The sequence below is a fragment of the Leptodactylus fuscus genome, chromosome 6 (assembly GCF_031893055.1).
Source record: "Leptodactylus fuscus isolate aLepFus1 chromosome 6, aLepFus1.hap2, whole genome shotgun sequence".
NCBI classification, from domain to species: Eukaryota; Metazoa; Chordata; class Amphibia; order Anura; family Leptodactylidae; genus Leptodactylus; species Leptodactylus fuscus.
Genome location: NC_134270.1, coordinates 157,307,772 through 157,451,950, shown reverse-complemented (window position 1 = coordinate 157,451,950; position 144,179 = coordinate 157,307,772). Strand labels below are relative to the sequence as shown.

The following is a 144,179-nucleotide window of genomic DNA, read 5'->3' as shown; positions in this document are numbered from 1 at the left end:
GAATCAGTCTGAGAGATCAGAGCCAGAATCAGTATGAAAGGTCAGAGCCAGAAACGGTCTGAGAGATCAGAGCCAGAATTAGTATGAGAGATCAGAGTCAGAATCAGTCAGAGATCAGAGCCAGAAGCAGTATAAAAGGTCAGAGCCAGAATCGGTCTGAGAGGTCAGAGCCAGAATCGGTCTGAGAGATCAGAGCCAGAATCAGTCTGAGAGATTAGAGTCAGAATCAGTCTGAGAGATCAGAGCCAGAATCAGTATGAAAGGTCAGAGCCAGAATCGGTCTGAGAGGTCAGAGACAGAATCGGTCTGAGAGATCAGAGCCAGAATCGGTCTGAGAGATCAGAGTCAGAATCAGTCTGAGAGATCAGAGTCAGAATCAGTCCGAGAGATCAGAGCCAGAATCAGTCTGAGAGATTAGAGTCAGAATCAGTCTGAGAGATCAGAGCCAGAATCAGTATGAAAGGTCAGAGCCAGAATCGGTCTGAGAGGTCAGAGACAGAATCGGTCTGAGAGATCAGAGCCAGAATCGGTCTGAGAGATCAGAGTCAGAATCAGTCTGAGAGATCAGAGCCAGAATCGGTCTGAGAGATCAGAGTCAGAATCAGTCTGAGAGATCAGAGTCAGAATCAGTCCGAGAGATCAGAGCCAGAATCATTCTGAGAGATCAGAGTCAGAATCAGTCTGAGAGATCAGAGCCAGAATCAGTATGAAAGGTCAGAGCCAGAAACGGTCTGAGAGATCAGAGCCAGAATTAGTATGAGAGATCAGAGTCAGAATCAGTCAGAGATCAGAGCCAGAAGCAGTATTAAAGGTCAGAGCCAGAATCGGTCTGAGAGGTCAGAGCCAGAATCGGTCTGAGAGATCAGAGCCAGAATCAGTCTGAGAGATTAGAGTCAGAATCAGTCTGAGAGATCAGAGCCAGAATCAGTATGAAAGGTCAGAGCCAGAATCGGTCTGAGAGGTCAGAGCCAGAATCGGTCTGAGAGATCAGAGCCAGAATCGGTCTGAGAGATCAGAGTCAGAATCAGTCTGAGAGATCAGAGTCAGAATCAGTCCGAGAGATCAGAGCCAGAATCATTCTGAGAGATCAGAGTCAGAATCAGTCTGAGAGATCAGAGCCAGAATCAGTATGAAAGGTCAGAGCCAGAAACGGTCTGAGAGATCAGAGCCAGAATTAGTATGAGAGATCAGAGTCAGAATCAGTCAGAGATCAGAGCCAGAAGCAGTATTAAAGGTCAGAGCCAGAATCGGTCTGAGAGGTCAGAGCCAGAATCGGTCTGAGAGATCAGAGCCAGAATCAGTCTGAGAGATTAGAGTCAGAATCAGTCTGAGAGATCAGAGCCAGAATCAGTATGAAAGGTCAGAGCCAGAATCGGTCTGAGAGGTCAGAGCCAGAATCGGTCTGAGAGATCAAAGCCAGAATCGGTCTGAGAGATCAGAGCCAGAATCTGTATGAGAGATCAGAGTCAGAATCAGTCTGAGAGATCAGAGCCAGAATCAGTATGAAAGGTCAGAGCCAGAATCGGTCTGAGAGGTCAGAGCCAGAATCGGTCTGAGAGATCAGAGCCAGAATCGGTCTGAGAGATCAGAGCCAGAATCGGTCTGAGAGATCAGAGCCAGAATCGGTCTGAGAGATCAGAGCCAGAATCGGTCTGAGAGGTCAGAGCCAGAATCGGTCTGAGAGATCAAAGCCAGAATCGGTCTGAGAGATCAGAGCCAGAATCTGTATGAGAGATCAGAGTCAGAATCAGTCTGAGAGATCAGAGCCAGAATCAGTATGAAAGGTCAGAGCCAGAATCGGTCTGAGAGGTCAGAGCCAGAATCGGTCTGAGAGATCAGAGCCAGAATCGGTCTGAGAGATCAGAGCCAGAATCGGTCTGAGAGATCAGAGCCAGAATCGGTCTGAGAGATCAGAGCCAGAATCGGTCTGAGAGGTCAGAGCCAGAATCGGTCTGAGAGATCAAAGCCAGAATCGGTCTGAGAGATCAGAGCCAGAATCTGTATGAGAGATCAGAGTCAGAATCAGTCTGAGAGATCAGAGCCAGAATCAGTATGAAAGGTCAGAGCCAGAATCGGTCTGAGAGGTCAGAGCCAGAATCGGTCTGAGAGATCAGAGCCAGAATCGGTCTGAGAGATCAGAGCCAGAATCGGTCTGAGAGATCAAAGCCAGAATCGGTCTGAGAGATCAGAGCCAGAATCTGTATGAGAGATCAGAGTCAGAATCAGTCTGAGAGATCAGAGCCAGAATCAGTATGAAAGGTCAGAGCCAGAATCGGTCTGAGAGGTCAGAGCCAGAATCGGTCTGAGAGATCAGAGCCAGAATCGGTCTGAGAGATCAGAGCCAGAATCGGTCTGAGAGATCAGAGCCAGAATCGGTCTGAGAGATCAGAGCCAGAATCGGTCTGAGAGGTCAGAGCCAGAATCGGTCTGAGAGATCAAAGCCAGAATCGGTCTGAGAGATCAGAGCCAGAATCTGTATGAGAGATCAGAGTCAGAATCAGTCTGAGAGATCAGAGCCAGAATCAGTATGAAAGGTCAGAGCCAGAATCGGTCTGAGAGATCAGAGCCAGAATCGGTCTGAGAGATCAGAGCCAGAATCGGTCTGAGAGATCAGAGCCAGAATCGGTCTGAGAGATCAGAGCCAGACTCAGTATGAGAGATCAGAGTCAGAATCAGTCTGAGAGATCAGAGCCAGAATCAGTATGAAAGGTCAGAGCCAGAATCGGTCTGAGAGATCAGAGCCAGAATCGGTCTGAGAGATCAGAGCCAGAATCGGTCTGAGAGATCAGAGCCAGAATCGGTCTGAGAGATCAGAGCCAGAATCGGTCTGAGAGTTCAGAGCCAAAATCGGTCTGAGAGATCAGAGCCAGAATCAGACTGAGAGATCAGAGCCAGAATCAGTATGAGAGATCAGAGCCAGAATCAGTATGAAAGGTCAGAGCCAGAATCAGTATGAAAGGTCAGAGCCAGAATCAGTCTGACAAATCAGAGCCAGAATCGGTCTGAGAGGTCAGAGCCAGAAGAAGTATGAGATGTCAGAGCCAGAAGCAGTCTGAGAGGTCAGAGCCAGAAACAGTATGAGAGGTCAGAGCCAGAATCAGTCTGAGAGGACAGAACTAGAAGCAGTATGAAAGATCAGAGCCAGAATCGGTCTGAGAGGTCAGAGCCAGAATCGGTCTGAGAGGACAGAACCAGAAGCAGTATGAAAGATCAGAGCCAGAATCGGTCTTAGAGGTCAGAGCCAGAAGCAGTATGAGAGGTCAGAGCCAGAAGCAGTATGAGAGGTCAGAGGCAGAATCAGTCTGAGAGGACAGAACCAGAAGCAGTATGAAAGGTCAGAGCCAGAATCGGTCTGAGAGGTCAGAGCCAGAATCGGTCTGAGAGATCAGAGCCAGAATCAGTACGAGAGGTCAGAGCCAGAATCTGTCTGAGAGGTCAGAGCCAGATTCGGTTTGAGAGATCAGAGCCAGAATCGGTCTGAGAGATCAGATTCAGAATCAGTCTGAGAGATCAGAGCCAGAATCAGTATGACAGGTCAGAGCCGGAATCAGTCTGAGAGGTCAAAGCCAGGATCAGTCTGAGAGGTCAGAGCCAGAATCAGTCTGAGAGGTCAGAGCCAGAATCGGTCTGAGAGGTCAGAGCCAGAATCGGTCTGAGAGATCAGAGCCAGAATCGGTCTGAGAGATCAGAGCCAGAATCGGTCTGAGAGATCAGAGCCAGTATCGGTCTGAGAGATCAGAGCCAGAATCTGTATGAGAGATCAGAGTAAAAATCAGTCCGAGAGATCAGAGCCAGAATCAGTATGAAAGGTCAGAGCCAGAATCGGTCTGAGAGGTCAGAGCCAGAATCGGTCTGACAGATCAGAGCCAGAATCGGTCTGAGAGATCAGAGCCAGAATCGGTCTGAGAGATCAGAGCCAGAATCGGTCTGAGAGATCAGAGCCAGAATCGGTCTGAGAGATCAGAGCCAGAATCAGTATGAGAGATCAGAGCCAGAATCAGTATGAAAGGTCAGAGCCAGAATCAGTATGAAAGGTCAGAGCCAGAATCAGTCTGACAAATCAGAGCCAGAATCGGTCTGAGAGGTCAGAGCCAGAATCGGTCTGAGAGATCAGAGTCAGAATCAGTCTGAGAGATCAGAGCCAGAATCAGTATGAAAGGTCAGAGCCAGAATCGGTCTGAGAGATCAGAGCCAGAATCGGTCTGAGAGATCAGAGCCAGAATCAGTATGAGAGGTCAGAGCCAGAATCGGTCTGAGAGGACAGAGCCAGAATCGGTCTGAGAGATCAAAGCCAGAATCGGTCTGAGAGATCAGAGACAGAATCGGTCTGAGAGATCAGAGTCAGAATCAGTCTGAGAGATCAGAGTCAGAATCAGTCTGAGAGATCAGAGCCAGAATCAGTCTGAGAGATCAGAGTCAGAATCAGTCTGAGAGATCAGAGCCAGAATCAGTATGAAAGGTCAGAGCCAGAAACGGTCTAAGAGATCAGAGCCAGAATTAGTATGAGAGATCAGAGTCAGAATTAGTCAGAGATCAGAGCCAGAAGCAGTATGAGACGTCAGAGCCAGAATCAGTCTGAGAGGTTAGAGCCAGAAGCAGTATGAGAGGTCAGAGGCAGAATCAGTCTGAGAGGACAGAACCAGAAGCAGTATGAAAGGTCAGAGCCAGAATCGGTCTGAGAGGTCAGAGCCATAATCGGTCTGAGAGATCAGAGCCAGAATCTGTATGAGAGATCAGAGTCAGAATCAGTCTGAGAGATCAGAGCCAGAATCAGTATGAAAGGTCAAAGCCAGAATCGGTCTGAGAGGTCAGAGCCAGAATCGGTCTGAGAGATCAGAGCCAGAATCGGTCTGAGAGTTCAGAGCCAGAATCGGTCTGAGAGATCAGAGCCAGAATCGGTCTGAGAGATCAGAGCCAGAATCGGTCTGAGAGATCAGAGCCAGAATCGGTCTGAGAGATCAGAGCCAGAATCAGTATGAGAGATCAGAGCCAGAATCAGTATGAAAGGTCAGAGCCAGAATCAGTATGAAAGGTCAGAGCCAGAATCAGTCTGACAAATCAGAGCCAGAATCGGTCTGAGAGGTCAGAGCCAGAATCGGTCTGAGAGGTCAGAGCCAGAATCGGTCTGAGAGGTCAGAGCCAGAATCGGTCTGAGAGATCAGAGCCAGAATCGGTCTGAGAGATCAGAGCCAGAATCGGTCTGAGAGATCAGAGCCAGAATCGGTCTGAGAGATCAGAGCCAGAATCGGTCTGAGAGATCAGAGCCAGAATCGGTCTGAGAGATCAGAGCCAGAATCAGTATGAGAGATCAGAGCCAGAATCAGTATGAAAGGTCAGAGCCAGAATCAGTATGAGAGGTCAGAGCCAGAATCAGTATGAGAGGTCAGAGCCAGAATCGGTCTGAGAGGTCAGAGCCAGACTCAGTATGAGAGATCAGAGTCAGAATCGGTCTGAGAGATCAGAGCCAGAATCAGTATGAAAGGTCAGAGCCAGAATCGGTCTGAGAGATCAGAGCCAGAATCGGTCTGAGAGATCAGAGCCAGAATCGGTCTGAGAGATCAGAGCCAGAATCGGTCTGAGAGATCAGAGACAGAATCGGTCTGAGAGATCAGAGCCAGAATCGGTCTGAGAGATCAGAGCCAGAATCGGTCTGAGAGATCAGAGCCAGAATCGGTCTGAGAGATCAGAGCCAGAATCGGTCTGAGAGATCAGAGCCAGAATCGGTCTGAGAGATCAGAGCCAGAATCAGTATGAGAGATCAGAGCCAGAATCAGTATGAAAGGTCAGAGCCAGAATCAGTATGAAAGGTCAGAGCCAGAATCAGTCTGACAAATCAGAGCCAGAATCGGTCTGAGAGGTCAGAGCCAGAATTAGTATGAGAGGACAGAGCAAGAATCAGTCTGAGAGATCAGAGCCAGAATCGGTAGGAGAGGTCAGAGCCAGAACCGGTATGTGAGGTCAGAGCCAGAAGCAGTATGAAAGGTCAGAACTGGAATCAGTACGATAGGTCAGAGCCAGAATCAGTATGAGAGATCAGAATCAGTATGAGAGATCAGAGCCAGAATCAGTCTGAAAGGTCAGAGCCAGAATCAATATGAGAGGTCAGAGCTGGAATCACTATGAGAGGTCAGAGCCAGAATCAGTCTGAAAGGTCAGAGCCAAAATCAGTCTGAAAGGTCAGAGCCAGAATCAATATGAGACGTCAGAGCTGGAATCAGTATGAGAGGTTAGAGCCGGAATCAGTCTGAAAGGTCAGAGCCAGAAGCAGTATGAGACGTCAGAGCCAGAATCAGTCTGAGAGGTCAGAGCCAGAATCAGTATGAAAGGTCAGAGCCAGAATCAGACTGGGAGGTCAGAGCCAGAATCAGTATGAGAGGTCAGAGCCGGAATCAGACTGAGAGGTCAGAGCCAGAATCAGTCTGAGAGGTCAGAGCCAAAATCAGTCTGAGAGGTCAGAGCCAGAAGAAGTATGAGATGTCAGAGCCAGAAGCAGTCTGAGAGGTCAGAGCCAGAAACAGTATGAGAGGTCAGAGCCAGAATCAGTCTGAGAGGACAGAACCAGAAGCAGTATGAAAGATCAGAGCCAGAATCGGTCTGAGAGGTCAGAGCCAGAATCGGTCTGAGAGGACAGAACCAGAAGCAGTATGAAAGGTCAGAGCCAGAATCGGTCTAAGAGGTCAGAGCCAGAAGCAGTATGAAAGGTCAGAGCCAGAAGCAGTATGAGAGGTCAGAGGCAGAATCATTCTGAGAGGACAGAACCAGAAGCAGTATGAAAGGTCAGAGCCAGAATCGGTCTGAGAGGTCAGAGCCAGAATCGGTCTGAGAGATCAGAGCCAGAATCAGTATGAGAGGTCAGAGCCAGAATCGGTCTGAGAGGTCAGAGCCAGTATCGGTTTGAGAGATCAGAGCCAGAATCGGTCTGAGAGATCAGAGTCAGAATCAGTCTGAGAGATCAGAGCCAAAATCAGTATGAGAGGTCAGAGCCGGAATCATACTGAGAGGTCAGATCCAGAAGCAGTATGAGAGGTCAGAGCCAGAATCAGTCTGAGAGGTCAAAGCCAGGATCAGTCTGAGAGGTCAGAGCCAGAATCAGTCTGAGAGGTCAGAGCCAGAATCGGTCTGAGAGGTCAGAGCCAGAATCGGTCTGAGAGATCAGAGCCAGAATCAGTATGAGAGATCAGAGTCAGAATCAGTCTGAGAGATCAGAGCCAGAATCAGTATGAAAGGTCAGAGCCAGAATCGGTCTGAGAGGTCAGAGCCAGAATCGGTCTGAGAGATCAGAGCCAGAATCGGTCTGAGAGATCAGAGTCAGAATCGGTCTGAGAGATCAGAGTCAGAATCAGTCTGAGAGATCAGTGCCAGAATCAGTCTGAGAGATCAGAGCCAGAATCAGTATGAGAGGTCAGAGCCAGAATCGGTCTGAGAGATCAGAGCCAGAATCAGTATGAAAGGTCAGAGCCAGAATCGGTCTGCGAGGTCAGAGACAGAATCTGTCTGAGAGATCAGAGCCAGAATCGGTCTGAGAGATCAGAGTCAGAATCAGTCTGAGAGATCAGAGTCAGAATCAGTCCGAGAGATCAGAGCCAGAATCATTCTGAGAGATCAGAGTCAGAATCAGTCTGAGAGATCAGAGCCAGAATCAGTATGAAAGGTCAGAGCCAGAAACGGTCTGAGAGATCAGAGCCAGAATTAGTATGAGAAATCAGAGTCAGAATCAGTCAGAGATCAGAGCCAGAAGCAGTATTAAAGGTCAGAGCCAGAATCGGTCTGAGAGGTCAGAGCCAGAATCGGTCTGAGAGATCAGAGCCAGAATCAGTCTGAGAGATTAGAGTCAGAATCAGTCTGAGAGGTCAGAGCCAGAATCGGTCTGAGAGATCAGAGCCAGAATCGGTCTGAGAGATCAGAGCCAGAATCGATCTGAGAGATCAGAGCCAAAATCGGTCTGAGAGATCAGAGCCAGAATCAGACTGAGAGATCAGAGCCAGAATCAGTATGAGAGATCAGAGCCAGAATCAGTATGAAAGGTCAGAGCCAGAATCAGTATGAAAGGTCAGAGCCAGAATCAGTCTGACAAATCAGAGCCAGAATCGGTCTGAGAGGTCAGAGCCAGAAGAAGTATGAGATGTCAGAGCCAGAAGCAGTCTGAGAGGTCAGAGCCAGAAACAGTATGAGAGGTCAGAGCCAGAATCAGTCTGAGAGGACAGAACCAGAAGCAGTATGAAAGATCAGAGCCAGAATCGGTCTGAGAGGTCAGAGCCAGAATCGGTCTGAGAGGACAGAACCAGAAGCAGTATGAAAGATCAGAGCCAGAATCGGTCTTAGAGGTCAGAGCCAGAAGCAGTATGAGAGGTCAGAGCCAGAAGCAGTATGAGAGGTCAGAGGCAGAATCAGTCTGAGAGGACAGAACCAGAAGCAGTATGAAAGGTCAGAGCCAGAATCGGTCTGAGAGGTCAGAGCCAGAATCGGTCTGAGAGATCAGAGCCAGAATCAGTACGAGAGGTCAGAGCCAGAATCTGTCTGAGAGGTCAGAGCCAGATTCGGTTTGAGAGATCAGAGCCAGAATCGGTCTGAGAGATCAGATTCAGAATCAGTCTGAGAGATCAGAGCCAGAATCAGTATGACAGGTCAGAGCCGGAATCAGTCTGAGAGGTCAAAGCCAGGATCAGTCTGAGAGGTCAGAGCCAGAATCAGTCTGAGAGGTCAGAGCCAGAATCGGTCTGAGAGGTCAGAGCCAGAATCGGTCTGAGAGATCAGAGCCAGAATCGGTCTGAGAGATCAGAGCCAGAATCGGTCTGAGAGATCAGAGCCAGTATCGGTCTGAGAGATCAGAGCCAGAATCTGTATGAGAGATCAGAGTAAAAATCAGTCCGAGAGATCAGAGCCAGAATCAGTATGAAAGGTCAGAGCCAGAATCGGTCTGAGAGGTCAGAGCCAGAATCGGTCTGACAGATCAGAGCCAGAATCGGTCTGAGAGATCAGAGCCAGAATCGGTCTGAGAGATCAGAGCCAGAATCGGTCTGAGAGATCAGAGCCAGAATCGGTCTGAGAGATCAGAGCCAGAATCAGTATGAGAGATCAGAGCCAGAATCAGTATGAAAGGTCAGAGCCAGAATCAGTATGAAAGGTCAGAGCCAGAATCAGTCTGACAAATCAGAGCCAGAATCGGTCTGAGAGGTCAGAGCCAGAATCGGTCTGAGAGATCAGAGTCAGAATCAGTCTGAGAGATCAGAGCCAGAATCAGTATGAAAGGTCAGAGCCAGAATCGGTCTGAGAGATCAGAGCCAGAATCGGTCTGAGAGATCAGAGCCAGAATCAGTATGAGAGGTCAGAGCCAGAATCGGTCTGAGAGGTCAGAGCCAGAATCGGTCTGAGAGATCAAAGCTAGAATCGGTCTGAGAGATCAGAGACAGAATCGGTCTGAGAGATCAGAGTCAGAATCAGTCTGAGAGATCAGAGTCAGAATCAGTCTGAGAGATCAGAGCCAGAATCAGTCTGAGAGATCAGAGTCAGAATCAGTCTGAGAGATCAGAGCCAGAATCAGTATGAAAGGTCAGAGCCAGAAACGGTCTAAGAGATCAGAGCCAGAATTAGTATGAGAGATCAGAGTCAGAATCAGTCAGAGATCAGAGCCAGAAGCAGTATGAGACGTCAGAACCAGAATCAGTCTGAGAGGTTAGAGCCAGAAGCAGTATGAGAGGTCAGAGGCAGAATCAGTCTGAGAGGACAGAACCAGAAGCAGTATGAAAGGTCAGAGCCAGAATCGGTCTGAGAGGTCAGAGCCATAATCGGTCTGAGAGATCAGAGCCAGAATCTGTATGAGAGATCAGAGTCAGAATCAGTCTGAGAGATCAGAGCCAGAATCAGTATGAAAGGTCAAAGCCAGAATCGGTCTGAGAGGTCAGAGCCAGAATCGGTCTGAGAGATCAGAGCCAGAATCGGTCTGAGAGTTCAGAGCCAGAATCGGTCTGAGAGATCAGAGCCAGAATCGGTCTGAGAGATCAGAGCCAGAATCGGTCTGTGAGATCAGAGCCAGAATCGGTCTGAGAGATCAGAGCCAGAATCAGTATGAGAGATCAGAGCCAGAATCAGTATGAAAGGTCAGAGCCAGAATCAGTATGAAAGGTCAGAGCCAGAATCAGTCTGACAAATCAGAGCCAGAATCGGTCTGAGAGGTCAGAGCCAGAATCGGTCTGAGAGGTCAGAGCCAGAATCGGTCTGAGAGGTCAGAGCCAGAATCGGTCTGAGAGGTCAGAGCCAGAATCGGTCTGAGAGATCAGAGCCAGAATCGGTCTGAGAGATCAGAGCCAGAATCGGTCTGAGAGATCAGAGCCAGAATCGGTCTGAGAGATCAGAGCCAGAATCGGTCTGAGAGATCAGAGCCAGAATCAGTATGAGAGATCAGAGCCAGAATCAGTATGAAAGGTCAGAGCCAGAATCAGTATGAGAGGTCAGAGCCAGAATCGGTCTGAGAGGTCAGAGCCAGACTCAGTATGAGAGATCAGAGTCAGAATCGGTCTGAGAGATCAGAGCCAGAATCAGTATGAAAGGTCAGAGCCAGAATCGGTCTGAGAGATCAGAGCCAGAATCGGTCTGAGAGATCAATGCCAGAATCGGTCTGAGAGATCAGAGCCAGAATCGGTCTGAGAGATCAGAGACAGAATCGGTCTGAGAGATCAGAGCCAGAATCGGTCTGAGAGATCAGAGCCAGAATCGGTCTGAGAGATCAGAGCCAGAATCGGTCTGAGAGATCAGAGCCAGAATCGGTCTGAGAGATCAGAGCCAGAATCAGTATGAAAGGTCAGAGCCAGAATCAGTATGAAAGGTCAGAGCCAGAATCAGTCTGACAAATCAGAGCCAGAATCGGTCTGAGAGGTCAGAGCCAGAATTAGTATGAGAGGACAGAGCAAGAATCAGTCTGAGAGATCAGAGCCAGAATCGGTAGGAGAGGTCAGAGCCAGAACCGGTATGTGAGGTCAGAGCCAGAAGCAGTATGAAAGGTCAGAACTGGAATCAGTACGATAGGTCAGAGCCAGAATCAGTATGAGAGATCAGAATCAGTATGAGAGATCAGAGCCAGAATCAGTCTGAAAGGTCAGAGCCAGAATCAATATGAGAGGTCAGAGCTGGAATCACTATGAGAGGTCAGAGCCAGAATCAGTCTGAAAGGTCAGAGCCAGAATCAGTCTGAAAGGTCAGAGCCAGAATCAATATGAGACGTCAGAGCTGGAATCAGTATGAGAGGTTAGAGCCGGAATCAGTCTGAAAGGTCAGAGCCAGAAGCAGTATGAGACGTCAGAGCCAGAATCAGTCTGAGAGGTCAGAGCCAGAATCAGTATGAAAGGTCAGAGCCAGAATCAGACTGGGAGGTCAGAGCCAGAATCAGTATGAGAGGTCAGAGCCGGAATCAGACTGAGAGGTCAGAGCCAGAATCAGTCTGAGAGGTCAGAGCCAAAATCAGTCTGAGAGGTCAGAGCCAGAAGAAGTATGAGATGTCAGAGCCAGAAGCAGTCTGAGAGGTCAGAGCCAGAAACAGTATGAGAGGTCAGAGCCAGAATCAGTCTGAGAGGACAGAACCAGAAGCAGTATGAAAGATCAGAGCCAGAATCGGTCTGAGAGGTCAGAGCCAGAATCGGTCTGAGAGGACAGAACCAGAAGCAGTATGAAAGGTCAGAGCCAGAATCGGTCTAAGAGGTCAGAGCCAGAAGCAGTATGAAAGGTCAGAGCCAGAAGCAGTATGAGAGGTCAGAGGCAGAATCATTCTGAGAGGACAGAACCAGAAGCAGTATGAAAGGTCAGAGCCAGAATCGGTCTGAGAGGTCAGAGCCAGAATCGGTCTGAGAGATCAGAGCCAGAATCAGTATGAGAGGTCAGAGCCAGAATCGGTCTGAGAGGTCAGAGCCAGAATCGGTCTGAGAGATCAGAGCCAGAATCAGTATGAGAGGTCAGAGCCAGAATCGGTCTGAGAGGTCAGAGCCAGTATCGGTCTGAGAGATCAGAGTCAGAATCAGTCTGAGAGATCAGAGCCAAAATCAGTATGAGAGGTCAGAGCCGGAATCATACTGAGAGGTCAGAGCCAGAAGCAGTATGAGAGGTCAGAGCCAGAATCAGTCTGAGAGGTCAAAGCCAGGATCAGTCTGAGAGGTCAGAGCCAGAATCAGTATGAGAGGTCAGAGCCAGAATCGGTCTGAGAGGTCTGAGCCAGAATCGGTCTGAGAGATCAGAGCCAGAATCGGTCTGAGAGATCAGAGCCAAAATCAGTATGAGAGATCAGAGTCAGAATCAGTCTGAGAGATCAGAGCCAGAATGAGTATGAAAGGTCAGAGCCAGAATCGGTCTGAGAGGTCAGAGCCAGAATCGGTCTGAGAGATCAGAGCCAGAATCGGTCTGAGAGATCAGAGCCAGAATCAGTATGAGAGATCAGAGTCAGAATCAGTCTGAGAGATCAGAGCCAGAATCAGTATGAAAGGTCAGAGCCAGAATCGGTCTGAGAGGTCAGAGCCAGAATCGGTCTGAGAGGTCAGAGCCAGAATCGGTCTGAGAGATCAGAGCCAGAATCAGTATGAGAGGTCAGAGCCAGAATCGGTCTGAGAGGTCAGAGCCAGAATCGGTCTGAGAGATCAGAGCCAGAATCGGTCTGAGAGATCAGAGCCAGAATCGGTCTGAGAGATCAGAGCCAGAATCGGTCTGAGAGATCAGAGTCAGAATCGGTCTGAGAGATCAGAGTCAGAATCAGTCTGAGAGATCAGTGCCAGAATCAGTCTGAGAAATCAGAGTCAGAATCAGTCTGAGAGATCAGAGCCAGAATCAGTATGAGAGGTCAGAGCCAGAATCGGTCTGAGAGATCAGAGCCAGAATCAGTATGAGAGATCAGAGTCAGAATCGGTCAGAGATCAGAGTCAGAATCAGTATGAGAGGTCAGAGCCAGAATCGGTCTGAGAGGTCAGAGCCAGAATTAGTATGAGAGGACAGAGCAAGAATCAGTCTGAGAGATCAGAGCCAGAATCGGTATGAGAGGTCAGAGCCAGAACCGGTATGTGAGGTCAGAGCCAGAAGCAGTATGAAAGGTCAGAACTGGAATCAGTACGATAGGTCAGAGCCAGAATCAGTATGAGAGATCAGAATCAGTATGAGAGTTCAGAGCCAGAATCAGTCTGAAAGGTCAGAGCCAGAATCAATATGAGAGGTCAGAGCTGGAATCAGTATGAGAGGTCAGAGCCAGAATCAGTCTGAAAGGTCAGAGCCAGAATCAATATGAGACGTCAGAGCTGGAATCAGTATGAGAGGTTAGAGCCGGAATCAGTCTGAAAGGTCAGAGCCAGAAGCAGTATGAGACGTCAGAGCCAGAATCAGTCTGAGAGGTAAGAGCCAGAATCAGTATGAAAGGTCAGAGCCAGAATCAGACTGGGAGGTCAGAGCCAGAATCAGTCTGAGAGGTCAGAGCCGGAATCAGACTGAGAGGTTAGAGCTGGAATCAGTCTGAGAGATCAGAGGCAGAATTAGTATGAGGTCAGAGCCAGAATCAGTATGAGAGGTCAGAGCCGGAATCAATATGAGAGGTCAGAGCCGGAATCAGACTGAGAGGTCAGATCCGGAATCAGTATGAGACGTCAGAGCCAGAATCAGTCTGAGAGGTCAGAGCCAGAATCAGTCTGAGAGGTCAGAGCCAGAATCAGTCTGAGAGGTCAGAGCCAAAATCAGTCTGAGAGGTCAGAGCCAGAAGAAGTATGAGATGTCAGAGTCAGAAGCAGTCTGAGAGGTCAGAGCCGGAATCAGTCTGAGAGTTCAGAGCCAGAATCAATCTGAGAGGTCAGAGCCAGAAGCAGTCTGAGAGGTCAGAGCCAGAAGAAGTATGAGAGGTCAGAGCCAGAAGCAGTATGAGAGGTCAGAGCCGGAATCAGACTGAGAGGTCAGAGCCGGAATCAGACTGAGAGGTAAGAGCCAGAATCAGTCTGAGAGGTCAGAGCCAGAATCAGTCTGAGAGGTCAGAGCCAGAATTAGTATGAGAGGTTAGAGCCAGGATCAGTCTGAGTGGTCAGAGCCAGAATCAATATGAGAGGTCAGAGCCAGAATCAATATGAGAGGTCAGAGCCGGAATCAGTATGAGACGTCAGAGACAGAAGCAGTATGAGATGTCAGAACCAGAAGCAGTCTGAGAGGTCAGAGCCAAAATCAGTCTGAGAGGTCAGAGCCAGAATAAGACTGAGAGGTCAGAGCCGGAATCAGTCTGAGAGGTCAGAGCCAGAATCAATCTGAGAGGTCAGAGCCAGAATCAATATGAGAGGTCAGAGCCAGAATCAATATGAGAGGTCAGAGCCGGAATCAGTATGAGACGTCAGAGCCAGAAGCAGTATGAGATGTCAGAACCAGAAGCAGTCTGAGAGGTCAGAGCCAGAATCAGTATGAGAGGTCAGAGCCAGAATCAGTATGAGAGGTCAGAGCCAGAATAAGACTGAGAGGTCAGAGCCGGAATCAGTCTGAGAGGTCAGAGCCAGAATCAATCTGAGAGGTCAGAGCCAGAAGCAGTCTGAGAGGTCAGAGCCAGAAGAAGTATAAGAGGTCAGAGCCAGAAGCAGTATGAGAGGTCAGAGCCGGAATCAGACTGAGAGGTCAGAGCCAGAATCAGTCTGAGAGGTCAGAGCCAGAATCAGTCTGAGAGGTCAGAGCCAGAATTAGTATGAGAGGTTAGAGCCAGGATTAGTCTGAGAGGTCAGAGCCAGAATCAATATGAGAGGTCAGAGCAAGAATCAGTCTGAGAGGTCAGAGCCAGAATCTGTCTGAGAGGTCAGAGCCAGAATCAGTCTGAGAGGTCAGAGCCAGAATCAGTATGAGAGGTCAGAGCCAGAATCAGTATGAGAGGTCAGATCTAGAATCAGTATGAGAGGTCAGAACCAGAATCTATATGAGAGATCAGAGCCAGAATCAATATGAGAGGTCAGAGCCGGAATCAATATGAGAGGTCAGAGCCGGAATCAGTATGAGACGTCAGAGCCAGAAGCAGTATGAGATGTCAGAACCAGAAGCAGTCTGAGAGGTCAGAGCCAGAATCAGTCTGAGAGGTCAGAGCCAAAATCAGTCTGAGAGGTCAGAGCCAGAAGAAGTATGAGATGTCAGAACCAGAAGCAGTCTGAGAGGTCAGAGCCAGAATCAGTATGAGAGGTCAGAGCCAGAATCAGTATGAGAGGTCAGAGCCAGAATAAGACTGAGAGGTCAGAGCCGGAATCAGTCTGAGAGGTCAGAGCCAGAATCAATCTGAGAGGTCAGAGCCAGAAGCAGTCTGAGAGGTCAGAGCCAGAAGAAGTATAAGAGGTCAGAGCCAGAAGCAGTATGAGAGGTCAGAGCCGGAATCAGACTGAGAGGTCAGAGCCAGAATCAGTCTGAGAGGTCAGAGCCAAAATCAGTCTGAGAGGTCAGAGCAAGAATTAGTATGAGAGATTAGAGCCAGGATTAGTCTGAGAGGTCAGAGCCAGAATCAATATGAGAGGTCAGAGCAAGAATCAGTCTGAGAGGTCAGAGCCAGAATCTGTCTGAGAGGTCAGAGCCAGAATCAGTCTGAGAGGTCAGAACCAGAATCAGTATGAGAGGTCAGAGCCAGAATCAGTATGAGAGGTCAGATCCAGAATCAGTATGAGAGGTCAGAGCCAGAATCAGACTGAGAGGTCAGAACCAGAATCTATATGAGAGATCAGAGCCAGAATCAATATGAGAGGTCAGAGCCAGAATCAGACTGAGAGGTCAGAGCCGGAATCAGACTGAGAGGTCAGAGCCGGAATCAGACTGAGAGGTCAGAGCCGGAATCAGACTGAGAGGTCAGAGCCAGAATCAGTATTAGTGGTCAGAGCAAGAATCAGTCTGAGAGGTCAGAGCCAGAATTTGTATGAGAGGTCAGAGCCACAATCTGTCTGAGAGGTCAGAGCCAGAATCAGTTTGAGAGGTCAGAGCCGGAATCAGTCTGAGAGGTCAGAGCCAGAAGCAGTATGAGATGTCAGAGCCAGAATTAGTATGAGAGGTCAGAGCCAGAATCAGTGTGAGAGATCAGAGCAAGAATCAGTCTGAGAGGTCAGAACCAGAATCTATATGAGAGATCAGAGCCAGAATCAATATCAGAGATCAGAGCCAGAATCAGTATGAGAGGTCAGAGCCAGAATCAGACTGAGAGGTCAGAGCCGGAATCAGACTGAGAGGTCAGAGCCAGAATCAGTATTAGTGGTCAGAGCAAGAATCAGTCTGAGAGGTCAGAACCAGAATCTATATGAGAGTTCAGAGCCAGAATCAATATCAGAGATCAGAGCCAAAATCAGTCTGAGAGGTCAGAGCCGGAATCAGACTGAGAGGTCAGAACCAGAATCAGTATGAGAGGTCAGAGCCAGAATCAGTATGAGAGGTCAGATCCAGAATCAGTATGAGAGGTCAGAGCCAGAATCAGACTGAGAGGTCAGAACCAGAATCTATATGAGAGATCAGAGCCAGAATCAATATCAGAGATCAGAGCCAAAATCAGTCTGAGAGGTCAGAGCCGGAATCAGACTGAGAGGTCAGAACCAGAATCAGTATGAGAGGTCAGAGCCAGAATCAGTCTGAGAGGTCAAAGCCAGGATCAGTCTGAGAGGTCAGAGCCAGAATCAGTCTGAGAGGTCAGAGCCAGAATCGGTCTGAGAGGTCTGAGCCAGAATCGGTCTGAGAGATCAGAGCCAGAATCGGTCTGAGAGATCAGAGCCAAAATCAGTATGAGAGATCAGAGTCAGAATCAGTCTGAGAGATCAGAGCCAGAATGAGTATGAAAGGTCAGAGCCAGAATCGGTCTGAGAGGTCAGAGCCAGAATCGGTCTGAGAGATCAGAGCCAGAATCGGTCTGAGAGATCAGAGCCAGAATCAGTATGAGAGATCAGAGTCAGAATCAGTCTGAGAGATCAGAGCCAGAATCAGTATGAAAGGTCAGAGCCAGAATCGGTCTGAGAGGTCAGAGCCAGAATCGGTCTGAGAGGTCAGAGCCAGAATCGGTCTGAGAGATCAGAGCCAGAATCAGTATGAGAGGTCAGAGCCAGAATCGGTCTGAGAGGTCAGAGCCAGAATCGGTCTGAGAGATCAGAGCCAGAATCGGTCTGAGAGATCAGAGCCAGAATCGGTCTGAGAGATCAGAGCCAGAATCGGTCTGAGAGATCAGAGTCAGAATCGGTCTGAGAGATCAGAGTCAGAATCAGTCTGAGAGATCAGTGCCAGAATCAGTCTGAGAGATCAGAGTCAGAATCAGTCTGAGAGATCAGAGCCAGAATCAGTATGAGAGGTCAGAGCCAGAATCGGTCTGAGAGATCAGAGCCAGAATCAGTATGAGAGATCAGAGTCAGAATCGGTCAGAGATCAGAGTCAGAATCAGTATGAGAGGTCAGAGCCAGAATCGGTCTGAGAGGTCAGAGCCAGAATTAGTATGAGAGGACAGAGCAAGAATCAGTCTGAGAGATCAGAGCCAGAATCGGTATGAGAGGTCAGAGCCAGAACCGGTATGTGAGGTCAGAGCCAGAAGCAGTATGAAAGGTCAGAACTGGAATCAGTACGATAGGTCAGAGCCAGAATCAGTATGAGAGATCAGAATCAGTATGAGAGTTCAGAGCCAGAATCAGTCTGAAAGGTCAGAGCCAGAATCAATATGAGAGGTCAGAGCTGGAATCAGTATGAGAGGTCAGAGCCAGAATCAGTCTGAAAGGTCAGAGCCAGAATCAATATGAGACGTCAGAGCTGGAATCAGTATGAGAGGTTAGAGCCGGAATCAGTCTGAAAGGTCAGAGCCAGAAGCAGTATGAGACGTCAGAGCCAGAATCAGTCTGAGAGGTAAGAGCCAGAATCAGTATGAAAGGTCAGAGCCAGAATCAGACTGGGAGGTCAGAGCCAGAATCAGTCTGAGAGGTCAGAGCCGGAATCAGACTGAGAGGTTAGAGCTGGAATCAGTCTGAGAGATCAGAGGCAGAATTAGTATGAGGTCAGAGCCAGAATCAGTATGAGAGGTCAGAGCCGGAATCAATATGAGAGGTCAGAGCCGGAATCAGACTGAGAGGACAGAGCCGGAATCAGACTGAGAGGTCAGATCCGGAATCAGTATGAGACGTCAGAGCCAGAATCAGTCTGAGAGGTCAGAGCCAGAATCAGTCTGAGAGGTCAGAGCCAGAATCAGTCTGAGAGGTCAGAGCCAAAATCAGTCTGAGAGGTCAGAGCCAGAAGAAGTATGAGATGTCAGAGTCAGAAGCAGTCTGAGAGGTCAGAGCCGGAATCAGTCTGAGAGTTCAGAGCCAGAATCAATCTGAGAGGTCAGAGCCAGAAGCAGTCTGAGAGGTCAGAGCCAGAAGAAGTATGAGAGGTCAGAGCCAGAAGCAGTATGAGAGGTCAGAGCCGGAATCAGACTGAGAGGTCAGAGCCGGAATCAGACTGAGAGGTAAGAGCCAGAATCAGTCTGAGAGGTCAGAGCCAGAATCAGTCTGAGAGGTCAGAGCCAGAATTAGTATGAGAGGTTAGAGCCAGGATCAGTCTGAGTGGTCAGAGCCAGAATCAATATGAGAGGTCAGAGCCAGAATCAATATGAGAGGTCAGAGCCGGAATCAGTATGAGACGTCAGAGACAGAAGCAGTATGAGATGTCAGAACCAGAAGCAGTCTGAGAGGTCAGAGCCAAAATCAGTCTGAGAGGTCAGAGCCAGAATAAGACTGAGAGGTCAGAGCCAGAATAAGACTGAGAGGTCAGAGCCGGAATCAGTCTGAGAGGTCAGAGCCAGAATCAATCTGAGAGGTCAGAGCCAGAATCAATATGAGAGGTCAGAGCCAGAATCAATATGAGAGGTCAGAGCCGGAATCAGTATGAGACGTCAGAGCCAGAAGCAGTATGAGATGTCAGAACCAGAAGCAGTCTGAGAGGTCAGAGCCAGAATCAGTATGAGAGGTCAGAGCCAGAATCAGTATGAGAGGTCAGAGCCAGAATAAGACTGAGAGGTCAGAGCCGGAATCAGTCTGAGAGGTCAGAGCCAGAATCAATCTGAGAGGTCAGAGCCAGAAGCAGTCTGAGAGGTCAGAGCCAGAAGAAGTATAAGAGGTCAGAGCCAGAATCAGTCTGAGAGGTCAGAGCCAGAATCAGTCTGAGAGGTCAGAGCCAGAATTAGTATGAGAGGTTAGAGCCAGGATCAGTCTGAGTGGTCAGAGCCAGAATCAATATGAGAGGTCAGAGCCAGAATCAATATGAGAGGTCAGAGCCGGAATCAGTATGAGACGTCAGAGACAGAAGCAGTATGAGATGTCAGAACCAGAAGCAGTCTGAGAGGTCAGAGCCAAAATCAGTCTGAGAGGTCAGAGCCAGAATAAGACTGAGAGGTCAGAGCCAGAATAAGACTGAGAGGTCAGAGCCGGAATCAGTCTGAGAGGTCAGAGCCAGAATCAATCTGAGAGGTCAGAGCCAGAATCAATATGAGAGGTCAGAGCCAGAATCAATATGAGAGGTCAGAGCCGGAATCAGTATGAGACGTCAGAGCCAGAAGCAGTATGAGATGTCAGAACCAGAAGCAGTCTGAGAGGTCAGAGCCAGAATCAGTATGAGAGGTCAGAGCCAGAATCAGTATGAGAGGTCAGAGCCAGAATAAGACTGAGAGGTCAGAGCCGGAATCAGTCTGAGAGGTCAGAGCCAGAATCAATCTGAGAGGTCAGAGCCAGAAGCAGTCTGAGAGGTCAGAGCCAGAAGAAGTATAAGAGGTCAGAGCCAGAATCAGTCTGAGAGGTCAGAGCCAGAATCAGTCTGAGAGGTCAGAGCCAGAATTAGTATGAGAGGTTAGAGCCAGGATCAGTCTGAGTGGTCAGAGCCAGAATCAATATGAGAGGTCAGAGCCAGAATCAATATGAGAGGTCAGAGCCGGAATCAGTATGAGACGTCAGAGACAGAAGCAGTATGAGATGTCAGAACCAGAAGCAGTCTGAGAGGTCAGAGCCAAAATCAGTCTGAGAGGTCAGAGCCAGAATAAGACTGAGAGGTCAGAGCCAGAATAAGACTGAGAGGTCAGAGCCGGAATCAGTCTGAGAGGTCAGAGCCAGAATCAATCTGAGAGGTCAGAGCCAGAATCAATATGAGAGGTCAGAGCCAGAATCAATATGAGAGGTCAGAGCCGGAATCAGTATGAGACGTCAGAGCCAGAAGCAGTATGAGATGTCAGAACCAGAAGCAGTCTGAGAGGTCAGAGCCAGAATCAGTATGAGAGGTCAGAGCCAGAATCAGTATGAGAGGTCAGAGCCAGAATAAGACTGAGAGGTCAGAGCCGGAATCAGTCTGAGAGGTCAGAGCCAGAATCAATCTGAGAGGTCAGAGCCAGAAGCAGTCTGAGAGGTCAGAGCCAGAAGAAGTATAAGAGGTCAGAGCCAGAAGCAGTATGAGAGGTCAGAGCCGGAATCAGACTGAGAGGTCAGAGCCAGAATCAGTCTGAGAGGTCAGAGCCAGAATCAGTCTGAGAGGTCAGAGCCAGAATTAGTATGAGAGGTTAGAGCCAGGATTAGTCTGAGAGGTCAGAGCCAGAATCAATATGAGAGGTCAGAGCAAGAATCAGTCTGAGAGGTCAGAGCCAGAATCTGTCTGAGAGGTCAGAGCCAGAATCAGTCTGAGAGGTCAGAGCCAGAATCAGTATGAGAGGTCAGAGCCAGAATCAGTATGAGAGGTCAGATCTAGAATCAGTATGAGAGGTCAGAACCAGAATCTATATGAGAGATCAGAGCCAGAATCAATATGAGAGGTCAGAGCCGGAATCAATATGAGAGGTCAGAGCCGGAATCAGTATGAGACGTCAGAGCCAGAAGCAGTATGAGATGTCAGAACCAGAAGCAGTCTGAGAGGTCAGAGCCAGAATCAGTCTGAGAGGTCAGAGCCAAAATCAGTCTGAGAGGTCAGAGCCAGAAGAAGTATGAGATGTCAGAACCAGAAGCAGTCTGAGAGGTCAGAGCCAGAATCAGTATGAGAGGTCAGAGCCAGAATCAGTATGAGAGGTCAGAGCCAGAATAAGACTGAGAGGTCAGAGCCGGAATCAGTCTGAGAGGTCAGAGCCAGAATCAATCTGAGAGGTCAGAGCCAGAAGCAGTCTGAGAGGTCAGAGCCAGAAGAAGTATAAGAGGTCAGAGCCAGAAGCAGTATGAGAGGTCAGAGCCGGAATCAGACTGAGAGGTCAGAGCCAGAATCAGTCTGAGAGGTCAGAGCCAAAATCAGTCTGAGAGGTCAGAGCAAGAATTAGTATGAGAGATTAGAGCCAGGATTAGTCTGAGAGGTCAGAGCCAGAATCAATATGAGAGGTCAGAGCAAGAATCAGTCTGAGAGGTCAGAGCCAGAATCTGTCTGAGAGGTCAGAGCCAGAATCAGTCTGAGAGGTCAGAACCAGAATCAGTATGAGAGGTCAGAGCCAGAATCAGTATGAGAGGTCAGATCCAGAATCAGTATGAGAGGTCAGAGCCAGAATCAGACTGAGAGGTCAGAACCAGAATCTATATGAGAGATCAGAGCCAGAATCAATATGAGAGGTCAGAGCCAGAATCAGACTGAGAGGTCAGAGCCGGAATCAGACTGAGAGGTCAGAGCCGGAATCAGACTGAGAGGTCAGAGCCGGAATCAGACTGAGAGGTCAGAGCCAGAATCAGTATTAGTGGTCAGAGCAAGAATCAGTCTGAGAGGTCAGAGCCAGAATTTGTATGAGAGGTCAGAGCCACAATCTGTCTGAGAGGTCAGAGCCAGAATCAGTTTGAGAGGTCAGAGCCGGAATCAGTCTGAGAGGTCAGAGCCAGAAGCAGTATGAGATGTCAGAGCCAGAATTAGTATGAGAGGTCAGAGCCAGAATCAGTGTGAGAGATCAGAGCAAGAATCAGTCTGAGAGGTCAGAACCAGAATCTATATGAGAGATCAGAGCCAGAATCAATATCAGAGATCAGAGCCAGAATCAGTATGAGAGGTCAGAGCCAGAATCAGACTGAGAGGTCAGAGCCGGAATCAGACTGAGAGGTCAGAGCCAGAATCAGTATTAGTGGTCAGAGCAAGAATCAGTCTGAGAGGTCAGAACCAGAATCTATATGAGAGTTCAGAGCCAGAATCAATATCAGAGATCAGAGCCAAAATCAGTCTGAGAGGTCAGAGCCGGAATCAGACTGAGAGGTCAGAACCAGAATCAGTATGAGAGGTCAGAGCCAGAATCAGTATGAGAGGTCAGATCCAGAATCAGTATGAGAGGTCAGAGCCAGAATCAGACTGAGAGGTCAGAACCAGAATCTATATGAGAGATCAGAGCAAGAATCAATATCAGAGATCAGAACCAAAATCTATATGAGAGATCAGAGCCAGAATCAATATGAGAGGTCAGAGCCGGAATCAATATGAGAGGTCAGAGCCGGAATCAGTATGAGACGTCAGAGCCAGAAGCAGTATGAGATGTAAGAACCAGAAGCAGTCTGAGAGGTCAGAGCCAAAATCAGTCTGAGAGGTCAGAGCCAGAATCAATATCAGAGATCAGAGCCAGAATCAGTCTGAGAGGTCAGAGCCGGAATCAGACTGAAAGATCAGAGCCAGAATCAGTCTGAGAGATCAGAGGCAGAATTAGTATGAGGTCAGAGCCAGAATCAGTATGAGAGGTCAGAGCCAGAATCAGTATGAGAGATCAGAGCAAGAATCAGTCTGAGAGGTCAGAACCAGAATCTATATGAGAGATCAGAGCCAGAATCAGTATGAGAGGTCAGAGCCAGAATCAGTATGAGAGGTCAGAGCCGGAATCAATATGAGATGTCAGAGCCGGAATCAGACTGAGAGGTCAGAGCCAGAATTAGTATGAGAGGTCAGAGCCAGAATCTGTCTGAGAGGTCAGAGCCAGAATAAGTCTGAGAGGTCAGAGCCAGAATCAGTCTGAGAGGTCAGAGCCAGAAGAAGTATGAGATGTCAGAGCCAGAAGCAGTCTGAGAGGTCAGAGCGAGAATCAGTATGAGAGGTCAGAGCCAGAATCAGTCTGAGAGGTCAGAACTAGAATCAGTCTGAGAGGTCAGATCCAGAATCAGTCTGAGAGGTCAGAGCCAGAAGTAGTATGAAAGGTCAGAACTGGATTCAGTATGAGAGGTCAGAGCCAGAAATAGTCTGAGAGGTCAGAGCCAGAAATAGTCTGAGAGGTCAGAGCCAGAAGCAGTCTGAGAAGTCAGAGCCAAAATCAGTCTGAGAGGTCAGAGCCAGAAGAAGTATGAGATGTCAGAGCCAGAAGCAGTCTGAGAGGTCAGAGCGAGAATCAGTATGAGAGGTCAGAGCCAGAATCAGTCTGAGAGATCAGAGCCAGAATCAGTCTGAGAGGTCAGAGCCAGAATCAGTATGAGAGATCAGTGCCAGAATCAGTATGAGAGGTCAGAGTCAGAAGCAGTATGAAAGGTCAGAGCTGGAATCAGTATGAGAGGTCAGAGCCGGAAGCAGTATGAGACATCAGAGCCAGACGCAGTATGAGAGGTCAGAACCAGAATCAGTCTGATTAGTCAGAGCCAGAATCAGTCTGAGAGGTCAGAGCCAGAATCAGTATGAGAGGTCAGAGCCAGAATCAGTCTGAGAGGTCAGAGCCAGAATAAGTCTGAGAGGTCAGAGCCAGAATCAGTCTGAGAGGTCCAAGCCAGAAGTAGTATGAAAGGTCAGAACTGGAATTAGTATGAGAGGTCAGAGCCAGAATCAGTATGAGAGATCAGAGCCAAAATCAGTATGAGAGATCAATGCCAGTATCAGTATGAGAGGTCAGAGCCAGAAGCAGTATGAAAGGTCAGAGCCGGAATCAGTATGAGAGGTCAGAGCCAGACGCAGTATGAGACATCAGAGCCAGAAGCAGTCTGAGAGGTCAGAGCCAGAATCATTCTGAGAGGTCAGAGCCAGAATCAGTATGAGAGGTCAGAGCCAGAATCAGTCTGAGAGGTCAGAGCCAAAATCAGTCTGAGAGGTCAGAGCCAGAATCAGTCTGAGAGGTCAGAGCCAGAAGCAGTATGAAAGGTCAGAACCGGAATCAGTATGAGAGGTCAGAGCAAGAATTAGTATGAGACGTCAAAGCTAGAAGCAGTCTGAGAGGTCAGAGCCAGAAGCAATATAAGAGGTCAGAGCCAGAATCAGTATGAGAGATCAGAGCCAGAATCAGTCTGAGAGGTCAGAGCCAGAATCAGTCTGAGAGGTCAGAGCCAGAATCAGTCTGAGAGGTCAGAGCCAGAATCAGTCTGAGAGGTCAGAGCCAGAAGCAGTATGAAAGGTCAGAACCGGAATCAGTATGAGAGGTCAGAGCCAGAATCGGTATGAGAGGTCAGAGCCAGAATCGGTATGAGAGGTCAGAGCCAGATTCAGTCTGAGATATATATGCGAGCGCATATATATGCGCTCGCAAATACAGGGTGTCCAAAAAAAACGCGTGCGCACATGGGCGCGGGTGTCCCATATATATGCGCGCGCATATACAGGGTGTCCCAAAAAAATTTATACACATTTTAGCAGCTGATAACTCAATTATTTATTCTTTCTTTACAGACTGAACCCATTACGAGCGCTCCCATTGAAGTTAAAGGGAAGTGTTCGGCAGCCTGCCGTAGCGCTGGCGTGTACGGCTGTGATACACGCTCGGCGTTACTCTGTGTGAATGTTCCCTTACACGTGGTTGTGCACGTCAGTTTCACAACCTGAACAGGTGAGAGGCCATCGGGTCTAAATAGATATTACTTTTTATACTTTTTTTGTACCAACCATATTTTTAAAATTACTACACTATCATCGGTTTTTGCTTGGTGCTGTTTTGTTTTGTGTTCTCTTTGAGGTTTAATATGATGCAAGTTCTTGGTTGTCCTGATCTGGTCCTAGTCTTCGCTGAAGTCCTCGCCTGTCTTGGATTGTGTTCAGTCCTGGTCTTGGGTTGTGTCTGGCCTTGTCCTGGATTGTGTCTATTCCTGTCCTTGGGCTGTATCTAGTCCTGTATTGGGCTGTGTGTAGCCTGGTCTTGGGCTGTGTCTAGACCTATTCTTGGGCTGTGTCTGACCCTGTCCTGGATCGGGTCTAGTCCTGTCTTGGACTGTATCTAGTCCTGGTCTTGGGCTGTGTCTGACCTTGTCCTGGATTGAGTCTAGTCCTGTCCTTGGACTGTATCTAGTCCTGTCTTGGGCTGTATCTAGTCCTGTATTGGGCCGTGTCTAGACCTATTCTGGGGCTGTCTCTGACCCTGTCCTAGATTGTGTCTAGTCCTGTCTTGGACTGTATCTAGTCCTGTATTGGCCTGGTGTAGCCTGCTTTTGGGCTGTGTCTGGCCTTGTCCTGTATTGTGTCTAGTCCTGTCTTGGGCTGTATCTAGTTCTGACCTAGGGCTCTGTTTAGCCTGGTCTTTGGATGCTTCTTAGTCTTGTCTTGAGCTCCGTATACTCCTGATCTAATATTATCTATAGTCAGGGTGTTTTGAGCATGCATTATCCCTAGCCTCACACAGCGGGGACTCAGTAGTCAGCACTGCTACATCTGTCATACCCCATAGGAATGTTATTATCCATATTCTGCACCGATTCTATGCTGACGGCTTAAAGTGACAGAGCAGACTTTCATATAACCTTCATGGAGTGCATCTGTCAGGGGTTTGTGTGATGCTGCGGTGCCGCACGTGTCCCATTCAGTCCATTCTTTTTGCATTGTTTGTTACACACACATGTATATATATATATATATATATATATACACATACTGTACATATCATGGAGGCTTCAGACCCGGGAGGTCAATTATTACCATCTCCCAGTACATGCTCGGCGTTCTACCTCCCAGAGGACACAATCCGCAGCAGAACCATCACCCAATTATATTGACAACCCAGCAGGAGCCACAATTATTATTATTTATTTCTAGTCACGTCCAATGTAAGCATTATAAAAAAAGTATTTGCCCCCTTCCAGAATCATTATTTATGAGTGTAAATGTACTTCAGTACTTTCCTCCTGTATTTGTAGTGCAGAAGTCTCGCCCCTGGCCATTGGGGGTAGCTGGTTCCATAGATCCAAAAAGCCCCAAGATGTCTCTGTAGGACAGAGGCAGGGTCTTCAGTATGGCACCTGTGAACCGAGTAGGGTCCAGTACGTAGACAATGGGGCTGAGCCACAGAACTACTATTGGAGAGGCTAGACAATGTTGCAGACAGAAAAATGGAAGAGTCCATGTTGCTAGTTGGGATGGGAACAGCACAGATCAAGTTGTGAACCCTCAACAACATGGAAGACGTCATCTTATCAAGAGACTGAGTTGGCCTGGAACCTGGAGGACAAACCTGGGTTTGTCCTTGTAACGTAAGAGACCAGCTTGTAGGCCGTGGGTTGAAGACCAGAGGCAAAGACAGCAGAGACACTGCACTTATTTGGAGATCCCTGGATGGAAGTGGTGATCCTGACACCGCCAAAAACGGCCTATAGAGTCATCTGTAGGGGTGGGATGAAGCCGCTTCTCCCCAGTTCTGTTGATCTACTTGTTAAATATTTGGCAGGTTTGCAAAGACAGTGATAAAAGGTTCCACCGATGTGATTCTGAGCCTCCGGTAGAGCAGGAAGCCATAGGCCTCCTGCCCTACCACTCTGATATATAGGTTAAAAGTACCCTGCGGTCTACAAAGTGCGAGGAAAACAGACAAGTTACGTGTCCTGGTGCAGGTGGTGGAATAATCACTGCCTTGTGTCCCCCGTGTCGGGTCACTCATGTCCTCTCAGAACTCCCGGTACCTTGTATGTGGCTCACAATCTGGAAGAAGCAGCGTCACCGCGGGATGGCGGAGGTGAGTATAATATTCACACATCGGGGGGGTTATAATAAGGGGACATTGTGGGGGATTATATTATTGGGGGAATCAGGTTACATTACAGGAGGGTATAAAAACATGGTGGCAGCAGGTGACATTGATGGTCTTAGAGCACATTGGGGGGATTGGTTATATCATGAGGGTATCAGGGGATATTGGGGGAATATTAATACAAAGAGACACCATTTATATCAGGCTATAGTCAGACTACCTTCTTTCTATCTTGAAACACTATGCTAAAAAAGCGCAATGCCACAAAAAATGTTTAACAAAAATATATCAGACTTTATTTAAATACATGTTAAAACATATATAAGAAAAGAGATAATGAGGTGGTACAACCATACAAAAAATGGAGGCCCAATTGAGATAATACTATATATTAGTAAGTAAATGACACTCTCATTGCATTATCCATCATTTTTAGAGTGCAAATACAACATAGAATTATCATAGTACAAAAATATTAATTATCTATGGGAAGACCTCCATATAGTAAACGCACCCCAGGGACCTCCAAACAAGGACACAGGTCGCAGCATGGGCATGTTATACTGTATGGGGGAGCACTGCTGGGCTTGCTATACTGTGGGGGGACACACTGCTGGGCATATAATACTGTGGGGGGACACTGCTGGGCATATAATACTGTGGGGGGACACTGCTGGGCATATAATACTGTGGGGGGACACTGCTGGGCATATAATACTGTGGGGGGGCACTGCTGGGCATGTAATACTGTGGGGGGGCACTGCTGAGCATGAAATACTGTGCACGCCACTGCCCTCCCCCTTAGATACAGCAGTACCCCCAAAGATCTCCTGCTCCCCCTTAAATGCCAGGAACACCCAAAGAACCCCGTCTCCCTCCATGCCAACGACTCCTATACCACCCTAAACATCAATCCAATCCCCCAGACCCTCCGGGATACAGTCCCATATAAAACATCACTCTCTTTTCAGCCTCATCCAACATGCAGTCCCATGTAACTACATAACTCACCCCCCCCAGCCTTACCCAACGTGCAGCCCCATGTAACTAACTCACTCCCCCCTCAGCCTCATCCAATGTGCAGTCCCATGTAACTACATCACTCCCCTCTCAGCCTCATCTAACATGCATCCCCATGTAACTACATCACTCCCCTCTCAGCCTCATCCAACATGCAGCCCCATGTAACTACATCACTCCACCCTCAGCCTCATCCAACATGCAGCCCCATGTAACTACATCACTCCCCTCTCAGCCTCATCCAACATGCAGCCCCATGTAACTACATCACTCCCCTCTCAGCCTCATCCAACATGCAGCCCCATGTAACTACATCACTCCCCTCTCAGCCTCATCCAACATGCAGCCCCACGTAACTACATCACTCCACCCTCAGCCTCATCCAACGTGCAGTCCCATGTAACTACATCACTCCTCTCTCAGCCTCATCCAACATGCAGCCCCATGTAACTACATCACTCCCCTCTCAGCCTCATCCAACATGCAGCCCCATGTAACTACATCACTCCACCCTCAGCCTCATCCAACATGCAGTCCCATGTAACTACATCACTCCACCCTCAGCCTCATCCAACGTGCAGTCCCGTGTAACTACATCACTCTCCCCTCAGCCTCATCCAACGTGTAATCCCATGTAACTACATCACTCCACCCTCAGCCTCATCCAACATGCAGTCCCATGTAACTACATCACTCTCCCCTCAGCCTCATCCAATGTGCAGTCCCATGTAACTACATCACTCTCTCCCCTCAGCCTAATCTAACGTGCAGTCCCAAGTAACTACATCAATCCTTCCCTCAGCCTCATCCAACACGCAGTCCCATGTAACTACATCACTCCTTACCTCAGCCTCATCCAACGTGCAGGCCCATGTAACTACATCACTCTCTTCCCCCTCAGCCTAATCTAACGTGCAGTCCCAAGTAACTACATCAATCCTTCCCTCAGCCTCATCCAACATGCAGTCCCATGTAACTACATCACTCTCTCCCCTCAGCCTAATCTAATGTGCAGTCCCAAGTAACTACATCAATCCTTCCCTCAGCCTCATCCAACGTGCAGTCCTATGTAACTACATCACTCTCTCCCCTCAGCCTCATCCAACGTGCAGTCCCATGTAACTACATCATTCTCTCCCCTCAGCCTCATCCAACGTGCAGTCCCATGTAACTACATCAATCCTTCCTCAGCCTCATCCAACGTGCAGTCCCATGTAACTACATCACTCTCTCCCCTCAGCCTCATCCAACATGCCGTCTCATGTAAAACAATCCTCTCTCTCCCCTTCCAGCCTCCATTACCACACTACAATCCCCTCTGCTTTCTGTTCTCCAGCTCCATGTCCTCGGCTCCGGCTTCCTCTACACAGCACAGAGCAGTGATGGCCGAAGCCCCGCCCTCCTCTGAGAGGCCACGCCCCTTCCTGTGACATCATACCTACCAGGAGCAGCTCCACTCTAGTCACGCCCATATCTCCTCAGCTATACAGGGAGGGCAGTATAGGGAATAGTATTGTACAGTGAGGCAGCTTCTTCTACTACCTCCATGTTGTGTCTGAGGGGCTGACATGACAGGAGCTGAGGGAGTGACACAGTTTTCTTAGGTATGGGTTAGGTTTATGTCTATGGTGTTATTTTAGTTTTAAAAAAAAAATACCCAACACCGCCAGATTTAACGCGAGGCTCCAAAGGATTGCGCTAAAGTCTCGAAGATCGCCGCCCGTCTTCAAGAGTTATGACTGAAAGCTTGTATATATGTTCCCGATAAGCACGATGTAATGGGGACGATTTATTCGAGGGTCGTTTTCCGTATATTGTCTGCAGATCGTATAGAGGGCGATTCGTTTCTATCGCAGTATACATACAGATTGGTGTCCAGGCTGTAGAAATATCTGCAAATTATGGATCGGGGCCTATTCCTGTCTGCATTTGGGGCACACGTTTACAGATACAGGTGTAGGGGATCAGACAAGTCTTTTTACAGATCAGATGACATGCGGACATGTTTTTTGCAGATTGCATATCAGTATTTGCGGACAGTAATAACCACTACAGCCGTGTGCATGTGGCCCAAACAACCGATACACTGTAACTACCTGCTACTGAAAGTTAATGCAAAAAAAACAAATTCTAAAAGGTCATATTAGAAACTTTAGATCCTGGAGATTGTACCAAAGACTGGATTTCCACTGGTGTAATACAAGCCGTATTATGGACACAAATCCTGGGGTGTCATGACCTAAAATAACTGTATATGTTGCCTCTAATAGTGGATGATAACAGAGAACAACAGTGATGGCACTGTATATCAGTGACGGGAATTTTGGCTCTTTTCAATGAGGTGGACCCCATGGCTCCGTTTGCAGAAAAGAGTCAATAGTCTGTGCTCTGCAGGCAGCAACCATAGGGTTAAAATGGACAGGGCTAAATGTCTAAGGCTAAGTTCAGATGGAGTATTTTGGACCAGAATCTGAGACGAAGGCCAAAATACGGGGTAGCCGCGACTGGGTGCCGGTACAGTGCATCGGCATCCAGTTGCGGCACTGCGATCTGGATTAGGCCCAAATGAATGGGCCTAATCGGGAGTGTCTTCAGGCGGATTCGCGAGGCACAATCTGCCTGACGAATGAGCATGTCCATTATTTTTTCCGGGAGACGGAACAACGGCTTCCGGAAAAAAAGACCTGACCGGCTCCCATTGATTTCAATGGGAGCCGTCTTTTTGATCAGGATTTTGAGGCGAATGCGGCCTCAAAATCCTGACCAAAATACTCCGTGTGAACTCAGCCTAAGGGGTAGTTGTCAGCAGAGCTGGCTCGTTTGTGAACAGCACATCACTACTGTATGTATACTGTACAGTCCTTTGATAATATCTGATAACTGAGACAGGTGAGTAGGACTAAACTGTGAACTCACACATAGGTGAGACAATTAGGAAGGCAGAAGATGGAGGCATTGTACCAGATAAACTAACGCTAGGCTCACACTAGCATTACATCATCTGTTCCGTGTGAGGACCAAAAACAACGGAGAGGCATACCGCTAAAATAGAAGTAACCGAACGGAGTGGGGCAGATGGTATATGTCGGGTGACCATCATTTTACAAGGGAAGCAAATGGAGAAAAAAGTTCTCTGTGCAGGACTTTTTCCTCTGCTGATTTTCAGACTGACACTGCAACAGAATCAACAACACATACTCTGGCGCTATTGTGAAGATAACCTAATACTGTCTTTTACACAAAGCAAAGTTAGACTAGACAGTCTTGAGCTGTGTAATGCTGTTTGGTAATCTGACATAGTTTGTGGGTATGTTCACACGACAAGAAATGGAAGATGAATTTGAGGCAGATTCTCTCCTCAAATTTCTCCATTTCTACCTCTCTGGTGTCCTGAGTAGGAAAGCTTAAAGGGATTCTACCATTAAACTGCGGAGAGCTATTTTGCATACCGGTTAAAACCGGTATTTCTACAGAACGGCGCGTCGGAGACCACGTCTAAAGTTAGGAGACGAATAGCCTTTCTTAAGGCTATTCCGACGTGTTCATTAGAAACAAAGGTAGTTTAATGGTAGAATCCCTTTAATTAGAATTTCTTTCCACAACAGTTTTCTCCTGCCAATTAGGCTCTGATAAATGAGTGGCTGAGTTAGCTGCAGGGCAAGATTGAGCAAAATGTCTATTTTTTCAGCATCCTTCTTCGATCCTTGACTTGGAGTTGGAATAGGCCCTTAAACTGTATCTTACTTTATACCACTTATTAGTTGGCTTAGTTTCTGGAAAAATATTGGTGCATTGTCCAGAATTTGATATTTGAAGCTGCTGGTGCAGAGCCTCCAGAGGCTTGCAGTAGTGCGTAAACCTACTATTCGTCCACCCTTAAACAGTGTTCACAAACAGAAATGGTTGCAGTGGGCCCAGACAAATATGAAGACTAGTTTGGAAACAGTCTTGCTAACTGATGAATGTTGTGCAACCCTGGATGGTACAAATGGATAGTCAGTGGATGGCCGCCATGTCCCAACAAGGCTGCAACGTCAACAAGGAGTTGGTGGAGTCATGTTTTGGGCCAAAATCATGGAGAGAGCTGATACGCCCCTTTAGGGACCCCTGAAGGTGTGAAAATGACCTCTGCAAAATTGAAAGAGTTTCTGACTGGCCACTTTCTTCAATGGCACAAAAGATGAACCCTGCCTTCTGAAGCAAAATCATCTTCATGCATGACAATATACCATCTCAGACAGTAAAGAATACCTCTGAGTCATTGGCTACTATGGGCATTCTCCCCTGACCTTAAGGAAAAGACCTATGAGGGTGGGAGGCAGGGGATTTGATTTTTCAATTTGTGAATAAATGTTATCATGGAAGGTTTTTCAAAATAAAATTTATACTCTTACCAGTTGAAGATTTGAACATTGTACAGACTGTTATTTGGATCGACTATATCAGAAAATCAGAGACGAATATTATTTGCAAAATAATTTGGAACGTGGTGTAGATAGACGAGTAGATTGATTCAAAGATAGGTGGATACATAGGTAGATAAATAAAGATGCACTGGAGTTCTAGGTCCGAATCCAACCAAGGACAACATCTGCATGGAGTTTATATGTTCTCTCCTTGTGTAACATACTTGCCCGTCCGGGTTTTGGCACCATCCTCCGGCTACATTCTGAGGCACAGGAGACGTGTCCGGCTGTGATTTCTTCTTTTGGGTTTTTCTTGTTTTTTTTTCTGATAACTGTCCTATTCCCTTGTTTCGGTAAGTGATTTTCCTTTGTTCATCTAATAGTTCATTTTAGCCTTACTTGTGTGATTGACAGCCTATCTTTCTATCAAGACCGGGGCGGGTTCTTCCTCCCTATTTATTCTTGGCTCGCATTCACATTTGTGCTTGCTATTGCCTTGTACTTTCTGGCTATTCACTCTTACTGTTTTGTTACCTGTATTCTTATTGACCTCTGGCTTTACCTTTGATGATCCTCTTGGATTACGATTTTGTACTGTGCTGCTCGACTGATATCGAACCCTTGGCTAACTGACCTCCATTTGTTGTGATTTGTTTTGTCTACATTCTGTGTCATCACCTATATCTAGGAAGAGCTTGTCGACCAGGATAGGACGAGCAAGCAGGAAGGGATAGAGGCCGGTTTAGCTTAGGGCCCACTGTCTTGTCGTGCCCATCTCCCCAGGGTTCACCAGCAGTTACTAGGTAATTGCTCCTCTAGCAATTCCCTTACACCTTGTTTACATGGGTTTTCTCCCACACTCCAAAAGATTGATACTGATAGGGAGCTTAGATTGTGGGAACTACAGTGCCTTGTGAAAGTATTCGGCCCCCTTGAACTTTTCAATATTTTGCCACATTACAGGCTTCAAACATAAAGATATCAAATTGTAATATTTTGGGAAAGAATCAACATCAAATGTGAAGTGGAAAGAAATATATTGGATATATAAAACTTTTTTAGCAACTAAAAAACTGAAAAGTGGAGCGTGCAAAATTATTTGGCCCCTTTACTTTCAGTGCGGCAAACTCACTCGGTTCAGTTCAGTGTGGATCTCTGAATGATCCATTGTTCTCCTAAATGACTGATGATAAATAGAATCCACCTGTGTGTAACTAAGTCTCCGTATAAATGCACCTGCTCTGTGATAGGCTCAGGGGTCTGTTTAAAGCACAGAGAGCATCATGAAGACCAAGGAACACACCAGGCAGGTCCAAGATGCTGTTGTGGAGAAGTTTAAAGCCGGATTTGGATACAAAAAGATTTCCCAAGCCTTAAACATCCCAAGGAGCTCTGTGCAAGCAATCGTATTGAGATAGAAGGAGTATCAGGCCACTGCAAATCTACCAAGACCCGGCCGTCCCTCTAATCTTTCATCTCAAACAAGGAGAAGACTGATCAGAGATGCAGCCAAGAGGCCCATGATCTCTCTGGATGACCTGCAGAGATCTACAGCTGAGGTGGGAGAGTCTGTCCATAGGACAACAATCAGTCGTACACTGCACAAATCTGGCCTTTATGGAAGAGTGGCAAGAAGAAAGCCATTTCTCAAAGATATCCATAAAAAGTCTTGTGTAATGTTTGCCACAAGCCACCTGGTAGGCACCAAACATGTGGAAGAAGGTGCTCTGCTCAGATGAAACCAAAATCCAACTTTTTGGCCACAATGCAAAACGATATGTTTGGCGTAAAAGCAACACAGCTCATCCCCCTGAACACACCATCCCCACTGTCAAATACGGTGGTGGCAGTGTCATGGTTTGCGTCTACTTTTCTTCAGCAGGGACAGGGAAGATGGTTAGAATTGATGGGAAGATGGATGGAGCCAAATACAGGACCATTCTGGAAGAAAACCTGTTGGAGTCTGCAAAAGACCTGAGACTGGGACGCAGATTTATCTTCCAACAAGACAATGATCCAAAACATAAAGCAAAATCTACAATGGAATGGTCCACAAATAAACGTATCCAGGTGTTAGAATGGCCAAGTCACAGTCCAGAGCTGAATCCAATGGAGAATCTGTGGAAAGAGCTGAAAACTGCTGTTCCCAAACATCTCCATCCAACCTCACTGAGCTCCAGCTGTTCTGCATGGAAGAATGGGCAAGAACTTCAGTCTCTCGATGTGCAAAACTGATAGTGACATACCCCAAGAGACTTGTAATCACAGCAAAAGGTGGCGCTACAAAGTATTAACGCAAGGGGGCCGAATAATTTTGCACGCCCCACTTTTCAGTTTTTTATTTGTTAAAAAAGTTTAAAATATCCAATAAATTTCGTTCCACCTCACAATTGTGTCCCACTTGTTGCTGATTCTTCCCCCAAAAATTTTAATTTTAGATCTTTGTTTGAAGCCTAAAATGTGCAAAAGGTTGAAAAGTTCAAGGGGGCTGAATACTTTCGCAAGGCACTGTATATGGGACAGTGTCTGATAATGTCTGTTAACACCAAGAAGGAGAAGCCATGAAGTTATGGAAATTAAGGAAGTAGCAGGTGTTGCAAAGATCTATTAAATTATGAAATTTTCAAGCCCTTAGCACCAATCCTTGCCATGGAGGGACATAAAATTCAGATTTAAAGAAAAGATTTTTAGTCACACGACTAAAATGGATGAAGTGCTATGGGATGATGTCTCCTGTTCATCAACATGTCAGTTATCACCACTTGTCACAGACTGAGAGGGGCAGAATCCTTGAACTGACGGACCTTGGTTTATTACTCCAGCAGATCGCTAAATGCCTAGGCCGAGATGTCAGTACTGTTCACTGTTGTATGTCGCTGTGATTGGGAGAATGGTGCGTAGTGACCCATTCTGTACTGTAACTGAAATTGGACATCATATGAAGCCTAGGGTGGTAAATATTGTCAACATAAACAATCAGGATCTGTTCCATTAACCTAATGTTACTGCTTTTAAAGGCTATCATGATCAACAGCAAGATGGCAGTGGAGGTCTATTCTCTTCAGTGATGAGTCCTGCTTTTATCTCATATGCAATGATAGTTGGGAATTGGTCTGCAGACCATGTGGGCAACGCCTTGAAGAAGTTTTTACGTAAGAACACTAGATATGACGAGAACAGTTCCCTTGTGTGCTTCCATGAATATTGAGTGGTGGTGCATATGCATAGCCACCACTTCATTTACTTCTGCGAGACAGCGATCTCCAACAGGCTCATTAAAGTGACTTGTGGGCCTCAGTTCTTCTAATCATTGGGGGTCCTACGGTAGTAGTCAGATCCACAGAAATCAGACACTTATCCCCGATTCTGTGCAGGGAAATTAACTACAAGAAGTAACATCCTTCCCAATTCTTTAGTAGTGAACTGTTGACATACAGTTACAGGGCGATTTTTTATTTTTACGGTACAGATGGGTATAGGGAGAAATATAGAGGTGATGTGTCCTAATGATCGATCTGCTAGTTTACACAATGCCCAGCAATAGCGCGTAGTGTACAGAATCTTGCCGCTGAACACATTGTGGTCGCCATCAACCCGACACACATAGTGCAGCAAAATACAGTATGATATTGGGTGATGGTCTGATGGACAGAATCATGCGGCTAGCACCGCTCAGACACTATTCACACGGATTGGACAGTGATAAAGCTGCTTAGGTTCACGCCATAGAGACAATGGGTGGTGGAGACTGCCCACTTGTCAATTTAGCAATTCATTAGCATATAGGACACAAAAACTGAAAGTGGCAATTGCAGGAGATGTGATGCTGGAGAGCAGGTAATTACATATCAGTCACTCTTTTTTTTTTGTTAATTGCGCCATTTTCCGTCCAGAAGAATTGACAATCACGGTGTAATTATACCCCGATCGGTTGTCATGACAGCTGGGAACGTATTGAAGGTCATCAGTGAACTTCTATGATATAATGGCACAGCAGCCTGTATAATAGAACAGCAGTAATATTAGTGTATTCTGCAATACAGAAGGATTGCAGTACATGGTATGAGCAATAAAAGGGTCGAATATACAAACCCCCTAGAGAGACTAATAAAAAAAAGTTTTAAAAAATATAAAAAAAGAAAAATATGGAAAATTCACTCCCTTTCTACAATATACATAAAAAAATAAACACATTACGTATCACTGCATCCAAAAATCACAATGGCTGAACAGACCCAAGCAAAGCTCGGCTGGTAGGCATAGCAATGCTAAAGCGATGGGCAAGTGACAAATGCGCCTGCCGAACAGAATCACCCCCCAGCAGGGAACACTGACTGCTGGGTGGGGAACCAGGAAAACTGCTTAGATTCCTAACAGTCTGTGTATCTACAGATATTGTGAAATTGAGTTCACATAGTTTTATCCCACAGTATTGTTCACAAGGATACAGGCATCCATATTATTGGAGTGGTGGCCACTAATAGTTAATGGTGAACTATTCCAGCTTTAGAATGCAAAAATAGTTAATTTTTACTATTATACTTCTATATGCCACTCACTACAGACCAATAGAGGAGAGAAACTACAGATACTGAAAGTACATACATATACATACATACATATACATACATACATGTACATACACTAAGGCAAATCCCTAAGCAGAGACGTAACGTGAAGCTCCTGGGCCCAAGTGCAAAATATGTAATGGAATCCCCAGTTACCATGCCGTACCTATAATACTGGTGTCTTGTAATATAGAGAGGTCTTTGGGCCTTCTGCAGCTCCAGGGCCTAAAAGTGATTGCAGCTGCTGCATCCCTTAAAGGGATTCTATCATTAAAAATCTATTTTTTCTCGTTAAGACGTCGGAATAGCCTTAGGAAAGGCTATTCGTCTCATACCTTTAGAAGTCATCTCCGGCCCGCCGTTCAGTAGAAATACCAGTTTTTACCGGTATGCAAAGGAGTTACCTCGCAGCACTGGGGGCGGACCCCAGCGCTCAAGCAGCACTGGGGGCGTCCCCAATGCTGCCAGAGAACTCTCCAGCCTCTATCTTCAACAGCAACTGCCTCTTCTGTCGTGTTCTTCCGGCTGGGGTCACAGTCCGATGCCTGCGCAGTTGGCTCTGCCATCGAGACGCAAGCAGTAGTACTAGTAACTAGCAACTACAGGAGTGTACTGCGCATGCGCACAAGAGTGGCTTGGGGAGTCCCCAATGCTGCCAGAGAACTCTCTCCAGCGACACCTCCATCTTCGTCTTCTTCCGGCTGGGGTCTCACACCGACGCCTGCGCAGTTGGCTCTGCCATCAAGACGCAAGCAGAGCCAAGTGCGCATGCAGGCCGGTGGCCATTTTATGGAAGTCACTCTTGTGCACATGCGCAGTACACTCCTGTAGTTGATAGTTACTAGTACTACTGCTTGCGTCTTGATGGCAGAGCCAACTGCGCAGGTGTCGGTGTGAGACCCCAGCCGAAAGAAGACGAAGATGGAGGTGTCGCTGGAGAGAGTTCTCTGGCAGCATTGGGGACTCCCCCAGTGCTGTTTGAGCGCTGGGGTCTGTCCTCAGTGCTGTGAGAGAACTAATTTGCATACCGGTAAAAACTGGTATTTCTACCGAACGGAGGGCCGGAGACGACTTCTAAAGGTAGGAGGCGAATAGCCTTTCTTAACCCTTTCACTGCCAAGGACGTAGCTCAACGTCCTCCCAGGGTGTCACTTGCCTAGCTGAGGATGTAACTGTACGTCCTTAATTCTAATGCCCATATCCCTGGTCTCGTTTGGGCTATGAAGATAATTTTAGATTCGTTTTAAAGATGAGAATCTCATCTTTAAAATGATACCAAGTTCTTCATGTTAACCCTTACTGTGCCAAAGCGATTCACTGTTGAATACGCTATTGGGGATTGAAGATCTCAATTCCCGACAGCGTTTTTAACAGCAATTCGCTAAAAATCTGTAAGGGCTATTATGAAGATCTTGGTATCATTTCAAAGATGAGACTCTCGTCTTTAAAACGAATCTAAAATTATCTTCATAGGCCAAACGAGTCCTGAGATACAGGACTTTAAATTGTCCCCCTCTTGTCTCAGGAAGCATTAGTGAAACAGGAAGGGGGGAGGAGGAGCAGCTGCAGCGTGCAGAGAGACCCCAGGAGGGAGGGAGAAGGGATACAGTCCATATTTCCCTCCTCCTGTCAATCAGAGAGCATACTGTACTTTTGCTGTCTGATTGTCACATACAGGTATCATATAATTCCCCCCTGAGCTTTACTAGTGGGGTATTATTATGTTATACCCCCTGAACATAACCAGGAAGTTAATTGGTGCAAAAAAGTTGCAGTGCAAACACTTACACAACATATACACAAAGTCGTGAATAAAGTTTCACCCAATCCCTCCTGTCTATACCTGAGATTTCTACTGTAAAATACGTCTCTAGTGATGTCCGTTACACACTAAAATAATAGTAATAACGATTATCACTAGAGATAAACGTATATATTGCTAAAATTTTTATAGAGGGATGGAAAATAATATTTTTATGTAAAGTCCTATTTAATTTGCATGCATAAAATGGGATGGCGCATTTCTGTGATTTTGGCGTTTCTTTAACACCCGCCCCTGTAAATATATACATGTGTGGTATGTATGAACTCCTCACATATTGCAGTTTTTTGGAAAATACATTTTGTTTGCAGAAAGGGATTGCTTGAGCCGCACGTTAGTGGCAAATTTGAATTTTTGTGCAATTTTTGCTAGCAATCTCTGTTTGAAGCAACATTGCATGAATGTGGTTGTATATATGAACTACTAGCTATAACCCGCAACTTCGTCCGCTGTCCCTTCACCCTTGCACGAACCACCTACATCGCCGCCCGTGGCCCCCACGGCCCTTTCCTTGCGGCCGGCGCAGGCCCCTCCCACAGCATCGTGGGCCGGGACCCCACGGCCCTGCTGCTGCCCTCCGGCCCTCCGTTTTCCCCCCACCCGCGCCCCGGGCTCTCCCCTTACCCCCCACCCGTGTCCCTGGCCCCCTCCCCCCCCCCCTTTAGAGATTGCAGTCACCTCCTACATGTACCCCTCCCGCCCTTACCACATGTGCAATCTGGCCCCCTCCCCCCTACTTACCTTCTGCCCTTTGTTGCCAACCTGGCACCCCCCGGCCCCCTCCATAACCCATAGCACCAGCACACCCCCTCCCCTCCCTTAAAGGGGCTCTATCACTAGGAAAAGTCATTTTTAACTAATCACATCTTTGCATATCCTTTAGAAAGTCTATTTCACACCTACCTTTAGTATGTAAATTGCCTCAGTGGTTTCTGAATAAGTCAGTTTTTATTTATATGCTAATTAGACTTGCACGATACATCGTGCACTCCTCTCCTGTTGTTTCCTATGGGAGGCTGCTGATAATGATGATGATTTAGCTTCCTGTTTGCACACACACATAGGAGATAATAGCAGAGACGAGTGCTGCTGGGAACTTCCTGTGCTGGCTGGAAGCTCATTAGCATATGAATAAAAACTGACTTATTCAGAAACCACTGAGGCAATTTACATACTAAAGGTAGGTGTGAAGTAGCATTTCTAAACCCTATGCAAGCATGTGATTAGTTAAAAATGACTTTTTCCAGTGATAGAGCCCCTTTAAGCATCCCGCTGATCCCTGTTCCCGCAGAACTCACCATTTGCATGCTGGGGAGGTGTGTGTCTTGTGGCCGCAGCTTCAGCGAGCATGTGTGGTCCTTCCCATGGCATGTGTTTGTCCCCGCCGCACAGTTCACTGGTAGGTTTGGCTGGGCTTCTTCGGCCTGGATGCACTGCTGCATGCTGAGGCAATGTGTGGCCGGCCAGCATGTCAGCGGCGTTTGGAGCGATGCGGACAGCCGCCATGTTGAGCGTCGGGTTCCCATGCGCTGGCCACACCCACAATTCGGCAGCAACCTATGGGCCGCTGTGCTGGCTCCCTATTCCGCCCACACAACGGCATGCACCAATAGCAGCTGTGTGTAAGTTTCTGCGGTGACGTCATGCCCAGGCCGACAGCGGAGCTGGAGACAACTTTTAGGTGCAAATATGTGTTTTAGAGCATTTTTTCAAAAAAAAGTTTTGTGTTTGTCACAAAGTTGCATGAAGGTGGGTGTGGCTATTGATGACCCATTGAGACATATGTAATCTTCAGGTTGTCTACTTTCAAAAAATATATAGGGTTTAGGGGTTCACTTACTTTTCATGGTGTGTAATCCCTACATTTTATAGGATGATACTTTTTTAACATTTCCAGCGTCAAAGCAGATTTTTGTTCCTTCCAGTTCTGGTGATTTTCTGAAGACATGTGCATGCGGGTTCAGGCCATAGTGATATGTATGAACTCTGCACATGTTGAACTCTTATTTTTAGGAGATTTGGTGCATATAATTTTTTGTTTGGTTTCCACTTTTAACAACTAATATACATTTATTTGCATTTTTTTCATAAAACATTCACTTTAAAACAAAATTGCATGAAGGTGCCTGTTCGTATACAGTACCAAGTGTCTTTGAGACAATGCTGCAGGTGTCTACTTTAAGAAAATATATAGGTATGGAGGGGTTGGATGCTTTTTTAATGTTGCAATTTAGGTTTGATTTGTCCATCTCAAAACTGTGAAATTTATCATGCCTTCCATTTTATGGACAAGTCCTCTGTGCACCAGAGCAGAGGTGCACCCAATTTATTAAGCGACATAGGCTTCTAATAAATTAGGTGCACAACTAGTCGCTGGCTTAGTGGCCACAAGCGGCAAGTAGTCTCTCAATGAGACTACAAGCTTAGAAGTCACATGTCTACACACTTGTCTTTCCCTGGTGCTTCCCTTGAATGGAATGGTGACTTCTCCTTAAGAAATGCCAGGGGAGTAAAACACCTCCATTCCCAGGATCAGTGTAGTCTCAGCAGTCAGACCTTCGCTTATCAGCAATAATAATTCTTGCGCTATAGCCCCTTTAAATAATCTGCATTGATACAGAATAGAATTAATTTTCCATCCCCGTCACAGAACTACATTCATGTAGACAATTACAGTGTGCAGTGTGTTGGCACGAATTGGTCATGACAATTGGCACTAAGACAGCAGCACATCGATATGAGTGGAGGTTGAATGGCAGCCTGCAGAGCCCATGTCGGATAGAAGAAAAGACCCCTAGGCCTGTGGGAACTGCCCACTGGAGTAGCATCAAGCGTTAACATGCTCTGTCCAATTATCAGTGTCCTTGTACGTGACCGAATCAATGTCCATATCAGTTCTCAGTTCAGTGAAACCACCGCCAATATGATTTACTGTATCTAGGAACAGCTTTGTCCCGTTATTGTTTCGGTTATTCGACACAAAGCGAGTAAGTTGTGAGAAGATTTTGAAGACGAATCGAGTTGCTGAAGGTTAAACCAAGAGGAAAGAAAAAGAACTGATAAGCTTATATAGCCATAAACAGATCCGAAACATGCAATGCTGGCTTGTGTCGTGTGTGGTCCTCATGCTATGGAGATACAGCGTCTGCTTTCAGCTGCATGATATTCTCAGGGACCTGCAGACGGAGAATGCATATTTACACAGCAAGGTGGAGAACATGACCGAGATTCTGATGGAGCTGAAATTCTACATATGGAACAATTCAAGAGGTAAAGTAAGGAGTAAGGAGTTCATAGGTCTAGAGTAAACCCTATGATGTAAGTAGTGGCATACAATACTTATAGTAATAAATACTATTGAGGTATGTGATTCTAAAGGTATTCAAAGGTATGTGACTAAATCTTCAAGTGTCTATATTGATATGCAAAAAATGTGATCTTGTGTTTGGGCCGATAGAAATGCATTATTTCTCTTTTGTGACTGAAATAGTGGCTAAGTGACACTTTTGTTCTGCCCTATCTGCCGTACTTTTCCAAAAGTGGGTGGGGGTGGATCATTGATCAACCTACACCTGCGTCAGGCATGGATGGGCCTGCTACCTGCACCGTATTCATTATGATTTACACAACAAAATTGTCATAAATGATGGCAGAATATATATCAGCCCTAGGGCTACTGTACATTTACACTGTCTACCAATAAGTATTTGGACCCCCATGCAAATGAAGATATCTGTGGTTCTGATGCACGTCACGCTTTCCGCTATTAAATAGAAAACAGCATTAGTCGCATGCAAGATGCCACGAATTGCAGAGTTGTCCGATTTTGAGAAAGGGGTAATTGTCAGGTACCACAGAACTGGTCGATCTTTAAGGGACATAGCAAGTGAACTGAATTACCCCAAATCGACATTGGCCTATGTGATTACGAAGTGGAAGGTGAACAGTGATTGTCGGAATGTGCCCCGAGTCTGCAGACCCCCGAAACTGGGAGATAGAGATCGACGGGTGCTGGCCAGAGAAACCGCACCCAACCGATGGCTCACATACACCAGGAGTTTCACCAGGCACCCGGGAGTATTGTGTCACTCAATACCATCCGTAAGGAAGCATCTGCTGGAGTCTACCAACTATTGGATAGGAAGAAATGTTGTCTTTCTATTCTACCGCAGGGGTCCAAATACTTATTGGTAGACAGTGTATGAAGAATTTCTGTAGCTGAATTATTCAGCTAGAAAAAAACGTTTAAAAATACATTTACACTATTCGATTATTTATTATAAAGGCAGCAGCACTCTGTACAATGGAAGTTGACAGCACAGGACCAGAGATGGGCAAATCTCTTAGGATTAGTTTCGGGTGGTCCAGGTCCAAGATGCATTTTTGGGCAAATAGGTTTCAGTACAAACTACATGTTAAGATGGCTTAAAACATAGTGTAGAATACTGTCAGGGCTCCTAGGAACCTATCTATAATACATAGTGTATAACACTGCCAGGGCTCCTAGGAACCTATCTATAAAACAGTGTAGAACACTGTCAGGGCTCCTAGGAACCTAAATATAAAACATAGTGTAGAACACTGTCAGGACTCCTAGGAACCTATCTATAATACATAGTGTAGAACACTGTCAGGGCTCATAGGAACCTAACTATAAAACATAGTGTAGAACACTGTCAGGACTCCTAGGAACCTATCTATAATACATAGTGTAGAATACTGTCAGGGCTCCTAGGAACCTATCTATAATACATAGTGTAGGACACTGTCAGGGCTCCTAGGAACCTATCTATAAAACATAGTGTATGACACTGTCAGGACTCCTAGAAACCTATCTATAATACATAGTGTAGAACACTGTCAGGGCTCCTAGGAACCTAAATATAAAACATAGTGTAGAACACTGTCAGGGCTTCTAGGAACCTATCTATAATACATAGTGTAGAATACTGTCAGGGCTCCTAGGAACCTATCTATAATACATAGTGTATAACACTGCCAGGGCTCCTAGGAACCTATCTATAAAACATAGTGTAGAACACTGTCAGGGCTCCTAGGAACCTAAATATAAAACATAGTGCATGACACTGTCAGGACTCCTAGAAACCTATCTATAATACATAGTGTAAAATACTGTCAGGGCTCCTAGGAACCTATCTATAATACATAGTGTAGAATACTGTCAGGGCTCCTAGGAACCTAAATATAAAACATAGTGTAGAATACTGTCAAGGCTCCTAGGAACCTATCTATAAAACATAGTGTATAACACTGTCAGGACTCCTAGGAACCTATCTATAATACATAGTGTATAACACTGTCAGGGCTCCTAGGAACCTATCTATAAAACATAGTGTAGAACACTGTCAGGGCTCCTAGGAGCCTATCTATAAAACATAGTGTATAACACTGTCAGGACTCCTAGGAACCTATCTATAAAACATAGTGTAGAACACTGTCAGGGCTCCCAGGAACCTATCTATAAAACATAGTGTAGGACACTGTCAGGGCTCCTAGGAACCTATCTATAAAACACAGTGTAGAACACTGTCAGGGCACTTAGGAACCTATCTATCCTATTTCTAGCTCTCTAAGGCAAACATAGCTGAAGTTACGTCAAAGTGAACATGACATTATAATACTCTGGGGTCCCTTCATACACCAGAGTAATAGGTGGAGGCCCAGAGGAAGTGACAAAAAACAAAAACATTTGTTCATACTCACCTTCCATTATCTTTTTTGGGCCCCCTGTTATGTTCTCACCCATTCGAACTCCTGCACCATCCTCTGGCCTCATTGTACGGAGCAAGAGGCATGTCAGCTCATGATTACCTGCTCCGGACTCTTGTCATTATGTGTTGGTACTGTTAGGATTACCCTTTGTGTGCTTGGGATTGACAGTTTATCTGCCAAACAAGCCCAGGACAGGTTCTGGAGCTCCTTAAACTGGCCATCAGCCTACAAATGTTTGCTGGTTATTGTGTCTCTGACCTTGATAAGTGTTTCTTCTTGCTCTTGTATTGTATTTATTAATCTCTCATTTTTGGCTTTTTGACCACTCTTTTGGATTGCGATTTAGTACTGTTTTGTTTCTCTGGTTTGACCCTTGGCTTGCCTCTTTTGTGTTGTGTTGTCTCTTACTGTTCTGTGTATCACATATCTATAGTAGGGTTTGTCATCCAGTTGTCCCTGTCATTAGGACAGTTGCGGCAATTAGATTGGGAGATAGGGTGGGCCTAGTGAGTTTTAGGGCTCACTCTCACTGCTTTCCCTTTCCCTAGCAGCTGTTATTGGGAATTACCTTTGGGCAATTCTAACACCTGCATTATCTGGTGCTCTGTCTCCACCTTCTCAATGACATGTGGCACTCTCCTGTGACATCATGTGTCTGGGGACACCACTGAGGTTTGTGTTTAGGCCTGTATTGGCGTCACGACTCTTAGTGTGCCCATGTGACCACTGGTGGCCCAATCACAGGCCTCACCGGTAACCTTGAGCGCATGATGTCACAGGAGAGTGCCAAAAAGAGGTGGTGATTTTGAATTTCGTTTCAATTTTTGTCACCTGACTCGTTTTAGTTTATTTGTTTTTTTTTTCATGCTGCTTAAATTTTGTCTTCTGTACAGGTCAAGCTACGGCCCCCGAACACCTTCAAGAAAGTCCTTTCTGCAGGGAAGACACAATCTGGTCTGGATCTTCCAATGTAAATTATCCTGTTCGCTTCCTAATATTAGTCACACAGGCATTCCTCAACTTACTGAGTAACTAAGATGACTCCTATGTATATATATTCTCTATGTATACGCTTTGTATGGTTTATATGTCATGTATTATATAATATGTAGACATTTACACCTTCACGTGGAAGTAAGAAGAACTTGTGATGTGGAAACATTTGCTGTATAAAACCTTAAACTCCATAATCTGATTCCATATAGAATAAATCTGTATTTTATGTTTTCGTTGTGTTGTATATTATGACATTTATAGGAAACCTTAGTTTTTTTTCAGTTCTTTCAATCACTTGAGCAATAGGAAAAAGAGCATTGGCAGCATGGTGGCTCAGTGGTTAGCACTGCAGTGCTGGAGTCCTTGGTTCGAATCCTGCCAAGGTCAACATCTGCAAGGAGTTTGTATGTTCTCCCCATGTTTGAGTGGGTTTCCTCCCACACTCCAAAGACATACTGATGGGGGGTGGGAAAGAGCACCAAGAGTTGCCACGTATGGTAGATGAGATACCAATATACCCACACCATGAACAAAAAGGTAACAAGAACAGGTGATACAGTGTTGGCCAAAAGTATTGGCACCCCTGCAATTCTGTCAGATAATACTCGTGTTCTTCCAGAAAATGATTGCAATCACAAATTCTTTGGTATTATTATCTTCATTTAATTTGTCTTCAATGGAAAACCACAAAAAGAATTGTCAAAAAGCCAAATTGGATATAATTCCACAGCAAACATAAAAAAGGGGGTGGACAAAAGTATTGGCACTGTTTGAAAAATCATGTGATGTTTCTCTAATATGTGTAATTAACAGCACCTGTTACTTACCTGAGGCACCTAACAGGTGGTGGCAATAACTAAATCACACTTGCAACCAGTTGAAATGGATTAAAGTTGACTCAACCTCTGTCCTATGTCCTTGTGTGTACCACATTGAGCATAGAGAAAAGAAAGAAGACCAAAGAACTGTCTGAGCACTTGAGAAGCAAAATTGTGAGGAAGCATGAGCAATCTCAAGGCTACAAGTCCATCTCCAAAGACCTGAAAGTTCCTGTGTCTACCGTGTGCAGTGTCATCAAGAAGTGTAAAGCCCATGGCACTGTGGCTAACCTCCCTAGATGTGGACGGAAAAGAAAAATTGACGAGAGATTTCAACGCAAGATTGTGCCGATGGTGGATAAAGAACCTCGACTAACATCCAAACAAGTTCAAGCTGCCCTGCAGTCTGAGGGTACAACAGTGTCATCCCGTACTATCCGTCAGCGCCTGAATGAGAAGGGACTGTATGGTAGGAGACCCAGGAAGACCCCACTTCTTACCCAGAGACAGAAAAAAGCCAGGCTGGAGTTTGCCAAAACTTACCCGAGAAAGCCAAAAACATTTTGGAAGAATGTTCTCTGGTCAGATGAGACAAAAGTAGGAAAAGGCATCAACATAGAGTTTACAGGAAAAAAAAGAGGCTTTCAAAGAAAAGAACACAGTCCCTACAGTCAGACATGGCGGAGGTTCCCTGATGTTTTGGGGTTGCTTTGCTGCCTCTGGCACTGGACTGCTTGACTGTGTGCATGGCATTATGAAGTCTGAAGACGACCAACACATTGTGCAGCATAATGTAGGGCCCAGTGTGAGAAAGCCGGGTCTCCCTCAGAGGCAGTGGCGTAACTACCACCATAGCAGCGGTAGCAGCTGCCACAGGGCCCGGGACATTAGGGGCCCGGTGACAGCTGCTACCGCTGCTATCATTATTCTCGGAGGTCTTTTCGGACCCCCGAGTATAATGATCGGGGCCCCCTGTTGGTGGAATACTTTCCACCAACAGGGGGCCCCGAAGCTGCAGCAACGGCTGAGACACAGGAGCTGCAGCTCTGGCTCCTGTCAGCGCCGCAGGACGCTCCCCCTCTCTCCCCCCCTCCCTTTCTCTGCTGTCCTCTGCCCACCAATGAGAGGAGGAGGCGGGACTTATCCCTGCCGAGCTCCTGCCGTCTGCACTGGAGGAAGAAAGGAAGAAGGAAAATGAAACTGAAGCTACACAGGTACGTACTGGGGTTACTTATTAATGTCAGGCATTTGGGGGGATTACTTGTGTTTTAGTAACTCCATGTGCCTCATATTAATAGCAGTTAACCCCATCATCTCCCTCACATTAACCCCTGTTTGCCTCACCATAAGAGTTACTGATATGTGAGACATATGGGGGTAATAATAATGAAGATACTTTATTATTACCTCCATGTCTCTCACATATCAGTAACTCTTATGGTGAGGCAAACAGGGGTTAATGTGAGGGAGATGATGGGGTTAACTGCTATTAATATGAGGCACATGGAGTTACTAAATTGTAATGCACAGGGCCAGATTTTTTATCCACAATTTGTCCTGGTATAGCGGTCAGCGGTGACAGTATTTAGTCCTGTAGGGGCCACTAAGGGACATAATACTGTGTGCAGGGGCCACTATTGGGTATAATACTGTGTGCAGGGGCCACTATGGGACATAATACTGTGTGCAGGGGCCACTATTGGGTATAATACTGTGTGCAGGGGCCACTATGGGACATAATACTGTGTGCAGGGGCCACTATTGGGTATAATACTGTGTGCAGGGGCCACTATGGGACATAATACTGTGTGCAGGGGCCACTATTGGGTATAATACTGTGTGCAGGGGCCACTATTGGGTATAATACTGTGTGCAGGGGCCACTATTGGGTATAATACTGTGTGCAGGGGCCACTATGGGACATAATACTGTGTGCAGGGGCCACTATTGGGTATAATACTGTGTGCAGGGGCCACTATGGAACATAATAGAGCGCGCAGGAATGCGTAGGAGGGACTCGGTCGAGATCTTCGGTGTCAGGGGGGCCCCATGTCAAAAGTTCGCCATGGGGCCCCGCCATTCCTAGTTACGCCACTGCTCAGAGGTCAGGGGTCTTCCAGCAGGACAATGACCCAAAACACACTTCAGGTCAGCACTAGAAAATGGTGGTGAGAGAAAGCCCTGGAGACTTGTAAAGTGGCAGCAATGAGTCCAGCCCTGAATCCCATAGAACACCTGTGGGGGAGGGGGAGAGATCTCTTGGTGGCAGTTTGGAGAAGGCCCCCTTCACATCTCAGGGGGGACCTGGAGCAGTTTGCCAAAGAAGAATGGTCTAAAATTCCAGCAGAGCCTTGTAAGAAACTCATTGCTGGTTACCGGAAGCGGTTGTGCGCAGTTATTGTGTCTAAAGGTTGTGCTACCAAGTATTAGGCTGAGGGGGCCAATACTTTTGTCCGGACCATTTTTGGAGTTTTGTGTAAAATGATCAATGATTTGACTTTTTTTTTCATTCTCTTTTGTGTTTTTTAATTGCAAGCAAAATAAATGAAGATATTACCAAAGAGTTTGTGCTTGTGATCATTTTCTGGAAGAACACGAGTATTATCTGACAAAATTGCAGGGGGGCCAATACTTTTGGCCAACACTGTATTTATAGAGGACCTTTCATATTGGTGGCATTAAATACTGATGGAAAGCTGTATTCGGCACATTGTCAACTTTGCCAGTATGTGTCCCGGTTGTAGAGATATCACTGCATTGTTAGAGGGGCCGGCTTTACAGATCAGCATCCTCGCTGGGTCGTGAGGATCTGCCCCCCTGACGGTATATTTCCATAGCCTTTTATTAACAGCACAGATATCTCCGCAACCAGGGCACATACTGGTATAAGTGACAGTGCGCTGAATTCATTGCCAGCCCAAGGATTCAGGCTACACTCCCAATTAATATTCCAAATATTTAAAGGGGTTTTCCGGGCAAAAACTTTAAATAAATAAATAAAAAATTGTATTTTAGTGCTATTAATGGGTTAATAATTTTACCAAAATACCTTTAGCAGTGTTTTGAGTGATGTCTGGCTTTCTCTGGGAGCTCCTGACATCCTCTGCATTTGTTTACATGCTTCCCCCTAGCTTCCTGCTGTCTCAGCCTACAATTCCCATGATCCCCCTCTCACACACCCCTGCCTGTTTCCCTAGCTAGCCCGCAGACTACTAGCCCTATATATCTGCCTACCTAAGTCACTCAGCCCAGCTCATACTTACCTGTCTCCTGTGTCCTGGAGATCAGTGTCTTCGGTCCCATCGGCATTGTCTTTTGTGAACTTCTTGCACATGCGTGGTAGGTAGAGATGAGCGAACACTGTTCGGATCAGCCGATCCGAACAGCACGTTCCCATAGAAATGAATGGAAGCACCTGTGACGCTGACTTTGCCGGCAGCCGGCCGTCATCACAGGTTCACTCATCTCTAGTGGTAGGCAATCTTCACTTCTGCCGGAGGCTGTACAATAAAGCTCTACTGTGCAGGTGCCGGCCGGGAGAAGCAGAAGAAGTGACGCTTCATGCCAGAAATCTGAAGATAGGTGAGTATGAGGGGGATGGGGAGGTGTTGCTTTGTTTCTGGAAATGCGGAACCGCCCCAGGTATATAGGTAAAAAAAAATGTATTTATTTTTTAAATAAAGTTAATTATAAGTTCGGCAAGACAGCATGGTGGCTCAGTGGTTAGCACTACAGCACTGGAGTCCTGGGTTCGAATCCTGCCAAGGACAACATCTGCAAGGAGGTTGTATGATGTCTTAATTTTTTTGGAAAATATATATATGTGTTTGTGTGAATAGATAGACAGATAGATAGATAGATAGATAGATAGATAGATAGGAGATAGATAGATAGATAGATAGATAGATAGATAGATAGATAGACAGACAGACATATTGATAACGACTTTGCATTTTAAATTTTTTATTAGGATTCGGCTTTTCTCCCTACAAAAAAAAGTGTCTCTCCTGTTGTTCCCACAGTGGCCACATGATGGTAGTATTTCCCCACACTGGCACCATCACATCATCCACTGAGCCTTGCATTCATCATACTGTTCTGCAGTGCACCACCAGCTGAGTGGTAACTGGATAAAAAATGGCCAGATTCTCTCCTTTTTTTTATATAGGGAAATCTTAAAACCCTGACATGGACATTGAAAGAACAGGTGCATTGAATATCATGCTGAATTCAGAGGTCCTGTCAGCGCCACAAGGTTACGTATTATGTAAGTATGCTTTTTGGCATTAGTGTAACAGGCAGGAATATAAAGGCACGTGATGTTTGGGGTTGGTATATTGCACTTCAGCATAGGTTTGTAAAGTTATACTGCCCCTAAGTGGATAACAGGCGTAAAGGCCTTGTGCTTGCAGTCAGCAAGGTTACCTGTGTAAAAGTGAGCTGCTGACTGATCAGGGGATGGTTTTTTTGCATAGCCTGTTGCTTTGCTGGTAATTTCCTTTTGTTCATCGGTATTAGCGTTAGTCTTCAAACTTCTATAGAACTGCAGTCATTTACCATCCAGTGAGTGTAATAGATGGTGCGATGTATACGGACGTGTTACTGCAGATGTAATAAATAGCTTCTATGTCTATCCACTAATGCTGCAAATCTGTATTGGGTGGTGACGAGTGCTGAAGACAGGCTCGCTTATTCCATGATTCATTTACAGTAACGACAAGTGTCCATAGAGATAATGCAGATATGTATCTAATCCGTAGGCATGTGTATAGGTGCGTGAGCTGACATGTGCCTACCTAATGCTGCACTTTGGTATTGTCATGTAAGACTCATGCAATAATACATGAAAGTCTTAATAAAAGAGACAAACAAGATATAAGAAATCTAAAAAATATAGAATGAAAATATAAAAATGTAGAAACTTTAATTTTTTCCCCATAAATGTATAGTGCAGGCGAAGCTAACAAACTTTGTAATATACTTTATATAAGAAAAGTGCCTGTTTCTTCACTTATTTGCTTCCCTCTGATCAAATCTGTACAATGGAAGTCTATGGAGAGGGGAGGGGAGCTCCTCAAAGCAAAGACATCTGCACTATAAAGAGACAGTTCTCTTTCACAATGCAGATGGGTTCCTGAGGAATTACTATCCGGCCTTCTCCTGATAGAAACAACTCATTTAATGCTGTTGATGGCCTCATCTCCTCCTCTCCCCTCCCCTCTCTATAGACTGCATTGTAAACTTATCTGCTTGTGTGTTGAGTTCTGAACTTTAGTGAAGTATATTGTAAAGTTTGTCCCTTTCATCTGCAATTTACTTACACGTTAAAAAAACTTCTGAAAACTGCGCTGTTGTCCCAGCGTTTTTTTTCCCAGTGGTCCTGGAAGCTTCCATTTTTTTTACTGATATAGGTAGACATCTTCCTTCCCGATTCTTTGCTGGTGATATGCTGGTGACTAAGTCAGCCCCCTACTTTGTCTCTATTTCAGCCATGATGGAGAAGTGGGCTGATTTAGATAATGAACTGAACCAAACAGCGGTCTCCTATGAAGACAGAAATGGAAAGGGGGCAGTCACTTAAGAGGTATCACATTACAGCTGCCCATTGAAGTCTATGGAGAGGGAGGAGTAAGCAGAAGTGAGTGCATACAAAGGAGAAACACATAAAGAGGCTGCAGCAGCTAATAGGAAGTTTCTATCTCATTATAAGTGCTTTATTCACATCAATACTGTTTAGTACTTTATTATAGATGTCCTCAATGATCCTTATGCTGCTAAGTCACATAACCATTAGGGCTACAAAGCCCCTGTCATAGAGGACAAAAAGGTGGAGAACACCGAGCGTGCTTATAGTGTAGATGAGTTGGCAATGGATGGTGGAAATAAAAATGTACAGAGAAATGGACCAGTTGGTCCCTCACTCTGGTGATGTGAATGAATCACAACACCAATGGAAGCAAAGAGGTTGAGGTGGCTGCAGAATCCACAGACTGGTCACCGAGGATCAGACGGTAATGGAAGGAAGGAGGCCAGCGGCTAGAGATGGACAAGTAACTGTGCACCTGAAGAAGAGTTTGTGGAGCTCGAAACGCGTTGTGCAGTACGTTTTTGTACAATAAAGATTTTATTTTATTCACCTTGTCGACACTCCAATCTGTGGACCAGAGAGCGCAGACGTCCATCTCTAGCCGCTGGCCTCCTTCCTTCCTGTCATAGAGGAGTCACTAGGACTTATTGACCACAGACGAGATGGGGGAGCCATTAGACTATTCACTCATTTCTAAATTACTCAGTCTCTAGGCCCATGACCTCCTAAACTACAGTGTCTCCGTACACAAGGGACTCGATTTCTCGACTCGATTTGAGTACATAACATGCCAGTACCCCAACAGTGTTCCCGTGTGTGTCCTTAAGTGGCACAAGAAGTATCCATCAGTAGACTATTAAGCTCCCCACCAGGTGGACATAAGATGAATTGCCCTCAGTTATATTCGATGTCAGGGGCACCCATCAATCCCAAAGACCCATCTCATAGTTTCAACGCGTTTTCCCTAATTTTGGTAGTAAGATGTGCAGTTACAACTGCAGTTTCCGGAGTGTTGATGGTGAGCTCCGGTACTAGAATACTCTGTCGTTGTACCTTGAGGTCAAATCAAAAAGTTACACAACAATGTATAGTAATAGACAATCTTAGATTCTACAAGTCTCTTTAGATAGTCATATATACCACGATCAGTTGTATCATCAAGGCGGTTACCCGCAACGTACGGGCATGCATATACTGAGGCATTTTAGTAAAAGAGAATATTATATAAGATTTTTCTCCTGCCTCATACTCAGTTTCTAGGCTCTGTTCCTGTAGTGTGGGCAGGATACAGCACCGCGCCATGTGACTCTGCCGTTTTCTCATCTCTTAGCCCAGTACTGTACTCCTCATCCCACACCACAAAAGCCACATATACACATATGGTGCCGAAAAAATGATGTTTCCACCTGCAAGAGTGAATACAGCTGAAAATACAATAACTCGGAGAACACCTATGTAGTATTTTCTCTGCTTGTCAGAGGACACTGCCGTTACGTTTTCTTTGGCATCTGACAAGCAGAGAAGACGCTAAAACTTCAGAGACAACTTTAGAGGCAAACATTGACACTGTAGTCGTAGTCCAATGGTGGCAATTTACAGTGTTGTAGCAGTACGGTGGCCATATTAGGACATCCTTAACAGAACCCCACTTACCCCTGTCCCACAGGCCCGATGCCTTGGGGTAACCCTGGACTCCGACCTATCCTTCAAGTCACATATTCAAACCCTCAACACCTCCTGTCGCCTTCAGCTCAAGAACATCCATCAAATCCGCTCCTTCCTCACCCCGGAAACTACCAAGATGCTCGTCCAGGCCCTCATAATCTCCCGCTTAGACTACTGCAACACCCTTCTCCATGGACTCCCAGCAAACACCCTCGCCCCCCTCCAGTCCACCTTAAACTGCGCTGCTTGCTTAATCCACCTCACCCCCCGATCTTCATCGGCTGCTCCCCTCTGCCAGTCCCTCCACTGGCTACCTATAGCCCAGCGAATTGAGTTCAAGCTACTAACGCTAACATACAAAGCCATCCACAACCTGTCCCCTCCATATATCTCTGAGCTCATCTCCCGCTACCTGCCCACACGTAACCTCAGATCCTCCAATGACCTCCTACTCCGCTCTGCTCTCATCCGCTCCTCACACAACCGCCTCCAAGATTTCTCTCATGCATCCCCCATACTCTGGAACTCCTTACCAAGACACATAAGACTGACCCCCACAATCACAGGCTTCAAGAAGGCCCTGAAGACTCCCCTATTCAGGAAGGCCTACACCCTCCAATAACACTATCACCGCACCACCATCTGTACAGTCTCCCCCCCTCTCCTTCTGTCTCTACCCCCTTCCCTCATAGATTGTAAGCCCTTGCGGGCAGGGCCCTCTACCCCACACTTGACCCTTAGGCCTCATGCACACAAGTAGTAAAAAATGAATTGGAATGAAATGGACTATTCGTAACAACCATTTTCCACCAGTCTTATTAAATGTCCCAACAGGCACAAGGCGCCATTGAATTATCAAGAGACTCCGGCCTCATAATAAGTTAGGCACATACCCATGTCCCAGGATCAGAGTCTGCACCAGTCAGGAACTGACTTAGAACCCCTGTATGGCTCAAATCAGAAAACTGGCACAAGTTCTAATAAATATGTCGGGCCAAGGTGTTCCCGCTATGCTCTCCACAGATTGGGAGATATTCTACATCTTTGGCGCAAGATGTATAATATCAAGATGGCGGTTTTCTACGTTAGAAAACCGGAGCAGATGCATTCAGGGCTATTTTATCACATTGGTGGGCCTGGTCCAAATGTTTCATAAGTAGCCCTCCCATGACCACCACTTAGACATAACTCCCATGACCACCCCTATGTAATTCTTCCCTTATTTATCACTTTATTTTTTATTTATTATGGGGCAATTTCCCTTTATCTGTACAGAATAAAAGTTTAGAAAATACCATATTTTTGGAATTATTTAATTTTCTACTCCCACTACTATTATGCCGCAGTGTGTCATGCGTAATCGCGAACATTCCCTCTGTTTGATAACAAACACCATATGTGAGGGGTGAAATATATCAGGGTGACTCAGCGATGTCAGATAACCATGACTCTGACTCAGCGCTCTTCCAATCTATAACATGCTTAGAATATTTTTCAGTGGAGAAACAGCAGTTTTGCCAATTTTGATTAAACAATACAGGAACAGGAATTTATTTATTTTTTTTAAATTATTATATTTTAAAAACAATGTTCTAGAATTCTATAGTTCGATTGAGATTGTACCTAAAGTTAAAATTTTTATTGGGCGTTCCGTTTGAATTGCACACAACAAGGAGATCAGAATTGTGGGAACCATGTGCATTTTGGGAGTGATTTTTTTTTTTAAACACGGCTGCAAAAAATTCAATATAGGTGAATGGGGACTGTCAAAAAATAGGTCATGTTCTGTTTTTACCCATTGCATGACCAATGATCCAACATTCTGAATGCAGGTAGAAACCAGTCAGTGACCCTCCTACAATTGTGTACAATTTCAATGATTAAAATCAGATGCAATGAAAAAATTTGCCACTGTTTAGACCAAATTATTAAAGGGGTTGTCCCATCACAAGGATCCTATCTATACTGCTTGTTAATGTGGATGTAAGACTTTTCCTAAATACACTGCTTCAGCAAAACTGCTTTGTTTGTCCACTATCTTACTTTATTTAATTCTTTGTGGCCACAGCCCTGACTTAGCTGCTCATGAGTCAAGTGATGTATCTGCTGCTCTCAGGGGGGAGGGAGGAGGGGCTAAGTGCACGGGAACGAGCCTGTGTATCTAGCTATTCCTGTGTCTACACCATGTGACTTTCCTGCTTTCAGATAGGGGAGAGGAGCTGCTTTCATTTCTGAACTCGTCTTCTGTTCTCCCAGTTATCAGGCTAGCTAATTCAATTGTATTCATTATGGCAGAGACAGGCAGTCTCTGTATGTAACACAGAATGGAGTTGCTCCTGCCTGTACTTCATAGTCCAATATTGTGCATATAGTGTTTTTTGAGGACCTTTGATGACATCACAGGCCCTTCAGCCGCCCCATAGGATTGTGCTATGTGGTGGGCGGAGCTACACACTAATTTAGGGGCGGAGCTAAACGGGAGGTTGCATGTGAAGCCCCGCCCACCAAATGATGCTAGAAACCAGGAAGAAAGAAGATTTTACAGCAGTGAAGACTGGTGAGTATGCAACGTGGGAATACCCCTTTAAATGCTTTATAAGGACACAACTATAGGACCCCCAACTGCCATTATGAAGAATATGGTGAGTGAGCAGTGCCCGGCATGTAAACAATACTGGAAACAGCCGGTCTATGGGGGTCCTAAAGCCCCCTACCAATCTCAATGATCAATTTTCAGAAGGTGTATAACCTCTTTAATGGGGTATTCCAGTTCCTTTTTATTGATGATCTATCATAGACATGATTTTCAAAAAGTTTATGGTTCGTGCTAAGTCCAAAACTTTTGAGGTTCGCTACCCACAAACCACTATTCTCACATTCCAGAGTATAATAAGTGGAGGCCCAGGGAAGGTGAGGGAAACTAACAATTATACTCACCTCTCCTGGTTGTCCGTCGGTCTCCCGTTGTCCTCTTCAGGTCTCTTCCGGTCTATGGCTGATGTTACCCACCCTCATTGGGTTTCAGCAGTCACGTGGAATACACCGACATCATGATGCTGGTGAAAAGCGACATTATGTCACCACACCCCACATGACCACTGAGGCCTGAAGAGTCGGGAGCAGTGTGGTAAGGTGAGTATTACTGGTTGTTATTCTCACCCACCTTCCGTGGGCTCCACTGCAGTCTGAGGAGACCCCAGATTATAACAAATGCACCCCCGTCACCTCTAGCTGGGCCTCCTACTCCTCTAGGATGGTAGTAGTCGCACCCCCTTTGACGGCGATCATTACACCCCTGGTCTTGGGCCATAAAAGACATACGAGACTGAGTCAAAAAATATCTGCTTTCTGGATGTAGAATTTATTTTAATCGACATTCAGAAAAGACAAATACATCATTCGCCATAATCTCTGCTTTTCAGTACACTTTGTCCGTCCATCAACCTGCTTTCGTATTCCCTCATTAGAACATGTTTTATTCTGAGATCTGAGCCACAAATGCGCCGCTGTCTTCACCTTTTTATCAGACGTGAACCTTCGTCCTCATAGGGCTTCATTCCGATAATCCACTGTCACTCATTTATCCTAAAGAACCAGTTCACGTGCACATCAATGTTGTCAGCAGTCGTGGATGGGCGTCCGCCTACTTCTTCATGGCTGACACTTTTATGACCTTGTTTGAACTTCTCTATTCATTCATATACACTTCTTCGTGACAAAATATTTCTTCGTACTATGCATAAAGTATTGGCACCCGGCACATCCTCAGAACACTATAAAGCACTTGGATAGATATGATATAGATAAATATGATAGGAACTAGATGATTTGACAGGAACTAGAACCAGGAATACACAAACCATAAAATAATGGGAACAGACCTTGGATGCAGGAACAATGAGCAAGAGTGGGCAGGGCCGCCGATAGGGCAGTACTACTGGTACTGGCGTCAGGGGCCCGGCCAAATTGAAAAATGGGGGGGGCCCGGTTTTGGCCCGCCACCGTGTGCCGGCTCCCTGGCGCCCGTAGCAGTCATTGTGTATGTCCTATACACAGAGGACGCAGATCTGAGTTGAAGACATACGCGGCTGAAGCAAGGAGCTGACACAGGTCAGCTTCTCGCTTCGCCGCTGCGCGCCTCTCTCCCTGACACATATGCAGCTGAAGCGAGGAGCTGACATGTGTCAGCTCCTCGCTTCGCAGCCGCCGCCACTGCTACTGGCTTGTAGACGCGATGTGATCACATCACGTCTAAAAGCCAGTAGCCGGCGGCAGCGGTGAAGCGAGGAGCTGACACAGGTCAGCTCCTCGCTTCAGCCATCGCGTCTACAAGCCAGTAGCCGGCGGCGAAGCGAGGAGCTGACACAGGTCAGCTTCGCCGCTGCGCGCCTCTCTCGCTGTCACATATGCGGCTGAAGCGAGGAGCTGACCTGTGTCAGCTCCTCGCTTCGCCGCCTCCGCTACTGGCTTGTAGACGCGATGTGATGACGTCACATCGCGTCTATAACTGTGCGCCAGTGAGAGAGAGGCGCGCAGAGAGCTGCGAGGGAACGAAGGAGAAGGTAAGTCAGTCAGTGTAATGTGGAACGTGAAACTGGGGGCAGAGAGAGGACGGCATGACACTGGGGGCAGAGATGGAGAGGACATGAATATGGGGGCAGAGATGGAGAGGACGGCATGACACTGGGGGCAGAGATGGAGAGGACATGAATATGGGGCAGAGATGGAGAGCACGACATGACAATGGGGGCAGAGATGGAGGGGACATGAATATGGGGCAGAGATGGAGAGGACGGCATGACAATGGGGGCAGAGATGGAGGGACATGAATATGGGGGCAGAGATGGAGGGGACATGAATATGGGGGCAGAGATGGAGGGGACATGAATATGGGGGCAGAGATGGAGGGGACATGAATATGGGGGCAGAGATGGAGAGGACGACATGACAATGGGGGCAGAGATGGAGGGACATGAATATGGGGCAGAGATGGAGGGGACATGAATATGGGGGCAGAGATGGGGAGGACGGCATGACAATGGGGGCAGAGATGGAGGGACATGAATATGGGGGCAGAGATGGAGGGGACATGAATATGGGGGCAGAGATGGAGGGGACATGAATATGGGGGCAGAGATGGAGGGGACATGAATATGGGGGCAGAGATGGAGGGGACATGAATATGGGGGCAGAGATGGAGGGGACATGAATATGGGGGCAGAGATGGAGGGGACATGAATATGGGGGCAGAGATGGAGGGGACATGAATATGGGGGCAGAGATGGAGGGGACATGAATATGGGGGCAGAGATGGAGGGGACATGAATATGGGGACAGAGATGGAGGGGACATGAATATGGGGGCAGAGATGGAGGGCATGAATCTTGGGGTAGAGATGGACGGGACATGAAACTGGGGGCAGAGATGGAGGGGGGGACATGAAACTGGGGGCAGAAATGGATGGGCGGACATGAATCTGGGGGCAGAGATTGGGTGGGAGACATGAAACTGGGTGCAGATGAAGGGTGTATATGAAGCTGGGGGAGAGATAGAGGGGGGACATATAATGTACGGGTGACTGTAGGAGGATTATACTGTGTGCGGGCACATGAAAAATTACTGAGAATGGGTGGAGTCAACATAACGGTGGGTGGGGCTAAATTTGCCGCACATTTTGTCCCTCTTTTGGTTCTTCAAAAGTTGGGAGGTATGGGTACAGGGGGCAGTGGAAAGATGTTAGAAGGTGGATGGGGGGGGAAGGGGGATTGTTGGGGCATCGGGTGTGCGGCACTGCGGAGAGGGAACTGGGGCAATAATATATAATATATAAGTTTTTAGCTGGAGAACTACAAAGCACACAAGACCTCCAAAGGTATGTGTGCTTTGTATTAATAATGATGTAGGCTGCTATGCTACTAGCATAGCAGCCTGTTTGGGGGTGGGACTTTCACTTTAAAGGAGTATTCACATTGCGTTTTTGGCCTCCCTTGCCGGGATACGTTGGTAACCAGTCACAATCAGCTCCCCACTTATCCCTGCACGGAGAACTGAAGGCCCCCCCCTTTTTTTTTAATGGCCAGTTCTTTGTGCAGGGATAAGTTGACAGCTGATTCTGACTGGTTACCAACGTATCCCGGCAAGGGAGGCCAAAAACGTAATGTGAATAAGCCCTGAGGATTTATTAGGAGGGCTCTTATAGATGGTGTTGGCTCTCTATAGGCACTGTCACACGTAGCAGATTGTACCTGCAAATAGAATCTGATGAAGCCTTGTAATGTAATGTAATGTAAATAAAGGGAAAATTAATACAGAATTGGTATGTCGCAAAATAAAGTAGTTTTAAAATGGCGGCAGCCGGGGGGGGGGGCAGACACTTAGGCTGTATGGGGCCCCAAAATTCCTGATGGCGGCCCTGCCTGGAGCAACATTCAGTAGCCGGTCAGGGCATTTTTATAATACGGTATAGGCAAGTTCACATTAGTAAGATAGCAAAGATCAGATATGGAACACAAGGCACATACAGGAATTGGAACCAGGAACACAAAACTCATTGAATATCTTAAAGGGATCCTATCATTAGATACCCTTTTTTCTGACTATCACGTAGGAATCACCTTAAGAAAGACTATTCTTCTCCTACCTTTAGATATCTTCTCCGCGCCGCCGTTCGGTATGGTATGCAAATGAGTTTTCTTGCAGCACTGGGGTCGGTCCCCAGCGCTCAAACAGCATCGGGGGCGTCCCCAATGCTGCAAGAGAAATCTCCAGCGACACCTCCTTCTTCTTCCGGAATGGGTTTCAAACTTCAAGGCATGCGCAGTCGGCTCTGCCATCGGGCCTCGGGCAGAGCTGACTGCGCAGGCCCGCAGCCACAAGAAAATGGCCGCTTACACAGTAAGTACACAATAAGCTGTGTAAGTGGCCATTTTCTTGTGGCTGCGGCCATGCGCAATCCGCTCTGCCCGAGGCCTGGAAGATTGAAGCCCAGGACAGAAGAAGACACAGGGAGAGGGCGTTCTAGAAGAAGATGGAGGTGGCACTGGAGATTTCTCTCTCAGCATTGGGGATGCCCCTAGTGCTGTTTGAACGCTAGGAACCAACCCCAGTGCTGCGAGACAACTCATTTGTATACCTAAGAAAACCCGGATTTCTACCGAATGGCGGTGCGCAGAAGAATAGCGTTTCTTAAGGCTAATCCTACATGTTAGTCTGAAAAAAAGGATTCCAATGATAGGATCCCTTTAAGCAGACATTGAATGCAACCAGGAACAGGAGGAGGCCAGGTCATATCTCTGGATGGAGATCATAGCACATATAACTACCGTAGTAAGACTGTAACATAGTAAGAATGGCGCCAAGGGTTGATACAAGGAAAACAAATCAGGAATCAAAGATCAATCTGGAGCATAGTCAGGGATTGCCAGGAATGACTTGGAACAGACCTGAAACAGACTGACTTGACAAGTTGGCAGGAGTAAGACTGAGCTGGTATCAGGGACCACCACAATGTACATTTTTCCTTAGGCCATGACTGCCTGGGGAGACAGAATTTAAGCAACAGAATCCATCACAAATGGCCAGTGTAATGATAGGATACTGTATATGTATAGTGACAGTCCAGACCCAAGAAAGATTTCACTATTGTCTTAGCTGCTGTAGCAGGTTGTGACTGAGCAATTCAGACAAAACCAAAGAACATAGCAGAAGATTAGAATGTGTAGAAGAGACTATGAGTAGCCTTGAATAGGCCACCAGGATCAAATGGCATCCTACCAGTGCAAAAGCCCAGCAGACAATATATATGATCAATTACAGACCTATTGTAGCTCTACTATATAATAACTAAAAAAAAAAAAAACGTATCCTTATAACACCTTGCTAAACCCAGAGGCCCAGGTGCCCTTGCAAACTTAATTCACACCCACTGAAAAACCAAACACTAAAGAGAGAGAGATGAAAAACAATTCCATATCTTGAAAGGCTACAAAAACTTGCAAAGAAACAACATCCAAGTCTAGAGCTTAAATCCAGGTGGCTCAGACAAGCAGAAACTTTCCCAGAAGTGTGATGGGGGGCCCTGGTGGATGGTGCCTAAGTTTTTTGCTCAGTAGCGACCACCTTTCTCTCCTCTTGCCTGCTTCTCACACAAATGTATCCAATATTTCTCCTTTGCATCCCCTGTACCATGGAACTTGTTACCTCAACTGTCAGACTCTCTCCACCTTCTAAACCTGAAAAGCAACCTAAAAACCAAGCAAAGCCTACATCATACAGTAGGGGACGCCGACCTTTTTTGTAGATTGTGCCAATTTCACTGGTGCAGCATGAAGCGCCATAACGTGCGGCACGTGCCCTGTAGTCCCCCCATAACACAGGCTATGGCCCCATGCATTTCAGTTCTGCAGAAAAATAAATAAAACTTTGCATTCTGCAGGAAGCAGCAGTGTAGATTATGGCTGACATTATGTACAGCGGTCTCAGTGGTGGTGGCAGCTGGAGAGATTTATTAGGCGGTCCATGCTTCTGCATTAATAAATGATGAAATATATGTCTGCCATGAATTCTCCTACCTAGTCATCACTTATGTGACATTTTAGTGGGACGTTTACGCCAAGACCTGCTTAATAAATGTGGACCACAGTGTTATACCATGCCAGGATATGTTCTCTACAGTCATCACCCATTCACTTCGCAGTTCCCCACCAGCCTGGCAAGGAAAACTGTATTTTATCCTGCCAATAAATCACAGCTATCCCAGATAGATAGATAGATAGATAGATAGATAGATAGATAGATAGGAGATAGATAGATAGATAGATAGATAGATAGATAGATAGATGATACATAGAAAGATAGATAGATAGATAGATAGATAGATAGATAGATAGGAGATAGATAGATAGATAGATAGATAGATAGATAGATAGGAGATAGATAGATAGATAGATAGATAGATAGATAGATAGATAGGAGATAGATAGATAGATAGATAGATAGATAGATAGATAGATAGGAGATAGATAGATAGATAGATAGATAGATAGATAGATAGATAGATAGATAGGAGATAGATAGGATAGATAGATAGATAGATAGATAGATAGATAGATAGATAGATAGATAGATAGATAGATAGGATAGATAGATGATAGATAGATAGATAGATAGATAGATAGATAGATAGATAGATAGATGATAGATAGATAGATAGATAGATAGATAGATAGATAGGAGATAGATAGATAGATAGATAGATAGATAGATAGATAACAGATCATGTGATGGATGATTCATAGATAGATAGCTATGATATGATACATATATGAGACAGATAGATGATAGATATGATAGATAGCTAGAGGGATATTTAGATAGATAGATAGATAGATAGATAGATAGATAGATAGATAGGAGATAGATAGATAGATAGATAGATAGATAGATAGATAGGAGATAGATAGATAGATAGATAGATAGATAGATAGATAGGAGATAGATAGATAGATAGATAGATAGATAGATAGATAGATAGGAGATAGATAGATAGATAGATAGATAGATAGATGTAGGTAGATAGAAAGATAGATAAGTAGATAAATATAGATAGATAGATAGATAGATAGATAGATAGATAGATAGATAGATAAGTAGATAGATAGATAAATCAATAAGAGATAGATAGATAGATGGATAAATAGACAGATAGATATGAGATAGATAGGAGATAGATAGATAGATAGATAGATAGATAGATAGATAGATAGGAGATAGATAGATAGATAGATAGATAGATAGGAGATAGATAGATAGATAGATAGATAGATAGATAGATAAGGAGATAGATAGATAGATAGATAGATAGATAGATAGATAGATGTAGGTAGATAGAAAGATAGATAAGTAGATAAATATAGATAGATAGATAGATAGATAGATAGATAGATAGATAGATAGATAAGTAGATAGATAGATAAATCAAAAAGAGATAGATAGATAGATGGATAAATAGACAGATAGATATGAGATAGATAGATAGATAGACAGATAGATATAGATATGAGATGGATAGCCCTGTGTCTAATATGTAGAGGTCTCCTTATCTACTCTATTACATCTTGATAGCCCACAGGCTTGAGGATATCTTAGCCAGATCTATAATGAAGTCAGCTGTTTGTGACCGATAAGACCATACCCAGATAGCTGCTAATGTCTCTAAAATCCTGTTAATCTCCCATAAAACTGATGTTGGGTTATCCGAGCAGATAATAAGGCATTGTAATCAGCTTTACTCATTCTCACATCATAATAAAAAGCCTGGCGGCTGGTGCGGAGCAGACATCATCCTCCAGCTCAGCTTTAGTCAGATGATGTAGCTCTCACATCTCAGATCATCTGTTGCCTCCATGGAGCGCTGTGGCTACCTATGACCCCTCTCACTTCTTCTACATGGATCTGACTCTCCAGAGCCCGGCGTGTAAGTATCTTTTCAATGAGGTGTTGGATATTTATTCTTTAGTATGTTATTAATCATCAGCAATTCTGCTTTTCTATGGTTCCCCTTGGCTTGTGGCTTTGTGTTATGTTACATGCATTGTCCAGGGTTCAAGAATTCCTCTCTTTTTTATTTCGTTTTGCAAGGTCCAGTTTACGATACCAAAGTTCTATCAAATGTAACCGAGCGAAGTTTTTGTTTTACATAGATGTAGACAGATCTGCTATGGTTGGCTCTGTATACTATACAGAACAAACACATATCTGCATCAAGGAGGGCTGATATATAAGACATTTATATGCCATTCTTCAAGTATCTTGTAGATTTTTACAAATGTTTTTTACTTTCTTTTATGTGATCACTCTGATAAAATTTTAGATGTTCCTTTTTTTCAATTGTGGATTTGTATTGCAGTCACTTTGCTCATTTCTTCTAAAATTTCAATAAGGCAACATTAGGAAATTCACCAAGACTGAGTGGTTTCTCCTCTCCAGTACTACTAGGGGGGTGTCATGGTCCAGGGGCACATCAGAGACCCATCCTCTATCTCTATATTGTTGTGGTGAGAGTAGGGCACACTAGACTTGGTAAACCACCATCTCTTAAAGAGGTCATCCCAGAAAATACATTTTTTTCACAGGATAGGTGATAAGTGTCTGGTCACTGGGGAACAATATTGGGGGTGGACCTTCTCACTCGAGGGGAGAACAGAAGAACCGCGCTCGCCCGGGTAAAACAACAAACTTTATTTGCACAACGCGTTTCAAGCCTATCTTGCTCTTTCTCAAGTGCATACAGATAACCTTCCCACAGTGGATGATGTGTGGTGATCACTGGGGGTCTCACTGTTGTAAGCCCCAGAATCAGAGTCCCAAGCCCCCCATTTCTCCTCTATACAGTCATGAGCACCTTGAATGGACATTGGTCACACATAACCACAGAACAACCACAGAAACAGACCAAAGCATATTCGATGTAACGTGCAGCAGATGTGGACCCACTATGTCGCCTAAATTCTTGACTTTGGGCTAATTCTGAGGGTGTTGTCTAAGTGATCCCCTGGTTTTTACCCTCTAACTCCTACACAGGGTGCGGCCTTTGCTGTCAAGAACCACCAGGTCGCTACCTATACGAGTAGTATCGATGTAGGCGATGACTGAACCAGGTGGGTTGAAAGACAACAGTGTGTAGCGCCAAGGCATCAGGAAAGAACGTAGACAAGCTACTATCTGAGGTCAGGGCAGGGGGCACAGAATCAGATATGAGAAATAAATCCGAAGTCGGGAAGACCTGCACGCTAGGAAACTTTTGCTGGATCAGGTTTATTCATGGACAGACTGCCTTAAATACATCACAGGTACAGGAGCGCAGCAGGAAGAAAACAGTAAAGTTTAGAGTTTTCAAAGGACGACTGGACCCTACAGGCAAGGACTAGGGGAGATGGCGGGAAACATGGCCACAGGGTGCAGCTTGACTATGTCTGTTGATAGTATATCCACAGGAGAGATAAGTGTCTGATGGATGTAGATCCTACCACTGGTCTACTGGTGAAATGCTCCAGAGATGGGGCGACCTCTATCAGACATGTGTAATACATCCTAAATGTCTAAGGCCACGTTCACGTGGTAAAAGTTGTCCATGTGCCGGCTGTATTTCCTGGCTGTATGAATTGAACTCACTGTATTGTAGTGAGTTATGATGCCGAAGCACTACTATACCGTTCTGACTAAAACTGACCGGTTGTGGGAAAATGGACTAAACTGAGAAGACCCTTTATTAAGTAACATTTATGGTGATCTACTGCCATGGGTGCCTGGTAAGGATAGAACAACATTGTCTATCGATGAGGTCAGTGTATAGACGGTCAGGGACCATTTGGTTCTATTAATTTTTGTCGACTTATTGGTTAATATCTGGGCCTCTAGGTGTAGACATTTGCTGATGTACGTAGTGTATGTAGTAGTATTATCTCCCATAGACACGTATGTATTGGCATCTCTGCCTTCACATATTTCTTTAGTTTGAAGGTAAGCCATTTGGTCCCAAGGTAAAGAAAATGCAGCATGGTAGCGTAAGACTGTCTACGACTGACCTCTGCTTCCGCCATCACTGTTCATTTACTTGTGAACCACTAAAAAATCTAGTTGCCAAAGGGAAAGGTACATCCATTAGCAAGCATCAAGTCGTGCCGTAAAGCTTAAGACTGTGCTTATACATACTAAGTCCACCAGTAGGAGTGACTCACCATCTAAGGCTTTCTTCACGTCCACTGCAGGTGTCCGTCTGGTGCAGAGTCTGTCAAAAATCCCATCCAAAAAAGTCCTGTAAGTCAGGGAAAAAATACTATTGGACCCCATTATAGTCAACCCATTGTTTTCCATTCTTCTGGTCCTGCAATGGTCCAAAAGATCAGACAGAATGACAGAGGTGAATGAGTCCTAATGGATATGGGGGTGCCTGACAGATGATATCAGGGTGCACAAATTTTGCACATGTTGAATTTTAACATCTCTTTGGCGATAAGCCTCCACCGGGGTGTCTGGCAGTAGTTTGCTCCTCCCCATTAAGAACACATATATGTTTGGCTGAATCACACAAGTAAGTCTATAGGGGGTCAGGAGGGGTAGCTGCTGGCCAAACAAGGGTTCAGTCTGAGAGCTATTGAAGGTTTATGGCCATTTTGTCTCCTGTTGCCACATTGACAGCAATCTGCAGAGGCGTAACTAAAGTCTTGAGGGCCCAGTGCAATCTTTTGTCCGGGGCCCCCGACCTCATCCCTACAGTGAATTCTTGATAGTGATGGTTACGGGTGCTAAGGAGTTTAATCCACTTTAGTGTGGTTAGGGCAATCTGTGGGTCTCCTTGGCTTATGGATCAGATGGAAGTTGCAATCTCAAACCTGATACCAGAGCTTATTGGCCCCTTAAGGCTCCTGGGCCCCATAGCGAGCGCACCCTCTGCACCCCCCTCAAGTTACTCCCCTGGTGATCTGAGTTTGTGACATGTCGGACACCAGCAGTGGATGATGGACCCCACTAAGCTCCACACGGAGCTTCCAATCCAGATCTGAACTCAGTCTTACTAAGTACCCTGGCCATTGTTCAGGAGAATGTGTTGGATGCTCCCCTTATGAGTCTCTTGAGTCCTAAGGATATTGGCCCGCACCTTAGTCAGGTCCCACTGCTGAGCATAAAGGCGTCCATATGGGCGTGGCGATATTTCTTGTTGCATACCTCCCTAGAAGATCCGAGCTCCCTAGCGAAGGGACTTCGTAAAATCTCCTATTTATATGACTGCTTTAAATCCTTCTCTGCGTTGCGAGAGGAATATGACCTTCCTCACGAGGATCTTTTTAAGTACTTGCAACTTAGGCACCTCCTTCAAACTCACGGTGACTCATTTTTCCCAGGCTGGCACGGAGGCTGTGGAGACAGGCTGCTCCTTCTAAGGGCGGCATTTCAACTTTTTACTTTTTTCTCTCTACCCCCTCTGAGCGAGTCAAACCTCTATGCCTCACGAGTTGGGAAGCGGACCTTGCTAAATTCATCTCTCTGCCTGAATGGTACAAGGCCTGTGGGTTTACTAATCGGCCTTCCCCTCACTAAACTCTCCCCTCTACAATCCATTCTGAATGCAGCGGCCAGGCTCATCTATCAGTCTAGATGCTACAGCGATGCCTCCGGTCTGTGCCAGTCGCTACATTGGCTGCCTATTCATTATAGAATAAAATATACAGTTATCCCAGTTATTTCCTCCCTCATCTCTGTCTACCGCCCAACCCGTGTTCTCCGCTCACTCAATGACCTAACACTTACCTCCTCTATTATCAGAACCTCCCACGCTCGTATACAAGACTTCTCCCGAGCTGCACCACTTCTCTGGAATGCTCTACCCCGGACAATCAGATTAACTCCCAATTTCTACAGCTTCAAGCGCAAACTAAAGACACATCTTATCAGACAGGCTTATCACAATGTCTAACATAAACCCTTAACCCTCCTCTGTCCCTGCTCCCACATTTCCCCACATGATATGATGCTATTTCAGGCTAACTTTATATGTCCAAGCTCCATCCACATGTTACAGGACACGACTGGTGACGGATCATAAAGTTTTATGTTTGTGTAATGACAGTCAACTCTATTACAAAAGTGTCTGACCTCTGTATAAGCAATGCCGCCCCTGCTACCTCTTGTGTCACCCCTTCTACTTCATAGATTGTAAGCTCTTGCGAGCAGGGCCCTCAGTCCCATTGTGTGAAATGACGTTCTTTGTTATGTATCTGTCTGTATTTGAACCCTACAAATTGTACAGCGCTGCGGAATATGTTGGCGCTATATAAACAACATTTTTTTATTATTATTATTAAACGGGTGTCGAAGGGTGCGGCACACTGGGAGACGGCTCAGAAGATCCTATTACACTGGTATAGATCTCCTAGACAGTTAGCGCATATTGATGCTTCCTTCTGGAAACTCTGCTGGAGGGGATGCAGTTGCGAAGGAACCCTCCTACATATGTGGTGGGAATGTCCCCTGGTCCGTACCTTTTGGACCGCTGTTTTGCATTTTATGTCCTCTGTAGCTGGTCTCTCTATTTCTCCCTCCCCGGGGTTGGCGCTCTGCTTTTTGGACTCTGGGTATTTTCCTACAGGCATGCATGTGGTGTTGGGCCAAATCCTGCTAGCAGCTAGATCTATGATAGTGAGGCAGTGGAAGTTTACTCCTTGCTTGACAATCAGTGAGCTTACTCGTCATGTGGACCTGGCTTTCACCCTGGCGTGGACGCTGGCCACCAAATACCACACTTTCTCCAGCTTTCGCTCCAGGTGTGCCCTCTAGTTTTCCTTTACGGAGTAGAGGAGAGATCCCCCTGCCCAGTCCTCACTCTCTCCTCCTAGTGCATCCCAGTGGTGCGCTCCACAAGCTGGCTCATGCTACTACTACTATTGTCCCTGTTCTTTTCCCTCCATGGACCGCGTACGTTTGCGTATTTATCTGTACACCGCCCTCCTTACCACACTTATTAGCAATGCACCATCTTGCTCTGAGCATGCGGTATTCTCTGATATCAGATGGTCACTGATTTCGATTAGCCAAATTTGTTTTCTATTTATGTTTTTCCATTGTTTTATGCTCCCTGACCTTTTTGGCCCCCCTTCCCCCCCATCCCCCTTATTTTGCCCTGGGGTCTACTTGGACTATCATCAGTTGTCGCTTTAATTAGTTATATTAGTTTGAGGACTCGTATTGTACAACCCGCACAGACCGCTGTCTTATGTACATTTGCTATTTTGGAGCCGTTGCTGGTTTGTTCTTTTGTTGCATGCATTTAAAAACTTTCTTTAATAAAAACTAAATTTCCATAAGTACCCTGGCCATTGTGCTCAGGTTCACAACTAACAGACCCTTACCAATGTAATATTTGCTAAAGTACAGATAAGAGAGATCAGAAGCGTTTGGAATTGGTGATATATGACAAGCCGTCTTCTTAAAGGGGTTTCCAGACAAAATTTTTTGATGACCTATCCTAAGGATAGGTGTCAAGTTCAGATCCATAAAGGGGACAAAACCCAGCACCCCCACTTATCTGCGGTTCTCAGGAGCTGATACATAAAGAATTGAGCAAGAAACAGTGTAGTCACTGCAGCTTAGGTGTCATTCAAGTGAATAGGAACTGATCTGCAGTAACCTGTTCTGACCACTACACCAAGAATGTTGCTGTCCACTAGTGTTGAGTGAGTAGTATTCGATCGAATACCTCGCTGCCATAGGAATGCATGTAAGCGGCCGATCCCCAAGGGGTTAAGCACAGTGAATATTTGATGCGCTTAACCCCTTGGTGATCAGCCGCTTACACGCATCCCTGTGGCAGCGAGGTATTCGATCGAATACTACGCGCTCATCTCTACTGTCCACTTTCTGTGCCATTTTTGTGTATCAGCTACTGAGAATATCTAATCTCTATGGGTCGAGGTTATTGGATCCCCGTGATCTGATATTGATGACCTGTCCTTTAGCCCAGAAACCCCCTTTAAACCATGACCTGTACTGTTCTTTAGGTTATTGTACATTATCTAGAAAAATAATAAGAGAAATAGTTTATTACTTTCTCCATGTATGTGTCTGTTTCAGAAAGCACCAAGACCGGTCAAAAACAATCCTTAAAAATGTATGATGAAAGCCTTGACCGATCCTCCGCACCCTTGATAGTGAATGGACAGTAAAGCTTATATGTACATATGTAATAAAGACCGGAGAAGGAACACTTAAGAACCAAAATTTTCTTAGCCTATCAATTGGTCATGGCTCGCAAGAAAGATACATTCCCCGCAAACACGTATGAAGAAATGGCGTCAAAGTCAAGGGGATATTAGATGTGACCGGTCATGGATGTGTAGCTCCTGTACCCAGTATGGAATTAAGCAGGAAGAACAGGTCGCTCCTCTCCGTGGTCCTCAACCTAATGGCTTTGAGCTTCTCCGTGGCCGCTTTCTTTACAAGCTACTGGTGTGAAGGAACCCACAAAGTGGTGAAGCCCCCGTGTCTGTCAGCGGTGAAAAGTAAGAACTGCCAAGTGCTAAGTCTGAACAGCACCGCCACCAACAGCGACCTCACGGACATCAATGGCACCCTGGACCAGAATGTGGTTCACTATAACTGGGAGACCGGGGATGAGAAATATGCCTTCAAGTATTTTCACACCGGCTTCTGGTTCTCCTGTGAAAAACACCAAGGAGGTAAGTAAGTCGAAGGGTGTCGGTAGATGTAGATACATGCTGTAGGTGACCACAAATGGTCTGCTCACCAGGATACAGATCTGGGATAAGGTATCAACCCACAAGGAACAAACCGGCACCAAAAAGGAGTCACCTGGTTTTTGCCATTGCTACAAGGGGGTTACTGAATATCTCAGCGGGTTAGCCACTGGCTAAGATTACATTAAGACAAAAAGCTTTATATTGTGGAACCCTAGACCATGCCCACTTTCTGATAAGCCGCACACCCTTTTTGCCGACAACCATTATTCACATGGCAGTGACTAATAGACATGCGTGGCCATTATAGACCCCTAGAGTTTCAATGGGTCTATTCAGATGCCACTATCTATGTCTATTTTTACAATAATAGAGCCCATCATAAGCCCTAAATGTCTACAACACTTGGTAAATAAGGAGTAAGACATGTTTGGGTGCATCTTAGACCTAGCACCTATAAAAAGAGCAATGCTCATTGTACTACTTCCCTCTTGCTCCAATGTCCACACTTCCCCACTTTCCTATCGGGTCTCTGTCCTTCCTGCTGCAGCCCATCTCTGGCCATATTGGAGACCTCAGTAGTAGGGTTGAGCCGATCTTGAGATTTCAGGATCGATTTTAAAATCCGATTTCCGATCATTTTCCAGCCGATCACGATCCTGATCATGAAATTTGCTCGCTCACCGATCGGGATCCGATCTTTCTCGATCCCGATCACTCAACCCTAGTCAATGCTTCTTTATAGGAAAAGTCACTTTTAGGGTTGAGCCGATCTTGAGATTTCAAAATCCAATTTCCTATAATTTTCCAGCAGATACCGATCGTGAAATTTGCTTGATCGCTGATCGGGATCCGATCTGTTCCAAACCTGATCGCTCAACCCTACTCAGTAGTGTATATAAATGACCACTAGAGCCAGTGTATGGCAATGATAGTCACATGTTGTGTCGGCTTATCGTCAGTGGAGTAGGGGCGACTGAGTTGGGAGACCTGGGAAGTGTCAGTAAGGGAGTTCCTTTTCGTTAAACATATATAGTAGGCTTTAAATGATGTTCCAATTACATGAGCTGCTAGGTTATGACTATGTTCACACTACTATCAAGGCTTCTGTTCGAATGGAATATTACAGTCCATGCACAAGCACATGACATTCACCAACAGCACCAGATGGAGACCACTGACTGATAAGGATCTGTTATCATGATGTCCTTCATTGTGATGGGAAGAATAGCTGCACGCTGGATTATTAAAGAGAACCTCACACCACCTCCAACTAGTCCATCTAATTATATGATTTAAGAGCGGCCACTCCACTGATTCTGGCACAGTTGGAATTTTCTCTCTAGCCCCCACCATTCCTGAGCAATCAATGCTGTTTTGGTGCCTGATGTGCTGTTTAGGCTCTGTACTGTTAGGAGGGCGGTGTTAGGCAGGAGCAGACAAGGGGTGTGACTGAGCTCTGATACTGGCTGCCTCTGATTGGAGCTCAGAATCACACCCCCTTACCTGACCCCGCCCACCTGGCAGTAGAGAGACAAAGTAACACATCAGGCACCAAGAGCAGTAAATGCCAGAGAATGGTGGGGGCTAGAGGGAAAATTCAGCTGTGCCAGAAACATTCACATATGTAGTAGTTTAAGTAAATACATATTATTGTTTGTATAATAAAAAGCTGTACAATTTCCCAGTATACTTTCTGTATCAATTCCGCACAGCTTTCTAGATCTCTGCTTGCTGTCATTTTTAGTTTAATTCCAAGGAATAATGTCCATGGTCATGTGATGTACAGTCTATGGTCATGTTATATACAGTCGATGATCATGTGATATATAGTCCATGGTCATGTGATCTACAGTTCATGGTCATGTGATGTACACACAGGTGCACAGCTCGTTACAGTCACAACCACAGCACAGTAATCAGACATTTCCCTGGTAATGAGCTGTGCACCTGTGTCAATCACATGACCATGGACTATATGTCATATGACCACGAACTGTAGATCACATGACCATGAACTGTACATCACATGACCATGGACTGTAGATCACATGACCATGGACTGTAGATTACATGACCATGGACTGTACATCACATGACTATGGACTCTCCATCACATGACCATGGACTGTATATCACATGACCATGGACTGTAGATTACATGACCATAGACTGTACATCACATGACCATGGACTCTCCGTCACATGACCATGGACTGTACATCACATGACCATGGATTGTAGATCACATGACTATGGACTCTCCATCACATGACCATGGACTGTAGATTACATGACCATAGACTGTACATCACATGACCATGGGCTATAGATCACATGACCATGGACTCTCCATCACATGACTCTGGACTGTAGATCACATGACCATGCACTGATTTGTATCCACTCGGAGTAATTAGAATGAATGACAGCAAGCAGAGATCTAGAAAACCAGGAGAAATTGATCCAGAAAGTGTATTGGAAAATTGTAGAACTTCTCATTATGTGAACAATAATATTTATTTGCGGAAACTGGACAAGCCCTTTAATTCCGTCAAATCAGATGAAATTGTCAACACAGGCTGTGAACTGAGTCTCTGATGATAGTGTGAACATAGCTTTAGGGTAAATTAACATCTGCACTGCGGTCTCCATTGTTCAGGTCCGCCAGGGGACGCAAATGACAGAGAGCCGGACCGCTGACACAGAGGTTACACACTTTGATCATAGTGGGGACTGCCGGATCTGGGATGTAAAGTGGCAGAGAAAAAAGTCCTCCAGAAATGCCGGAGCAGATGTGAACTGAGCCTTACTTCTGCCTTGCATTCAGAGAAATGAATAGGTTGTCACCACGTTTCATTTTTGTTATATATTTGTTTTCAGAGGAAGCGTGCCGCAGCTTTATCGAGTTATCTCCAGAATCTGAAAAAGGTATCTATATGTGACATGGTATAATAGTGTAGTATGTGTGTACCTGTATGTGATACAGAACCCAATATACCACCCCAGCCCTGCAGATAGATAGGTTAGTGTCACCAGAACCAGCATATCACCCCAGGGATGCAGATAGATAGGTTAGTGTCACCAGAACCAGTATATCTCCCAAGCCCTGCAGGTTCTGGTGACACTCTCTTTAAGAGGCCAGAAGTCCACACATGCCTCAAACCCACATCGGAGTGGAACAATACAGAAGGTAGACAGTGGCGGATCCAGCATTTGCGGGGCCCTGGGCAATTGACTTTGGTGGGGCCCTACTTACTGGGGGGTCTCGCACTTCTAACCTGTACTTCCCAACTGTTGAAGACTAGAAAGAGGGAACAAAACATGCAGCGCGCACAGCGCGCCGCAGCAAATTAGGCCCCGCCCACTTTTATGTTGACTCCACCCATTCTCATTCAATTTTCATGTGATTCCACACAGTATAATCCTCCTACAGTCACCCGTAAATTATATGTCCCCCCCCTCCATCTCTCCCCCATTTTCATATACACCCTTCATCTACCCCTAGTTTCATGTCCCCCCCTCTATCTCTGTCCCCAGTTTCATGCCATTCTCCCCCTTTATCTGCCCACAGTTTCATTTCCCCCCTCCATCTGCCCCAGTGTCATGCCGTTCTCCCCCTCCATCTGCCCCAGTGTCATGCCGTTCTCTCCCCTCCATCTGCCCCAGTGTCATGCCATTCTCTCCCCTCCATCTGCCCCAGTGTCATGCCATTCTCCCCCCTCAATCTGCCCCAGTGTCATGCTGTTCTCCCCCCTCCATCTGCCCCAGTGTCATGCCATTCTCCCCCCTCCATCTGCCCCAGTGTCATGCCGTTCTCCCCCCTCCATCTGTCCCAGTGTCATGCTGTTCTCTCCCCCTCTATCTGCCCCAGTGTCATGCCATTCTCCCCCCTCCATCTGCCCCAGTGTCATGCTGTTCTCTCCCCCTCTATCTGTCCCAGTGCCATGCCGTTCTCCCCCCTCCATCTGCCCCAGTGTCATGCCATTCTCCCCCCTCCATCTGCCCCAGTGTCAAGCTGTTCTCTCCCCCTCTATCTGTCCCAGTGCCATGCCGTTCTCCCCCCTCTATCTGTCCCAGTGCCATGCCGTTCACCCCCCTCCATCTGCCCCAGTGTCATGCCGTTCTCCCCCTCCATCTGCCCCAGTGCCATGCCGTTCTCACGTTCTCTCACACACACACACACACACTCACCATTTCTCGTTCCCCCGCAGCTCTCTCCTCTCTCTCTCTCATACACATATTGTAGGCGCGATGTGATGTCATCACATCGCGGCTACAAATGCCGGAGCTCAGCGTTAAAGCAGGAGCTGAGCTGTCACAGCTCCTGCTTTAAACGCCTATGTATTCAGCTCATCGGCGTCCTACCGCCAATGAGCTGAATACATAGGCGTTTAAAGCAGGAGCTGTCAGCTCCTGCTTTAACGCTAAGCTCAGTTGGAATCGGGACATGCCGACCGGGACCATTTTGTTAAGTTCTGGCCGCGCCGCGGGGCCCCGCTGAGCACGGGGCCCTGGGCGGTTGCCCGGCTCGCCTGGCCCTGGATCCGCCCCTGAAGGTGGACATTGTATACCAGAGGGGGCGCCATGCCACACGCTACAATACAGTTTTATGAGAAGCATTCCTAATAAATATCACTCGGAGGATCCATGTAGCAGTGAAGCTTCGAAGATATCACTGTCTGGATGATTATGCGGAGTCATGTATGATTCCTTTCTGATTTCTTCAGTTTCTGCCAAAACAGTTGTCTTGTATCTTCAAACAAATTTGAATACATGACAGCAAGATTGTGACCAAATGTAAAATACTGATTTTATCTATTAAAGCTACAAGTTAGTGATATTAGGGGCCACACGGTGGCTCAGTGGTTAGCACTGCAGCGCTGGAGTCCTGGTGCTCAAATCCCACCAGGGGCAAAAAACCATCTGCAAGGAGTTTGTATGTTCTCCACGTGTTTGCATGGATTTCCATCCCATGTTCCAACAAAGACATACTGATGGGGAAAAAAATGTACATTGTGAGCCCTATGTGGGGTTCACAATCTACATTTAACAAAAAAAGTTAGTGATATTGAACCCAAATATCAACCAGATTTGGTTAATTCCCGCATTGACTGTTCATACACATAGATGTATTGTAAGGTGCAGCCATGATCGGCCTTGTACTGAAGGAAATTTAACAAGGCCTGAGTTTATATAGTTGGCCTGTAATATGAGTGACTATAATGGACGTCCAATGTTCTACGCATCTAAGTACATATGATAGGCTGTATGTTATATCCAACACACCTGTACTATATCGATGCCTGCTTCCGGCTTTGTACACTGTATAGTACTCGGATCCAATGCAGCCCCGAAGAGCTGATCCATTCAGTTGCCGGGTGTTCAGGCATCAAGAGCTGACGTTTTACGTTTCATGTCAGAAGGTTTGATGGTGTAGGCCCAGTATCTCAGACCACAACACTAACCCGGGGCAGAAGTGTTGCGCCCTGAAAGTTCATGAACGAGACCTGGCGCTCAGCTACATCTCTATTTCCTCTTTGTTTTAGCGATAGTTATGGATCTGCCATCAATCAAAACTTATCACATCTCGATTTGAGAAGTCAAACGTTTGCTTTTTAAATTCACCTTTAAAAGTGCCCTTTAAGTGCAAAAAAAGTACCCTTTAAGTGCAATAAATATGAAAATCAAGCAAAATCAGAAAACGGGCTAATGCATTGTATCGTCCCCCCATTCCACCAAATACTTATTATCATGCACAGCCACACACCAAATTCTACATAGAGAGCTATAGATTTGAGGCCAGTTTCAGGCCAGCCCGGGGCTGAATAGAAGCTTCCTGATGGTGCCATGTATACTGCTTCCATTTTGTGAGCCTTCTCTCTGTCTATTCCAGGTGTCCTCTGGTTGTCGGTGATCTCGGAGTTTCTCTACATTATATTGCTCAGCCTCGGCTTTCTGCTTATGTGCTTGGAATTGTTCACTTCCAGTAACTTCATCGATGGCTTGAAAATCAATGCGTTTGCTGCTATTATTACAGTGTTGTCAGGTAGGTGATATTACATATATATTATATTAAAAAGTATTATTCCAATGACGTTTCATTGTCTTTAATAAGATATCGCACTGCAGCAGTTTATCCAATTGCAAAAGTTCGGGTTAACTCTGCTGCATTTGTATGTCTCAATCCATATTGGTAGCCTTTTGGTTGGCCATGACAGATTCTATTTAAGACAATGGAGTCCATCAGGATTTATGGGTATCGGTTTGATCTGACATGGAGCTGTCATAGAGGCCATGACTCTAATGGATTGACCATACCTTTCTCTATATATGGTTGTCTTTGCCATACGATATTCATGCCGATTCTATATTTCCTAGGACTTCTTGGCATGGTAGCCCATATGATGTACATGACGGTATTTCAGGTGACTGTAAACCTGGGACCTAAAGACTGGAGACCACAGACATGGTATTACGGTTGGTCTTTTGGGTGAGTTGGCACTAGGAAAATGGTTTCTAGACTATAAAATCACAATATACTGTGAGCTCTTCAGATACATAGGTTACAGTCACATCAATCATACAATGTTTCCCCTTTGTGAATTGCTTTTTCCGCTGCCACTGTTTTTGTCCATGTGTAAATGAGCTATTTTGAGCAATGACAATGCCCACATTGCTCCAAAAAGCTTAATGGTATATTGACAAAAACAGTGATATCCCAGCAATGGGTAAACCAATTCTCAAGGGGAAACCACTCTTTGATTCATGTGACTCTAACCTATCTATCTGTGGCACTGGGGTGATATCCTGACTATGGTCACCTTAAACTATCTATCTATCTGCCGGGCTGGGGTGATATACTGGTTCTGGTGACTCTAACCTATCTATTTGTAGGGCTGGGGTGATATGCTGGTTCTGGTAACCCTAACCTATCTATCTGCAGGGCTGGGGTAATATTCTAGCTCTGGTCGCCCTATGCTCGGGTCTACTGATAGACATTTATCTATAATACCTGGCTGAGTCTTCTCTAACTTCTCCATAAATTCACACTATAAAATAAAACACCTTTCTTAAAATTTTCACACATTTCTTACCCCAACATCCTTGCTAAAAAGCTGGGAGAAGCAGACAATTAGCATATGGGGGTGTGCCGACCCTATCCCAACACATGATGCCTGGGGAAAGAAGAAATGGGTATACTGAATTTCTGAAGATAAGTTACTGTCAGAGGCAGCCGCATACCCCCCCTCTCCCCACAAGGAATAAAAATGTCATAACAATGTGCACAAGGGTTTTGTGGCTTTAGTACATTAGGTAAAATAACATGCCATAATTTTTGGGGGTTTTTTAAAGTTATTGAAATTTATAATAATCTGTTTTTATTTTCTAATTGTAATTTTTATTCTATTTTCTGTACATGATTATGGGGCGGCCATCTTGCCTGGGCTCCTCTTCTGCTCTGTTAACACCATTCATTACTTTAGAGCATTGCAATAGATTGGAGACAACTCACTGAGGTGTATGGGAAATTATCTGTCCTTGGAGAGGGCCTAGATACTTGCTTCGTGGCTAAGACATAGCTGGCTATGGATGGTCCACAGTTAATAGGAGTTGCCTTCTTGAGAGGTCTTGCTTCCTGATGCTTTCTTCGTACCCCACCAATCTTGGTTATTCCTGCTCCAGTGATGACAAGTGACCACTGCAGAAGGGTACAGGCTCAATGGTGACCGTTCACCACCATGACCAGTTATTGGAGGCAATGGTCATGTGTCAGGTCCACACGTCATCACTGGAGTAGTAAGGATGGAGGCTGTTGGGTTACTGGTGAGTGACAGAGGATTGGTAAGGTTTTCTCCTTGGGTTTGCACAAGTATCCATTTTTAGCAATATTTTTTGTTTTTCTTCCCAGTCTAGCTTGGCTGTCCTTCACACTATGCATGTCAGCCTCCGTCCTCACACTCAACACTTACACTAAGACAATTCTGGAATTTAAGTACAGAAGAAGGATATTTGAGAAGAATGTACGAGAATGTAACCCTTTCCTGGACTCTGAGATGGTGCGCTTCCTCTGGGAGAAGTACATCTTCTCCGTTAGCGGTTCACTCGAAGACCCATTGAACTGGCACAAGGGATTTGGCAGCCCGATCTTTGTGGACATTGGCAGCATTACTGATCTACCAGGCGCGGCAAAGGAGGAGGAACGGAGGATAGAAGTAGAGGACGACGGAGAACCGTGCTGACAGAACCGCTAGATGACGTTGTACAACATATACAAGCATAGTCCAATGTAACCTACGATGCTTATCTGCCTCAGTGAATTACATAGTCGTATTGTGATATTGATAACTATAACTAATGTCGATCTACGCAAAATGCACTGAAGAGGCATGTAATAGAAATGTCTCCATGCCAGTATATTTTATTCCGAGCTGGAACACAAAATAGATCAATACCGGGTATAGCATAGGAAAGGTCATGTAAAATATCATTAAAAACTTACCTTTGCATTTTAACATGGTGGAGTGTGACTATATGTATCTAGAGGATATCTGCCCCATTGCCCCACATTGGTTTTCTTTGGGGTCATCGTTGCATTCCCATTCCGTAATGCGCTGTCAGAAGTGATTCCCCCCCGAGAAAGTAGCTTTAGTAAACATAACCAGTAGCGATATAACACAACCCAGGCTGGAACACGTTACAATAAATATTGCAAGCACAGAAGCACAATATACAATAAAGACACAGATCCTACATTATACTATGCAACAAGATTGCAATAATGCTCCATACATCAGGCAAGTGGTAAGGGTTGGGGGAAAGGGAGTAGAATCCCGGGTCCCAAAGCTTTACTGAAAGACAGAAGCAAGAAGAAAGACACGTCCAGATTGTCCATGATGGAATTGTCTCTGAGGCCTGGTTCACATCTGCATTTAGGCCATTCCATTCCCCTATCCGCATCCAAACGCAGATCTGAACCGGGCCTGAGCAAACGGTGGCAGTCCTACAAAGACATCATCTCCCAGCTCATGGCCAGGTCTTTCCTTACAAGCCACCAAACATCCTTAATGTGGTTCATAAGTGCCAGTATTCTTGGCCAATCCCAATGTTGTGGTCCCAGGGAAGAGTCCATAGAGCACCAAGATATACTCTAGGCCAGGGGTCAGCAACCTTCGGCACTCCACCTGCTGTGAAACTACAACTCCCAACATGCTCCATTCTATTCCATTGAAATTCCAAGAACAGCAGAGCAAGTATGTATGATGGGAATTGTAGTTTTACAACAGCTGGAGTGCCGAAGGTTGTCTACCCCTGCTGTAGGCTGCTCCTGAGTTCATTTTCCGGCATGTCTTATAGGACCTGTGAAGGCACAAGGCGTATTTCCTGGTGTTGCATAAACATTCTCAGGGCAAGTCCACCCTGAATCCATCCATGCCAGCTGTTTGTACCCATTGGTTTTCTCCATGAAATCCCATTTTTTCAAACAGTCTCATCCTGTGGCAGCAAGGAACAGTCCAAAGTTTCATGATACCTAGTTTTAAGGGGTATTAGTTGTCATTGAGAAGATCTGAGGTGTTGAATCTTACCGTGGGAAAAAAGTAAGAAGACAACGGTCTCCCCAGCACCATCTATACTATATCCATCTTATAAATGAGCCTTAAACCATTTTACCACTAGATCATTGCAATAAATAACAAGAACTTCTATTGATCCTAACGCGCTTCCTTTTCCCCACTGAGTCATGATTATAGAATTTTATTAAAGTTGAACAGATACAATCTTGTGTAAGATAAAACCATCAGTAAAATATAAATCTAGAGACATCGCTTCTATATTCTATAGATAAATGTCAATATCTGGATCAGTATCTTCTAATAAGAGTATGAAAACATAAAGCAATACAATGTCATCTTCTGTAGACATCATTCTCTGTATTCTTAGCTTTAGGTGATGGTCATGGGCATCATCTTCCTCTACCACTTGCACAGTCTCCCGGTGGTGTCCTGCAATTGACTGCTCTTACAAAGGGATCAGAAGCACTTTTTAGGCAATGGTGCAGCAACCCAATGGAGGAGCGTAGAGAGGATGACCGTAGTATTTGTACCGAGAAGAGAAAAAAGTGCACAAGTGCTAATAGCGCAATACTGTGATGGATACAGGCATATGGTACTCAAATAAAATGGTTGTGACAATAGCTCACAATCACTATGTAGACATGTAGTCGAGGACCTCCAACCTGCAGGAGGGATCCCTCAAAGTGGACGGACTCCAAAAGCAGCAGCCAAACCTCCATAACACCAAGAACTGGTATTGACGTCTGGAGCATCCAAGGGTGGGCAAAGAAGGAGGCAGAAGGCTGTTATTGAACACACAACATATTTTGGGTTAACCACCTTGGTTTTATCATGTATTATGTGCACACTTGAAAAAGGGTGGTTAACCTGAAACGCGTTGTATATTGAATAAAAGAAATTGACTTGGACCAACGCTCCTTCCGCCTTCTTATTTGCCTACCCTTGACCGTAGCGTTTGGTCATGGTTGGGCTCACGTTGACTGTAGTCGGCTCTACTAAAACTCCAGTACTGCTCCGAGGCTGGTGCAATGGTGAAGAGGGGGTCTGCAGTGTAAATGTTATCAGTTGGAAGTTGGAATGAGTGAGCCGTTATGAATCGAAACAACTTTGACCCAAATTCAAAAAACTGGAAGTGAAATTATTATACTCTGGAGACTCTTCCTCAGAGTATATGTGGAAATCCAAGGGGTGGTGTAAAAAATATCACAGTTATATTCACCTTCACCCACCTATTCCCGGGCTCAACATTGAGGATTGGGTTGGGTTCTGGTTAGTGTCATGATGTCAGCATGACCCATGTGATCACGGAGGTCCAGTCACAGGCAGAAAGTGTATGAAGTTGTACAGAAGGCTGGTAAAAAAACAAAATAGGAGCCAGAGGGAGCACCAGACTACAAGGATGCCCGGAAGAGGTAGGGGAAGGTGAGTATAATGGTATCGTTATTTTTGTCACCTCCCCTATTTTTGTCACCTCCCCTCCCCTGTGCCTCCACCTTAGGCCAAATAGGCCGTGTAACAGGAGTATAACAATTTCACTTCGTAACAATCAGAGTTAAAGGGGAGACATTGGGCAACTGCCCGTAGGTAAATAAGGCCGTGACCCTGATTTACTGACATATCTATAAAAAGATAATTATCACTGCATTTCTTCATCAGTTTCTGGCCACAAAAGTCTGTTTCTACTCCTACTAAAGACCCCTACATTTCACAATTATTAGCTTGGGAGTCATTTTGAACCTGATCTGACTCCCAATAAAGGAGTTTTCAAAGACTAAGATATTGATAACCTGTTCCTAGGATAGGTGATCAATATGAGATTGGTGGGGGTCCAACACTCCAACAAAATCAGCTATTTCATGAAACTGCAGTGTTCAGACCTTGTACAGCAGCTGTGCTTGGTATTGGAGCTTAGTCCCATCCATTTGAAGGGGACTGAGCTGCAAATAGGCCATATAACTAGAGATAGACAAACCTCTCTAGATTCATTTCTTGGTTCAGTCCCAAGATTAATTTCAGGATGAACAAGTTCAGTACTAACCACACCTTAAATTGACTTAAAACATAGTGTAGGACACTGTCAGGGCTCCTAGGAACCCATCTATAATACATAGTGTAGAACACTGTCAGGGCTCCTAGGAACCCATCTATAATACATAGTGTAGAATACTGTCAGGGCTCCTAGGAACCTATCTATAAAACATAGTGTAGAACACTGTCAGGGCTCCTAGGAACCTATCTATAAAACATAGTGTAGAACACTGTCAGGGCTCCTAGGAACCTATCTATAAAACATAGTGTAGAACACTGTCAGGGCTCCTAGGAACCTATCTATAAAACATAGTGTATGACACTGTCAGGGCTCCTAGGAACCTATCTATAAAACATAGTGTATGACACTGTCAGGGCTCCTAGGAACCTATCTATAAACATAGTGTAGAACACTGTCAGGGCTCCTAGGAACCCATCTATAAAACATAGTGTAGAATACTGTCAGGGCTCCTAGGAACCTATCTATATAACATAGTGTAGAACACTGTCAGGACTCCTAGGAACCTATCTATAAAACATAGTGTATAACACTGTCAGGGCTCCTAGGAACCTATCTATAAACCATAGTGTATAACACTGACAGGGCTCCTAGGAACCTATCTATAAAACATAGTGTAGAACACTGTCAGGACTCCTAGGAACCTATCTATAATACATAGTGTAGAACACTGTCAGGTCTCCTAGGAACCTATCTATAAAACATAGTGAAGAACACTGTCAGGACTCCTAGGAACCTATCTATAAAACATAGTGTATGACACTGTCAGGGCTCCTAGGAACCTATCTATAAAACATAGTGAAGAACACTGTCAGGTCTCCTAGGAACCTATCTATATAACATAGTGTAGAACACTGTCAGGACTCCTAGGAACCTATCTATAAAACATAGTGTAGAATACTGTCAGGACTCCTAGGAACCTATCTATAAACCATAGTGTAGAACACTGTCAGGGCTCCTAGGACCCTATCTATAAAACATAGTGTAGAACACTGTCAGGACTCCTAGGAACCTATCTATAAAATATAGTGTAGAGCACTGTAAGGAATCCTAGGAACCTATCTATAAAACATAGTGTAGAACACTGTCAGGTCTCCTAGGAACCTATCTATAAAACATAGTGAAGAACACTGTCAGGACTCCTAGGAACCTATCTATAAAACATAGTGAAGAACACTGTCAGGGCTCCTAGGAACCTATCTATATAACATAGTGTAGAACACTGTCAGGGCTCCTAGGAACCTATCTATAAAACATAGTGTAGAATACTGTCAGGACTCCTAGGAACCTATCTATAAACCATAGTGTAGAACACTGTCAGGGCTCCTAGGACCCTATCTATAAAACATAGTGTAGAACACTATCAGGACTCCTAGGAACCTATCTATAATACATAGTGTAGAACACTGTCAGGACTCCTAGGAACCTATCTATAAAACATAGTGTAGAACACTCTTAGAGCTCCTAGGAACCTATCTATCCAATTTCTAGCTCTCTAAGGCAAACACTGCCAATATTATGTTAATGTGATAGTGACATTATTGTTTGTCCAATGCCATATAAAGTATTTTTATGAGTTTTCTGTTTTTGAGTAAGCCTTGTCATGTAATAGACCATCTGCTTCCTTTTGATCATCATGAGAGTGAAAGTGACGTCACAAATGTATGACTGCTGCAAAAAGAAGCAGCCTGGTGTAGTCAAGGATAAAATATTAAAAGGAACTAGGTATTGGATACTATTTTTAGGGTAGATCATCAATATTAGACTGGTGGGGGGTTGACCACTGGTGTTCTGGTGAGTTCTGCTTTGGCTTTATTTGACATCACGTTCATTGGTTACACATAGATGTGGGTGAACAGATTCGTATTGAACTGGGTTCGGCCTGATTATTCCTGAGATTTGTCTCAGGCCAACTAAAATGAACATATACTCTACAGAGTATATGAGGTGGAGACCCAGGGAAGGTATAAAAATGAAAAAAAAAAATTATACTCACCTTCCCTGACTCTTTAGGACCTCCTCACCAAGTCTGGCGCTCTTCTGTGATATCATCATGTCACCACTGAGGCCAGAGACTGAGCCACAAGCATGAAGAGACCACAGATTATAATGCGGTGTCCATTTTAGTTTGCCCAAGACAAATCTCTATTTGTCCTAGCTAACAATTTGGAATATTCTGGTAGAACCTGGTTTGGGATTAAATTGATTCGCCCATATCTACATGTAACCAATGAACTTGATGTCAAATGTCCTATGAAGCCAGAGTAGAAGCAGAAGGTTTCTTACATAGGAAGTCTTGCTCAAAAACAGAAAACTCATAAAAACACTTTGTATGGCATCGGAGGAACAAGCTTCAGCTGAAAGCAGACGGTTTCTTGTTTGCTTTTAAGGGTTGTTAGTCAGACTTGGTCACAAAGATAAGACGTGGAGAACTGTAACAGAGTGTTCAAGCTCTTTCAGGGATTGCGGGAGATTCTGTCTGGATTGAAAATCTTTTGGTACTTCAGTGAATTGTATCTCCAGAGTCTGATGGCTCCTCCGCTCACTTATCTTGCTCGTGCAGGGCGAGCTCTGCGGTTGATAATGCAGACGAAAAGTAATTTCTAATCCAGGCATATAGCGAAAACGATAAGGAAGAAAATAACGCTCCAGGTTGTCTGACAAAGATACGAAATGACTGACTGACAAGGCAATGTCTTCATCGGCGTCACTAGCAAAAGGGAAACCATCTTTGTACACCAATGAAATGTGTTATTTCTGATATTTATGGGTTGTTCTTATTAAATATCATGGGTTATATTATTTGTGTGAATGAGGCGTAAAGAGTTAACAACACTCCCTCCTGGTATATACTGTCTATATTGGTACACAGGTGCTAGGTCATCGGTATGTAAAAGCTGTATTGGTTGTTTCTTATATATAGAGACAAGACAGACATGGGGTTACATATGGAGACACACAGACACCTGGGGAGAGGTCCTTGATCTCCCTCATGACACCTTCTGGACACAGACATGGACACTGACAGCTGATACACTGCCTGGCCAAAAAAAAAGTCACAAGTGTTAATATTTAGCTGGGCCACCATGAGCACGAATAACAGCACGCATCCGTCTCGGCATGGAGTCTATAATGTTCTGTAGTGTAGATTCAGGGATGTTGATCCAATTCTTGAGTATCAGGGAGCCCAGGTTACGCAGATTCGTTGGGGGTGGTGAGTGACAGCGCAGGTTCCTTTCCAGCACATTCCAGTGTTTCGTGTGCTTCTCGTCGCACCCGGACACGACCATCACTCTGGAACAATGAAACGTGATTCATCTGACCACATGACCTTTCTCCACTACTCTAGGGTCCAGTCCTTGTGGTCTCTTGCAAATGACAGGTGCCGGCGTCTGTTGGTCTCTGTCACCAATGGCTTTCGTGTGGCGACACAACTGTTGAGACCCATTCCTTTGAGTTCTCGTCGCATTGTTCGCTCCGAAATGTGTCGCTCCGTCAAGTTGAACATCTGTGTGAGCTCAAAGGTGGTTTTCCGGCGGTTATTCTTCACCAGTCGCTTTAGGGACCTACGACCTCGAGTTTCGAGTATAGTCTTACGCCCACACTTTCCACGGTTGGAGGGGGGGTTCTCGACCATCTCGCCATGCACGTATGATACGCTGAACAGTTCTCTGTCCGATACCAGTTACTTCGGCTATCTCCTTGGTCGATGTGTTGGCCTGATGCAATCCAATGACTTGCCCCTTCTAGAAGGCACTAACATCTCTTCCTCTGGTAGCTCTTCCGTTGGTAGACATCGCTTCACACCTTTAATTATGATCTGCACTTGACAGGCTACAGCTCAATTATATATATTCAAGAATATATGCAAATTCCTGTCATGAACAGTTCAGAATTATATCAGGGGTGGAACGGTACCTTGTTGCACAACGTGACTTTTTTTTTGGCCAGGCAGTGTACAACCGTTCTGTATTTTTTCTCTATCTACTCTTATGAAGAATTCAATAAATTTCCAACTTTTTAAACAAAACCTTATGTCCTCCTAAAATACCCCATATTTTACATCGACTTATGGAACATTGACACTCGTAAGGACGCATGTCCCCAGGTGGCACGTGTGAGTGGGATGGCAGTGTGACCACCACTACATTCACATCTGTGGGACTGATAAGAGTTGGAAGTCCTATAGAAGTAAATGCAGTAGTGATCACAAATTCACACCACCACTCCATTCATATGGGGCACTAGTAAGCCCCCCAGCGATCAGACACTCACCGACTATATGGATGAGTAATTATAAAAACACCAAAGGCACTTGGTTGCCGACCAATAGGACACAGCAGAAGCCACGACTGATGGTGGAGACTTGACAGGCATGGGATTAGATGGGTGGCAGGTGGGAGCTGAGGAAACAGCAGTGCCTGTGATATGTAGATATTTGGAAATATATGCACAGACTGACATTGTGTGACTATTTTTCACAAATAGGTCGGGGCCACACAGTGCATGATCGCAGCGGGCTAGTCACTGTGAACCCGCCAGGGGCAAATCCAGCATTGTAGAGGTTTTTGACAGATATTGTCTGTATATAAGGACTAAAGCATCAAACATTTATTGCTCCGGGCTTCACCCATGATTTCACCTGAGTTGAGCCGCAGCAAAAACCATCCGATTACAAGGTGAGGAACACACGAAAAATTCTAGAATTTCTGCAATGTGTTCATCCTATTTGCCCGTGGCCATACTCGTTTTATTGCCAAAGTAAAGTTGTATAAAATCTACCTGGTTCCTGTCATCACACATTACACTGTCTTCATCACCCTTAGGCTAAGGCCCCACATTACGGAAATGCAGCTTTTTTGGAGCGGTTTTTGGAGCAAAAGCCAGGAATGGAATGGAATGGGAAATATGTAGAAAGCTCTTAGGGTTAGCGCACACAGAGTTTTTTGGCTAGCTGATTTTGACACGGAATCTGCCTGCCAAAACGGCTCCCATTGGCTTCAGTGGGAGCCACCCAATTCTTTTTTCCTAGTAGTGGAAAAAAGAAGCAAGATGCCTTATCTCGTCGCGGATTCCATGGCTGACTCAGCCATGGCGTCTGCAGAGCGAGACTCTCTCCCGATTGGGCCCATTTATTCGGGCCTAATATGGAGCGGATTGCTGCAACGGGATTCCGGTGCACTGCATCAGCATTCCGTCGTGGCTATCGGCACGGTATGTTCACACGTGAAATCCATTTTCTGCCGTGTGAACATACCCTCAAACTAAACCGCAACAGAAAAAAGCTGTGTTTCCCCAGCCTCACACGGTACCTGAACCCTAAGGTCTCCTGCACACGGGTGATCTATGATGCCAGGAATCCTTGTCCCCACGCGGCTCCTCTATCTTGTGCCATATTCAGTATTGGGCCCTAAGAAAAGTGATTTTTATCTAATACTGCCCTCTTAGTGTAACTGCAGGTCAGTGTATGGTTAGTGTGGGCCCCCTTATCACTGGGGCCAGCGCCGCACCTCCCATGAGGCGACCTGAAGCGACCGCTTCAGGCGGCGCTATGCCGGGGCCCCGGGGGAGGGCAGCATTTTTGCTGACCTAAGCCAGTCCAGGACAAGTTGTCCTGGACTGGCTTAGCGTCACCGTCTCGGCAGCCCGGCACAGGAAGCGAGCGGACGCAAAAATGTGCTTGGAAATCTTCATACAATCCGCGTGCATATGTTTGCACATCCGAGTGAGTTTTTCTGTATAAATTTCCTTTGCATTTTGATGCAGATTTTCTCCCAACGACATCGTGATTGTGTGCACGTAGCCTTAAAAAGCTGCAGTTAAAGGTCGAAAGGTGATGTGGCGACATTTCATCGTCTTACAAGTGGGTCACACGTATCAAGTGAGTGGTTTTGAAGCGCCTCGCCATGATTACCTCTCCTCTAATAAGGATTTCTCCTAATTCATCCTCACATCTAGTTGTAATTACTTATCGGAAGAAGATTACTGCTAAAAGCTTACTTAATATATTAATCAACCGAAAACCTCGCGCCGTAGATGAGATTCCCCCTCATTGAGTGTTCAGCATGTAAATAATCCTCCACTAAAAGAGGACAGACCTTCAGGATAATACAGTGACAAGGCCATGAAGCAGAAGGTGTACCCCGATCCTGCTCTGCCATATTGGGATTGTTGCCAGCAAATTCAGCTAAACTAGAACATAAGATACAGGAGGGAGACTGATGGGGAGAAGATGGGGAGCATAAAATTCTGGAAGATTCCACCATGTGACCCCTCGTTCACATCTGTGTTTGGTATTCTGTTCGGGGAGTCTGCATGGGGACCCCCAGAATGGAACCGGTTCAGCGGTTACAGAAACAGCGTAGCTTACTGTGCTACATTGTTTCTGTACCTCCTATTCACCTCTATGAAAGTCACAGAAACAATATAGAACAGCTGTAGGTATACGCCTCAAAGCACCCCTGCTCCTATTCAAATGAAGTTCCAGGCACCATCGCTACACTGTATACAGTGTACAGAGGTTTATACACTAGTGGTGGCGTCTGGAACTGCAGCCCCACTCCCATTTACTTGAATAGGAACAGGGCTGTTTTCGGCTGTATACCTAGTTTATGGGTTCTGGTGGCCGAAATGGCTGAAGGGGTCCTGGTGTCAGACCCTGGCAATTCCGATACTGATGATCTATTCTGTGGATAAGTCAGCAATGTAAATTACCTTCAGGTCCTGGATGACCCCCTTTAAGAATCAGCATCGTAGTCATACATTGATATCAGACATGGGGAGAAGCGTCCATTGGGCAGTTCTCAAATAACTTCACCTTGTCTAACTCAATTTGATTGACATGCCTATAAAGTATATTTACAATGGACAAAATTTCTGCCACTGTCCTATTTATCTGAGTGGGAATTACAAAATTCCATGTTCTTGCCACCATAAGTCCCAAATTCAGATGAATCACACTGATTTTTGGTTGTAGAAATTTTTGCAACAAATTAGCCATGAATCAGCATGCTGTACCCTAAGAGGACTTTCTATATGAGATGCAGGGAGGTATGTGGTCTGGTCACCGAACCATATGTGATTCCTTGATGCTACTGGCCCAAAGTAAGAGTCTTATATGAATGAGGTTTCTGGACTCCTATCATTAAAACTCATTTTTTTCTGACTAACACATCGGAATAGCCTTAAGAAAGGCTATTCGTCTCCTACCTTTAGATGTCTTCTCCAGGTCAACGTTCGGTATAAATCCCGTTTTTTGTCGGTATGCAAATGAGTTCTCTCGCAGCACTGGGGGCGGGACCAAGCACTCAAACAGCACTGGAGGCGTCCCCAATGCTGTGAGAGAACTCTCCAGCGCCGCCTCCATCTTCTTCTGGAACGGCCTCTCTGTGCGTCTTCTTATGGCACTGGCTTCAAACTTCTTAAAGCTATTCTTATGTGCTAGGGACAAAAATTGTGTTTTAATGATAGGATCCCTTTAAAGTTCTCCAAATCTAGAAGAGTGACATACGTAACAGAAGTATAATAAGTATGTAATATGTTCTGTAACATGCTCATAGGCATAAAAATCGACTGTCCCATTAAAGGTATACTTGACAGCAAGCATGGACAATCCCTTTAAATATGTGCACATATAGGTGTTCTGCCAGGTGGGGGTGTATTGCTCTTGACCCCCTCACTTATAATGGCTGTAAGTAAGCTCCATGAATTTGGAGACATCAGACACTCAGAGTAAGTGAGGTAATACAAGGAGGCTGAGGAGAGAGGCCGCCATACACTCCTGGTAGACAGTGATCGGCGCTCCATTATCAGGCCTGGGCGGCTCAGGCTATCACTGACGGCGCTTACTGTCTGGTGACGTCATTTCCGCGTCGCTTCCTGCTTTCTAGTGAACAGGTTGCCAGAAACCAAGATGGAGGAAGCGGGCGAAAATCACGGAGCGTCCCCCGCTAATGGTGGCGGGGATACAGCCAGTGAGTCCGTCCCTGCACCGGCTGTGTCACCGGCCACCGAGGAGCCGCAGTGCGAAACCAAACGGAAAAGTGAGTTAGCTGTGGTGCATGGAGTGGTGTCATAGTAGTCCAGCAGGGGGCGCGCTGAGTGTAGACATAGGTAATAGCGCACGGTATATAGCTAATAACACACAGTATACAGGCACATAGGTAATAGCGCACAGTATATAGGACATAGGTAATAGCACACAGTATATAGGACATAGGTAATAGCACACAGTATATAGGACATAGGTAATAGCACACAGTATATAGGACATAGGTAATAGCACACAGTATATAGGACATAAGTAATAGCGCACAGTATATAGGAACATAGCTAATAGCGCACAGTATATAGGACATGGGTAATAGCGCACAGTATATAGGACATAGGTAATAGCGCACAGTATATAGGACATAGGTAATAGCACACAGTATATAGGACATAGGTAATAGCACACAGTATATAGGACATAGGTAATAGCACACAGTATATAGGACATAGGTAATAGCACACAGTATATAGGACATAGGTAATAGCACACAGTATATAGGTAATAGCATACAGTATATAGGCACATAGGTAATAGCACACAGTATATAGGACATAGGTAATAGCACACAGTATATAGGAACATAGCTAATAGCGCACGGTATATAGGACATGGGTAATAGCACACAGTATATAGGACATAGGTAATAGCACACAGTATATAGGACATGGGTAATAGCACACAGTATATAGGACATAGGTAATAGCACACAGTATATAGGACATAGGTAATAGCACACAGTATATAGGACATAGGTAATAGCACACAGTATATAGGACATAGGTAATAGCACACAGTATATAGGACATAGGTAATAGCACACAGTATATAGGACATAGGTAATAGCGCACAGTATATAGGACATAGGTAATAGCGCACAGTATATAGGACATGGGTAATAGCGCACAGTATATAGGACATGGGTAATGGCGCACAGTTTATAGGACATGGGTAATAGCGCACAGTATATAGGACATAGGTAATAGCACACGGTATATAGGACATAGGTAATAGCACACGGTATATAGGACATAGGTAATAGCACACGGTATATAGGAACATAGCTAATAGCGCACGGTATATAGGACATGGGTAATAGCGCACAGTATATAAGATCATCATTATTTATTTATATAGCACCATTAATTCCATGGTGCTTTACATTTGGGGGGTTACATACAATACACAAAATATACAGGTAGATATAATACTAACAGTGAAGTAGAGGGCCCTGCCCGCGAGGGCTTACAATCTATGAGGGAAGGGGGTAGAGACAGAAGGAGAGGGGGGGAGACTGTACAGATGGCGGTGCGGTGATAGTGTTATTGGAGGTTGTAGGCCTTCCTGAATAGGTGAGTCTTCAGGGCCTTCTTGAATCCTGTGATTGTGGGGATCAGTCTTATGTGTCGTGGTAAGGAGTTCCAGAGTATGGGGGATGCACGAGAGAAATCTTGGAGACGGTTGTGTGAGGAGCGGATGAGGGCAGAGCGGAGTAGGAGGTCATTGGAGGATCTGAGGTTACGTGTGGGCAGGTAGCGGGAGATGAGGTCAGAGATATATGGAGGGGACAGGTTGTGGATGGCTTTGTATGTTAGCGTTAGTAGCTTGAACTCAATTCGCTGGGCTATGGGTAGCCAGTGGAGGGACTGGCAGAGGGGAGCAGCTGATGAAGATCGGGGGGTGAGGTGGATTAAGCGAGCAGCGCAGTTTAGGGTGGACTGGAGGGGGGCGAGGGTGTTAGCTGGGAGTCCATGGAGGAGGGTGTTGCAGTAGTCTAGGCGGGAGATTATGAGGGTCTGGACGAGCATCTTGGTAGTTTCCGGGGTGAGGAAGGAGCGGATTCGGTGGATGTTCTTGAGCTGGAGGCAACAAGAGGTGTTGAGGGTTTGAATATGTGGCTTGAAGGATAAGTCGGAGTCCAGGGTTACCCCAAGGCATCGGGCCTGTGGGACAGGGGTAAGTGGGGTTCCATTCACTTTGATAGATGGGTCGGGTGGAGGGGCCATACAGGATGGGCTGAAGATGATAAACTCTGTTTTCTCCATGTTGAGTTTGAGAAAGCGGGAGGAGAGGAAGGAGGCTACGGCCGCTAAACAATCTGGAATTCCGGCCAGCAGGGAGGTAATGTCTGGTCCAGGGATGTAGATTTGGGTGTCGGCATAGCAGTGGTACTGAAAGCCATGAGATTCTATGAGTTGGCCCAGGCCAAGGGTGTAGATGGAGATCATAGGATATAGGTAATAGCACACAGTATATAGACTCAAAGGTAATAGCACACAGTATATAGGACATAGGTAATAGCACACAGTATATAGACTCATAGGTAATAGCACACAGTATATAGGACATAGGTAATAGCACATAGTATATAGGAACATAGGTAATAGCACACAGTATATAGGAACATAGGTAATAGCACACAGTATATAGGACATAGGTAATAGCACACAGTATATAGGACATAGGTAATAGCACACAGTATATAGGCACATAGGTAATAGCACATAGTATATAGGAACATAGGTAATAGCACATAGTATATAGGAACATAGGTAATAGCACACAGTATATAGGAACATAGGTAATAGCACACAGTATATAGGAACATAGCTAATAGCGCACAGTATATAGGACATAGGTAATAGCGCACAGTATATAGGACATAGGTAATAGCATACAGTATATAGGCACATAGGTAATAGCACACAGTATATAAATATGGAGCATGCCACAAATTGATTCATATGGAACCTACAAGGCGTCTTCTCGCACCTCCTTATTATATCATAGACACACATACAATATAAATAAAAATATAAAGCAGGCTGTGGACACTATACTGCAGACATGGGCGAGGCTGGCAGAAAACTGAGTGTTCACAGTAAGAAGAGTCCCCTGTTAGCGGTAACCACCCGAAACTAAAATATTTTTGTCTTTCTCTTTTGTCTCCCCAGTTGACGTCCTGCTGAAGGCTGTTGGAGATACACCGATCATGAAAAATAAGAAGTGGACGATAGAGAGGACCCGGACGGTGCAAGGTCTTATGGACTTTATCAAAAAGTACCTGAAGCTGGAGGCATCGGACCAGATGGTAGATGGGTTTTAGATTTGTTGAATATATCATATATGAGCTGTGCAAAGTAGATCTTCACAGTACGGACATCTTAAGGTGACCATGCACATCAGATGAATAGTGAAAGATTGTAAAACATCCAGCACATCCCAATAAGTTAAAATATAACTTTTACTTCACATATTTAAAAAAGAAAAAAGTAAGAAAAAACTTTTTTCTTTTTTTCTTTTTTAAATATGTGAAGTAAAAGTTATATTTTAACTTATTGGGATGTGCTGGATGTTTTACAATCTTTCACTATCGTATTCACCTCTTGGTCGGAGGTTCCGTGCACCCAGCTATTACAATACCATTCAGACTGCATTGTAGGGTTGAGCGTTTTTTTTTTTTTTTTTTCTACATCAGATGAATGTTGGCTGAACCCACCTACCGCAGTGACTGGTCATCCATCTGATATGTATGGTGGTTTCCTGACTCTCCCTTGGCTGCAGATGTCGGGGGCAGGACCATTCAGTGCAACCACCGGACTACACATACCTCTTTATTATTTCTAGTCACTACGGGTAACTTAAAGGAATTCTACCATTAAAATCTAATTTTTCCTCGTTGACACGTAGGAATAGCCTTAAGAAAGGCTATTCTTCTCCTACCTTTAGATGTCTTCTCCGCGCCGCCTTTCAGTATAAATCCCAGTTTTCGTCGGTATGCAAATGAGTTCTCTCACAGCACTGGGGCGGTCCTCAGCACTCAAACAGTACTGGGGGCATCCCCAATGCTGCGAGAGAAATCTTTAGTGACGCCTCCATCTTCTCCTGGAACGGCCTCTTCACCCGTCGTCTTTTGGCACTGGCGGTCAAACTTCTAGGCCTTGGGCAGAACCGACTGCGCATGCCCACGGCCACAAGAGAAATTTTCTTGTGGCCTGTGGGCATGTGTGGTCGGCTTTGCACGAGACCTAGAAGTTTTACCACCAGCGCTGGAAGAAGACTTGCATAGAGGCCATTCCTGAAAAAGATGGAGGCGTCACTGGAGACTTCTCTCGCAGCATTGGGGATGCCCCCAGTACTGTTTGAGCGCTGAGGACCGCCCCAGTGCTGTGAGAGAACTCATTTGCATACCGACGAAAACCCGGATTTCAACCAACCAGCGGTGCGGAGAAGACATCTAAAGGTAGGAGAAGAATAGCCTTTCTTAAAGAGGACCTTTCATCAGATCGGGCACAGGCAGTTCTATATACTGCTGGAAAGCTGACAGTGCGCTGAATTCAGCGCACTATCGGCTTTCCCAATCTGTGCCCGGTGTAAAGCGTTATCGGTCCCGGTACCGTAGCGCTTTAGTGTCAGAAGGGCGTTCCTGATACTCTTTCAGGAACATCCTTCTCCTCAGCAGCGCCTATAGTGCTGTACTGTGGAGCGGGGAGGAACGCCCCCTCCCTCTGCTCACACAGCTCATCCATAGACGAGTATTATCAGGAGGGGAGGGGGCGTTCCTTCCTGCTCACTCTGTACAGCGCGATAGGCGCTGCTGGGCAGAAGGGCGTCCCTGGCTAAGTGTCAGAAACGCCCTTCTGACTGTAAAGCGCTACGGTCCCTGGACCGATAGCGCTTTACACCGGGCACAGATCGGGAAAGCCGATAGTGCACTGAATTCAGCGCACTGTCAGCTTTCCAGCAGTATATAAAACTGCCTGTGCCCGATCTGATGAAAGGTAGTCTTTAAGGCTATTCCTACGTGTCAACAAGGAAAAATTAGATTTTAATGGTAGAATCCTTATAACTCCCCCCACCCAGTTGGACATAGACAATGTGACCACTGCAGTCAATCACTGGCCATAGCAATGTACCCAGTGGTTCATCACCCCGGGTGCTCAGTAAGTAAATATTGCTGTATTAATATTAACCACATGAGGACCGCCGTACGTAAATTTACGGCCTCATGTGCTGGTACCTAAAGACCGGACTATTGCCGAAATACGTCCGGCCTTTAGGTACCTTTCTGGCGGGGGGAGGGGTGCGGGGGGGACAGGGGTTAGGTGTTACTAACACCTAACCCCTTCCTCCATAACGTCCAGTCGGAACTGAGTCCGACTGGACGTGTTAACCCTTTCGATCGCGCCGTCAAACATCACGGCGCGATCGAAAGGGATCCGCCGATATTTGAAAGTGATCGGCACCCCCCGCGGCGAGATCGGGGGGTGCCGATGTCAGTAGAAGGTAGTCTGGGGTCTGGCCAGTGACCCCAGACTACCGGAGCCCCCACATACCTGGTGATCCTGCCAGGCGGTGGAGGAAGTGAGCGATGTGTCTCACTTCCTCTGCAGCTTACAGGACACGAGCAGGCTCATGTCCTGCTCGTGTCCTGTCTGCTACTGTGTAGAATCAGCTGATGCTTTCATCAAAGCATCAACTGATTCAAGTGTCCTAAAGGGACACATGAAAAAGTTAAAAAAAAGTTTAAAAAAAAAAAAAAAGTGTATGAAAAAAGTAATAAAGTTCTAAAGTCCAAAAATCCCTTTTTTCTATACAAAATGAATTATGTAAAAAAAAGCACTAAAAATTAAAAAAAGCAATACATATTTGGTATCGCCGCGTCCGTAACAACCTGTACAATAAAACTGAAATAATATTTAATGTACACGGTGAACGTCGGGGAAAAAAAACGGAAAAAACTCGCCGGAAGTAATGATTTTTTGCCATCTCATCCTACAAAATATGCTATAAAAAGTGATCAAAAAGTCATATTCACCCCACAACAGTGCCAATAAAAAGCGCACATTTTCCCGCAAAAAATAAGCCCTCAACCAACACTGTCAACCGAAAAATAAAAATGTTACGCCTCTCAGAAGATGGCGATGCAAAAAACATTGATTTATGTCCCCATATGTGTTTTTGTTCTGCAGACTTAGTATCGCATAAAAAAATAGCATAAATGAGGTATCGCCGTAACCGTACCGACCCGCAGAATAAAGGACACATGTTACTTATACTGTACGCTGCATGGCGAAAAATTTAAAATGTAAAACTCAATGCAGGATTGATTTTTTTTTTTTTTTAATCCAGCAAGAAAGAGTTAATAAAATGTAATCAGTAAGTTGTAGGCACCCAAAAATGGTGTCATTACAAAATACATCTCATCCTGCAAACAACAAACCCTTATATGGCCATGTCACCAGAAAAATAAAGAAAATATAGCATCTAGCAATGTGAAGGCAAAACCCCCCCAAAATCGCCAAATTATTAGAACACAACTGGCTGCGGCAGGCAGGGAATGTATAAGCTGTGCGAGCGAATATCAGGGGACACCCCAGATTTACAGCTTATGAGCGAAAAAACACCAGAAGTGACCCCCAGAGTGACTCGACCAATCATAGGAGCTCCTGGGACATAGTAGGGAATTTGGTGTCTGCAATGTTCTCCGCACTGCTTATATGTTCCCTCTTCGCCATCCGCTGTGCAGTCACGTCCAGGATACTAATACTCACTACACCCCCTGATAAATTCTTTGAGGGGTGCAGTTTTCAAAATGGGGTCACTCCTTTGGGGAATCCGCTTTTCTGGTACCTTACAAGCTCTACAAACATGACATGGCGTTCAAATACCAAACATCCAAATCTGTGCTCCAAAAGCCGCATAGCGCTCCTTCGCTTCTGCGCCCTGCTGTGCGCCCAAACTGCAGTTTATGCCACATGTATGACGCTGGTGTACCCGTTATATCGGACGTAATGTCATATGTGGTATAAACTGATATTAGGGCACAGCCAGACACAGAAGGGAAGAAGGGTTATTGGGTTTTTGGAGCACAGACGGTTTGGTTTTTGGATGCCATGACGCTTTTGCAGAGCTGAAACGCCAGTAACGTCCCTGATATGAGACGTTATTTTGGAAACTACACCCCTGAAGGATTTATCCAGGGGTACAGAGAGCATTTTTAACCCCCAAGTGTTGCTATAACTTATTATCCATAAATAAATACGAAGCTGATTGTGAAAGGTGAAAATGACAATTTTTCCAGGAATCCGTCATTTCAGTGTGTAATATGTTGTGCCCGACTTGTATCAGAGATGAACGCTCTAAAAGCTGTTGTGCCCGGGATACCCGCTTACCAGTTTTTGGAGTGTCTCTGCTGACATAAGTTGGGCACAACATATCAGATACTGAAATGGCGAATCTCTGGAAAATTTTCATTTTTAACTTCTCATTATCAGCTGTGATTTCATTTCTGGAAACTAAATAAATGCAACACTCAGGGGTTAAAAATGCTCGCTACACCACTTGATAAATCCCATGAGTGGGGTAGTGTCCAAAATGGGGTGACATGTCTGCAGATTCCACTTTATTGGCAATTCAGGGGCTTTGCAAAAGTGGCATGACTTCCAAAAACCAAACTGTGCTCCAAAAACCAAAATAGCGCTCCTTCCCTTCTGTGCCCGGCTGTGCCCAAACAGCCATTTATACCCACATATGGCATTAAGTACGTTATCCGGGGTACACCAGTGTCATACATGTGGGCATACACTGCTATTTGGGTACCCAGCAGGACGCAGATGTGAAGGAGCGATATGTGCTTTTGGAGTGCAGATTTAGATTCTTTGTTTTTGGACACCACGTCACATTTGCAGAGGCCCTAAAATTGTCCCTACAAAATGGGGTCACTTCTTGGTGAATTCCAGTTTACGGTCACCTGTGTAGTTTCTAAAATGGGGTCACAAAGGGGGTTTCCATTGTATTGATACTTTAGGGGCTCAGCTAATGCGACATGGCACCTGAGAACTATTCCAGCCACATCTGCTTTCTAAAAGCCAAATAGCGCTCTTTCCATTCTGAGCCCCACTATGTACCCATACAGCAGATTATGGCCACATATTGGGTATTTCCGTGTTAAGAAGAAATTGTGTAACAAACTCTGGGGGGCTTTTAATTCTTCAGCTACTTGCAAAATTAAAAATATGGCGCTAAATGGATAATTAATTGGAAAAAAAAGTAATTTTTCATTTTTACGTCCCATTGTTAATAAAATCTGTGAATCAGCTGTGAGGCCAAAATGCTCACCAAACCCCTAGATAAATTCTATGAGGGGTGTAGTTTCCAAAATGGGGTCACTTTTAGGGGGTTTCCACTGTATTGGTACTTTAGGGGCTCTGCAAATGCGACATGGCACCTGAAAAATATTCCAGCAAAATCTGCCCTTCAAAAGCCGAACAGCGCTCTTTCCATTCTGAGCCCCGCCATGTTCCCATACAGTAGATTATGGCCACATATGGGGCATTTCTGTGTTCAGGAGAAATTGTATAACGAACTTTAGGGAGCTTTTTCTCCTTTATCCTCTTGTGAAAATGAAAAATTTGGGGCTAAATTGACAGTTTGTTGGAAAAAAAGTAAATTTTCATTTCCATGTCCCAATGTTAATAAAATCTGTGAAACAGCTGTAGGGTCAAAATGCTCACTCTACCCTTTGATATGTTCTGTGGGGGGTGTAGTTTCCACAATGGGGTCACTTTTAGGGGGTTTCCACTGTATTGGTTCTCTAGGGGCTCTGCTAATGCAACATGGCACCTAAAATTATTCCAGCAAAATCTGCCATCCAAAAGCAAAATAGCGCTCCTTCCATTCTGAGCCCCGCCATGTTCCCATACAGCAGAATATGGCCACATATGGGGTATTGCCGTGTTCAGGATAAATTGTTTAACAAACTTTGGGGGGCTTTTACTCCTTTAACCCCTTGTGAAAATGAAAACTTTGGGGATAAAGTGACATTTTAGTAATTTTTCTTGTACACATTCCAATGTTAGTAAAATCTGTGAAACAACTGTAGGGTCTAAATACTCACTATACCCCTTGATGAATTCTGTGAGGGGTGTAGATTCTAAAATGGGGTCACTTTTGGGGGGTTTCCATTGTTTTGGTACGCTAAGGGCTCTGCAAATGCGACATGGTGCCTGAAAATTATTCCAGCAAAATATGCTGTTCAAACACCCAGTGTCGCTCCTTCCCTTTCGTGCACTGCCGTGTGCCCAAAAATCAGTTTACACCCACATGTGGGGTATTTCTGTGCACGGGAGAAATTGCATAACAAAATGTGAGATGCATTTTCTCCTTTAACCCTTTGTGAATGTGTTAATTTTAGGTCTAAATGAATGTATTAGTGAAAAAAAATGAAATGTCTAAATTTGACCTCCATATTATTTTTATTCTTATGAAATGCTTAAAGGGTTAACAAACATCCCAAATGCTGTTTTGAATAATTTGAGGGGTGTAGTTTTGAAAATGGGGTGATTTATGAGGGTTTCTATTATATAGGCCTTTATAATTCCTTTCAGAACTGAAGTGTTCCCTAAAAAATTAGTTTGAGGAATTTTCTTGTAAATCTGGAAAATCGCTGTTACACTTGTAAGCCTTGTAACGTCCAAAATAAATTAAAAGACAATCAAAAGATGATGCCCATATAAAGCAGAGATATGGGAGATATTTATTCATGTATTTGGATGGTATGACTATCTGCCTGAAAAGCAGAGAATTTCACATTTTGAAAATTGCAATTTTTTCCAAATTTCCATCAAATTTGCTAGTTTTTTTATAAATAAATACAAAAATATTGATTAGTGTTTACCACTAACATGAAGTATAATGTGTTACGAAAAAACAATCTCAAAATCACTTGTGTAAGTTAAAGCGTCTCAAAGTTATTGCCATTTAAAGTGACACATGTCAGTTTTGAAAAAAGAGGCCCGGTCCTTAATGTACTTCTGGGCCTGGTCCTTAACCGGTTAATACTGTACGTCTACTAAATACTAAAATTAATATTAATACTGTACGTCTTTTTCCAGTTCTCTTACCTTACCCTTCACTGCCCCAAAATGTGTCCTCTGCAGTCAGTGCTTCATGTGTATAACATTGTGCCACAGCTCCCAGTCCACATAGATGTTGTTACATCCAGAAAGTAATGCCTGAAAGCGTTGTAGTGTAATATTGTGGACATTGAGCGCTTTGGAGCAATGAGGGTGGTGCCGCTTACTTGTTTGGAGCAACTGCAGTGTCCTCATAGCGCCAAAGATGTATATATGGGCGCCCGCATTTTCTATAATTGTCTCTTGTGTATTTTTTGCAGTTTATCTATGTCAACCAGTCATTCGCTCCTTCACCCGACCAAGAAGTGGGCGTATTATATGAGGTAAAAGAGTTGCCCGCGTCTAACAACCATGGGACATTCTTGTCTTTGAGTTGTCATGTTTATATGGCGGTTGCATCTCGGTTCCCTGGGTTTAACCCCTTCCTAGTGCAACAGTTCTTTGTTTTTAATCCAAAACTTAAAATATAATATGTGTTGAGTCAGAATCCATAGCATTTTTATGTTTCTCTGTACAGAGCCGTGTCAGGCTGGGTCCACACCTGTGCCTGGATTTCATTCGGGGTCTCTGTCCCCAAATCTGCCTGAAAAATGTGGAGAGAAAAGTCCTTCAAGCATGGAAACCTGCTAGGACCCCATTATAGTCTATGGGGTCCATGGGATTCTGTGGGTAACCGCTTTTTAAGCAGATTAGGTTTCCATTCTTCGGGTCCCCAAGCGGGCTCAAAGAACGAAACCCAAACACGTGTGAACCGAGCATAAGGGTAAGCCAGACTTTTGAGGGGGTAAAAAAGAAGCGTCAGGAAGATTCTGCTCTGCAAACCACATAGAAATGAATGGGACTTGGAAAGAAAACACCGCTAGCAGTTTTTTTTTAAAGAGGACCTTTCATCAGATTGGTCACAGGCAGTTCTATATACTGCTGGAAAGCTGATAGTGCGCTGAATTCAGCGCACTATCGGCTTTCCCGATCTGTGCCCGGTGTAAAGCGCTATCGGTCCCGGTACCGTAGCGCTTTAGTGTCAGAAGGGCGTTCCTGATACTCTTTCAGGAACGTCCTTCTGCCTCGTGGCGCCTATCGCGCTGTGCTGTGGCGCGGGGAGGAACGCCCCCTCCCTCTGCTCACACAGCTTGTCCATAGACGAGTATTATCAGGAGCGGGAGGGGGGAGTTCCTCCCCGCTTCACAGCACAGCGTGATAGGCGCTGCTGGGCAGAAGGGCGTCCCTGGCTAAGTGTCAGAAACGCCCTTCTGACTGTAAAGCCCTACGGTACCGGGACCGATAGCGCTTTACACCGGGCACGGATCGGGAAAGCCGACAGTGCACTGAATTCAGCGCACTGTCAGCTTTCTGGCAGTATATAAAACTGCCTGTGCCCGATTTGATGAAAGGTCCTCTTTAAGTGAATTTTCTAAATCCATCCCAAAAAAAAGTGCACCAAAAACCAAGTCCTAAACCACATCCGCAAACTGCTTCCCAATCCCTGAAGCAGATTATTTCAGCATCCCAAAAAATCCATGTTGTAATTTATGAGGTGAAAAATACAAAAATTTTTTTTTTTTTTTTTCCAATTCCCTTTAGATGATTTGATTTTTTTTTTATATATATATATATATATATATATATATATATATATATATATATATGTATATGTCCTAGGGGTCTTGAGCTTATGATCATTAGATCACTTGTACCATAGTCTGTAATACTACTATATTGCAGTCTATGGCAAAATCTGTGTACATGCATCCATCGGTGTATTGCAATGGCAGACCATAGTAACCAAGCGGCTCCCTCGTTCTGCATGCATGGGAGCTGTTCAAGAAGGTTGGGGGAGGGGGAATAATAGTGAAAGTAGATCTGTCCACAGCACCTGAGGAGTTAGGCTAAGTTCTCACTGTATTTTTTGAGGCCGTATCCGCCTCATAATCCTGACCAAAAAGACGGCTCCCATTGAAACCAATGGGAGCCGGTCAGGTGTTTTTTCCGGGAGCAGGATGCTCATTCTTGCGATTCGGTCTGAAGACACTCCTTCCTCCCAACTAGGCCCAATCCAGATCGGAGTGCGTGACTGGATGCCGGTTCACTGCACTGGAATTCAGTCGCGGCTACCCGTATCTTGGACCGGAACCTGAGGCGGCCTCCGCCTCAGGTTCCGGTCCAAAAAAACCCATGTGAACTTACCCTTAAGTGCCTGCGGTCAGAGATGTTGAATGATCGTTTTTACTTCAACGCCCTTGTTAGTTATTTTTCTTTCCAGGCTATTCCCATTTTGTGTCCCCGATATTTAGCTTTTGTTTCTTTTTCTTCTTCAGTGCTTTGGCAGCGATGGAAAACTTGTCTTACATTACTGTAAATCTCAAGCCTGGGGGTGAAGGAGCCGCCATTTTTAGACATTTATTACTATCTTGCCTTAACGTAGTCACCCTGGGTCCTGACTACAGTGATACGGCTTGGTCTGTATACCATTCCACGCATAGAAGTTCTTGGAGATAACGTTATGGCCATGACTTTACTATACGGAGAAAGACAAGGTGGATCAAGACATTGGACAAGCAAAGCTTTAACCGGTTCTTCGTGTCATTACGTTTACATTATTTGCCACATAGTCCTTCTTTTTTTATTCTTATGACCTGTCAGGTTATGTCGCCTTCTAATATATGTTCTTAAATTAAATACTTTAGTTTTGGTGGTTTTGGAGATTGATAGCCCCACTCCCGGCACCCCCGCCGATCAGCTGTTCTCATCTGCACCTCTCCCTGAGTAAACAGGAGATGTATTACTCATAATGGCAGATCAAACAGCCACAGGAACAGTCCTGCGTTATGAACAATCGTCTGACAATTGTCCAGTGTGAAAGGTCTCTACAATTTTTTGACAAAAAATCGTATAAAGATGTTTATCCCCATGTATACAGAGGAATCCGTACTGGAAAATCCAGGCGGGCCCAAACTTCGTCCAGGGACCCGAACTCTAGGTTCTAGGAGTCCCTGCCTTGCCCCCAGATCTACTGTTCAGTAAGATATACAGTATGGGACATTGGACGTGTGAGGGTCTGAGTCTGACACCCAGGCCTTTACCACCAATTGGCTGTTAGACACTGCGCGGTTCGGTCGTATAGCGCCTGTACTTGCTATCACAGTTCATCCTAGGAAGTGGGGAGCGCCACTGCTGCTTAAATAAGCTGATCTGCAGAGGTCCCAGGCGTCAGACCCTCACCGATCTTCAATTGATGAAATATTCCAGCAAAGTCCCTGGAAACCCCTTAACGCTGATACATTTTTCAGCAGTTTTTGGAGCCAAAGTCAGGAGTGAACTGAGCAGAAGGGAGAAGTAGAAGAACTTCCTAGATATTCCCCAGTCCTTCTGGTTTGGCTCAAAAAAAAAAAAAAAAACTCAGCAAAATCTGAAACAAAAACAGCAGCATTTCCACCTAAGGCCACACATTGTGGAAACACAGGGGGGAAAAAAATAGGTAAAAAATTAACCTGCTCTGGTTTTTTGAAAAACATATTTTCCGCAATTTTGTTTCCACTGCATTTCTGCAACAGCCAAAACCAATGTGTGGGATTTAGCCATGGATCTCGCTCCCTGCTTTCAAATCCACGGTGATTTATTTTTTTTCGTTACAGATTCTGCTTCAAATATGCATTCAACTTGTGATTGGATTAAAGTTTGTAGGAACGCCCCCTGTAGGCAATACAAAGTATTATAGTCCAAGGTGTACTTATTCCACAAAATAAATGCCCGATCTGTGGGGTTTATGCTGAATGTGGTTTTTTTTTTTTTTTTTTCTTCTTCATTTACATTGCAAGGGTCAGCTTATACTCGAGTGTATATAAGGTATTGATATGGAGTCCAGGAAAATGTCTACGGGAATATATGAGGTATCTATAGTGTGAGCTATGGCAGTGCATTGGAAGACGTCACAGTTAATATCATTAGATAGTATAAGATTAGGCAGTGTTCACACCTTGTGGTTTTTGTTAACTGACTGGTTTTTGTAGTGAAAACACAGGGGTCGTGAGAAAACTGAATAAAAACAAAATGTGTACAGTGTGTGATCACAGTCTTAGGACATACGGTCCCTGGCTTAATAAGGATGTGGTATAGATGTTACTCTCTGTAGGCCTCAGAGTTCATTTCTTATGACGCCAATGGAAGAAATATATTGTAGCACGGTCCATTGGGTCTGTATGGACAGAGGTGTTCTAGGGGAGAGTGTCTATGCACAAGGGAGGAGGGTAGGCCTTCTTATATATCCATGAAAATGCTGTAAAGCAAATCACTAAAAGCTGTCAATAGATCAGAGAAACTCAGACAAGATGGCCGCCTCCATTATTCGGCATGAAGAAAGAAGTAGAGCTTTGGCGCGGGGGTGTTGCTTTTTGGAAAAATTGTCATTTATACCAAACTGAAAGAAACATTTCTTACACGTCTTGGCTCAAAAACACAGCATAACCTACAACAAAAAAGAAAAGTTCTGTTTTCGCAACGTGGGGCTTTAGCCTAAATGGATGTTCCAGCTTCTTAAGTCTACCGAGGCTTAGTAACAAAGACCAGAGACCTGAACGGAGACTCTGCTAGATCCACAGGGGACTATACAGTGTGTATTATATTAAGCCTCGCTAGGGGTTATAAGAGACCTGGAACACCCCTTTAAGAGTAACATCCAAAAATACAAAAGGGAACAGCTCCTTTCGGAAGTCGCACTCCTTTCTTTGTGCAATTTTACCAGTAGGACAGCTTAAAGGGGTTGGCGACATTCAGACCAATATTGAGAAACAAATGTACAATAAAAAGATATACAATTCTCCAATATACTTTCTGTATCAATTCCTCACGATTTTCTAGATTTCGGCTTACTGTCATTCATTCTGTTACTTCTGGAGGATAAAACTCTGACCATGGTCATGTGATTTACAGTCCATGGTCATGTGATGAGCACACAGGTGCACAGCTGATTACCAGGCAGACGTCTGATTACCAAGCTGTGACTGTAACGACCTGTACACCTGTGTGCTCATCACATGACCATGGACCGTAAATCACATGACCAGAGTTTTATCCACTAGAGCAGAGGTTCTCAAACTTATTTTGTCTACCGCCCACTTCGAGAATTAATTATTTTCTAGCGCCCCCCCCCCAAAAAAAAAAAAAATTTTTTTACTTTACTACATCTTAAGAATCACAATCGCAGTCATTATGTTAATAATTGAATTATGTGTGTCATGTGAAAATAAGACTTGGATTTACCTTGTACGGAGTTTCCTAAAGGACCTGGCTCCTCTGCCCACTAGCAGCCTGCTCTATATAATAAAGCTTTATCCTAGTGAACAGAGAGACCAGGTCCTTTAGCCCAGTAGGATTTAGACTGCTTTATATAAGAAAGCAGCACTTATTCCACCCCACCCCCCCCATTTCACAGCAGGGAGCTAGGTGATGTGTATGTGATGTGTATGTGTGGTGCAGACACAGGCTGGCTCCCTACACTCAGCGCCCATCCCCCCCCCTCCCTCCACACAGCAGGGAGCTATGTCATGTGGCTCCCTCAGCAATGAGCAGGGGGCCAGGTGCTAGTGTCCATAATGAAGTGAATAAAGTAAGATAGTGGACAAACAAAGCAGTTTTGCTGAAGCAGTGTATTTAGGAAAAGTCTTAAATCCACATTAACAAGCAGTATAGATAGAATCATTGTTATGATATCACCCCTTTAAGTTAGCCATCGCCCCCCTAAACCGCTTCAACGCCCCCGATCTTCTCTGTGCCCTTTACTACCCCCCTATAGGCCTCCAGCGCCCACAAGGGGCGTTATCACCCACTTTGAGAAAGACTGCACTAGAGGTAACAGAATGAATGACAGCGAGCAGAGATCTAGAAAACCATGAGGGATTGATACAGAAAGTATATTGGAAAATTATATATCTTTTTATTGTACATTTGTTTGTCAATATTGGTCTGAAAGTGGCCAACCCCTTTAAAGAGGGCCTTTCATGGTTTGGGGCACATGCGGTTTTATATACCACTAAAAAACCGACAGTGCGCTAAACTCAGCGCAGTGTTGGCTTTCACGATCTGTGCCCCCGGTGAAGAGCTATCAGTCCCGGTACCGTAGCTCTTCACAGTCAGAAGGATGTTCCTGACAGTCTGTCAGGAACGCCCTTCTTCACAGCAGCGCCTATAGCACAGTGCAGCGCTATAGTATTCACAGTACAGCACTATAGTACAGCGCTCACTGTGAAGAGCTACGGTACCGGCACCGATAGCTCTTCACTGGTGGCACAGAACATGAAAGCCGACAGTGCGCTGAATTCAGTGCACTGTCGGCTTTCTAGCGGTATATAAAACCGCATGTGCCCCAACTCATGAAAGGTCCTCTTTAAATCTGAAGGGTCACAATAGGACGCCCAATACCCTGAAAACTCAGACAATTCCTAACATTCTTCTTAGAGAGTTAGAGAAATCAGTCACCGTGACCCGCAGCCCCTGTACATCACTGCCTCTATTGCGGAGATATCAACTTTTTGTTTTTGAGAATATACAAATTAGTTCTTTGGAGCAACAAGGGGGGGGGGTCACTCACCTTTTTGTGCAACAGTCACTCGAAAAAAACTCACATAATCGGCAAAAATGGTGAAAGCTTAACAACGGAAGCAGCAATTCACAAGGAGGAACTTGCCATGTGTGTATCTCCCTCCAAGAAACACTCAAAGTTAGATGTAAGAAGAGTCTAAATGGTTCCTGTTTGCAGTTAGCACTGCCTGAATGTAAGTAAAGGGGCCGTGCCAAGTTCATAACTTAACCTCTTCAGTACCGGGCCAATTTGTGGTCCAGGACCAGACACATTTTAGGTTTATTTTGTATGTGCGGTTTTGAGGGCTGCAACGTTTTTCTCATACATCTCATTCAACTAATTTTTGCGTCTTTTTTCGGGGACACATAGGGCTTTATTTTTGTTTTTTTTATTTTTCAAATGTGTTTTCTTTTTTTTTTTTTTTTAATATCCGGGAACATATAAATAATATAGGAGGGATATTGTGTCTGGTTTTCACTTTCCTTTTTGTTTAATAACACAAAGTGCCACTGAAAAACTTTATAAAATAATTTTTCCTCCGACTTATAGTAATTTTTATTTTGTATGGTGTCGTTAAGGGTGGGGTTATAATCTTTAATAACGGTGTTTTATTGACGTATTATTTTATTTATTTTACTTTTTTTTAAACTATTTTTATTTTATTTTTTTCAGATGATGTTCCCATAAGGTCATGAGACCTTTGGGGACATCTGATCACTTCTTTCTTTGTTAGGGAGACTGATTTCCCCTGTAACTTGTACATTTAGCCCTAGTTGCAGGAGGAATACAGCCTCCTGCATGTTGTATACACAGTATACAGAGCTGATCTGGGTCCTGTAGGATCCAGCAGCTCTTGTAAGATGTTGACACTGGCAGATCACATGACTGCTGGGTCAGAGGGCGGCGCCCATAGCCGTGTATACATCGCTCATTGAGTGCTGTATACACAGCGATCGAGAAGGCAGGGGAGGGAATAAACCTTCCCTGTCATCTCTCTGGGAGCTCCGGCTGTAGTCCAGCTGCTGTGTTCTGCTTGGACGTACAGACACATCCTGTCAGAACAAGGCAACCACTATCCAGATGTAAATAGTCTATGGGCTTACCACGGAAGTGGTTAAAGGGGTTTCTGGGACTTTTTAGGAGGGGCAGGTCATCAATTGAATATCCTTTGGGAGTCCACAATGAAAATCATGACATCTACACTAAAGAGGGCGTGGCCAAATGGTGAAGCAGGGAGTGGACGGCGTTGCATCCAACTCATCTACGACTGGAGGATAGAGATGTATTGAGGGTTGTGACATAGCAGATTGGCCTGGAACAGCAAGACATCACTCTGAGCGCAGGACTGACCCGCTGTCCCAAGGGGACGCCCACTATAAGCGCACCATTGGCCCTATGGTTAAAGCAGCCCTGGTCCAACACCCGGGAGAGAAACAAGTCATGACAACAGTATATATTAGTGTATAAGACATTTTACTAGCATATATTTCTCTGGAATACAGAATTATTCATAAAAAGAAACATACGATACATTGGTGCATAAATGGAACATACAATATATAAATTATTAAATTCTGAAAAAATTTTCAAACTAGTACAAAAACTACTAAAAAAAATGTTTCAAGGCTCGGTAAAGAAAATATACAAAAATAAGGAATTATTCGAAGTAACATTATAAACAGAACATATTAGACACTGTGCTCTTATCCGAGGATGTAACTCTCTATCTTTTTTACGACGCTCTTCGCTAGAGCAATCACTCTCTCTTCATGGTCCGGGTCTAAACGATTATTGGGAATACCAGGCGGAGGATAGCAATTGGGATACTGGGTTCTTTGTTTATCTACTCCACATGCCTTCATTTCTTTCACTTCATCATGAATGCCTCGAAGTTTGCTCGAGTAAGAGGATACAGTGTGTGCCAAAGAGACAATAGTCACGTTTTTGTCTATTTCCCCAACCTTAAGATACTGCGCTGCAAAACAAGCTTTCTCTACAGCCTGGTGTACTTTGTAAAACACCCATTCTGTGTGGCCATGACCAACATCATGTTCTGCAGCTTTAAGATCACATATGGCTTGCTTCAACCACCTGTCCGCTTCTTGAGGTTTGGGGTGGGTGGATGAGCTATGGTATCCCCAAAAATCATAATTACATCGGGTTCTTCGGGAAAAGTGTTCACGGTGATACCTGTGGTTGTGCGCTTGATTGTTCCACTTTTCCCAAAAGTTCGAAAAGCCACCGGTACCTCTATAACCTGAGGATGAGGTGCAATTGCTCATTGTTTTGCCGGATTCCTTCTCCTTAATTCTTTGTTGAAGGTATTTGCAAGCTTCTGTGAACACTTGCTCACGGTTAATGTTCTTGTCTGGATGGTATTTCAGATAAAGCCGTCTTATGGCCGTCATCCGTTCATTTTTGGGCAACCCCCATATTTTGTTCAAGTCAAGATCAATCTCTTTTTTAAGGTCTTCAATGGAAGCATCTTGTCTGCTGGACTGCGTGCCGTCGACGGGTGGTGGGTTCTCAAGCAAAACAAGAGATTTCACGCTTTGGCCTTCGGATCTCTTGAACTGATACAAATCCAGAACGCTGACCTCAATTTTATTTTGACCAATGTTTATAAGGTACATCTCGATCTCACAACTTCCAAGAGTCTTCGTACCCAGTTCCTTTTCGATCACAGCGTACAAGTAAGTTTCCCCCTCAGATGGAATCAGGTAACCCACATAGTCACCAACTCGGAATGTATTCGTAATGCTCATATCTAAACAATCAATCCATTCACTAGGAATCTTCTCACCGGGATTTGGTAAAGATATTGTATTCTGCGCAGTAATGTTATTCCACAAATCATTCCGTTTGAGCACTTTACTTATTCCACTGGGATCGTGACAGGAAAGCATTTGATTAACAACGGACATCGATTCTGACGTTAACACATTTTCCATCAGATTGTTCATTTCTTTTGCAAGAACTTGCGCAATATGAACTAGTTCATCTAACTCCATTGAATCACTATGTTGGAAATAAATCTTACAGCCGCCATTTTTGATTGCGAACACCATTTTGCTGCATTGTGTACCCTCCAAGGGTTTCTCGTCATATAGTAATACAGTTTGCAAATCAGAGCAACACGTGATTTCCAGCATCCCAAAGATAAGGTTCCATTTCTCCATGGCCGCCTCTTTTGACATTTTTCCTCTAGTCTGGTGCTGAAGAAGACAAACAAGACCTTCTTGAAAAATTTTCGAAAAGAAGAGTTTTTCAAACCTTAATTTTAATGGACACTGATCACCAAAAGAACAAAGGTTTTGGGCATCAAAAGTGAGAGACTCTTGTGTAATGTCAGAAAGCATTCGAGGACGAATCTTTTTCGGTAACCGTTTCAGAAGATTTTCTTGTTGGTAAATGTTGAATAGCGAATTCATGTAAACAAAATTAAATAGACAACTCAGTTTCTTTGATAGGACATAAGAAGATCGGCAATTATTTAAGACCAGACTAGACGACTCGTAGAGTTTGCCATCATGAGCCAGAAGATGCAGAGAATGGAGTTTTTCGGTATCTTTATTGCCTTCTACCAATTCAAAAAGTTGTTTTGTGGCTTCTGAGACAGTTGTTATTAGATTAGGATGCAAAGAGCTCTTATCTAGGGTCTCACTATGAATTGTTGAAAGTACATCGGCAAAATGGAAGACGGAAGGCTCAGCCTCAACTCCTACTTTTTGGAAGAGCTTGCTATAACATGCCAGCAGAGGCGGCAGCTTGTACAAGTATGGACACAAATTTCTTTCCATGTGAAGATTGAAAGCAACTTGTTTTGGAAATGCAATATCCTTCTCATCATTAACCAGAATGAACTGAATGTCCTTTAAAGCAGTAACATCAATATCATCCCCTTTTTTTTGAAGAAAGCCATAGATCTGCTGCAAAACTTCGCTTCTGGTTTTCTGCAAGTCTTTACTGCCACATGAAACTTTGCAAACGTTTTTTATATTGTCAATGACTTTCGTAATAGGTGGCTCCTTCAGTATTCCAAATTTTTCACAAAATACCTTTTTAACATGCGTGGATTTGGAAAGTAAGGGCAAAGATGTCCAAACCAATGAATCAAAACCATTAACATTCAGCATTGAACCTTGAAGGGCAACAGTAGCGACATTCTCAGTGAATGGAGGGTGCAAAGCGTTGAGCTTTTTGTCAACTCGTGATGGATTTACAAAAGCAATGTTTCGTACTGTTGAAACAAACGTATCGCTAATCTTTTCTAGATCCATGGATAGCAAATACTCGTACAATGCTTTAGCCTTGGCATGAAGTGATTCGAAAGAATAGTTGCCTTTTGCATTTTTCTCGATCTCCGTTGCAAATTTAATAAAATCAGATTCTGACAGTGAGTCTTTCATTCCAAGATTTATCAGAAGATGCCTTATTGCAAACTCACTTCTTTCAAATTCCTTCCAGAAATTTTTGGGGATAAACCGATCCTGAAGCTCTAAAACAGCAAAAAGATTTACTTTATGGTCATAGAAGTATGATGCCATTTGAAGCTCTCCACGTTTGTCCTTGATCAGTCTTGCAGATTTAAGTGATGCAAAAATCTGTTGCTCCTTATTTTGGAGACCAAAGCGGCATTGCAGATCTAAAACCATACGTAAAATGTGCAGTAATTGCTTCTCATTGAAGGATGCAAGATCCGAAAGAAGATGGCCAGTAAGTAGGTCGAGGTCATTGATCAATGGGATTTTCATGAATTTATTGGCCAGCTCATTGTGAGAATTCTTTTTAAGGTAAATGGTTGAAGGGTGCAGGTCAGAAAGTCGAAACGGTCTCAGGTCAAATGATGTCGCCAGTAGGTAAATATCTCTGCACATATCTAAACTTCGTCTTTGACCGTCAAAGGTTTCAAACAAGGGTAAAGACTTGAGTTTCTGGAATAAAAAGACTTTGTTTTCTTCCGATTGCAATTTAATTAAGATCAAATACAGAAGGTTATCAAGTTCTTCTCCTTTTAACTTTGACTTAAGGTCATGTATAGAACATAGTTGTACTAGTACCAATTCAAGATTTTCTGTATTCAGCATGTAGGGCTTAAGGTATGGAATAATAGTCTCAAGATGTACAGAAGAGTCATAAAATACAGACAATTCTAATTCAGGAAATCCAAGTTTCAAGAGGTACTGAGTAATATCACTGCTGCATGGAAAGCAAATATTTCGGAGATCAGCAAGTGGAAGAATGTATTTGTCATCCTTTTGACTAGATGACATTTTGCGGTGGACCGGCAGTATTGCCCATTGCTTAAAGTAAGCAAAAATGTCTTTAAAATGTTTCTCTTTCTCACTAGTCTTCTGCCTCTTTACTTCGTTCCAAAAGAAAGACCATAGACCTTTCAGCCAGACAACCATATCTTGTGGAAGTGGAAGAGGAGTTGCATTTGCATTTGGTGAAATTTCATACATTGGACCCAGATGATTCTTAACTAAAGCGACAGAACTCTTTATATCTAAACGTTTCACAAAGCCATCTGTTTCCAGAGTGCTATATTCCCAGGATTTTATGAATTCATGACCTGCTTTAGGAAATAGCGCTGAGTACGTTCGAGGAAATTTGGGTTTCTCTCGGTCACAGTGATGAAGCAGGCCATCCACAGTAACTAACAAAGGAACTCCTTGAAGATCAACTTTTTGTGTGACGTGATCTTTTACACAATACTTTAGGAGAGAATTACAATTTTCCTCGTTTCTGAATATAGAACTACTGACGGGGGCAGGTAGCGCATGTCCATTGGGAAGTAAAGGAATTTCCTTCAAGAAATGGCACAGAGTTTGCGGGCTTAGTTTCAGGACATTTACACCAACTTCTTTAAAAGACTTATACAGGACTTCTCCATAAGCCAGCTGCATGTTGATCTTGTGAAGTATAGGTTCAATACTCTTGTTTTCACTTGGAATGAAAAAGATTGGCTCTTCGATGATGGAGGATTTTCCAATGTGGGACCACTCAACAACTCCACTTTCTTTCTCAAATTTCTTTTTTGCTTGACAATTTTTGTAAACAGGAATTAGCTCCATTTTATGCTCAAAGATAGTCAAATAGACTTGGGTAACTACAGTTCTCCATTGTGGTGTCACATGTTCAGTATTAGTAGGGAAAAATGATAAGAAGTCGTCAAGATTTAATTTGCAGGAGTCAAAACTTTGAAAATGTAATAAATTTCTTTTAATCTTGTCACACAGACATTGAAGCAGGTAGCAATACAGAGGCGCTATAAGATTTGAGAGGAGAAGCATGTTCCATGCAGTCTTTGGGCTATCACCATCCTCCTTGCAGATATTTCGACGTGCTGAATCCACTATAAAATTAGCATTTACGTGTACTGGGAGACCAGTTTCTACCGGTAGCGGCAACGTACAGAAAGCTCTACCCTTTACTTTTTTATTAAGGCACGCAGCTATTGAACCATGTGGTATAAGGATTTGATCCAAATTTTTTGACGTTTCCTCTAAAGCATTGGAACCATCTGTCTCTACAATTCCCAGTTGTCGAACTATAAGCCAGTGAGTCGTAATCCTTGAGCTGCTGCGTTCTACCTGAACCGTTGATGATATCCTGAATGGAAAGTGCTCGGGCTGGCAGCCCTTATTCTTAACATAGTTGCAAAGTCTTTGTTGAAATGAAGATATCTCCATTGTGTTCGCCTCATCAATTTTAGTTTCGACAGAAAATATCTCCTTAACATCTCCAGTTCTTGAAATTTCAGAGAAGGTTATTTTTCGAATGTGATTTAAAAATAGAATCATGTTGTCATCTTTATCGAGTTCTTCACACATCTTTCTGATGTCTTCAAGCGACACCGTATGGTTGCTTATTTCTGACATTGCCACGGTGTTTGCCATTCTTAACGGTAGGCGGAAAATTGTTCCTTCTTGAAGATTGAACATGGATGGTAAAAAGGTGTCATACACATCCCGAAAGGTCTCCTTGAACTCATCAATAATGTTAAACTTTCTACCAGGGCTGGTATCATCAGACGAATCCAAAAATATAAGGTTGGGATCGAAGACACCCATCATAGTATCAGCAGTCACAAAAGAAGGGCAATCTGTTATGTGGTATACTGAATTAAAGCCAAGCCCAAACTTCCCAGTCTTGTCTAAATCGTCCTCCTTGCCACCAATACCAAGTTGTTGAATACCTTCAATATCTTGATCATTAAATTTCTTGTTGTTGTAAACACATAGGGCCGGACCTTGTAGCGGATGCCATTCTAGTCCAAAGACACGTTTTGTCTTATGCTGTCTGTTATCCAGCACGAAGTGAATTTCGGAAGCCTCTGCATCATCTGCATTCTGGAGCAACTCTTTAACTATATCTTTTTTGGAAGAATATTCCTTCAAAATATTTTTGATTCGTGTAGTAAGTCTTTCCCTTGAACCAAATTCAGAACCCCAATTGGAAAGACTTGAAATCTTTAATTTTTGAAGCGTATGATGGATTCTTGTTTTGACTCCCAACTTTGACACCACAGCTCGCGGAATGAGTTCATTGCAGAAGTTAAGTTGATTGTTGTAGGGAAGCCAGGGAGTGTCATTGTAGAATATTTTATCCACATGGCGTAATATACACTTCATGTCTGGCACAAAAACTTTGCTTATATCAAATGACCTACTTGCAATACTATCTGGTATTTTTTCAAGGCTGTGGTTAATCAAGTCCATTGCCAATGACAGTTCACGTGCCGAAAGTGGGGTTTCTTGGTGCTCAATGGCCATCTTTTCCAAGACCGAAAAGTAATGGAGAAAAGAGAATTCTTGACAAATTTCAACGTTATCCCATAGGTTTGCAAATTTTTCATACTGCTTTGGAAGTTTATACAAATATGGAGAAGCGTCAAAAGAAATTGTGTGTGCAACCAGATTCACTGGTACAAATTCACCATCGATGTACACAAAAGGGAAAGCAGAGGCTTGTTCCTTTATAAGGTCGGCATTGTTTGGTTCCTCTTCGAGGAATTCATTTAAGTAACTGTAACACCCTTTTGCAATGGAAAGAGACTCATCATCGTTCAGCAAATTGACAGCTTCGGAAGCTTTCTGTAGTTGAGATAGAACAATCTGGGAAGAAGGTTGACGATCGATGCCAAGGAAAGCCGTGACATCATCAGGCTGATCAAGGTTTAGGATTGGGTAAATCATACTGACAAGAGCCTTGTGTTTGGAATGATAAAGGTCTTTCGCCTTCATTAAAGTTAGATCGTTTAGTTGAACAGCATTGCTTTGTGGAGGCACCGCGGGAAGGAAGATGATGTCTCTAAAGCTTTGATCTTCGATCCAGCCTTGCTCTTTAAGTAGGTCATGTAATAGCTCCAGTATGCAAACAATTTGTTTTAATGCCTTTTTCCGATCATATGTCCAGATATTTTTTATTTTGCATGCTTTCTCCTTCAATTTTTTAAGAGGTAATTTGTCTTTAAGTAAACCGAGAGCATGAAGGGCCTCTAGCCTCTCTAGAAATTCTTCCCCTTCAGGAAAACACCCTTCCTCAGGATCGTAAAGTGGTGATACTTTGCCCTTTGGATGCACCAGATTTGTTATGAATTGTAAGTTTCCATGCAAAGAAGTTGGGATGCAAGGTTTCGATATTAATAAACCATTCAACTCCTTAGTGTTCAGATCAATGGCATATATTATTAAGGCGTTTCGCTCTTCCATCTCTAAACAGTCCAGGTTTTCGAACACGATCTCCCTATAGAATCTTTCACAACTGTACCAGTTCTTCTGTAGTTCGCTAGAGCTGTTACTCACACTGAAGCTATAGTTTACCCAATCTGGAAGGTCTATTGCCAAGTATGGTTTTTTTAGATACTCGGAAAAGACTTTTTTGGCAAGGTGTTGTATGGTTTCATCTTCGAACATTTCTAGGTCTAGGAAGCACGCATGATTCATTGTGCAACACTCTTGTCCGTTGCTAAATAGAGGAGGTAAGGAGCCCTCTAGTCCAAAGGCTACTGCATGGTAAAAACTTTTAACCATTTCCATGAAATGAGTGTTCACTTTGGTAACGTCAGGCCAAAACGTGTAATAGTAGTAGTCCTCTAGGTCACCATTTTTATTCATCGCTTGCAGTTGCAGTAACGCAGTTATGACCGCAACAAGCACAGGATCACCGAGCAGATGTTTATTCCATTCACCTTTTACAGTGGTTTCCCATAAGGATTTTCTATTCGACATAACAGAAAAGGTTCCATTGATATGGAAAGGCAGCCCTGTCGAGACTGGAAGCGGAAGGAAACAGAACACCAGCCCTTGAAAACCTTCCAAATTTGAAGACCATTTTCCAGTACTAGGATTTTTCTCCAGGGGAAGAGCAACGCCAGCAATTGGAAGACAAGACTGGTTTTCATTTTGCATGAAATTCTTGACAGATTTTTTAACTCCAAGGCCTGACTGAATGATGTAGAATTTATCATCAGTTGTATTAGTTTTCTGCGCAGAAATTTTTACAATGTTGGTGCAGTCAATATCCAAGCTATCCAGCTGCTTACATAACTGTCTAGATACACTAAGCTGCTCCTGTTGTAGTGGAACGTCTTGGGAAATAGGCAGTTTTTGGACGGTTTCTTTTTGAAGATGTACTTTTACGGTCTGAAACCCAGGACACTGACCATTGTACAGATGACTTAAACTTGCTTCCTTCACATTTTTTAAGAAAATTAGAAGAGTTTCTGAAGAGTTTTTAAAATCTGTCATGAGCTCATGTATCTGTTTTTCAGTAAAGGCTTGGTGACAAATTTCAGTTTCTCTAGCTTCTTCTTCTGTTCGGAATGGTAGACGAATAAGAGTTCCATCAAAGTAAAAAGGCTGTGCAAGTTTACATCCAAACACATCAGAAAATGGCTGGAATTGGTCAGCAAATATATGAAGAACTTCAGAATTATTCTGGAGATCCAACTTCATGCCCGGATTTAGCTGTGTAATGTGTTTCTGTAAGTGGTTTGCATTTGGGTCAAATATGAGAACTTTTGATCCGCTCATTATAGAAGGCACATCGGTGATATGGTACACAGTATTGAACCCCAAGCCAAATTTGCCGATTTTCTGCACCTCATGTTCTTTAGTGGCTGCTCCAATGCGTATAATATTGATAAAATCCGCCTCTGTAAATTTACTGTTGTTGTAAGACCACAACGCCGGCCCATGACAACTGGCCATTCCAGGGTCTATTAGTTTTTTCCGTATTTCAGAATTCTGTCTCATATCTACTAAAAAATGGCAAGTCGTGGCATTGGCGTCCTCTGCATTCTGTATCATTTCTTTAAAAATTTCCACTTGCTCGCTGTATTCTCGAAGAATATTTTTTATTCTTAAAGTCACTGGTTCAGATGGCCCCCATAGATCAAAAAACTCTGGCTTTAAAACCTTGGTGCTGAGTAGTTGAATATTTAGGTATCTAGCTGTGGCCATCGAAATTTCTTCATGTACAATATCATAGTCCATAGCAGCACTGGCTATATGTTGTTTCTCCATGTCACAGTACAAAGCTTTAGAGAGTGGTTTGAGGCTGAAACCCCTTTTGTTAGACTGCACTGGTATGGGAAGCTCATCCGTTCCACATACAGCGTTGGCCTTCATCCAGTCCAAGATGGCAATGACAAGCTTCAGCTCTTTGAGAGATCCAGAATACGGATAGTCCTTGTCCATTCGATCTTTTAATGTATACAGTATGTGAATGACTTCATCGTTTGGTAGAGAACTTTTTACGCCACATCTAGTAAAGAGTGATTTGTAAGTCAAAAAGTCAGATGGCACTTTATTCACATAGGAAGAAAGATCCAAGCCTTCAGGGTAACATAAAACAGTCTCGAGCGGGAGAGAGAAATCATTTCCATTCCAAATCACAACTTCTTTGAGAAGATCTTTTTGAAATTGTGTAATATGGTCTTGGATATACTTGTATAGGTCATGGAGTTTCCTATAGAACGAGTACTGGTCCATTGACTTGTAGTTGAGGCTGAGTACCGTAAGATTTTCCACAACTTTTTTAGGCGGTGGAAGGTCATTCAAGCCGAGAAGATCGTTTGCTTTTTCAGTAAAAGAGTTGGTTAGAGGCATTGAAAATTCAACTATATTAAAGTACTTGAAGCTTCTCATATTTACTGGCTTTTCTAATTCCTTCTTCGATCTTTTAGAAACGGCCCGGACCCAAGCAAGGTTACGGAGTTGTGAGATGTGCGAGCTAAATTTTGCTAAAACCGTAGTGCTGTTGCAAACCTCAACAAGGCAGTCAGCTTTCTTCAAGACAGAGGTCGTCTCCTTACTTTGATTTAATTGTTGAGCAATTTTTAGAACGTCCTCTGCTGTGATTTTATCTACAGAATCTAGCAATCCTAACATTCGTAGTGACATCAGTATTGAATCTTCATGGTATTTCGCTGGTGGAAATTTATCTGCCTCGAACAAAACTCTAAATGTCTCGACTTTAGGATCATAAAGGTTAGATGGAGATCGAAGGTGACCATTGCAAGGTATGAAGGAAAGGTTTCGGCACATGGATTTCAGTTTGTCGCTCTGAGTGAACAGCGCGTATCCGTTTTGTAATATCCAGAGCATCACATTTTGAGCTTCACTTTGATGGTTGGTGTAGGAGCCATTATGGATTGCTTTTACTAACTTTAAAGCAACATCTACTGCATTGAGTAGCTGAATTTTCATCAGTTGTAGGAGTCGCTTTTCGGATTCATCTTTGCATTTGATCACAACATCAGGGAACGCTAAAGTGTCTGGTACAGCTGGGATAGTGTTGCAGTCCAATGCGGTTAAGCACCTGGCGGCCACCAGCTTGGATTCAGAGGATGTAGTGGTCTTGACACTGGAAAAGATCGGCAACTTGTATAAAATCTCCAGTTCAGATGAGTTAAACTGGTATGCCTGAGAAAAGAAGTCGCAAAACATCTTCCCATGTTTTTTTGAAGTGCTCTTAAAGACCTCCAAAACCTGGTTAAGGTTCAGTTTGGACAATGTTTGCAGAACATTATTCGGTGTTGGAGTCGATATGAACAAATGAAGGTTTTTGTGCCACATCCAAGCGTTCTTGTCCCATATTATAGTGCAACCGGCCCTCTCCAGTATTGCAGTTATGGCCTTGGGAATATTGTGGCCGTCGCTGTTTTGAAAGAGAATTTTCTTTCTTTGCAGCCTTGCAAGTAGAATGTCATTGGAATTACTTTGGATTTGTGATAAAGGCACGATTGGTTGGTTCTCAAAGTCACCTAAAATGTCATTGTATTGCTGGAGGAAGGTCCACATGGTCTCAATCCATTCTACTGGTGGGTGATCTGGATCTCCAGGATGCCAATGAACTTTGTCAGTTCCAAGCCATTTTTGAGGAAGAGCCTGATGTAGTGTCTTGCGTATGACATCGACAGATAAGCACACGAGATTCTTAAATATTCCTAAAAAAGAAAAAAAGAGGAGGTTATAATAAAAAAACAGTACTTATACACGGCTTCTCCGATAGCTGTTATTGTAATTTACAAGACAACTTGTATATTTCTTAATAGGTAAATCAGACTCTATTTGCATTAAAAAAGGTTATTTTTTTAAGTTCAGCATATTCAGAGACTATCCAAAATGCTTGGTCATTATCCTTAGGTTTAGCCCATCAATGTGAGATCAGTGAGGGTCAGCACCCCCATTGAACAGCTGAGTGAATGGGACTTGATCTTGCAGTACCTGGTCTGACCACTACACAGAGAACAGCACTGTCTACTTCCTGTTCCAGTCTCTGTGTAACAGCTGATTCATTTGGGTGTTGGGTGTCAGACCCTCAGTGATTCAATACCAGTGACCCATTTTTAGGATAGGTCATGCATATGACCTATCCTAAAACCCCATTAATTGACAAAAATAAAACTATGAACTCTTCTATTTTGCATTCTTAGTTTGCCATTTTGTCCACACCGGTCTTGAGCTTTCACACAGTACTATAGTAATGCATACTGACCAGACAGAGGACAAAATGACATGAACTGAATGGTTTCAAATGGCTGAAAAGCTCCCCGGTCTGGTATTTACAAAAAAAGTTGAATAAATGTCCTAGATTTAAGAAAAAAAAAAAAAAAAAAACAGCTTGCTCATTAAGACCCAAGATCACTAAACAGTTGTTTTAAATAAATTAATTGCAAAATAACAAAAAAAAAAAAAATTACAATACATAAATTTTATGATTCACTATTTGAGTCATCACAAGAATTCCAACTAAGCAGCCAAACTGACTAAATGACCGGCAATCGAAACGTAAAAATTCTGCTCAGTTCCAATTTTGGAAAAGTGAATATAAAATTATTCCTCCCCAAAAAAAAAAACCCTGTGTGAATCCATCCCTAAGTTTTTAAATAGTATACAGTGTACTCACTTGACTTTCCGATGTCCACGAAGAACACATGTAGGTCATGGGGAAGATCTTCTGGAATAAATCTATGTGCAAGTCCGGGTAATAAGGTTCTGTAAATATTAGATACAACGGTTTTAGTGACATATTCGGTTCAATCCACTTTTACACCATTTCTGAAAAAGATTCAGTTAAGATAAAGTAAATTTTACTATGTTGCAGTCTATCCTCCTGCTTGACTTGTTTAAAGGGATTACCCCCTTCCCCCAATATATGCCTAAATAAATTCTATGGACTTCATATGTTCGGGACTCCCCTCTTTAAGCCAGACCAATCCCATTTTGATAGACCTAAGCTGTCCCTGTGTTTTTGGGCTCAGGACCCAGGGCGATCATCCAAAAAGCCTGTTTCAACCGCATTTTTAAGTGCGTTTTAGGATAAGGCCCCACGGGACAACTAAAAAGTGCTACAGGAAAAATCGCGGCGGAAACACATCGCAGCTCTGCAGCGCTTTAAAAACAAAGTTTACGGAGTTTTCCTCTGCGGACTTTGTTACAATTATATCTACTGGGAAGTCGCTGGCGTTTCCATAGATATAATTAACATGCCACGATTTCCAAGACTGCACCGGTTAGGGCTCGTTCACACATTTCGCTTCAAAATCCGCCCCTTTACAATGGTGGTCTATGCAGACCGCCAGGCTTCTTTTTTCCGCTAATGGCGGGCTAATGCTAGCGGAAAAAAGAAGCGACATGTCCTATCTTCAGGCGGAAGCCGCGCAGCTTCCGCCCCCAGCAGCACTCTCCTATGTCGGCTCATTCATTTGAGCCGACAGCGGAGGGGAAAGCCACGACCGCGATGGTCGCGGCAGGCATCTCTCTTGGTGTCAAAACCCGCGCGGGCAGTTCACGTGTGAAGTAGCCATTATGATGATGCTCCTTTTCCCCGTCTCCGGAAACAGAACATCACCAATACTAATCTCACCTTATCATACTTACCTGTTTTCCTCTCCAGATCTTCTGGGCATGGAACATCACTTACTTCAGGTGGCCGGCTTCTCTTCTTGAGGTCTGCTGGCCTCCCATGCCTGTGCAAAAGAGTCAGCACTTTGGCTCTAATGCGGAGGTAGATGTCAAGAGGAGGAAGATCCAGCTCCACAGAAGGAAGTGATCTCCCGTAACCAGAAGAATCGGACAGGAAGTCATGCAAGTATGCGGTGGTGGGCTGAGTTAGTTGGTAAGGGATAGTAGTGGGTGGGCTAGCTAGGGAGACAGGGAGGGGGTTAGTCAGCCCTGAGTGAAGTGCAATGCATCATGGTAGTTGTAGGATAAAAGAACAGGAAGCCACACCATGTAAACAAATGTAGAGGATACCAGGATTCCCCAGAGACACCCAGAAATCACTCAAAACACTGCTAAAAGGAATTTGGGTGCACTTATTACCGTATTTTTCGGACTATAAGACGCACTGGACTATAAGATGCACAGGTTTTAGAGGAGGAAAATAGGGAAAAAAAATTTTGAAGCAAAAACTGGTAAAATATTTAATATATGGGAGTTGTAGTTTTGGAACAGCTGCAAGGCCACATTGACAGGTGACCCTGCAGCTGTACGGGGATGTATAGAGCGTTTTTTTTGCGGGGCCAGCTTTAATTTTTAGTTATACCATTTGCGGGGGATATCTATTGCTTAGATCACCTTGTATTGAAAAAAAAACAGGAGGTGATTTAGAACTTTTATTTAGCTCATATTTTTAAAGTTTTTTTTTTTTTTTTTTTTGTTTGTTTTTTTTTACTATTTTATTCCCCCCCGGGGGCTTGAACCTGCGGTCACTTGATCGCAAGTCCCATAGACGGCAATACAACTGTATTGCCGTCTATGGGACATTCTGTCTATTAGTATTATTATATTATTAGTATCATAGAGACCAGCCGCAATACTAATATAGCCGTGACAGGCCGGGGAGCCTCATTAGGCTCCCGGCTGTCACCCGAACAGGTCGGCTCCTGCGATATCGCCACGCAGGAGCCGGCCTGCAACTTTACAGGTACGGGGCCGGTGGGGACCGGCCCCGGGGGAGAAGGGGCCACTGATACTGACCCGGCATCCGCTGTACTAGAGAGGCGGATGCCGGGGAGGGATAGACGCCGGGGCCTGAGACATCGCTGCCCTGCCCTGCATGAAGCCAGCGGCGGGGGCACGGAGGAGCCCCTGCCGCTGCTGGCTTCATGCAGGGCAGAGGATCGTAGCGATGTCTCAGGCCCCGGCACCTGTAATGGCGTCTATCACTTGCCGGCTTCCGCCTCTCTATTACAGCGGATGCCAGGCGCCACCTTCAGACTATAAGACGCACCCTTCTTTTCCCCCAAAATTTTGGGGAAAAAAAGTGCGTCTTATAGTCCGAAAAATACGGTAATTCATTAATAGCACTAACAGACCTTTTTTTATAAAAAAAAAAAAAAAAAAAACAACTTGTTTTTTACCTGGAAAACCCCTTTAACATTTTACGCAAGTTATAGAGGAGAATTTGTAGCATACTCAGTTTTTTGTCATCATGTGTGACTGGGGTTTCGGCATTGCTCACTTATTTCAAAGGATTCATTGCAGCCACCACAGTATACCGCACCACTCAATGTGGTTTAGGGCCTCAAACAGCCCAACAGGTTCCTTTGGCTAGCTAGCATGCTTAACATGAGGCCACACCACCTGTCAGTGGTAGATGGGAACCCATGGCGGCACCAGGGGAGGACAAGTTCCCCTTAAGAAACCCACATGGCATTTCTAAAAATAGATTATTGTGCATTTATTGTACTAAAAAGAAACCATCAACTGCAGATAGACCAGGATGCAACGGATTAACTTTTCGCGAGCCATAGAAAAAGCAGTCATGAAGGTCAATGGTGGACAAGAAAACTAGTGAAGATAGTCAAGCTTCATAAGAACATTAAAATGAATCTGCACCAATGACCTCACCTTGGAAACTCTTTACTGTCAATGTACACCATGCCGTTTGACTCCGTATTTTGGAAGCTTGTGAACGATCCATCAGATAACGGCAGTAGTTTCAGGTTCAGTAGTTCTCTGTCCTTTCCATCTTCGATGATGTACTCCAGGAGCAAAAGCTTCTTCTCAGCTGGAAAACGAAGCCAGTCATCCTTACGCAACAGGTGTCGCACAAAATCTGGAGTCACAATATTAAGATGTGAAGTGTCCTTCTGAACCATACAAAGAATTTTGAAGACATGATCAGGAACCTTAACTAGAGGAACTTTCAGAAGGAGAAGCAACTCCTCTAAACAAGTCCGAATTTCCACATTTTCAACTATCACAAAAACCGCTTCCTGTGTGGTTATCCACCGACATGTGCCAGTAGTTTGTAGGACTTGCTTCATTTCGAGGCACCGGGCAACCTTGCTTACTATTCCATGCCATCTGGATTTATGGGTGGTTTTTTCAGGATCTGGCCAAATTCCATACGCCATGTCTACTGTCAATTTTGACTTATTTACTAAAGTCACACCATTTGTAACAGCCATGGTATAGATTATAGGTAAGACTTTTTCGACCAAGATCTGGTTCCATTTGGCACCTTCATCGTGCTGTTGGTCCGTTTCAGGCCATTTCAAGCTTCGCCGGTCATCGGTAAGATCGAAACATCCATTGATAAGACATGGAAGTCCAGTTTGGTTTTCTTCCTTGTCTGGCAGTGGGAGTATGCAGTTCAGGCGTCCACCAAATAAATCCATTTTCTGCTTAGATAATGGATATGCCAGGTCAAGGACAGGTTTGTTGCACAATTTTATGCTCAACTCCGACAGTTCTGGATACAATTTGCCAAGATCATTGCTGGTGGTCACCAGCCATTCGGATTCTTCCTCTTCATTGTCCATGTACCTTAATGAAATCACTTTAGAAAGTGTTTGTATGGAAACCCCAGCAAGCTCATTGTCTAATAATGTTTTGGAAGATACATTAACTGCGAGGAGAGTTTTCACTATTCCATCTTTTCCAATTTTCTTCAAAGTAATGCTTGTAACATGGCGGAGAAAGAGAAGGGCAATATTAGAATCTTTCATGAAAGACTCAAAAAGTTCTTCAACCCTTTCCGCACTGTATAGGTTGTCGGATATCTCAGATGGACACAGTCGAAAAGGGAAACAAAAGAGAGTCCCCTTGAAATAGCCGGCATTTAGGATTTTCTCCCAACTCCCTAAACCAAGTGGCTCCAAGACGCTTTTGAAGGGTTCAAATTGGTCCTTCAAATCTTCGGAAAACTTATCTTTTTTCTCAATGTTCCATAAGCATCCTCCTCTGTGGAAGATATTCTCCTGTGGATCCAGAATCCCAATATTTTTTCCACTGAAAATCGCTGGATAATCTGTACGGAGAAACGAAACGATAAGGCCACATGGTATATGTACAGCTCTACAAAATGTATGTAATGGGCACGTATGCGTACTTCGTAAGTCATTGGGTGCGAAACATGAAGAACGTTTCTAACAGATTCTGAATGGATTTGTGTAGAAAAAAAAAATATATACATCTCTTTGTATGGGCAATGGAGTCGCGTGACGGTACAGCATGGACCCGTAGCAGTATATGCGCAATGTATCACAGACCCAAACAAGGAGTTGGGGGAATTTTTATAAAAACAGTCCGATTAAGTCTCAATCTCAGAATTGGTTAAAACCATTAAAGAATTCCTTCTGTTACCCCTCCGAATTCCCTTTGTCTCTGTCCTATACTGTCTAGGTCATTTTGGTGTGTTTCCCCCCCCCCCCCCCATCTTTTTACTGCCCGATGATGATGTAGCACTTTTCTGTCGTTGCGTTTCTCCCTCGATTGTTGGACTTTAACTTGACTAGTTGCCAGGCGGCTGATGTCTTTGTTGGTTCTACCCTTGACCTTATGGTGAAACATGAAGGTTGGATCTCCCCCCTCCCCTCCCTTTAATGGGATTATTAGCCAATTCTTCATGCTCTTGTTCTGTGTGTTCTTCATATTAAAGGGGCTGTCCAGGACCTGAAGATAATAGATTCTGATGACCTATCCACATGACCCCACACCTATCAGCTGAAGGTATATACAAGCTATAGGGCTGGAAGCAGCTCTGGTCCTATTCATGGGAATAGAAGCAAAGCTGCAGTTCCCTGATGCCACCACTAGAGTATACAGACCGCTACACTGTAGTGGCGTCATAGGGAAATTGAAGCTCTTCTTCCAGTCACTTGAATCCATGTATACTGCTTACAAATCAGATGATTGGGGCAGGGACCTGGTGTCAGACCTCGAACGATCTGACACTGATGACGTGTCCTGGGGATAAGTCATTAGGGTCTATTATCTTCAGGTCCTGGACATCCCCTTTAACAGTAAGGCAGCATGTGCAAGGAAGAAGTGTCTATAAGCACCGGACACTCTGCAGCTGTAGATGTTCCCTGTGCCTCTATATGATGTCTTTGTACAGCATTGTATCCCCTCAATGACTTCTATGTCACCATACATCATATCACCAATACACATGGAGAAGATTTCAGACTGACCTGTCATGTGATATACAGAATTGAAGCCCAGGCCAAATCTCCCAACAGTGTTGGGGTCTTTGCGTTTAATGCTGTTTCCCGGTCTCTGGATTCCGTCCCAGTCACGGTCACTAAATATCTCATTGTTGTATGCCAGAAGAGAGGGACCTGTAAGACAAATTATTACACTTCATTCAATTCTCGCCCAAGAGTAGACTCTCTGTGTGTACTGGACACGATAACCTCATTTTGTGAAGGGGTCATTTAACAGGGATGTACCCGGGGGGGGGGGGGGGGTGTCTTCGACGAGGCAATGGCAGAATAAACTGGGGGCTACATTCTTTTTCAAAGCGTGGACAGGTATAAGGTATTGGTCACTACCCATTGCAATAATATAATAAGTAGCGGACGATTAGAAAAATACAGTCCTCCATTCATATACTTGGCAGCATTAAAAAGGGGGTCATATACTGTCTGGGGTGTCAAAAAAAGGGGATTGTATACTGGGAGGGCCTAATAAAAGTGTCCTGTACTGGGGAGGGGTCAAAGGGGAGGGAACTGAGTGGGGACAAAAAAAGGTGGGTGCGTACCATTGTGTGGGTGGGTACTATTAGCTTGCTGCGGCCATTACAGTGTGCAATGGCTGGCTGGAAAAGCCCCTCTCTCATACAGGGATTGTCCTGAATATTAATTTTCCCTTATGTCAAATAAAACTTCTATTGTATAGTGGGAGAGCCAGTGAAACGCACGTGTCATCTGTCTACTAGCAGCGTCCGGAACAGGTGACCCGAGTGGGGTCCTGGAGAGGAACCTTAATAGGTCATCAGTATGAAAATTTAGTTTGAAAACCCCTTTAATCCCCTTCCCCACTAGGGTCTCCCATAGAGCTTTATTTATTGCTGCCTGTGATCACTGTAGTCTATTATCAGCCTGCGATCAGCTGCAGCAAAATAAGAAAGACCATCCGGGACCATGGGGGGCACAGCAATAAATATAATGGGCAGGGGGATATTACATATATAGGCTAGTGGGAAATTATTTATAATAACCTGTCATTTATCCACTGAAATGTTGGCTCTTTGGGCTAGTTCACACGGGGGAAAGGAGGCAGATTGTGACAGCAGATTTCGCCTCAAAATCTGCCTCCATACAATGGTGGTCTTTGGCGACCACTAGCGTTCTTGCTAGTGGTCGCCGCTAGCGGAAAAAAGAAGCGAGCTCCCCTTTCTTCAGGCGGATCCTGCGGCTTCCACCTGGCAGCAGCAACCTCCGGAGCCAGCCCATTCATTTGAGCCGACTGCGGAGGGGGAAGCCGTGACCGCGACGGTCGTGGCAGGTGGGTTTTGACTTGAGAGTGACGTGGCTCCCCGCTTCACTCTTGGTGCCAAAATCCGCCCCACCGCCCCCCGTGTGAATGAGCCCTTTCTATGTTGAAAAGTCCAGTAGGTGCTGCTAACAGTGATTGACAGCTATCTCTATATAGTCCTATAGGGGAGGCAGGCCTATCAGTCCTCCCCTCTGTATATACAATCATAGAAGGGAGGCTATCAGGAGGCGGTCCTATAAGTGATCGACAGCTATCTCATATACACAGTAAAAGAGGGGAGACTATCAGGACGCAGTCCTATCAGTGTGACAACTATCTCTGCATGGAGTCGTAGATGGGAGGCTATCAGGACGCAGTCCTATCAGTGTGACAACTATCTCTGCATGGAGTCGTAGATGGGAGGCTATCAGGACGCAGTCCTATCAGTGTGACAACTATCTGCATGGAGTCGTAGAGGGGAGGCTATCAGGACGCAGTTCTATCAGTGTGACACTTATCTCGGTTTGCACTGATAGGACCGCCTCCTGGACTTCTCAACATAGAAACAGCCACAGAGATGTCCATGGATAAATTAAAAGTTCTACATAATCTCTCCCCACAAACCTATATATCAATCTGCTCTATAGCATGTAGCCTGCAGACAGCACTGCACTTTCCATGTGACAGTTTCCCTCTAAGACTTCCTTCCATGCCTATGATAAAATACCTTGGATGACATGCTGCTCCTTGGCATATAGAATATCGGTCCCATATTCCCTTTCGTCATAGACAAAGACGACTTCACTGGCTTTAGCATCATCGGCATTCTGTATCAACTCCTGGAATATAATAACCACTTCAGTATCGGGCTAATTTGTGGTTCAGGACTAGAAACATTTTCGTTTTTTTGTATGTGCGCTTTTGAGGGCTATAACATGTTTATAATTTGTGTTATTCATCTAATTTCTGCGTATTTTTTCAGTGAGACATATGGCTTTATTTTTATGATGTTTTTCTTTTTAAATTATATCCAAGAAATCTTTTTTTTTTTTTTTTTTTTTAATAGCACAAAGTGCTACTAAAAAAACTTTATAAAATAGTTTTTCCTCTCCATTACAGTAATTATTATTTTGTATGGTGTCGTCAGTGGTGGGGCTAGAAATAAAAACGTGTTATTCACATATTTTATTTAGTTTTTAAATTATTTTACGTGACCGCCGGGTCAGAGGGGAGCCGCATCATGGTGGTGCCCACAGCTGTGTATACAGCACTTAATGAGTGCTGTGTACACAGTAATCTGGAAGGCAGGAAAGGTAATAAACAGTCCCTGCCTTCTCTAGGGGAGCCCCCGCTGTAACTATAGCCGACTCCCTGTTTCAGCGGCTGCACAACATCATGCAACTGCTGAAAACTGCACCGGTACCTCCTGGCAGAACAGGAGAGGGACTGCCCAGACATATATAGGAGTAAAACACTATTAACATCAAAACGTGGTAGAGTATACGCTGAGTAGAGCTCCCAATGTATACACATCACAGAAGCCAGTGACATATCCCACTGTACGGACATATAGTGATGTGCACAGTCACGTACCAGCCTAACCAAGGTTACAAGAACCTCCACCAATACACTTGTCATATACATCAAGTGTAGCGCCATAGCAAGCTTACTCTGATGATGATGTGTCCTTGAAATCTATGTGCAGAGAACAGATTGTGTAATGAAGTGCTTGTCAGTCTTTGCTGTAATGTACGCTCCCTTATATACAGAGGTAACACACTATTACACAGCACTGTAAGACACATTAGTCTTAAGGAGGAATACATTCATACTTTAAGTATTTGTCCTCCATCGGGGTATTTTCTCAGAATGTTCTGTAGCTGGATGAGGAATGGAGGAGCTCTTTGAAAGAAATCTGCAAAAAAAAAAAAAAAATGTAATATTTTATAAGTAGCACATTATATTATTACAGAGCCGCCAGGATGGTTATTCCTCGGCACTGGCGTAGCCCTACAACCCCCTCATTCATGGGTGGCTACAGGAGTTCCTTCTTATCAAGAGGATGGAGGTTTTGGTCGCGGAGGGTTCTACAGACTCCTTTAAGTACGATGCCCTCTGGCGGCCGTTGGTTGTGTTTTAGGACTCTTTCCAGTTTACCACTCTATTCTCATAAGCCGTCCTGGTCTTGTGAGACTCCCCTCTATTGCCTTGTCGGTTTCTGCCCCTCCCCCTGGACTCGCCCCCTCTCCCTCCTCCTTTGTTGTCTGCCCCCCTTGTGTCTTTGTTTACTTGATGCTTCTTCCCCGTTTCCTACCGATTCTACTTCCTTTCCCTTCTCCAATGTGTTATGGTCCCTCTACGACTGATTCCTGTTGACCTGGATACCCCGGGCAGGGTTTTATTTGAGGCCTCTCATAGTTTACCTTTTCTTTTTCTCAGTCCTTGATTGTTTTCATAGGTTTTCCTTTGACACGCCTGTCTTGGACTTGATAGTTTGCCTATGCACTGGCTTATGGCATAGTTTATGCACCTTCTTGTATATTATGTATAAAATTACACTCAAAATCCAATCTCTACAGTCCAAAGACCAATACCTCCGAAGCTTTCTGGCTAAATGGTACAAGCCTGTGTGCCTTGCAACATAAAATTGTGAAAAACCGCTTTCTGTCTAGACTGCTCATGTCTTAAGACCCCCACACACATAACAGCAAAGTCGGGCAACCGTTCTAAGGCAACACGCGCACGGTCCATAATTGAATGGCACATGGATGACATCCGTGTGCCGCCTATACTCCCACTCATTAAAGTCAATAAGCTCGGGCCGCAAAACAGACAAGTTGCCCTATATTCAGGACCACGAACAAACACGATCGGGTGTATGTGGCCATAGAAATGAATGGGTCAATGTGCTAGCGGTGAAAAACAGGACTAGCACACCGATAGTGTGCATGGTTGTGGCATAGGGCCTAGCATTTGGGGTCGGGGGGCTGACAGACACCTTTAAGACGTCTTCACAACATGCCTGTGCACAAAAGCTTCCCATCCCTTGTCAGTGTCTCGCACGCAGTAACCGTGCCCCTTTTTGTGCCACAGCCTACCCAATTGAATCCCTCCTTGACTGTAGGCTGCTGACCAACTACTAATTATGCAATGAAAGGGTTAATTTTCTCCTTTCTGCTAGTAGAAGGCTGTGTATGGTAAACTCCAGTGCACCAGAGGGCAGGGGGAATAAATTTACAACAAACAGACTGCCATTCATCAATGGGGATCAAAGAGGTTTATCAGCCCCAGTGTGGTGAGGGTCACTTAGTATAAAAATGATAATTTTCATGTATTTTTGCAAAATAACGTAAAATGAAACCATGCGCTATACATGTTGTAGAAGGAAACACTTACCCATGGTTGAGGCGGTTGGCTTCTCTTTAAGGCTGTAAAAGAAGAAAGGAATGAACAGGTAGTAAAGTCGATATATGGACATATGTGGAATGACAAAAGAAACATCCAGCTTTTGTACACTAGTGACTACATCACATGTGCACTAGCGTGTAAAAGTACCAATGATATCACCAAGACAACTTTTTGAAGGCCGAACCACTGAGACATTAAATTGATTCCCATACATTCAACTGGAATTCATGGCACATTTAGGCTAAGGCCCTACAAGATGAGCTATAAAGCGCTTCGGGAAAAATGGTGGCAGGAACGCATCACGATTCTTCCTGCAACGCTTTAAACAGAACGTTCATAGAGTTTTCCCTACGGACTTTCTGTTACAATTATATCTATGGGGAAACCACCAGTTTTGGAAATCGCGGGGTGTCCGCACTGCGGTTTTTACTGCGAAGTGGGCATGGGATTTGCAAGACTGTAGTAGAGCCATCTCCATAGTACAGGTAAGTAATGGTGGAAACAGGAGAGGAAGGACCTAGAAGTTGGTTCCAATCACGAGACCCAAGGTTGGAAATAGCCCAGACTCCTTAGGTACACCATGTACAAACGCCTTGAGGAAGTAAGTGTAAAAAGAATCGGTGAAGAACCCCTTTAAGAAAAGTGCAACAAAAAATAAAACTAAAAACCTAAAAAAATAAATCCTTGTTTTTACCCTCCACAGTGAATAAAATAATTCATACTCCCCTGTCCCCAAGGCTCCGGTGTCCTGTTTCTTCTGCTCTCCTGGAATTCTGCTGATTGGCCAATCGGCGACCTGAGACATAACGGATCCTCTTCCTGAGGCCGCTGATTGGCCTTAGCAGTCATGTGACCGCTGAGGCCAATCAGCGGAACTCTGTAAGAGACTTGCCGAAAAATCGGGATGTGCAGAAGAACACTGGAGCATCGGCGACAGGCGAGTATGTATTCAATGCCCCCGGCTGTGTCAACGTTAAGAGGTTGCCCATTTTTGCCTGGACAACCCCTTAAGTTTTCCAAAGCTTACGTCATGACTCCAGGAGTTGAATATTGATGGCCTACCATTAGAACATGCTATGGTTCCCTTGCATTGACCAGGCCTACACAATGGCTCACATTTACTAGACTAGACTTAGATTTGTAAGATTAGTGTGCCGCCCGATGATCTTTCAGCCCTCATAAGTTTGCTCCATTTTAGTTTCTGCAGATCTCAGCACCAGATTACATGTTCTCCCTTCACCTACTGTACATACCTTTCACGTCAGAGCAAGCACAGCACTAGTAGTATACACTGATCTGCACAGCCGTACCATCCGCTTGGTAATTTTCCACAGTTCTCTAGAACTCTGAAAGACATAAAATGAATCTATGATTTTAATCATTTATACACACAGTTTTGCAGGCAGATTCTGATTTAGTAAAATTACACACTTTTACAGATGGGTTTACCCAGCAACTTTGTCCGGGTCTCCCTGAGATTCCTATTTTTTTTTCTCCTATCAGTATGTCTTTTTGTAGAATGGGAGGAAACCCACGCAAACACAGGGAGAACATACAAACTCCTTGCAGATGATGTTCCTGGCGGGATTCAAACCCAGGACTCCAGTGCTGCAAGGCTACAGTGCTAACCACTGAGCCACCGTGTTGCCCCTTCGATTCCTTTGCTCATGTAAGTGAATAGTCACATTATGACCACGAGGATGAGGTCACTAGTCACAAAAAAAAAAAAAACACATCAGTGCTTGAATTTTTTTTACCACTAGAAGCTGCGGTCATGGCGCTCTCAGGGTAGCAATGACACGCCATTCACCTCACCTCGCCCTCTCTCTGTAGGTGTCCCCCAAGGCTCCATCCTAGGACCCCTCCTGTTCTCCATCTACACCCTTGGCCTGGGCCAACTCATAGAATCTCATGGTTTCTAGTACCACTGCTATGCTGATGACACCCAAATCTACATCCCTGGACCAGACATGACCTCCCTGCTGGCCAGAGTTCCAGATTGTTTAGCAGCTGTAGCCTCCTTCCTCTCCTCCCGCTTTCTCAAACGCAACATGGAGAAAACAGAGTTTATCATCTTCAGTCCATCCTGTATGGCCCCTCCACCTGACCCATCCATCAAAGTTAATGGAACCACACTTACCCCTGTCCCACAGGCCCGATGCCTTTGGGTAACCCTGGACTCTAAACTATCCTTCAAGTTACATATTCAAGCCTTCAACACCTCCTGCCGCCTCCAGCTCAAGAACATCCACTGAATCCGCTCCTTCCTCACCCCTGAAGCTACTAAGATGCTCGTCCAGGCCCTCATAATCTCCCGCCTAGACTACTGCAACACCCTTCTCCATGGACTCCCAGCTAACACCCTCGCCACCCTCCAGTCCACCCTAAACTGCGCTGCTCGCTTAATCCACCTCACCCCCCGATCTTCATCGGCTGCTCCCCTCTGCCAGTCCCTCCACTGGCTACCTATAGCCCAGCGAATTGAGTTCAAGCTACTAACGCTAACATACAAAGCCATCCACAACCTGTCCCCTCCATATATCTCTGAGCTCATCTCCCGCTACCTGCCCACACGTAACCTCAGATCCTCCAATGACCTCCCACTCCGCTCTGCTCTCATCCGCTCGTCACACAACCGTCTCCAAGATTTCTCTCGTGCATCCCCCATACTCTGGAACTCCTTACCAAGACACATAAGACTGACCCCCACAATCACAGGCTTTAAGAAGGCGCTGAAGACTCACCTATTCAGGAAGGCCTACAACCTCCAATAACACTATCACCGCACCGCCATCTGTACAGTCTCCCCCTCTCCTTCTGTCTCTACCACCTTCCCTCATAGACTGTAAGCCCTCGCGGGCAGGGCCCTCTACCCCACTGTGCCAGTCGGTCACTGTTAGTATTATATCTACTTGTATATTCTGTGTATTGTATGTAACCCCCAAATGTAAAGCACCATGGAATTAATGGTGCTATATAAATAAATAATAATAATAATAATTCACTTATATTAGGGAGAGAGTCACAGGGAGACACGACAAGGTTTGGTCCCGGTCTGGGCTCAACTACTTTCTCTGAATATACCGTCAGGCAGCAGCCATACACAGCGTCATTGCAGAGGGTTAATGTTGCGGGGGAAATCTGCAGGCGAGTCGCAACCAAAAAGAAGCAAAGCACTTGTTTTGGGTGGTTTGGGTTTTGTTTGTTTGTTTTTGCAATGAGTGGCCCTGGCCTCAGAGTTTATGCAATTGGTGTAGTTTTAAAAAAAAAAAAAAAAGCGAAAAAAATGCATTTATTTTTACTGTAGTTTTTCAATGCAGTCACATATTTGTACATGTTCTGTCTGTATGTTTGTGTAATATCCACTAATACAGATTCCCTATGGCAGTGATGGCGAACCTTTTAGAGACCGAGTGCCCAAACTGCAACCCAAAACCCACAAAATTTTTGCGGAGTGCCAACACGACAATATAGACTTAATACTATGCGTATCCACAATTGCGGACAGTTACTGACCAAAAATTACAGTCATGTGGGGCTTTACAGAGCTTTCAATAATACAAACAACGTTGTACTGAAATGTAAAGGTCTCGGCATTTGGTACTTTGAACAATTAATTTTCACTATTTACATCGCACAGGATCTGTTTTATAGTTACCGTGTAATATTCTTACATCCTGTACTAATATCACGTCTGCTATAAAACAGATACTGTGTGATATAAATAGTGAGGGAGAAAGACCGATGGATGCGAGGATAAACTGCGCTACTCTCTTGAGATAAAATACGTTCTTTATTCCGCTTTTCTTAAAAACACGACGCTACATACAGCGTTTCGGGGGATTCCCCTTTCTCAAGTGTTACAGAAACACACAATGTACCTTAATAAAAACAAACAAATATCATAATGAATACAGGATATAGTTTCCTACAAAAAAAAAAAAAAAGTAAATAACTAAACATGGATTTTAAGTCTCTTCCAACCATTATTAAAGACCTCAGTGTTACCCTCCAAAATAGTTGTCACTAATAAATGGTCTGGGTAGCTAAAGAGGCAAACCAACACAGATACAGAGTATAAGTCATCAAATGTAAATCATCCAAAACCAACAACATATAAAATACAATATACAGCTAGATAGGAAGAGGGTTAGGGTAAGTTTTCTTTCCAGACACAAAGTCAGGAGCAGGGATCAGGAGCAGAAGCTTCCCTGCTGGGGTATGGTTGTGATACTTGTGATACACAGCGTGGAGTGAATCCACCACGTGTGTAACGCGGGCTTTTACCTGCTACGCACGCTGGTAGGGAGGGTCACATGTATCCAAATTGTTAATCCCCACCAGCCGCTCAAGCTAATTGAAAACTGCTGTCCACAGATGATCCCTCTGTCAGAAAGAACAGAGGGTGCAGACAAAACGCTGTTCAATTAGGGCACTGGAACTAAACGCCTGGGCAGATTCATTCAAAATTAGGGAGCCCTAGACCATAATCTTATTTTACAGTGTGTTTTGTGATGTGTAAAAAGGACAGGTCATATTCGAATTCAGGAAGCCACGGACCCTGATCATGCTTTAAAGTGCATTTTCACATATAATCAGGAGTCCCAAAACGATTAAAACATCTGTTTAAGAAATAGGTTGAAACCTCATCATAAATAAGTATATAAATAAATAAAAACTATATAATACATTGTTATCAACTTGAACCCACAATGAATATTACTCCTCAAATGAGGGAATTTTATTAAAAAATAGGTCTTATTTTAGACTGTAACATGGATACTGGTATAATAGGTCCATGATATAAAAAAAATAAATAATAAATAATAAATCATGAGTAATAATACACATACATTTGAAAAACAAGGGGGTACAAAAATATAAGCATACAAGCTACAGTATAAGGACAGAACATTTCACATTAAAATCTTCAAAATCAGAGAATGAACTGAGTTGCATTGGTTTTTATCTGTTTAATCCATAAAAATGACCCACAATAGTGTACCTATTTCATACAAAGTTAGTTGGAGATGTCCTCCAAAGCTTCATTAAGTCCCTCTGGATGGAGCGTATTGAGTTTAAAAATCCAAAACATCTCTTTCTTTTTCAATGCCTCAAAACGATTATTTACATTGCTAGGAATTTGTTCAAGTGGAATCACAATAAAATTAGAAAAGCTGCACCCGTGTTTAGCCTTTGCATGTCTTGAAACACTATGTTTTTCATAGCCATTCGCAACAGGTGATTACCAGGAAAGTGAAAGGAATGGGGTCCCCCAACCAGGACCCTCCACTCTTTATTCAAGTACTAATCCAGTACAGGATGGTACCTTCAATATAGGCCCATCCTTTTCCAATTCTTTATCAGGCCCTTCTACTTTTCACCCAGTAAACCTTTTAGAGGTAACAGTCCCATCCTCCGATTCACCTCCCCCTAACACTACTAAGTTAAAACCCAAGTCTAGGTTTTACCCATTGCACCATAAAGGTGCAAATATTGAGACGTTCTATTCTCTGGTCTCCTCTGATTTCAGGAAATTGGATAAAACAAAGGATGTTCCAACCAATCTTAATCCAGCGGAAAAAAGAGCCTTGAAAACTTTAAAGGACAATTCCGGGATTGTAATCAGGGGGGCAGATAAGGGGGGTGGTATTGTCATTCAGAATCGTGAGGCGTACATGTTTGAAGCCACCCGAATTCTTTCTGATGACAATTATTATAGAGAGATCAACCATGATCCAACTGTCCAACATTATTCTGAATATGTAAAGATTATCCTTAGAGCATTTAATGATGGCATTATAAATAAGAAAGAAAAAGAATACTTGCTGGTTAAAAACCCAACAGCAGCCCTATATTACCACCTACCAAAAATTCACAAAGATCCTGTGAACCCCCCAGGACGTCCGATAATCTCAGGTATAAATGCCATAACAAGAAATCTTTCTCATTATATTGACCTTTTATTACAGAAATATGTCATTAAGCTACCGTCCTATCTAAAAGACTCTGTTAGTCTCTTGGAAGAGATTTTACCTATGCCATGGGGGAAGAACTATCATTGGGCCACATTGGACGTCACAGGTTTATATAGTAATATTGCACATACAAAAGGTTTAGAAACTATCAAAAGTTATTTAAGTATTGACTCATCTATGCCCGAGAAACAAAAAGAGTTCATCCTAGAAGGGATCAACTTTATCCTCACCCACAATGTGTTTAAATTCGAGGGAAAAACGTTTATTCAAGTAAAGGGGACAGCTATGGGGACAAAATTTGCCCCAGCGTTTGCAAACCTCTTTATGGGTCGCTACGAGGAGTCCTTTATTTTGAAAGATCATCTCTGGACTACAAATATTAAATTCTACAAACGTTACATAGATGATTTGCTTTTTATTTGGGAAGGCACCACTACAGCATTCCATGAGTTTACAGCCCATCTAAATAACAATAAATGGGGAATAAATCTAACGGGTAAAATCGATGAGAAAGAAATCGAGTACCTGGATTTAGTCCTAATGGGTGACGAAAAAGGTATACGGACTAAAACGTTTTTAAAAAAAGTTGATAGTAACAGTCTGTTGAATTTTAAAAGTTTACACTATCACAAATGGATCAAGAATGTCCCATTTGGACAATTTAAAAGAATAAGACGCAATTGCACGAGCCAATCAGACTATATGGCACAGAGCAAGATCATGGCCACAAGGTTTAAAGATAAGAATTATCCAGCCCCTTTAATTAAAGAAGCTAAATCTAGGGCAGCAAACCTAAGCCAAAAAGACTGTTTAGTCCCTAAAAAAGTTACAAAAAAAGAAAACGAGTATAAATACAATTTTATCACTACCTTTAATATAGCCCATCGTTCAATTAGGAAAATTTTAGAAAGACACTGGCATGTTTTGGCAAATGATCAATTTTTGAAAAAACTAATCCCGAAGAAACCTTCTATGACATTCAGGAGGGCACGAACCTTAAAGAGTCTCATTGCCCCGAGCAAATTAAGATCCTCTGGGAAAATGAATACTAAGCTTCAATCCAATAGTAAAAATGCCGGTAGCTTTAAATGTGGGCATTCGAGGTGTAAATGCTGCTTAAACATAGCACACAATACGAGGGAAGTCACTAGTAGGTCTACAAACGAAAAATTTTCCATCAGATCTAGACTAGACTGTTCATCGTCGTATGTTGTATATATTTTAAATTGCCCATGTGGGTTACAGTATGTGGGACGGACAACAATGTCTCTAAGAGATAGAATTAAGAAGCATCGCTCCAATGTTGCGAATGGCTATGAAAAACATAGTGTTTCAAGACATGCAAAGGCTAAACACGGGTGCAGCTTTTCTAATTTTATTGTGATTCCACTTGAACAAATTCCTAGCAATGTAAATAATCGTTTTGAGGCATTGAAAAAGAAAGAGATGTTTTGGATTTTTAAACTCAATACGCTCCATCCAGAGGGACTTAATGAAGCTTTGGAGGACATCTCCAACTAACTTTGTATGAAATAGGTACACTATTGTGGGTCATTTTTATGGATTAAACAGATAAAAACCAATGCAACTCAGTTCATTCTCTGATTTTGAAGATTTTAATGTGAAATGTTCCGTCCTTATACTGTAGCTTGTATGCTTATATTTTTGTATCCCCTTGTTTTTCAAATGTATGTGTATTATTACTCATGATTTATTATTTATTATTTATTTTTTTTATATTTTTATATCATGGACCTATTATACCAGTATCCATGTTACAGTCTAAAATAAGACCTATTTTTTAATAAAATTCCCTCATTTGAGGAGTAATATTCATTGTGGGTTCAAGTTGATAATGTATTATATAGTTTTTATTTATTTATATACTTATTTATGATGAGGTTTCAACCTATTTCTTAAACAGATGTTTTAATCGTTTTGGGACTCCTGATTATATGTGAAAATGCACTTTAAAGCATGATCAGGGTCCGTGGCTTCCTGAATTCGAATATGACCTGTCCTTTTTACACATCACAAAACACACTGTAAAATAAGATTATGGTCTAGGGCTCCCTAATTTTGAATGAATCTGCCCAGGCGTTTAGTTCCAGTGCCCTAATTGAACAGCGTTTTGTCTGCACCCTCTGTTCTTTCTGACAGAGGGATCATCTGTGGACAGCAGTTTTCAATTAGCTTGAGCGGCTGGTGGGGATTAACAATTTGGATACATGTGACCCTCCCTACCAGCGTGCGTAGCAGGTAAAAGCCCGCGTTACACACGTGGTGGATTCACTCCACGCTGTGTATCACAAGTATCACAACCATACCCCAGCAGGGAAGCTTCTGCTCCTGATCCCTGCTCCTGACTTTGTGTCTGGAAAGAAAACTTACCCTAACCCTCTTCCTATCTAGCTGTATATTGTATTTTATATGTTGTTGGTTTTGGATGATTTACATTTGATGACTTATACTCTGTATCTGTGTTGGTTTGCCTCTTTAGCTACCCAGACCATTTATTAGTGACAACTATTTTGGAGGGTAACACTGAGGTCTTTAATAATGGTTGGAAGAGACTTAAAATCCATGTTTAGTTGTTTACTTTTTTTTTTTTTTTGTAGGAAACTATATCCTGTATTCATTATGATATTTGTTTGTTTTTATTAAGGTACATTGTGTGTTTCTGTAACACTTGAGAAAGGGGAATCCCCCGAAACGCTGTATGTAGCGTCGTGTTTTTAAGAAAAGCGGAATAAAGAACGTATTTTATCTCAAGAGAGTAGCGCAGTTTATCCTCGCATCCATCGGTCTTTCTTCTTCATTTATCGTTCCCTAAGGGGTATTTGGATGTTATTACTGCTGCTGTAAATCTCCCTTGTGTTTGGTACACGATCTTTTCAAATATATTTAAGTGTATGTTTGGGAATCATCTGGGTTGCTCGGTATATATATATATATTTTTTCTTATAAATAGTGAGGGGACCCCAGACAGTATTATATGCTCTGCAGTGGGCCCACCACACAATATTATATTCTCCACAGTACCACAGTAGCCCCCCAGTGTTATATGCTCCGCAGTTGGTGTCCCCCGCCCACAGGATTATATGCTCCACAGTGGCATCCACACACAGTATTGTGTGCTTATAAATAGGCCCCCCCCCCAGTATTATATGCTCTTTAGTACACCCCCCAGTATTATAAGCCCCCCCCAGTATTATAAGCCCCCCCAGTATTATACACTCCCCCCAGTATTATACACTCCCACCCAGTATCATACACCCCACCAAGTATTATAAGCGCTCCCCCCAACATCATATACACAGTGAGCCACTCTCATACTCACCCCTGAAGAGCCGCCGGCATCCACCTTCTTGTCACTGGCGGCGCTGATGACGTCATCGCGCCCGCGTCGGGGCAGAGGTCAAACTCTGCAGCCAGTGTAGGCCGCGGTCGTGCGATCCGCGGCCTACCCTGACAGCTTTCAGCTGTATGTGCATTTGCACATACAACTGAAGGCAGTGATCGCTCATCAACGGGGAATCCTGTACCGGATTTCCTGTTGGTGAGCGACCCGGGCGACCGCACGCGTGCCAGCATGGAGGGCTCTGCGTGCCCTCTCTGGCACGCGTGCCATAGGTTCGCCATCACTGCCCTATGGTATCCAAAGCTTGAACCAGAGTTTCATATATTTGCTTTGCTCTGCTGTCAGTATTTACTGCAGCTTTGCATTATATTTATCAGGATGATCAGCTCTATATTTCCTATGATTCTTGCTAGATATGTACCGTAAATGATGAAGGACTGGCTTTTTCTCAATGAACTCAATGGCTACATTTTACATGTGTAAATTGTACAGAATACACGGCGCGTAAACTCTGTGTGAAGGGGCCCTGATACTGCAATTGGGTGCAGTTAAAACTGCATCTGAAAAAATTGCATACAGCTTTGATGAAGTTTCTTCACTTTACAGATGAAACACATTAACTTAACATGATCCACCTGTAAGATCAAAAACAGCAGCAAAATCCGCATAAGGCTAAAGCCCCACGTTGTGGAAACGCAGCTTTTTTTTGTTGCAGAGTTTGTTGCTTTTTTTGAGCCAAAGCCAGGAGTGGATTGAGCAGAAGGGAGAAGTGTAAGAACTTCATATATATATCTCCCATTCCTTTTGTAGCCATTCTTGGCTTTGGCTCAAAAAAAAACACAACAAAATCTGCAACAACAAAAAAAAAAAGCTGCGTTTCCGCAACGTGGGACCTCAGCCTAAGACTAAAACCGCATGTTGCAAAAACGCAGCATTTTTTGTTACTGCGGTTTTTGGAGCCAAAGTCAGGATTGGTTTGTAAAGGAATGGGAAATATATAGGAAGCTCTTATACTTCTCCCTTCTGCTCAATCCACTCCTGACTTTGACGCAGTTTCCTAAATTTACTGGTGAAGAACACTAATTTAACACGTTTCGTCTGTAATATAACTACATGAAGTTTTTACTGCATCCCAGTAGCACTGTGTGAACACACCCTTGCAGCACCTCTTGGTTGCATATGAAGAACTCATAGTGAATACAGGTGAATAAAATATCTGTATAAGGCTAAGTTCACACAGAGTTTTTTGGTCAGGATTTTGAGGCCGTATCCGCCTCAAAATCTTGACCAAAAAGACAGCTCCCATTGAAATCAATGAGAGCCATTCGCAACATCCACCTGAAGACACTCCCTCCTCCCAACTAGGCACAAAAAGAGGGGGGGGGGGGACAAAACAAAAAAAACCAAAACACACCTCTCTCACTAAGCTACAATTCAGACTGAGGGCAATGTGGAAAGCCAGTTGGAAATGTCAAAAATGCAGCTTTTCCGGTACTATAAAAAGTGTTTTTAAGCTGCGCATCCACAGCAAAAACGTTGCATTTCTGCAATACTAGGTTCACCTTATCATTGCCCCTATGTTGTTTGGATCCAATGGGGAACCAGAACAACAGAAAAACAGCAGTTACACATGGAGCTCGGCCAACCCCACTGACTATAATGGGGTCTGAAAACTTCATTGGAAAAAAACGCATTTGATGTGCTAGTGGCCCACTGTACGGGTGAAATACATAACAGGTTTCACCCGTAAAATCAAAAAGTGCACCGAAAACCACGTTAAAAGTGTATGTGTTTTTTGTTTGTTTTTTGGTTTTTTTTTTGGGGGGGGGGGGTCCGATACTGTTTTACTGCACCCATACAGAAACCCCACGTGCAGTTTTTGCCTAGACCAGAGAGTAACTTCCCCTCCGTCAGTTTCCTGCAATGTCCCCGATCATGTCTCCTGAGGCCTCACCCACATCCTGGGCTGCAACTCGAGAAACAACAAAGCAGGAGGTAAGTGCTCGTATAGGTGCCTGTATATAGGAATAAGGCCGGGTGCAGACAACAGTGTGTTTTCCGTGGCCGTGAATTAAAGGCACGGACAGCATGAGGGACACCCGGATATCACCCATGCACTGGCTGTGCTTCTGCGGCCCCTTTCATTAAATGAATAGGAGCCACAGAAGCAATGGCCACAAAATAGGAACCGTTATATATTTTGTGGCCCGGACACATGACCGTGTAATACACGGTCCTATAGAAATGAATGGGTCAGTGTGCTATCTGTGAAATACACGGCCACAGTATCTGCAAGAGGCCTAAGTGTGTATAATTCATCCTGCATATAAGAGCATGTGTTTGTGGGTAGATATGGCTATATCCATCTCTCTATATTGTGTATACTGTATATGGCTGGATGCATATACCTATTTATTTGTATGTTATACCCCAAACCAACCGCCCTGCCCCACCCCACCTCCAACCCCCCCCCCTAATAGCAGTCACCAACGAAGAGGAAGATGAGACTCCATGGACTGTTATAACCCAAACCCCCCCCCATACCCACCACACCCACCCAACCCAACTCCCCCCCCCACACACACTTTACTAGCTTTGGTAATGCCAAATACCTATTCGGACGTGCCAATAAAGCATTTTTTGATTTGATTTGATTTGATTAGTGAGATGCCTTTATATAGTGCAATTTATGGAGCCAATATCCCACAATGTAATAAATCAAACCATTATTTATTTTTTTGTTCTTGGGCTGGGGGCCGTTTTTTTTTTATACTGATGACCTTTCCTCTCCTATCCACATTTGTTATAGTAACTGTTCTGCATACAGCAAATACCGCCACAATAAGGCCCTATTCACACATCACATATGTTTTCCTTCAGCAATTGTAAGTCAAAATCGGGAAACAAAGAACGGGTGGATATTTTTCCATTCTACCTCATCTCTATGTGGACTACGGGGCTTGGTGGACAAACATTGATGCAACACAGTGACGCACGTGATGAACCTTGACCGGACATGTCTACTAGAAACTAATACAAGCTATAGCGGAAATCTACAACAGTTTAGGACTAGCACAGATTTCATTTCTGGTACACAGAACCTCCTCAGATGATCCAAAATTATAAAAGTAGCCAGAACCTCTTAGAAATGACCATTTCAGTTAATAGTCTCTGCTCCACTGATTCCGGCACAGTTGAAATTTTTTCTCTAGCCCTCACCGTTCCTGAGCTATCAGTTCTGTAAGTTTCAGCACAATCATGTCTGCTGTCAGGTGGGCGGTCCCTAATTTGTACTGCCCACCTGTCAGCAGACAGCATCATTCTGTTGAAATGAACAGCACAAATTGCTCAGGAACAGTAGGGACTACAAAAAAAATTCCAACTGTGCCGGAATCAGTAAAGCAGCGCCTATTTAAGGATGCAAAGAACTAGAGCTTGTGGACTTCTCCTTTAAGTTAACAAGGAATATTATTTTGTTGTTCTGACTGATCAGACAAATAGACAAGCAATGGCAGTGTGAACACAGTCTTATTACAAAGGCGCAATGATTCAAGATTGCCGATAAACAGTTTAGACGGTGTACACGGGTCAATAACCATTATTATTTCTCACGTATCAGCAGGTTGGACCAGTGTAAAGCTTTACTATCTCAATATACTGGACAAAAACAGACGAATACATTATCCTACATAAATATATATACACATACCTAAACACATGTTTATACCTGTTGTACATATACACACATACAGTATATACATCCAAGACGCCTTTACAGGGTGCCTTATATACACAGCTGTACCTGACACTTCTAACTTCAATGTAAACTTTCTGTGAATTATATTAACCCTTACACCCCACACATGGTTTCACTAATAGACCTGCAGTCGTTCTATACATTGGATTAACCCCTTGGTGCCACATAAGGTTGTATTATGTTCATTGCTTAGGGGACATGAAATTAACTTACCTGGTCCGGGCGTTTGTTGCAGCTGGACAATGAAGGTTCTGGGCTTGTTCCGACTCTGAGTCACGTGATTGGAACCAGCCCGCACCCCCTGGGTCCTTTGCCTCGTCCTCCCTCTCTTGCTCTGGGGGCCGGCTTTACTGTAGTCAGCAAGCCCCTATAGCACCTGTAACATCAGGAGAGGAGGCGGAGTGACCCAGGTTGCGGGACTGGTTTCAATCACATGACCCAGAATCGGAACGAGCCGAGACCCCAGTCCTAGCTTAATTCCCAGGATAGGCCCTTTAAACCCATGTACAAGGGGTCACAAACTTCTATGTAAACTCCCCCTGCGCTTCTTACTGTCTTCACTTGTCCTTACTCCTCCTGTGACTGCAGTCTCTTAGTTCACATAAAGCTATTGTACTTCTTAGGGTCCATTC

The 144,179-nt window shown here is 44.4% G+C and overlaps 3 protein-coding genes across 4 annotated transcripts; 2 read left to right on the top strand and 1 right to left on the bottom strand.

The window, feature by feature from the left end:
• The first annotated feature begins 63,760 nt into the window (after nt 1-63,760).
• On the top strand, nt 63,761-79,198 carry LOC142208894 (germ cell-specific gene 1-like protein). 2 transcript variants are annotated; one of them, XM_075277733.1, is made up of 6 exons: nt 63,761-63,886; nt 70,195-70,643; nt 73,545-73,592; nt 76,558-76,710; nt 77,043-77,154; nt 78,574-79,198. In XM_075277733.1, exons 2-6 carry the CDS (start codon nt 70,319-70,321, stop codon nt 78,902-78,904), a joined length of 969 nt encoding a protein of 322 aa, XP_075133834.1. In that variant the 5' UTR covers nt 63,761-63,886; nt 70,195-70,318; the 3' UTR covers nt 78,905-79,198. The 2 variants fall into 2 exon arrangements, with proteins under 2 accessions (XP_075133834.1, XP_075133832.1); XM_075277731.1 differs by lacking the exon at nt 63,761-63,886 and having other exon boundaries at nt 70,159-70,643.
• Nucleotides 79,199-90,177: 10,979 nt separating this feature from the next.
• LOC142208893 (ubiquitin-like protein ATG12) lies at nt 90,178-103,989 on the top strand. Its single transcript, XM_075277730.1, has 4 exons — nt 90,178-90,325; nt 93,285-93,421; nt 100,508-100,570; nt 102,563-103,989. The coding sequence occupies exons 1-4, from the start codon at nt 90,196-90,198 to the stop codon at nt 102,620-102,622; spliced, it is 390 nt and encodes a 129-aa protein (XP_075133831.1). The 5' UTR covers nt 90,178-90,195; the 3' UTR covers nt 102,623-103,989.
• Nucleotides 103,990-108,451: 4,462 nt separating this feature from the next.
• Nucleotides 108,452-131,483, bottom strand: LOC142210107 (sacsin-like). The gene is made up of 8 exons (XM_075279133.1): nt 131,479-131,483; nt 130,440-130,471; nt 128,876-128,958; nt 127,771-127,882; nt 125,759-125,905; nt 123,189-124,593; nt 120,241-120,329; nt 108,452-119,278 (listed from the first exon to the last, which is right to left on the bottom strand). Exons 1-8 carry the CDS (start codon nt 131,481-131,483, stop codon nt 108,525-108,527), a joined length of 12,627 nt encoding a protein of 4,208 aa, XP_075135234.1. The 3' UTR covers nt 108,452-108,524.
• Nucleotides 131,484-144,179: the final 12,696 nt, after the last annotated feature.

Bases quoted from the DNA above. Each gene is read 5' to 3' on its own strand.
- LOC142208893 (XM_075277730.1), top strand. From the start codon at position 90,196: ATGGAGGAAGCGGGCGAAAATCACGGAGCGTCCCCCGCTAATGGTGGC. The intron at 90,326-93,284 runs GTGAGTTAGCTG...TTGTCTCCCCAG, and splicing joins GTGCGAAACCAAACGGAAAA to TTGACGTCCTGCTGAAGGCT. The intron at 93,422-100,507 runs GTAGATGGGTTT...TATTTTTTGCAG, and splicing joins TGGAGGCATCGGACCAGATG to TTTATCTATGTCAACCAGTC.
- LOC142208894 (XM_075277733.1), top strand. From the start codon at position 70,319: ATGGAATTAAGCAGGAAGAACAGGTCGCTCCTCTCCGTGGTCCTCAAC. The intron at 76,711-77,042 runs GTAGGTGATATT...TATATTTCCTAG, and splicing joins TATTATTACAGTGTTGTCAG to GACTTCTTGGCATGGTAGCC. The intron at 77,155-78,573 runs GTGAGTTGGCAC...TTTTCTTCCCAG, and splicing joins TATTACGGTTGGTCTTTTGG to TCTAGCTTGGCTGTCCTTCA.
- LOC142210107 (XM_075279133.1), bottom strand. The intron at 125,906-127,770 runs GTATTTTATCAT...TTTGTCTTACAG, and splicing joins GGAGCAGCATGTCATCCAAG to GTCCCTCTCTTCTGGCATAC. The intron at 119,279-120,240 runs GTGAGTACACTG...TTTCTTTTTTAG, and splicing joins CGTGGACATCGGAAAGTCAA to GAATATTTAAGAATCTCGTG.